Source organism: Marmota flaviventris, chromosome 10, assembly GCF_047511675.1.
Source record: "Marmota flaviventris isolate mMarFla1 chromosome 10, mMarFla1.hap1, whole genome shotgun sequence".
Classification (NCBI taxonomy): domain Eukaryota; kingdom Metazoa; phylum Chordata; class Mammalia; order Rodentia; family Sciuridae; genus Marmota; species Marmota flaviventris.
The window spans coordinates 120661899-120806077 of record NC_092507.1 but is presented as its reverse complement, the minus strand read 5'-3'; the positions used below and the strand labels follow the sequence as shown (position 1 = coordinate 120806077).

Genomic DNA, 144179 nt, shown 5'->3' with positions numbered 1-144179 from the left:
ATATATATGAATATACCACAGTGAATGCCGTTGTCATGTACATCCAGAAGAATGAGGTCCTAACTAGAATAAGATATAGTTCATGCTTGTACAATTATTTTAAAATAAATTCTGTCTTATATAACTAATAATAACCAATTTTTTTTAAGAGTGCTATCCCACAAGTCATACCTGCCTAATCTGGAGAGAAGAGGAAAACCTAACCAGCCCCTCTTATTACCAAAGTCGACTTCTCCCGTGATCACTGGTCCATCTATGTCCTCATGTACTAGTCCCTGAGGTTGACGGGATTCCCTGCACTTCCTACAGTTTTCGAGGAGGCTGTGAAGTAAAGGAAAATCTTCCTTCAATATTCATAATGTGGCCAGAAGTGGCACATTGGACATAATGACCTCCAGTTCAAATAGACTGTGGTTTAATTGCTCTCATGTAGAGCTTTAAGTCAGCTGTGTTCCTTTTCAACATCTTAAAGACACGAGGATAGACAAATTATTAAAATTGAGTTGCAAATGCCCAGCATCACAGCAATGCTCGGGTAATGTTGTGAAGGTGCATGGCACCCTTTACAGCACTATCTGTCAGCATTGAATCGTCATAAAATTGGATATTCTCCTCCTCCTCCTCCTCTTTCTGAACTCAACCAGGTTAAGTAAATTTTTCAAAATACAGTTGGCAAACTGAATATTTAACAAATGAGCACCGTACTAAAGGAACAAACTGTTCTCTATTTCTAGTTTAAAAAGTAATAGAGATGGAAGAATTATAACATTCAGTCAATCTAGAAGGAGATAGGAGTGGAGAGAGAGAAGAATCTAGGGGGTAAAAGGGGAGAGTGCCGCACTGAGGATATAGAAGTTAGAGAAAGCTGAGCTCACCCAGCTGAAAAGAAGATCCACATCAACTACAAAGCACATAGTTCTCCAACCCACAACAGCAAGGGCTTTGAAAGAACCAAAGGGCTTGAACCTCATCGAGAGGCAGGAGGAGAAGTGGCTCACCGAGCCAGACGTCAGGAGGAAGAAATGCCTGGTGCAGGGCCAGCGCAGGAAGAACTCGGCCCCCTGTGGACAAATGAGACCCAGGCCAGACCAGTCAGCGCTACCCTGAGGAACCCCTGCCGCTGCAGGGACCAGACACCTCGCACCCCCAGTGGGTCCTTCCCCATGCCTCTCTACTCACGATGAAATAAAAGATATTTTAAATCTCCGAACAGATGAAAATGGATACACACTTTACAAAATCTATGGGACACAGCAGAAGGATTAGTAAGAGGGAAGTTTTCTAGCAATAAAAGATAGGAAGATTTCAAATAAATAACAATGTATCCCAAAGGTCTAGAGAAGCCAGGGCAAACCAAATCCAAAATAGAAAGAAAGATCAGAACAGAAATATATGTAATAAAGACTAAAAAATACAAGAGATCAAAGACATGGAGCATGAATTGAAACAAGAGTCTTTTCTATGAACAGTGCCTTGGAGAAAAACTAAACGGACATTTCTCAGAAGAAGAAATCCAAAAGGCCAACAAATATAGGAAAAAAATGATCAACATACCTCACAGGGAAATACAAATCGAAACTACCCCGAGATCCCACCTTACTCCAGTCGGATGGTAGTTATCAAGAATACAAATGATAAGCGAGTTTCTGTTATGCATATTAGTGGGGTCAGTTTTGACATGATCATACATGCACTGAATATAGTTTGCTCCACTTCAGTCCCCAGTACTTCTCCTCCCCCCTCCCCCCTCCCCCTGCTCCCCTTCCTCCACTCTCCTGGTCCTCTGTCTATTGGTTTTTAATTGATGCTTTAGAGATGTGAACAGGTATCATTATCATTTGGTCAATGTCTTTCCAGGGTCCCTCCCTCTCCTGTCCCTCCTCCCTGCCCCTTAATTCCCTTCCCCTTCACTGATCTCCTGTTTCCCGTCTTTTCCTTTAACCTCTGCATCTAAGATAAAATATTTGACCCTTGACTTTGAGTCTGGCTAATTTCACTCAGAATGGCAGCTTTATTTGTGATGACTTCAAATTACCATGAAATCTACAAAAAAATTATAGTAGATAAGTCAATTGTAGGATAAGCACACAAAGCAATGTCAGAGAGCAGTGAATTGCTCGTGTAAAAAAAAAAATTGCACCTCCAAAACATAACGCCAGGTGACCGATATCAAACGTGAAAAGCTATGTTCTACACGATTCCATTTGTATAACGTTCAAGCCATAAGCAAACCCAGCCCTCAGTAATGAAGTCAGGAGTGTGGTGACCTGTGCAGGGGAGCCTGAGGAGTGCCCAGGAAGAAACTTAGGGAATTTCTATTTTTCTAGTAATTGGCAGTTACACAGGTGGGTCCATTACATGAAAATCCAATCTAGTGAGTGAAAGAATTAATCATTATAAAAAAACAGATGACTCTGATCTTTTCCATTCCAGGGGCTTTGACTTTGGGCTTCCTTTCTCCCCACCAGAATCTACCAGGATGCTGATAGACACTCCAGCTCTGAAACTCCCACCAGCACTTCATTTGTCCGAGGGGGAAATAACAGGATAATGAGAGAACGGGAGCGAGCTAGAGAATAGGTCATGGCTGGGAAAGGATATGGTGAGATGCCAAGCAATTTGGATCTTAAATATATTGTAATTTCTACACTCTGATTTTTTACAAATATTTTTTATTTGAGAGAGAAGGTTGCTAAATGTCAGAAACTAAGTGATTAGTCAGGTATAAATTCCAATACCAGAAATTGTGTTCCCATCCCTAATAAGATCATCCAAATTAAATCCATTTTTACCTTCATTTTGAGATTCAGAACTTGAAGGTCATTTGAAAATGAAAGCAGGGGACACTAAATGACCACATACAGCAAAGGAGATTCAAACAAAATGCTAAAATGAATCTGCTCTAGCACAACATGCGTTAGTAATGAAGCAGAGACAAACGTATAGCTTCCTAGGTGATGAAGACAAGGCCCCAGGTACCAAAGTGAAGACAGAAAAATATCTGGGTCCACGTTACAGCAAGTGAATCAAAATAAAAGATCAAGGTTTTTCACTATGATTGTGACATTCAGAAAAGCCCATTGAAAACCTGAAATGGGCTAATGTATTCACAAAGATCTTCTGTCTACATTATTCCTACCGATTTCTTTATTATTTAAATAAATAGCAATGGTAAAAATAATAACAAAATGTAACTACAGTTTATTGTATGTTTACTGTGTGACAAATACTGTGCTTTTTTTTGTGTGTGTGAGGAAACAAAAAAAAAACCCTGGTAATCACTCAACAGATAAGTTAACAAACAGAACTTTGATGTCAGAACAAGACCAAAAGAAGTAAAGACTAATTTATCATGAAGATAGAAACCACAATAGACAATAAAGGAGAGTTCATATGCTATATTCCAAAAATATTGGTCTTGATGTTGTACACACTCTTCTGAGAATTCTTCTGGCTCTGGGAACCTGGACATTGCTAAGCCTGCCCATAACTTGGCTGCATGCCACAGGCAGACACGGCTCCCAAGGTGTGACGTCCACTTCAGGAACAAATTATTCTGTCGACTGTCATTGCAGGCAGGTGAGAAGCTAAGGGTTAAAGAAGTTGTCGGGTGTCAGGGTTTTTCCTCATTGCATTGAGAAACTCGCTTTCAACACATGAGCTTCTGCAGCAACATTTCAGACTCAAACCATAACAGCTTCTCTCCTGGACCTAAGAGAATCTGGGGGAGTGGGACAGAAGGTGATAGTGTCTCCAAGAGCAGCGCTCCAGGTGGCAAAAGTCATTTGGATGAGCTGGACAAATATCCCTTCAGTCTCCAAGAATCTGCTTATATCTTGAAACAGTCTAGGATTTTGAGTAGATTTCTGTCTTATAATTCTTTTATTTCAGGACTTTATTCTTTCTTTTAGACACAATCAACATTTACTTAATAACATTTTAAACATTCATGAGTAATAAAGCAGAAAGTCTTTGCTATAGAACCTCTTCAATATAAAAAAAGATGGACTTTTCCTTTTCTATATTCCACCAGGAACTTTATAATTTGCATGCAATGCAGGATATTACATAGTGACCTTCATTTAAAACTTGGGAATCATGAAAACTAGTAAGTCTAACTAGTGACAAGGGAGATTTCAAAATCAGACCTTAAAAATATGAATAAAAATCATAACTTAAGTCCATTGAGATCTTATCACAAAGAAAAAAAAAAAGTTGCCTAAGCAATGAATCCTTCCTTTTTCTTCAGCGAATTTCAGCTAGTTTACATGACTCAAATTCTAAAACCAGTAGTTACTGTTAAAAAGTAATGTTTTATACATTAAATCATCTTAGCGCTGGGTAGAAACATGATTTGAAGAACTTTTTTTTTTTTTTTTTTTTAACTTTTTTTGTTCCACCACTTTTTAAAATAACAATTCCCCTTGTTGTAAAGCAGCAAAATGTTGCTAGAATATGAATATTACTGCCGAAATTTGAGCTAATTCCACAGCAAATTCCTTCCCCACCCCCCACATAAGGTCCCGATTGTTCATCTGAGCTAATGACAGAACTAAGCCACAGGCAGTTCTAGGATCAGCTCTAGAATGACAAAGCCTCACGCCCATCACCTAGGGCTTGCACTCCAAAAGACAGATGTTTTTGGAACTGAAATGGAGCAGGAGGTAAACAAAATTTACTACCTCTTACTCTCCTTCCGTTTAATGATGCCCTTCAAACTTTATTTCCCTTATAGACTTCAGTATTAGGCACCAAATACCAGTCAAGATGATTTAATTATACCATTTCCACAATCCCATTTTCTTCTTTTAAGTATCAGTAATTTAAACATCAGTCCTTTCTCTCGAGACAAAGCCCTAACACCATCCAAGTGCTCAAGAAGTCTCCACAAGTCATACTCACCCAAGTCCCTAAAGATTTATAGCTCAGTGTAGACAAAAAGGCAGCATTATGGTGGAGAGTCCTATAAATAGGAGCCAGGAGACCAGTCATAGAGCAAAGCAGACCAGGATATACATGTATTTCCTAACAAATACCATCTGCCTGGAATTCCAAAGAATGAATTGTCATACTCTGCTAATATGAAACATGCAAGCCCATGACGACCTTTGGCTAGACGGCAGAGCTTTGTCATATGGCATGACAAGAATATGAGATGTTGTCTTCCAGACTTATTGGTAGAGGTGCCTGCCCCGGCCCCTTCCCAACTCCACAACCCTTCATGCTCCCTGCAGATAAAACTTGCTTCTCGTTCAATTTCACCTGCTCAGTATCCAGCTTTGTGCACTGGAGATACCAGAGATAGGGTTTGCCCACCCTGGTCACATCATATCCTTATCCCAGCTTATAGATAGATGATAGATAGTATGTTAGTCAATTTTCCATTACTGTAACAGATTCCAGAGATAATCAACTTATAAAAAGAAAAGGCTTACTTTGGCTCTTGGTTTTAGCCAAAAACTCCTTTGGTTCCATTAATTTGGACTTTTAATGTGTCAGACACATCATTGTGAGATAATAGGGGGAAATAGGGGTGGAGAAGGAGCTTGTGCAAATGGCTATGAGCTGGCTTCATACAGAAGCTGCTTCTGGCTTCACCACAGGCATCCCGTCAGCATTGGATTTGACACACCAACACTCTACCTAACCACCAGGTGGCCATATTCCTGAGCCAGTTCCAGCTAGTTCCTCACATAGGTACATCACCTTTCTGCTCATTAAGACCGAGTACCACGTGTACTCACACAGCCCTTAGCTGTTAATTAGATGCTGATAAAGCTGAGCCGGGTTCCGTGAAGGTACCTCCCAATTCCAGAGAACTTCATCCATATTCAACCTGTTTATGAGCATTAATTTCTTAACATAAACCAAAACTTGCCTGTCTGGGCACCGCTCAGCACTTAAGTTCGCCCACACCCCCCTCAAGTGTGTCTTTCACTTGTGCAATACACCTCTTCCTTTCTACTGAAACCTGATGAGTTTCAGTCCTTTGGGCTTCAATAGCCTGGAGGGTTTAAGAAGTCCCCTCTGCTCCAAGAGACCTCCTTATACTCCTGATGACAATAGCAGGAGTATGTGGTGAAGCAAAAATCACTCACCTAGTGTCCTCCGGGAAGCAAAAGAAAGCAAGAAGGGCTGGGTTCTCACTGTCCCCTTCGAGGGCAGGCCCTCAGTGACCTGAAGACTCCCCGCAGGTCCCACCTCTTAACGGTTCCCCACCTCCTAACAGAGCCAGTGTCTGAGGACCAAGTCTTTAACAGATGGGTCTGTGGGGGACAATCTGGATCCAAGTTATAGCAGATAGACGACAGACTGATAATATAGATACAAATGACATGGAGATATAAATTTTCTTCATATTTAATCATTTTGATCACCACCACAAAACCTTCCCCTCGACCTTGCAAGCCGTGAACTGACATGCCACATACTTCTGCACATGACTCCATGGGATGCATATTAACACAGAGACCTGGGTTTTGTGGTCTTCGTGACCCTGGGCCTCTGTGCTTCCCCATCCACCCAAAGTCATTGTCCATAATTTTCTTCAAAAAGTTTTCAATACCTGAGCTCTACAACTATGAAGGTTTCTTGCTCTGTTTTCCTAAATACTTTGCACTGCCTTCTCCTAAACAAATTACTTCAATCGATCCTTACAATTTATTGTTACATCAAGTAGCATTCAATAGACTTTCTTTTAGCACATTCATGGAACTAAGCTCAGTAAACTCTGACACCACTCAACGCATTGGATAATTCTTATTAAGTAAATAGGGGCTATCACAGAAACCACTGATAATTCCTCAATAGAGTAAACTCACCCCCAGTAATGTTACTTTTATTCCAACTTGGAGGCTTGACTATGCAGTCAGTGTGTGCCACTGTAGCGTGCCCTTAAGTGTTTCTGAACCTCTCTAAAGCTCAGATTTGAGCTCTAAATTTGAAAAATTGCAATAACCAAGTCAAAGTTTTCTACAAAAATGAATTGAGAAAATAAATCTTAAATTCTAAGCACAATGCATGTTACAGTGTGTTCTCAAGAAACATTAGCTCTCTGAGGGAGAAAGAAGGACATTTACCTAGTCAGTCATTTAAAACATGTACCCCAAATGACAGATGGCTGCTATTCCTCTAATGGGACCCACTGCTAATTAGAGGTGGATCTGTACCTGGCTTTCCCCGAGCAGGACCCCCTCCTTGTTCCCCAAGAGAAGATGTCATGCCGTGTGCTCTTTACTTACAAGAGATGATGCTGGGGCACATCTGTGCTGTAAAGCTGGATTGGGCTGGACAGTAGAGAGGGTAGAAGAAAAAGATGACTCATGCCGTGTATGAGGAAAAGGTCCGGAGAAGGGGCATGGAGCCTAGGAAAACAGAGGTAACAACCGTATTGAAATGGGCCGTATTCCTATTCTCTTTCTCCCATTCAGGAGGGACAATAAGGGCCAAGATGTCCTTCCACACACCCCCAGTGGGGGGCAGATTTCAGCAATTCAGTCATTCTAGGGATATTAGGAAACTAAGTTCTTCAGAGATCCCAGAAGGAACAGGGATGCTCTCAGGTTGTGTGAGGCACATTCTCGGTTGTGTGAAGATACTAGAAATTAGAAACAGCACCTACCTTAGGTTCAGGAATTATTTCAGGAGCATGTGATTTCATCATCAAATCTCCTTTGGAAGGACTATTCCACAAATCAGTATGATTCCAAAAGCCATTTCTTCCAGAAGGAGGAGGAGAGAGAATGAGACCAAATTTTTTTTTTTTTTTTTTTTTTTTTGCCAGAGCCTCACACATGCTGAGCAAGCATTCTGCCACAATCCTCCTTATTTTGAGACTAGTTCTCACTAAGAAGTCCCGGCTGGCCTCAAACTTGTGATCCTCCTGCCTAAGCCTTCCAAATAGCTGGGATTATAGGTATGCACCACCAAGCCCAGCATGAAGAAATATTTAAAGACATAATAATCAAAAATATTTAGAAAATTAAGTTTTCAAGAATAACCAATACAAAATTTGAAAAAAAGATCTAAGAGTACTGGCATATCCTTCCAGATATCAAAAAGTAGATTTAAGCTATAATTAAAAGCATGCTAGAAAAGGATTAATTTGGTTTTAATGGTACAGAATAGAGTCCAGGAACCCAATTATGAGTATGGGAACTTGCCACGCAATGATTGTGGTATTACAGATCTATAGAGAAAGAATGAATACTCAGTAAACAGTTTGGAATTAACTAGCTTTCATAAATCAACCTTTATATTGACCTTTATCATATACAAAAAGTATGGATCAGATGCAAACTATTAGAAAAATACAGAACATCTTCATAAGTTTGAGATGAAACAATGTAACATGACTTAAATGTAACATGACTCACACAAACAGTAAAGGAAAAAAGCACAAATATGGGCACATCAAAATTTAGAACTCATACATGGTAAAACCCCAAACAAAATTGTAAAGAGCACATAAAAAAATTTACAAAATCCAAACGAATTAATGCCAAAAAATAAACATTTCCTACTAAGTCAAAGAGTACTATAGAAGTAATGTCATGACCATGAATTTTACCCCACAATAAAAGTTTCATTACATCTTAAGTGTGTATTATGTGCGTTGTTAAAGCATTTAACTCACTGCAGTTAAATTTCAAGTAACGTTTCAATTAAAGAAAGATATCATATTGTCAAGAAATACTTCTTTAATATTTTACTGGAAAAATATTTTTAATTCTTTCAAACAAATGCTACCTGCAAATGTTAAAGACATTCATTTAAATTTAGCTGAACTTGATCTAAAATATTTTCCCCTCCCTTGAGCATCCCTAGCCCTCCCACTCCCCCGATTATCACAAGATAGTTCTTAGACAGTTCTTAGATTGTGTCCTGTGTTTAAATAAATAAAACTTTAAATGCTTGTAATCAAGTGTGTTTGGGACATGGAGAACTGACGAAGTCTATTTTTTTTCTTCCTTCAATACAGAGCTTAATTAACTACAAAGTTGTTAAATTTCAAGCATGCCAACTCATTTCCACCAAATACTGTGCCTTCTATCGCATCAAACACATTTAGTCTCCATAGTAACCATTGAGGTATTATCCCCCATAGATGAAGAAACGGGAATATATGAATATATGCCCCATAAATATATACCCCATAACCATGCCCCCAATTAACCATTTTCTCCAGCCACACCCCACCTGCCTCCAATTCCACTCAGTTAATCCCACCAGGGATCAATTCACTCATTGGATTAAGACTCTCACAGCCCAATCGTTTCTCCTCTAAACCTCTAGTACCATCTCTCACGTGAGCTTTTGGGGGACACCTCACATTAAAACCATACATTCCACCCCTGGGCCCCAAAAGCTCACAATCATCTCACAATGCAAAATACATTTAATCCATTTCCAAGAGTCCCTATAGTCAACAGTTCCAAGATTGCTCAAAGTTCAAGTCCGAAGTCTTCTCTGAGGCTCAAGGTAATCTCGCAGTGTGAGCTCCTGTGAAATCAGAAGCAATTTACAAATATCCAACATAGGAAGGTCAACATTTCCATTTACAAGAACAGGGGCATAGAAAGGGATGGGACCAATGCAAGGCTGAATCCACTGGGCAAAAGCGTCCTGTAGCTCCATGTCAGGTTCCTGGGGCACATGGCATCACGATGTCCTCTCTAAAGGGCTTGTGTAACTCCACCCCTGTGGCCTTGCAGGTTGCAGCCCAAGTGGCCTCTCTGTTGGCTTCTCCCTGCTCAATTCCTACAGCTTTCCCAGGACTATGCCCCAAAGACTGGCGTTTCCTAATCTCTGGGGTCTCCACTGCAGCTCGGCTCCCTCCCCACATCTCCATGCTTTGCCTTCTCAGGGTGCCTGCAGGGACTCTGACCCTGCTGCTCTGTGCCTGACCTCCCAGGCCTTCCTTTGAAACCTTGGTGGAAGCCTCCATGACCCCTAAGCCCAGCATCCTGCATTCCTGCAGAACCAGCTCCTGTGGTTGACACAGAGGTCTGCGGCCATCTGAGCAATAGCCCAGCCTCCAGGGACTCTTACTGCAGCAGCCCCCGGGGGTCTGGGTGGCTGATCATGTTGAAAAAACTTCCTAGGCTCCCTGTGCAAGACGGATTCTCCACTGCTCTCTTCAAGAGAATTTTCACTTTTACTCCCTGGAGCCTGAGATGGGTGTGGTCTTTCCAGCTCCTGGGATGCCCTCAGGCCATCTTTCTTATTATCTCTAGGCAAAGTCTTCAGCATTTCCCTAGTGGTTTACTCTGGCCTTTCAAGTTCACTTTTTCCAGATCCTTCTGCTCTGCTTTCTGCTCCTGATATCCCAATAAATTCGGCTAAAATCTGCTAGCAATATCCACACCACCACCTTACCATTATGCTGCCTAGACATTTCTCCCGCCAGATGGAGAAGTCCATCTCTTCTAAAAGCGGCCTCACAGAAAGTCTCGGGACTCGGGCAAAACAAAGGCAGCTTCTCAGCCAGAACATAACACAAGTGGCCTCTTCTCCAAATTCCGGTAGAGTCCTCCTTGGTTGAGCCCTCTTGAGTCCTGTCTTCCCTGACCACAGCCCTATTGCCCTCTGGTTTTCTGAGCTCCCACCAGACTTGGCCATGAAATTGTTTCCAACAATCTAAGGCATTTCCCGATGGCACTGCTACGCATCTCAAAATTCTCCCCCCAATTCCAAAGAGCCCCAAAAGCTTCTGAGCCACATGGGCAGGTTAGGCCCAGCAACGACCCCACTTCTCGGTACCAATTTCTGTTTCAGTCGGCTTTTTCCACTGCTGGGACTAAAGGACCTGGTCAGAACAATTGTAGAGAAGGAAGAGTTTACTTGAGAGCTCACGGTTGCAGGGGTCTTAATCCAGAGAAGGCCGGCTGCATTCCTCAGGCTGAACATCCCCGAGGGAGAGAAGGACAGCGTGGTGGCTGAGGGAAGCAGCTCCCATCATGGTGATCAAGAGACAGAAACCCCACTCTCCAGATACAAAATATATACCCCATAACCACGCCCCCAATTAACCACTGTCTCCAGCCACCCCCACCTGCCTCCAGTTACCACTCGGTTAATCCAGCAGGGATTAATTCACTGATTGGGTGAAGACTCTCACAGCCCAATCCTTTCTCCTCTGAACCTTCTTGCACAGTCTCACGTGTGAGCTTTGGGGGACACCTCACATCCAAACCACAATAGAAGGAAAAAGGAAAGAAGGAAACAAAAGAGGAGCTAAAAATAACGCTTTTTGATCCCTCTCAAAACAAACAGTTGTAATCTTTCCTCTTAAAGAAAGGATCTGTTTGCATGTGTTATATTTTAAATATTATTCCTCAGGAACGCTCCTAAGTGTTGACGGCTCTGCCGTATGGATGCTAAGGAACACAAAGATCAAAGGAGCATAAGCTGAACGTGTGGCAAACAAATCAAAGAAAACACCTGGTGAAACTGATCATTTAGTTCAGGACCTGGTTATCTCTAAGGGATGTGCTACGGTACCAACTAACAGTGTGTGTACAGTAGGTGTGAAGCACATGGTGTACAAGGAGAGGCCGCACACAGAGTTATACAAAGAAAAATAATTTTGTCTCCCATTCCATCATTTTGTGACCCAGCTTTCTGTCCTACTTGTGCTTTTCTGAGGGCGGGAAGGAGGAATAAAAATAAATGAGGTAGATTTCAGAGGTGGACTTTGTAGACCAGTGTGGAGACTTTGGCTCTTGTTCTGATTTAGAAGGCAATGGTAAAATACGTCATAAGTAGTAACAGGCAATTTGAAAATAAAAATTTTAAACACCTCTTAATAGTCCTGTTACCAAAAGCCCAGTCCTTGTTCTAGTTACCAATCAAATAAGGAGGACGAGGAAAAAGGAAAAAGATACTTTGTTGCTTTGTTAGCAAAAGAGAAACTCTGGAGGCTGTGATTCTAACCATCAGTGGCAACAGAAGGCTTTTAAAAGAAGTGATTTAAAGGTTACATTCCATCTGTGCCCTGTCAGGAGTCCTAATTCACTTGCGACCTTGACAGAGAGACTTTTTCTTAGGTCTTCTGGTCCTGAAGGCTTATGACATCATTCCTGTGGTGTGTGAGTCCAAAGACGGGCAGGTGACTCAGCCTAGGATGGGAAGAATGTTAATCATGCATCCTCCATGGTTAGGGGCTATGGAGAGGAAGAAGAGAAAGAGGGGGAAATCCATGCCCCTTTTAAAATAAGCCACAAAGGCAGAACAGCAAGGGTCATGTTCAAAGCATGAAGTGGACCCCTGTTACAACAGCATCAAAAATAGGTACACAAAACTTTAACAAAAAAAAAAAATGTATAAGACATTTGCACTGAACACTGAATTTTTTGTTGAGACAAAGTAAACAAATGAAGAGATATCCCTTACTTATGGATTAAAACCCTTAATATTGCCAAGTTATCAGTTCTTCCCCAACTGGCCCATAGATTTAATATGACTCTAATCAAACTCCCCTTGAGAATTTTAAAAGAAATTGGCAAGCTAATTATAAAATGTATGTGGGAATATTTATACTCAGACCAGTCAAAATCATTTTGATAAAGAAAAATAAAGTTGGAAAACTGATACTATCCAATTTTAATACTAATTATAGAGCCACACTAATCAAGACAGTATATAAACATAATAATAAGCATAGAGAGCAACAGAATAAAATAGAAAATCCAAAAATTGACCCAAACACCACCCCACACACAGTATTATGTATATACACACTCACATACATGTGTGTATGTGGTCAATAGAATTTCAATGAAGGTGTAAATGTAACTCAATGGGAAAAAAATCTTGTCAGCAAATGGTCCTCAAACAATTGAGTATTGGTATTAAAAATACTGAATCTTGATTCTTACTTCACATACATGAAAATCAATTCAAAATGTGTCAAATATTTAAATAGGTCTTAGATTTAAATAGGTTTAAACAGGTCGCAGACTATATAATTTCTGGCAGAAAAGATAGAAGAAAGTCTTAGTTTCCATGGGCTAGGTAAATCACTATTAAAGATCAGTATCCAAAATATGTTGAGTACTCATTTAAAAATCAGCAAGAAAATTGGGTAAAAGCCTTGAGCAGGCACCTCAAAAAATCATGTATTCAAATGGCTAATGAACATTTTTTACTTTTAAGAACTTTTAAAAGCCATTCATCTTTAATAAAGAGCATATTTAAAGTACAACCAAAGATCATTACACACACATCAGAGAGACAAAACTGTCAGAAGTATAACAATGGTCTACTCATTTAAAGTAAGAGAGGAAACAGAAAACCCACTAACAGCTGGTAAGAATTGAAAGTGGTACATGCATTTTAGAAACAGTGTGCCACCTAGCAAGATTCAATGTATAGACTTCTGGGAGTCTACCCTAGAAAATATGTGAACATGTACACTAGTGGTCATGAATGAAATATCGAAATGGCACATCACCCGATGTCAATCAAGAGTAGAATAAATAGATAGATAGAGTTGCACACTTGTGCAATGGTATACTAACATACAGTAATGAATAAACTAAAACTACATAATGTTGATTGGAAGAAGATAGACCAAAAAATCATATATCATGGTTCTGTTTAAGTGCAGTTCAAAAACTGGAAAAAATGCATATGTGCGCGCACACACACACACACACACACAGGAAAGGATGCACATTAAAAGTCAGCATGTGATTTTGTGCTTACCTCCAGAAGTAAGAGAGTGGACTGTCATTGAATAAGCAATTGGGCGGGGGGCACTTTTGGAGGATTGGCAATATTACTTTTGTTGATTGGGGGGTTGGTTGCACAAGTGTTCAGTGTAGGATTATTCACCACATACAGCTAAAGTTTATGAACTTTATGAATGCTTTATTATGTTTCCCTAAAATATGAAGATTGCTTTATTTTTTTAGAAACCAAATGGGGGATGGAGGAAAGCTCTAGCAACAATATTAATCCCGAGCTCTTCTTAAGAACTTACTGTTGGGATAATAACTTGAAGTCATTTTGTGTTTCCTTCTGTAAAGTCTGCTTTTCCTTTAGGGATAAGTGCCCGGTTTCTGTTCTCACGACTAAAAGGCTCAGGGGTCACTCTAGTTAAACTGGGCTGACTGGGCTGCACGAAATAACGCCACAAGAGACACAAATACCTTTTTCTTTGGGGTTGCTGTGACAGCTTCTCTGACCTTAAGGGTCCGCAGAAAGAGAGCGAGAGAGAGAGAGAGAGAGAGAGAGAGAGAGAGCACCTGATGACCACTTTTATCAAGGAGAAGCTATTCAAATGAGGCAAGGGGTCAGGTTTCAGGGGGCTGAGTCTATCTTCATGATGTCCACTGTCAGCAGGTTGACACCTGGGTAGGCCACACCCAAGGGCACAGTAAGAGGAGGGGACACACACAAGGCACTTCCATGGAAGATTCTATCCTAAACAGGGCAAGGGGTTAGATTACAAAGGAACAGGTGAGCCTAGCTTCACCCATGGGGCTGTAGCAAGACACACCCATTTCTGTGACTGAGCGCCTCAGCACCCAGCTGGGGAGTGTAACTCAGTCACCCATAAGGTTGGCCTTCCCCAGATAAGAGTACATCAAGAACAAAATTCCCCAGCATTTTGCTAACTATGATTGAATGAAATTGATGAAATGGATTTCCCTTTAAGATGGTGCTCTAGTTCAAATGCTGTTCCTCAGAATTCATAGGTTGGAACATAATCCCTGAAGTCACATGTAAATGGTATTAGAAGATGGAACTTCACGGACAGATGAGTGAATGAATGGCTTGGTGAGATGTGGGTGCAGCGGCTTGTTATAAAGTGAGTCTCCTGTCTCACCGTGTGTTGCTCTGGGCTGCCTCAGAGAGAAGGGAAATGAACATACTCAGAAACTCAGAATCCAGTGTTTTCTCTCATGTGCAGAAGCTAGAGGAAAATAAAGGAAAGGGGCAGGGAAGGTAGGATGGCCTCAAGAACCATCAAACGTGAGTCAGTAGGAGAGCAGAAGAGAGTGCAGTGGAGTAGAGGAAGGAGAAGGGTTGGGGGTGGACAGGGAGGGGAAGGAGAGTCCATGAATGAAGTCAACTTCAGGCAGGTGTGAGTTCCTGGGATGAGCCCAACTATTATGTACAATACAAAGCTCTTAAAAAACTCTGCAGAGTCCCCACCAGCAAGAAAGCCCTCACCAGACACGACCCTTGAATCCTAAACCTTGGACTTCCCAACCTCTAGAACTGTGAGAAACCCACCACTTTTTATTGGTTACCCCGTCCTAAGTGTTCCATCACAGCAACAGAAAACTGACCTAGATACGTGGAATAACTAGTAGAGCTACTTGTCATTTGTTTACTCCTTCAAAGTAATTTTTCATTTTACAAGAGTTTTAACTTATTCCTTATTTATTTTACTTTTTAAAAATCACCATAAGTAATGTTAGGTGACCTTTCACACAAACCTTCAGCAGAATATGGCTGTCAATACTTTAGTGTGCACCAAATCAATACTGTTACCTAGAGATGACCTCACCTGCAGACAGTGTCCCCTTGACACTCTTTGCTGTTATTTTGCACTTCCTCAAGACATGTCATTCCCTCTCATTGGGACAGTCTACCCCCAGGTATGTCCATGGCTCACTCTTTATGTCTTTGCACAAAAGTCCCTTTAGAAGGGTTTTCTCAACAATTTTCTCTAAATATAACCCATGCATGCATAAATTTGATTTGTCGTGTGTGTGTCTGTGGGGCGGGAATATAAACTCTGTAAGAACAATGACTTTGTGACCGTCATCCATATTCCCAGCTCTTGGAAGACTGCCTAGCACAGGGTAGACAATCAGGAAACATTTGTGAATAATTTAATTCATTTCTCGGAGTATCCTGAGTTGAATACCTTCTTCCCTAGTTTCTGAAGAAACTGAAGCTAAGAAAGCTTAAATAATCTTTCAAGGTCATCAAGTTCAAAGGGGTAAAAGTGAGTTTCAAACCAATATGAGAATTATTTGATGCAATCAATCCAAAGGCATATTTCAAGCAAAACTGAATTCAATGGTTGAAAGCCTGATTCTAATAATGCAGTAGGCGTGGAAAAGAACACTCATCTAACACAGGTCACAGACGAGGTTTTTAAAAACACAAAAAATGCAAACAAAACTTATGCTGGCTTGACCAGGAAACGTGTGCTTTATTGGAGAAGGAAGATAGACAAGGACAGGCTCACAAGACGGGACCTCCATGGAGATCACAGACAGACGGGTGGCTGGCAGAGCAAGGTCAGGCAAGGACCCCACTGATCATCTTCCAGCAACACAGTATCAGGTGCAGGAGCAAAGCCCTCCCTCCGTCAGTGTCAAAAAGGTAGGAAATGAAGGAAGGTTCTGTCGCTCACCATGGCTGAAGGGAGGAGGAAGGAGTTTTAAGAAGAGTCTCTGGATCTTGTTGTTTCATGGTCCCTATAAATTCCAGTGCTATCACTCTTGAATGAACACTTCTCTTGGCAGGTGGTCCTGGTTGCACAGGAGGGCATTTCTGTTGACATGGTGGAGGTGTGCATTGCAGGTGGGCAAAGAGCAAGTGGACATTACTCATGGCACCTTGAAGTTGAGCATGGTTCTGAGCTCCTTAAGGGTGGGTAGGGCTCAGAGTGCCGTGGAGGATGGCAGGGCTCAGGGTGCCTTGGTGAATGGCAGGGCTCTGGGTACCGTGGTAGATGACAGGGCTCAGGGTGCTGCGGTGATAGACAGAGCTCAGGGTGCCTTGGTGGATGGCAGGGATCAGAATGCTGTGGTGGATGACAGGGCTCAAGGTGCCTTGGTGGCTGGCAGGGCTCAGGGTGCCGTGGAGGATGGCAGGGCTCAGGGTACTGTAGTGGATGGCAGGGCTCAGGGTGCCGCGGTGGTGGACAGGGCTCAGGATACTGTGGTGGACAGGGCTCAGGATGCTGTGGTGGTGGACAAGGCTCAGGATGCTGTAGTGGTGGACAAGGCTCAGGATGCTGTGGTGGTGGACAGGGCTCAGGATGACACGGTGGACAGGGCTCAGGATGCTGTGGTGGAAGGCAGGGCTCAGGGCACTTATGCATGAACCCGGGAGGTGGCTGGCAGGGCTGCTTGCACTGCTGCTGCTGGTAGGACATCTCTCCTGGCTCTCAGATAATCTGACAGACAGAAAAACAGTTCTGTTAGAGACAGAATCACTGGCAGAACAGATCCCTTGGACATGAGTCCTCCGGGGTCCAGGAGCCTGTTTTGATTTCTCAGTCTATGACTTTGTGTAGCTTCTCCATTCTTCCATTTTAGGATGTTTTACCCTCAACTCTTTGGTCTTTTATAGTTCATCTCATATTATACCAGTTTCTAAAAACAAAATTACTTATGTAGCAACAACAAGTACCTTTCTGAAAATAAATAACTACCTAGAGAAAGAAACTCCAGGTACTAAAATTCTAGCCAATCCCCAACAAGTGTCGCTTCTCACCTTTCCTAAGCCCTGGTTCCCCATTTAAGGGAACTGAGCCGTGGGTCTTTGAGGAGCGCTGCGAAGGCTCCAGCCCATCACTCAAGGAGATTTGCACTCGGAGGAGGATATATTTGGAATGAACGTGGAGCTGTTTAAAACTCTATCCATTTAAGATTTGACTCCATGAGATTTGCACCTTTGACTCCGTTTCCCTCACCCCCTTCAACGTCATCTGCCAAGTACCAGTTGAAAATCATTGCCAAAACCTCCTTGTCGTCTCCTCCCCCTTCATGAGCATTGATGGGTTAAGGGAAATGGCCACATTCCCCCCAAGTTAAAGCCTAAGATAACTGAGGGCCAAGAAAGGCCTCTAAGAGTCGTACTCACCAGATTCTCCAAAGAGGGTCCACAACTGAATGGCAGGAAGATGGCTCAGCGGGGCAGGGAGCCCTTTTATAAGGACCAGGAGGCCCCACACGGAGGAAGAGCCCAGGACTGGGACAAGGTGCTGATTTCCCAACCAAAAATATGACCTGCATGCCATCCCCAAAATGCCTTGCCACCCTCTACTGATGACAAGAACTTCCTTGTCCAGGATCCCCTCACCTGACCACATCAGTGATTCACAGACCTGATTTCAGGTTCTCGTTCCAGGACAGGTGACAAGTGGAAACTACGCCACGATTTCTGACAGCTGGGATGATGTTCCTTCACAGAAATGGCGCGTCACCTGGACCCAGCTGGTCACTACCTTTATGTAAAACTGCTCCCCATTCAGTTCCGCTTGCCCTGTGTCCGGCTTTGCTCCCTTCAATGAGAGACCCTCAGGCTGGCCATAGTTCACCCTCAAGGGCACTCTCTCTTTACACTCATTCTCCTTTGCCGGGCCCTGTTGGTCTCTAAGTTTTCCTCAATAGGTCCTTGGCTTGAACAGGCCACGGTCACCTCAGTTCCTCCCACTCGCTGACAGTCCCTCCTCTGGTGAGCTTCCAACTGGTCCTTTAGGGGGCTTCAAGGGCACCTCACTCCTCAGCTCTCTAGGCTAAGAGTCACTGCTGGGGTCCCTCCCCAATGCTCCACGTTTGTAGATTTACACGCCACCCTCTTCTCTGTGGCCCCTGGAAGCCAAGTGACTGCACTCTGTTGGAACCCAAATTTGTCTTCTCCCCCTTTCTTCAAAACTGCCTCGTGTCTGGGTTGCCACTGAGAAAATTTTCCACTCACACCCCAAAAATACTGTGTGCTGCTGTCTCCCCAAGGAGTCCACTCAACAGACCCCCTGACTGGATCCTCTGTTTTGAAATGGCAGTTAGTAGGATTTCAGGCCTTCTCCACACTCAAGGAACGAAGTTTTGCAATCTTTGTTTGATTGATGGGTATTTTTATTTCACTAAATTAAATTTGGCTGACACCGGAATCATTGATAATTTCTCAATATAATTTATTGAAATACAGTATGTAAATACTAGTACATAATGACATCTTATTATAATTTATTGAACCACAATAACACAGTTATTCTGGGTCCCAACGTGGTCCCAGCATTATTCATGGTCCCAACTTTGGGAAAACTTGGCTACCCTGGCTACGTACACAACACCCACCACTACTATTATGTCACAGTAAATACTTCCTGAACTCTTGAAAACCAGTTCACATAGCTAAAGTTTAAAGTAGGGACTACACCTTCCTCAAGAGTTTTCTACAAATCTCTAAGTGCTAAATGTAATACACACAACAGAGTGGTTCTTGAAGAAATATGAGGCAGAAAGGTAGAAAAACTAAGAATAACAAAATCATAACTAATCAATAATTTTAACCATCTCCAAAAAAAAAAAAAAGTCCTAAAGAACGGCATTGCAGTTAGGCACAGCGGAGCACCCCTGTGACCCCAGCAACTTGGAGGCTGAAGCAGAAGGATTGAAATTCAAGGCCAACCACAGCAACAATACAGATGTCCTAAGCAACTCAGCAAAATCCTGTCTCAGAATTAAAAACAGAAAACAGAAAGGGGGCTGAGGGTGTAACTCAGTGGTAAAGCACCTCTGGGTTCTGTCCCAATACCAAAAGATGGCATTGTTAGCCCCCCTGGTGGCATACCCCTATAATCTCAGCTCCCTGGGGACTGGGACTGGAGGATGGCAAGTTAAATGCCAGCCTCGGCAACGCAGCAAGGCCGTCTCAAAATAAAAAATAAAGAGAGGGTTGGGGATGTTGCTCAGTGGTACAGCATCCGGGTTCAATCCCTAATGCTATGGGAAAAAAATTAAAGGCATTGTTTAGATTAGGGACTATTTGGTGACTTCCTTGCCCTGCTTACTCCTTCTTCTGGCTGGGTTCACTGCCTGTTAGAAGGACCTGGCGGCACCTGCAGGGGCTGCTCCTTCTTTCCCTGAGAAGGCCCCTCGGCCGCCTTAGGAAAGAGCTCACACCTTGGGATCTTACCCACAGTGCTGGGCAGCATCTGCAGTTTTCCCACCTTGTTTGGGCTGGTGTGGGACAGACGAGATGACTGGTAGCCTAACCTGGGGATTTGAAGGTAAAGGAATTTGTTTGGGTTGAGCCCTGATGTTGACTCTTGGCATTCCAAGGGAAGAACACCAAGCCGGTTGCTGCTCCCCAGCACCCTGAAATTCAGAATTGAGTCATCTAGATTAGGATCAGGAAACTGGCATCTCTCAGGGAGGCCCCAAGGAACAGGGATGCTCTTGGGATGCGTGAGATGCTCTCATGACATTCTTTTTGATGCTGAAATTCTAAGGCTGGTGCCTGCTGGAGCAAGAAATTAGATGTAGGAAGCGTGTGATTAAAACAGATCTATCACAGGGTGAATGGAGGCTGAGGAAGGGAGGAGAGTCCACACCTCTGTTCTTCCCGAACACGCACCACACAGTTTGAAGCACACGTATCATCTGTCTGGACTCCACCACCACTTTGCATAGTGTGGAAATCTCTCCAGAGGGAACTGGCTGGGGGTCTTGTGGTTTTAGAAACTTTTTCCTAAGGGATCTTTTTAATTCAACTGAATGCATCCAGGAGAAACGGGAATCTCCAAGCCAGTGCTCAGGGTGTATTACACTTCCCAGGGCACAGTGGGAACGCTTGGCTTGAAATGGTCCATAGTGCTTTCTTCTTTCTCATCATCCCCAGGTGAAGTCCAATGTATTAAGTATGCTGTTAGCCTGTCCCAAAGACAAAGTAGCATAGATTCAATAACAGGAAGAGTGGATTAAAAGGAGCCCCAAATAGTAAGATGTTAATTACCAAAATGTTGTTATTACGTCTCGTAAGTGAAAAAAAAATGAAGAATGGAATAAATGTGCTTGATTTCAAGATTCAATAAGCCATGAGTCAAAGAAAAAAATCATCATCAAATCTATATGCTGGAAGACCAAGGATCAATAAAATACACAGAATTCAAGTATAGAGTGTAATGAATCATGACACATATTTATGCTTTATCTATCGTTAAATGAACACCTAAATTTCTAATGTCCTATTAATATGAAATATCTTATTATTTCTACCTACACATCATATCAATATTTACCATGTCAATCCCTCTGCACACATCTACAAAGCAGATTTGGAGTTTAAATACACAAGGTCCTCAAGTCCACAGGAATTTGAATAGGAAACCCAGGGGCCACCTCACTCAACAATCTGCTGCTGTCCTTAGAAGATTGAAAAGCATAAAAAAGGTCCCATTGTGGGTCCTTGGATTCTGGACTCAGGTCAGATCCAGTTTCTGCACCCTGGGTATCCCAGGACACTTTTTCTGAACTCATGTGTCAAATTCCCTCTTTGCACTGAAAATGTAGAATTAACCACATCCCCCAGCTTTCTAGTAGAAGAGCCCTGGGGAAAATGTAGGAAACTGTATTATATCTCCATGGGTCTGATGGGGACGACTTCCCATGCCCCTCTGCCATCTGGGCAGGAACAAAGATGAAGAAGTGAATTCACCCTGTCCCTGACACAGTGGGGCACGGCTGGCCCCAGAGCATAAGGCTTAATGCTAATCCCCTCTCATGGACTTTTGGTTCCTTCCCACTTCATCTTGTAACTTCCTGCCACACAAGGGCCTCCCTGACTCAGGAAGGATCAAAGTCACTTGAGGAAGCCATTCAAAAGAATAACCAAAAAACAGTCTTAGGTGTTCTGGGTGGGAGAATGACTGCCATTCAGTCCCCAGCACCCGGTGTCACTCTGTCACAAGCACCAGGCTGAGGAAGCCAGAGCTGACAACATCTAACTGCAGGGTGACTTCTCTACAAGATGGTAGCTGATCCCACATGGTGACCTTAATCCCTTCCCATTTCACCTGGGGCCTTCCTGCTGTGGTGGAAGCCAGGAGGAACACACTCCTGCCATTTTGCCTTCAGTGAGACTGAGAAGCAGCCCATTCTTTCCCTCAGGTGGAACCTTCTCCGGTTCTTCTGTAAGCCGCTCTTTGAGTAGCCAGCAGGTTGGGGGACATTGACTAATTAAGGGTCAGGGGTAACTGGCTGGGAATCTTAGGCAGATGGAGACACAGAGGCAACAGCCAGGGCCCCTCTTTCTTCCTCTGATACTTGACTCTGCTCTTAGCCCTAAGCCACTCTCAAATTGGCCTGTCCTCAGGATGGTAAGGTCACTACGTTGTGTTTTCCTTTAAAGAGGGGCTTTCACTGAACTCTGAGACGTAGGTTCCTTCAGGACTTAACTCTGGACACTCTTTGATCTGTTAACACTACAGACTCTGCCAAGGAATCCTGAACTACAGGTAGGAAGAGATGGTGCCCAGGACTCCAAGGACCAGGTCTCTCTTGCCGAAAGGACCCCCTCAGAACACACAAAGATTATGGGACCAAAAAATGGGGGTCAGGGACCAAGGAGAAAGTCCTCCTCCTCCTTGGATGTGTGAGCGGTGACGTTAGCTCTCATGTGTCGACAGTCTTGGAGAAGGGGAAGAGAGGGGCAATGCCACTTTGCAGATGGTGGTTCAGGAGAAGGTCGGAGGCTGGTGCAGGAGGACTGAGTCAGGCCCAGAGCTCAAGACGGCTCTGGGAGGATCCCCCACATAGAATCCTGGTAGGAGAATCCCTTCACGTCACCTCCAGGTGGAAAGCCGGCAGCCCACTGAGGGTGTCTGCCTCCTGACACTGCCCCTTCACTCTGGGCACTCTCACGTCCCACTGCACCAAGAGCTCTCCTGGGCCTGAACTGGGCCTCAGTTACGTTGACCTCCCACTCTCAGGACCTGGTCACCCAGCAGCTTGCTCAGGGTCTTTGGGTAAATGATCTTAACTTCCCTGACCCCACACATCAGGGCTGGAGACATTGTGTGTGACGTTTACTCTGCATAAAACGTGAGGGGAAGCCTCGGGTATGGAATATGAATGCATTAAGGTCCATCTCTAAAATCCCTAGAAAAAGCCACAGCTACAGAAATCCAGCCCAGAAATTTCTTTCACCTTCTTTCCTCATATCATCCCACCTCCAGGAAGCCCTCAGGTACGCGTGAGGAACATGGATCTGACCTCACGTCCTCCACCCTACCCATCACACACACACACAAAGATCCTTCCAGAAGGAATAGGAACACTGTTATCCACCAAAGAGCTGCAAAACTGGACTTTTCAGTGCAAAGAGGGAGTTGGGCAAGATTTTCAGGAACTGGGTGCAGCATCAGGACGCCAGGAGACGGTGGGGAAACCCCTTTGGTTTCCTCCTTCCCAGGCTGAGCCCAGGATAAAAGACCCTGCTCCAGGCTGCCCCACTGCCTCGTGGATCCCTGAGGACAGAGCAGCCGGGAGAGCCGCAGGTGAGTGGGAGCCAGCGCTGGGGGGAGAAAGCCTCACGGGACCATCAACAGGGTCCCGATGGGCGTGATGAGGAGGCAGGGTAGAGCCTGGGGTTGGGAGGGATGGAGAAGGGACAGGAAGATCGTCAGAGTCAGCAAGATGAACAGAGGCACAGGACAGAGAAGGAAATAAGGACCAAGGGGGTCAGGCAGCCAGCAGGGAGAGAGAGGAGGAGACACGTCCAAGGTCAGCTGTAGTCCACAGGCCTTGGCAAGCCTAAGTCAGCCCCAGGCCACTTGCCACCAGTGTGTATGACACCAAGGTTTCACTGGGACACGGCCCTCATGTGGGTTTAGGTACTTTCTGTCACTGCTTTTCTCCACAATGACAGACGGGAGGAATTCTTACAGACATTGGCCTGCCACGCCTGCATGTCTCCTCTCTGGCCCTTGACAATAAATGTTGGCTGGCCACTGTTCTAAACCTAAGTGACTTTGAGCTGGAGGAGGTTAAGGACGCAGTGGAAGAGGACAAAATGCCGGGCCACTCAGTGGACGTTGGTGAAGCTGAGGCGTGAACCCAGCTTGTCCATCACGTTGAGTGTTTCTCCTTCAGTGACTGAGCTTCGGGACCCAAGATAAAGCTAATAAAACCCAGAGCTTAGGATGTGGGGTGCCCAACTGGGGCTCCCTACTGACGCAGGTGTGCTCCTGGATTCTAGTGCTCACTGTGGCCACCCCACGGAGGCTGGTTGTCCCTGAAGGAGCAGGATCAAGTGGCAAAGTGGTGGGGAGACAGGAAAGGCCTGGGGGAGTCACCAGAAGGCCTCTGAGTCAGGAGAAGAGACGACTTAGTGGAGAATAGGGGCCACGGCCACCCGAAAAGGGAAAAATATGACCCAGCCTCCCTCCAAGTTGGCTCTGCCTCCACAGATGGTTAAATGTCACGGTGTCCTGCTGTCCCCAGCCTTCTTCTCCTGAAGCCAACATCTCCAAAGACGTTCTCCCTTTTATCTCAAGGTCCACCTTCCAGAACTTTCCACATTTCTTATTTCCCTGGTTCCTTGGAGTATGAGAAATGTTCATTTAAAGAATAGCACACACTCCAGGCCCAATCTCCTGGGAGGGGGAGGCTGAGGAGACACTGGCCACCTGTGGGCAGAGCCACCAAACTCCTGGTGGTTGGCGGCTGTGGTCCAGAGAGGTTCCTGTAGGGGGACAGTCTTAGGAACATGTGCAACATCTCTCCATTGATACTTTAAGGGGTGAGGGGAGGGGATGCTCCTCCCTTGTTTTAGGCTTGGGGATCACTTCCTTCCCTAGTGCAGTCTCAGTCTAAAGTGCTTCTTCTTTCTTTCAGTTTACCTTCAACGTTGGAAAAATGTCCTATCAACAGCAGCAACAATGCAAAGTCCCCTGCCAGCCTCCTCCCCAGGTCCCAGAGCCCTGTCCTCCCAAGGTCCCAGAGCCCTGTCCTCCCAAAGTCCCTGAGCCTTGTCCTCCACCCTGCAGCCAGCAGAAGTGCCCCCCTGTCCAGTGCCCTCCATGCCAGCAGGACTATCCACCAAAGTGGAAGTAGCCTCAGGGGCCAGCCCTCTCTCTCCTGGACATGCAGACACTGCCCACTGCCCACCTCCTCCAGCTTATTTCCAGACACTACAAGGATCACCCTAGGAGAAGCTTCCAGTTCAGAACCAAGAAGAAAGTCAACTGGCTTCTCCTCCCCAAATCCATGCCTCCTTCCACCTCCTCTTCCAGGAGGCTGCAGGGATTAGACAGGAGGGTCACCTTCTCAGACCTTTGACCCGTGGTTCAAATATGCCATTATGTTCAGCTGAGACCTCCTCCACCACCCAGCCTCCTGCTGATCATGTGGATCACTGTAAGAACTCAGAACTTGCTCCTCTCTCTACCTCCTCAGCATGCAACAACTTCATCAAGGTTTCCTGGAGCAAGCACGACTTAAAAATGAACACAAGAAACTGTTTAAATCAATAGGAAAAAACGCCTAGAGCCTTACACCCCAGCTCCACGCCCTGTGGTGACGTCAATGACGTCTTCTGGTTCTGTTTCCCACTAATAATCTCCACCAACCCTGACGCAGCTCACCCCTTTCTTTGAACTCTGAACCTGGAATATTCTGAGACCTAAAAGGTTTCTTCTTCTCTGATTCCTAAATTAAAAATAAAATAAAATCCATGGTTGACCTTGTGCCTGTTCTCTTGCTGGGGATGGTGGACGTCACAGAGGGACAAAGGGCCAGTGGAGGGCAGCAGAGACTGAGTGGGAAACCCTTGGTAAGACCTGGGAACTCAGGGCCATATGAGAGTGACTGGGCGCCCGGGTCAAGCTAAGCATCTCCTTCTCCTCTGGCCGTCCATCTCAGTCCCTCATGTTTCCTGCCCCCAGGCCCCTCTCCATGAACTCTCATAGGGACTCCCCATGCAGGGACGTGGGGACTCAGGGCTGCAGACTGGGCTGAGCGTGAGGCAGGCCCTCGGGTCCATGCAGACTGTAGGACTCAGCCCTGGGACCTGGGACCTGGCTCTGCCTGGGGTCTGGCCTGTAGGGAATGGACTCCAACAGGGGTTATTTTTGCAGCAGTTCTCAAACTATTTGCACCCTTAAGATCATTGAGTATCTCAAGGAGGTTTTGTTCTTGTGGGTAATATCTATGGATATTTCTTGTATTAAAAATAAAATCCAGAAAAATTTAAACACACTGTCCACATGCAGATATTGCACTAACTGCCAGAGTGATGATGTCACTCATGTCACATACCCTCTGGAAAATTCTATGAGGGCTCCTTTTTTAAAAAGTGAATTAAAAAGACAAAGAAGATCTTATTATAGTTGTTAAAGTTTTGACCTCACTGATCCTGCTGAATGCACTTCAGGGACCCAAGGTCCTCACACACCTTGACAGCCACTAGTCTAGGAGTCAGGGGGAGCCCGACCCCCGTGTCTCCCAACATGAGCAGCACAGCAGCACAAGCTTCAGGTGGCTAAGGAAGCTCCCCTTGGGTCTGGGCACCCCCTTATTTATGGATGCACGTGAAGTCTGTTTTAATCATCCTGCCAAGCTGAGTTCCACACTTTAACACTCACTGGTCAGTGCCCATCTGATCCTGCTAAACTGCGTTCTGCACTTCTCCTCACCACCACTGACACCACTTAGAACATGTCTACCTTGATTAAAGACTGAAGACAAAGAGGACAGAACAGTGAACTGCTCTGAGATTCTGGAGAGGATTCTCTCAGGGGTCTGCAGAGGTCGTGGGCCCAGACTTGCTTCATGGGCCATTGAACTGATCTGACAGGGGCTTCCCTCCGGGTGCAGTCGGGAGCCTGGGTGCCCTGTGGGTTGTGGAGGTTGGGGAAGGAGGGGAGGCAGAGGACAACGGCTCCTGGGTTTCACACTGGGCTCCGCCTTGGGCTTCTCAGTGCAGTCGATGGACTTTCCCTGGGAGTGGAGACTTGAACCCAATCATATTCCATTTCCCGTGTGTTTCTAGCTCCACCAGCTGGGAGCTGGTGGCATGGAATGACCTCTGACCCTCTGCACCAGGGGAGCGCCTTGTGAGGCACACCCTGACCAGGTTTCCCTTCCTTTACTTTGACGTCTTTCTGGTGAAGGGAACCGAGGATGCAGCCTCCATCCCTGAAGAGGGCACAGGAAATCCCTAGAGCTCCATCTCTCCCCTAAGATTATAAATGGAAAAGTAAACTTCATGCTCTGAGGGCTGCAGAGACTGGGCGGCCTTCACCTGCTTGAGGGACCCGGCAGGTGCTCCCTGCTACGTCTCCCTGGCACTCTCCCTGGGGCCAGGCCAATGGGTGGGTCTGGAGAACAACGGTGAGCCATCTGGAGGCCACTGTCCCAGCTGTGGTCCCTGTCATGGAGGAAACTGACCCAGAGCTCGGTGTTAGGATCACAGGTTGGAGAGTCTCCTGGCCTGGTACAGAGGGTAGGAAAGGGGCTGGGGTGAGTCTCAGCATTGAACTGGGATGGTGGACATCAGAAAGGAGGGTTGGAGGAACCTAAAATATAATGGGCTCCAACGCATCACCAAGTTGGAATCTCCTCAGTGAGACTTGAACTGTCACAAGCTGCTGTCTGGGGACTGTGTGAGCCGGACACAAGGTCAGCTAGGAACGCCTGCACTGTGGGTCACTGTGAAGAGCTGGCCATTTCTATAGGGTATTGAGTCCTTCTCCACCTTCTTCTCAGTGGCCAAATTCTGCTCTTGAACTACACCTGACAGTCATGCTCCCACAAGGGGGTGTCCCCCACCAGGTGGACAGACAGGCTGCTGCTGGACCTGCCTCCCACGTGTCCCACCACCTCTCCTCCCCATGGACTCCTGCTGCCCAGGGAGCTCATCAGGACAAGACTGACGTCCTGAAGTCACCAAAACCTACCCTGACAACGGTTTATGTCTCAAGAACAAAGTTGGGGCCCGGGGATCCCAGACGGCAGGCTGGAGGGAGCTGCCTTCCGTGGGGCTCTGGGACCTGGGGTTGAAGCAGGGGAAGCTGTTTCCCTCTGGTGATTAGAGGACCCCACAGCTGTGTCCCCAGGGCTCCAGGCCTGGGGTCAGCACAGGACTCCCAGCCACTCACCCACCAGGACCTTCGGGTGCCCGAGCAGGACACAGGCATCAGCACCCGCGCAGGACTCCTGGCCACCCAGCCACACAGGACTCCCAGCTGCCACTGCCACACAGGACACTGGCCACTGCACATGTGCAGGAACTCCTTGGCCACTCCCAGGTGGACCCCATCCACCACCTGAGGATCCCCTGGTCGCCTCCATCTTGGGACACCACAGCCACTGCCCCAGTCCCCTCCTCGGTAGCCTGCACCTGGGGACACCTCACAGGGTCTGGAGACGGGGGCCACCAAAAGCCGGCTCCCCACAGAGCTGCATCTCTGCACACGCTGTCCACCGCCACCGCCGGGCCCCACCCGGCCCACACCCATGGCTGAAAGCAGCCGCCTCCATCTTGGGACACCCTCCTCGCCATCTTAGTTGGGGCAACCCCCATCTTGGGACAGCGGCTGGGGTTAGGAAGCAATATCAAGGTTCCTTTAGTCCCCAACTCCCCCCTCCCCGGTGGCCGCTAACCCAGCACAGTGCCTGTGGGTACCAGGCCTTCTGCAGCTCACACAGCCTGGCCCTGAACTGCCCCTACAAAACAGCTCCTGCAGGGGCGCAGCCCCCAGAGCTCAGCCCACAAGACCTGTAGAGAGGGGTGCCTGACTGGGAAGTAGAGAGGGAGGGAGGGAGATAGAGGTTAGAGGCCAAGTAAGAGACCAGGCATTGCTGGGTCTACAGATGAAATAGGGATTTAAGACCAGGCCCCACATCACATGAGTGGGCCCCAAAGGAGGTCCTTGGGGTGCAGTCTCCCACTGGGTCCAGCAAGTGCTATACCCCCCCCCCAGGAGCTCTGCCTCCAAGACCAGCCCTCACATCCAATAACCTTCACCATCCTGAGGCTGGAGATACCAGCAAACCACAGACAGCCCCACCTATTGTGGAGAGGGGAGGCAGGAAAGATACTGATCTCCAACCAAAACAATCCTTGTCTCTCTCTCTCTCTCTCTCTCTCTCTCTCTCTCTCTCTCTGTCCTTCCATCCTCACATCCCCAACATTTGTGGAACCAAGTACTTTTCATAAACTAGGCTGCTGAGTACTGGGATGTCTGAATAGTATATTACAGTTGTGCACTATATTCTTTTATCTCCTATTTTTTACATTTTTATTTTTCTTAATATTTCTTTCTGTATTTTTTTTTGTTTGCTTTTGTACTCTACTGTCGTCCCAGTTACTGGTCTTCCCAAAATCACTTTATCTCTCTTCTCCTGCTACTAACCAACTTCTTTAGATTCCTCTTTCATGCTTTCCAAGATCTAATACTCTATATCCTCACCTCCTACCCCCTCAACATCTCCTCCTACAACTCACCCCCACTTCTTTGACCATCATCAGAAACCGTCGACCCTTTCACAAACCTACTGTTTATGTTGTAGATAATTGAACTCGCCATTTCTGCATATTGTGACAAAACTGTAAACATTTTAATAGCAACTATTTGGTTTAAGGTTGTGTATTGTCTGTATTGGGATCTGTTAATATTGCTCTCCCCCTTAAAGGAGAGGTTTTAGGAACCTGCAGGGCACTAGAAGCCTATAGGGTAGAAACTGTAACACTCAGGTCCACAGAGCTGGAAGGGAGGACACATGAACAACATGAAAACACAAGGGAAGAAAGGCCCCCAACAAACCAGGACACTACACCATCACAACCCATGACCAGCCCCGCAGGAGAAGTGACAGAGAAGGAGTCAGGATGTGCATAATCAAACATTCTGTGAACTAAAGGATGATGTAAGAGAGCAAATACAGGCAGCAAAAGATCATTTCAATAAAGAGCTACATAAGCAAATAAAGGAAGCAAAAGATGACTTCAATAAGGTTCTGAAAAAAAAAAACAGAAATCCTTAAAATGAAAGAAATAATAAACCCAATTAAAAGCTCAATAGAAAGCACCTGGAAGACAGGACCTCAGACAATGAAGACAAAATATATAATCTTGAAAAGAATGTGGACCACACAGTGAAGATGGTAAGAAACCATGAGCAGAACATTCAAGAATTATGGGATAGCATAAAAAGGCCAAATTTAAGAATTATTGGGATAGAGGAAGGCATACAGTTACAAATCAAAGGAATACATACTCTATTCAATGAAATAATATCAGAAAATTTTCCAAACATGAAGAATGAATAGGAAAATCAAATACAAGAGGCTTATAGGACACCAAATGTACAAAATCACAACAGATTCACACCTAGGCACCTTATAATGAAAATGTCTAGCATGCAGAATATGGAGAAAATTTTAAAAGCAACAAGAGAAAGTAACCGGATACATATAGGGCGAAATCAATTAGAAAATATGCAGATTCTTCAACACAGACCCTGAAAGCTAGAAGATCCTGGAACAACATATACCAAGCTCTGAAAGAAAATGGATGCCAACCAAGAATCTTATATCCAGCAAAATTAAGGTGTAGATTTGATGACAAAATAAAAGCCTTCTATGATAAGCAAAAGTTAAAAGAATTTACAACTAAAGTCTGCACTACAGAACATCCTATGCAAAATATTCCATGAGGAAGAAATGAAAAACAATGATGAAAATCAGCAAAGGCAGGTGTTACAATAAGGAAAAACCAATCAAAGGAGAAAACAAGTCAAGTTAAATAACAAAAATAAACAAATATACCCAGGAAAACAAATTATGCTTCAATAATAACACTGAATGTTAATGACCTAAACTCATCAATCAAAAGACATAGACTGGCAGATTGAAATTTTAAAAGAGACCCAACAATATGCTGCCTTCAAGGTACTCATCTTATAGGAAAAGACATCCACAGGCTGAAGGTAAAATGTTGGGAGAAAACAGACCACTCACGTGGACTGTGGAAACAAGCAGGGGTTTCCATCCTCATATCACATAAAGTAGACTTAAGTTAATCAAAAGGGATAAAGAAGGACACTTCATACTGCTCAAGGGAACATACTCCACCAAGACTTAGCAATTATAAATATATATGCCCCAAACAAGGGAGCATCTATGTTAGTCAAACAAACTCTTCTCAAGTTCAAGAGTCAAACAGACCACAACACAATAATTCTGGGTGACTTGAACACACATTTTTCACCACTGGATAGATCTTCCAAACAAAAGCTAAACAAAGAAACTATAGAACTTAATAATATGATCAATAACTTAGACTTAACTGACAAATATAGAATATTTTATACTTCAACAAGCAAATACACTTTCTTCTCAGCAGCACATGGATCCTTCTCTAAAATAGACCATACATTATGCCACAAAGCAACTCTTAGCAGATACAAAAAAAAAGTAGAGATACTACCCTGCATCATACTATCCAGATCATAATGGAGTAAAATCAGAAAACAATGATTCAATAAAAAAGAGAAGCTACTCCACACTTAGAGACTAAATAATATGCTATTGGACGAACAATGGGTTGCAAAATACATCAAAGAAGAGATAAAAAAATTCTTAAAGGTAAGTGAGAACACTGATATAACATATCAAAATCTCTAGGACACTATGAAGGCAGTACTAATAGGAAAATTCATTGCATGGAGTTCATTCCTGACCAGAATAAAAAGTCAATAAATAAATGACCTAACATTACATCTCAAAGCACTAGCAAACAAAGACCAAATCAACACCAAAAGCAGTAGAAGACGGGAAATAATTAAAATCAGACCTGAAATCAATTAAATTGAAACAAAACAATTAAAAATTGACAAAACAAAAAGTTGGTTCTTTGGAAAAACAAATAAAATTGATAAGCCCTTAGCCATGCTAATGAAGAAAAGGAGAGAGAAAACTCAAATTACTAATATCTGTAATGAAAAAGGAAATATCACAACAGACACTACAGAAATACAGAAGATAATTAGAAATCATTTTGAAAATTTTTACTCCAATAAAATAGAAAATATCAAAGTCATCAACAAATTTCTAGAGTCATATGCTTTGCCAAAATTGAATCAGGATGATATCCACAAGATAAACAGATCAATTTCAAGCAATGAAATAGAAGACGCCATCAAAGCCTACCAACCAAGAAAAGCCCAGGACCCAGTGGATACACAGCTGAGTTCTACAAGACCTTCAAAGAACTAATACCAATCCTCCTCAAATTATTTCATGAAATAGAAAAAGAGGGAGCACTTCCAAACTCATTCTATGAGGTCAATATCACCCTGATTCCAAAACCAGACAAAGACAGACACATCAAAGAAAAAAAACTTCAGATCAATATCTCTAGTTAACACAGATGCACAAATTCTCAATAAAATTCTAGCAAATCAAGTACAAAAACATATCAAAATGATAGTGCACCACAATCAAGTGGGGTTCATTCCAGGGATTCAAGGTTGGTTCAACATAAGGAAATCAATAAATATAATTCATCACATCAATAGACTTAAAGAATTATATGATCATCTTAATTGATGCAGAAAAGACATTCAACAAAATACAGCACTCTTCATATTCAAAATACTAGCAAAACTACAGATAACAGGAACATATCTCCATATTGTAAAAGCTGTCTTTGCTAATCCCCAGGCCAACATCATTCTAAATAGAGAAAAACTGAAGGCATTCTCTCTAAAAACTGGAACAAGACAGAGATGCCCTCTTTCACCACTTCTTTTTAACATACTTCTTGAAACTCTCGCCAGAACAATTAGACAGACAAAATATGTGAACATGTGCACTAGTGGTCATGAAGGAGATATCAAAAGGGCAAATCAACCCCATGTCAATCAAGAGTAGAATAGATAGATAGATAGATAGTGTTGCATACTTGTGCAATGGTATATTAAAATACAGTAATGAATAAACTAAGACTACATAATGTTGATTGGAAGAAGATAGACCAAAAAATATAACATGGTTCTGTTTATGTGCAGTTCAAAAACTGGAAAAAATGCACGCACGCACACACACACACGAAAGCATGCACACTAAAAGTCAGCCCTGTGATTTTGTGCTTACCTCCAGAGGTAAGAGAGTGGACTGTCATTGAATAAGCAATGGGGGGGCCACTTTTGGAGGATTGGCAATATTATTTTATTGATTGGGGGGTTGGCTGCACAGGTGTTCAGTGTATGAGTATTTACCACATACAGCTAAAGTTTATGAACTTTATGAATGCTTTATTATGTTCCCTAAAATATGAAGATTGTTTTATTTTTTTAGAAACAAAATGGGGGATGGAGGAAAGCACTAGCAACAATATTAATCTCAAGCTCTTCTTAAGAACTTACTGTTAGGATATAACTTGAAGTCATTTTGTGTTTCCTTCTGTAAAAGTCTGCTTTTCCTTTAAGGTTAAGAGTACATCAAGAACAAAATTCCCCAGCATTTTGCTACCTATGATTGAATGAAATTGATGAAATGGATTTCCCTTTAAGATGGTGCTGTAGTTCAAATGTTGTTCCTCAGAATTCACAGGTTGGAGACATACTCCCTGAAGTCACATGTAAATGGTATTAGAAGATGGAACTTCACGGACAGATGAGTGAATGAATGGCTGGATGAGCTGTGGGTGCAGCGGCTTGTTATAAAGGTGAGTCTCCTGTCTCACCGTGTGTTGCTCTGGGCTGCCTCAGAGAGAAGGGAAATGAACATACTCAGAAACTCAGAATCCAGTGTTTTCTCTCATGTGCAGAAGCTAGAGGAAAATAAAGGAAAGGGGCAGGGAAGGTAGGATGGCCTCAAGAACCATCAAACGTGAGTCAGTAGGAGAGCAGAAGAAAGAGCAGTGGAGTAGAGGAAGGAGAAGGGTTGGGGGTGGACAGGGAGGGAAGGAGAGACCATGAATGAAGTCAACTTCAGGCAGGTGTGAGTTCCTGGGATGAGCCCAACTATTATGTACAATACAAAGCTCTTAAAAAAACTCTGCAGAGTCCCCACCAACAAGAAAGCCCTCACCAGACACGACCCTTGAATCTTAAACCTTGGACTTCCCAACCTCTACAACTGTGAGAAACCCACCACTTTTTATTGGTTACCCCGTCCTAAGTATTCCATCACAGCAACAGAAAACTGACCTAGATACGTGGAATAACTAGTAGAGCTACTTGTCATTTGTTTACTCCTTCAAAGTAATTTTTCATTTAACAAGAGTTTTAATTTATTCCTTATTTATTTTGCTTTTTAAAAATCACCATAAGTGCTGTTAGGTGACCTTTCACACAAACCTTCAGCAGAATGTGGCTGTCAACCCTTTAGTGTGTACCAATCATTACTGTCACCTAGAGATGACATCACCTGCAACAGTGTCCTCTTGACACTCTTTGCTGCTATTTTGCACTTCCCCAAGACATGTCATTCCCTCTCATTGGGACAGTCTACCCCCAGGTATGTCCATGGCTCACTCTTTGTGTCTTTGCACAAAACTCTCTTTAGAAGGGTTTTCTCAACAATTTTCTCTAAATATAACCCATGCAGGCATAACTTTTATTTGTCATGTGTGTGTGTATCTGTGGGGGGGGGGGATATAAACTCTATAGGAACAATGACTTTGTGACCATCATCCATATTCCCAGCTCTTGGAAGACTGCCTAGCACTGGGTAGACAATCAGGAAACATTTGTGAACAATTTAATTCATTTCTCGGAGTATCCTGAGTTGAATACCTTCTTCCCTACTTTTTGAAGAAACTTTAAATAATCTTTCAAGGTCATCAAGTTCAAAGGGGTAAAAGTGAGTTTCAAACCAATATGAGAATTATTTGATGCAATCGATCCAAAGGCATATTTCAAGCAAAACTGAATTCAATGATTGAAAGCCTGATTCAAATAATGCAGTAGGGGTGGAAAAGAACACTCATCTAACACAGTTCACAGACGAGGTTTTTAAAAACACACAAAATGCAAACAAAACTTATGTGGCTTGACCAGGAAACATGTGCTTTATTGGAGAAGCAAAATAGACAAGGACAGGCTCACAAGACGGGACCTCCATGGAGATCACAGACAGACGGGTGGCTGGCAGAGCAAGGTCAGGCAAGGACCCCACTGATCATCTTCCAGCAACACAGTATCAGGTGCAGGAGCAAAGCCCTCCCTCCGTCAGTGCCAACAAGGTAGGAAATGAAGGAAGGTTCTGTCGGTCACCATGGCTGAAGGGAGGAGGAAGGAGATTTAAGAAGAGTCTCTGGATCTTGTTGTTTCATGGTCCCTATAAATTCCAGTGCTATCACTCTTGGATGAACACTTCTGTTGGCAGGTGGTCCTGGTTGCACAGGAGGGCATTCTGTTGACATGGTGGAGGTGTGCATTGCAGGTGGGCAAAGAGCAAGTGGACATTACTCATGGCACCTTGAAGTTGAGCATGATTCTGAGCTCCTTAAGGGTGGGTAGGGCTCTGGGTGCCGTGGAGGATAGTAGGGCTCAGAGTGCCTTTGTGGATGACAGGGCTCAGGGTGCCATGGTGGATTGCAGGGCTCAGGGTGCCGTGGTGGATGGCAGGGCTCAGGGTGCCTTGGTGGATGGCAGGGCTCAGGGTGCCTTGGTGGATGGCAGGGCTCAGGGTGCCTTGGTGGATGGCAGGGCTCAGGGTGCCTTGGTGGATGGCAGGGCTCAGGGTGCCTTGGTGGATGGCAGGGCTCGGGGTGCTGTGGTGGACAGGGCTCAGGGTGCCGCGGTGGATGGCAGGGCTCAGGGTGCTGTGGTGGTGGACAGGGCTCAGGATGCTGTGGTGGACAGGGCTCAGGATGACATGGTGGACAGGGCTCAGGATGCGGTAGTGGTGGACAAGGCTCAGGATACTGTGGTGGTGGACAGGGCTCAGGATGACATGGTGGACAGGGCTCAGGATGCTGTGGTGGAAGGCAGGGCTCAGGGCACTTATGCATGAACCCGGGAGGTGGCTGGCAGGGCTGCTTGCACTGCTGCTGCTGGTAGGACATCTCTCCTGGCTCTCAGATAATCTGACAGACAGACAAGCAGTTCTGTTAGAGACAGAATCACTGGCAGAACAGATCCCTAGGACATGAATCCTCCGGGCTCCAGGGGCCTGTTTTGATTTCTCAGTCTATGATTTTGTGTAGCTTCTCCATTCTTCCATTTTAGGATGTTTTACCCTCAACTCTTTGGTCTTTTATAGTTCATCTCATATTATACCAGTTTCTAAAAAAAAAATTACTTATGTAGCAACAACAAGTACCTTTCTGAATATAAATAACTACCTAGAGAAAGAAACTCCAGGTATTAAAATTCTAACCAATCCCCAACAAGCGTCGCTTCTCACCTTTCCTAAGCCCTGGTTCCCCATTTAAGGGAACTGAGCCGTGAGTCTTTGAGGAGCACTGCGAAGGCTCCAGCCCATCACTCAAGGAGATTTGCACTCGGAGGAGGATATATTTGGAATGAACGTGGAGCTGTTTAAAACTCTATCCATTTAAGATTTGACTCCATGAGATTTGCACCTTTGACTCCATTTCCCTCACCCCCTTTAACGTCATCTGCCAAGTACCAGTTGAAAATCATTGCCAAAACCTCCTTGTCGTCTCCTCCTCCTTCATGAGCATTGATGGGTTAAGGGAAATGGCCACATTCCCCCCAAGTTAAAGCCTAAGATAACTGAGGGCCAAGAAAGGCCTCTAAGAGTCGTACTCACCAGATTCTCCAAAGAGGGTCCACAACTGAATGGCAGGAAGATGGCTCAGCGGGGCAGGGAGCCCTTTTATAAGGACCAGGAGGCCCCACACGGAGGAAGAGCCCAGGACTGGGACGAGGTGCTGATTTCCCAACCAAAAATATGACCTGCATGCCATCCCCAAAATGCCTTGCCACCCTCTACTGATGACAAGAACTTCCTTGTCCAGGATCCCCTCACCTGACCACATCAGTGATTCACAGACCTGATTTCAGGTTCTCGTTCCAGGACAGGTGACAAGTGGAAAATACGCCACGATTTCTGACAGCTGGGATGATGTTCCTTCACAGAAATGGCGCGTCACCTGGACCCAGCTGGTCACTACCTTTATGTAAAACTGCTCCCCATTCAGTTCCGCTTGCCCTGTGTCCGGCTTTGCTCCCTTCAATGAGAGACCCTCAGGCTGGCCATAGTTCACCCTCAAGGGCACTCTCTCTTTACACTCATTCTCCTTTGCCCGGCCCTGTTGGTCTCTAAGTTTTCCTCAATAGTTCCTTGGTTTGAACAGGCCACGGTCACCTCAGTTCCTCCCACTCGCTGACAGTCCCTCCTCTGGTGAGCTTCCAACTGGTCCTTTAGGGGGCTTCAAGGGCACCTCACTCCTCAGCTCTCTAGGCTAAGAGTCACTGCTGGGGTCCCTCCCCAAAGCTCCACGTTTGTAGATTTACACGCCACCCTATTCTCTGTGGCCCCTGGAAGCCAAGTGACTGCACTCTGTTGGAACCCAAATTTGTCTTCTCCCCCTTTCTTCCAAACTGCCTCCAGTCTGGGTTGCCACTGAGAAAATTTTCCACTCACACCCCGAAAATACAGTGTGCTGCTGTCTCCCCAAGGAGTCCACTCAACAGACCCCCTGACTGGATCCTCTGTTTTGAAATGGCAGTTAGTAGGATTTCAGGCCTTCTCCACACTCAAGGAAGGAAGTTTTGCAATCTTTGTTGATTGATGGATATTTTTACTTCACTAAATCAAATATGGCTGACACCGAACTCATTGATGATTTCTCAATATAATTTATTGAAACACAGTATGTAAATACTAGTACATAATGACATCTTATTATAATTTATTGAACCACAATAACACAATTATTCTGGGTCCCAACGTGGTCCCAGCATTATTCATGGTCCCAACTTTGGGAAAACTTGGCTACCCTGGCTACGTACACAACACCCACCACTACTATTATGTCACAGTAAATACCTCCTGACCTCTTGAAAACCAGTCCACATAGCTACAAGTTTAAAGTAGGGACTACACCTTCCTCAAGTGTGTTCTACAAATCTCTAAGAAGTGCTAAATGTAATACACACCACAGAGTGGTTCTTGAAGAAATATGAGGCAGAAAGGTAGAAAAACTAAGAATAACAAAATCATAACTAATCAATAATTTTAACCATCTCCAAAAAAAAAAAAAGTCCTAAAGAACGGCATTGCAGTTAGGCACAGCGGAGCACCCCTGTGACCCCAGCAACTTGGAGGCTGAAGAAGAAGGATTGAAATTCAAGGCCAACCACAGCAACAATACAGATGTCCTAAGCAACTCAGCAAAATCCTGTCTCAGAATTAAAAACAGAAAACAGAAAGGGGGCTGAGGGTGTAACTCAGTGGTAACGCACCTCTGGGTTCTGTCCCAATACCAAAAGGTGGCATTGTTAGCCCCCGTGGTGGCACACACCTATAATCTCAGCTCCCTGGGGACTGGTACTGGAGGCCGGTAAGTTAAATGCCAGCCTCGGCAACGCAGCAAGGCCGTCTCAAAATAAAAAATAAAGAGAGGGTTGGGGATGTTGCTCAGTGGTACTGCATCCGGGTTCAATCCCTAATGCTATGGGAAAGAATTAAAGGCATTGTTTAGATTAGGGACTATTTGGTGACTTCCTTGCCCTGCTTACTCCTTCTTCTGGCTGGCTTCACTGCCTGTTAGAAGGACCTGGGGGCACCTGCAGGGGCTGCGCCTTCTTTCCCTGAGAAGGCCCCTCGGCCGCCTTAGGAAAGAGCTCACACCTTGGGATCTTACCCACAGTGCTGGGCAGCATCTGCAGTTTTCCCACCTTGTTTGGGCTGGAGTGGGACAGAAGAGATGACTGGTAGCCTAACCTGGGGATTGAAGGTAAAGGAATTTGTTTGGGTTGAGCCCTGATGTTGACTCTTGGCATTCCAAGGGAAGAACACCAAGCCGGTTGCTGCTCCCCAGCACCCTGAAATTCAGAACTGAGTCATCTAGATTAGGATCAGGAAACTGGCATCTCTCAGGGAGGCCCCAAGGAACAGGGATGCTCTTGGGATGGCTGAGATGCTCTCATGACATTCTTTTTGATGCTGAAATTCTAAGGCTGGTGCCTGCTGGAGCAAGAAATTAGATGTAGGAAGCGTGTGATTAAAACAGATCTATCACAGGGTGAATGGAGGCTGATTAAGGGAGGGGAGTCCACACCTCTGTTCTTCCCGAACACACACCACACAGTTTGAAGCACACGTATCATCAGTCTGGACTCCACCACCACTTTGCATAGTGTGGAAATCTCTCCAGAGGGAACTGGCTGGGGGTCTTGTGGTTTTAGAAACTTTTTCCTAAGGGATCTTTTTAATTCAACTGAATGCATCCAGGAGAAATGGGAATCTCCAAGCCAGTGCTCAGGGTGTATTACGCTTCCCAAGGCACAGTGGGAACGCTTGGCTTGAAATGGACCATAGTGCTTTCTTCTTTCTCATCATCCCCAGGTGAAGTCCAATGTATTAAGTATGCTGTTACCCTGTCCCAAAGACAAAGTAGCATAGATTCAATAACAGGAAGAGTGGATTAAAAGGAGCCCCAAATAGTAAGATGTTAATTACCAAAATGTTGTTATTACGTCTCGTAAGTGAAAAAAAAAATGAAGAATGGAATAAATGTGCTTGATTTCAAGATTCAATAAGCCATGAGTCAAAGAAAAAAATCATCATCAAATCTATATGCTGGAAGACCAAGGATCAATAAAATACACAGAATTCAAGTATAGAGTGTAATGAATCATGACACATATTTATGCTTTATCTATCGTTAAATGAACACCTAAATTTCAAATGTCCTCTTAATAGGAAATATCTTATTATTTCTACCTACACATCATATCAATATTTACCATGTCAATCCCTCTGCACACATCTACAAAGCAGATTTGGAGTTTAAATACACAAGGTCCTCAAGTCCACAGGAATTTGAATAGGAAACCCAGGGGCCACCTCACTCAACAATCTGCTGCTGTCCTTAGAAGATTGAAAAGCATAAAAAAGGTCCCACTGTGGGTCCTTGGATTCTGGACTCAGGTCAGATCCAGTTTCTGCACCCTGGGTATCCCAGGACACTTTTTCTGAACTCGTGTCAAATTCCCTCTTTGCGCTGAAAATGTAGAATTAACCACATCCCCCAGCTTTCTAGTAGAAGAGCCCTGGGGAAAATGTAGGAAACTGTATTATATCTCCATGGGTCTGATGGGGACGACTTCCCATGCCCCTCTGCCATCTGGGCAGGAACAAAGATGAAGTGAATTCACCCTGTCCCTGACACAGTGGGGCACGGCTGGCCCCAGAGCATAAGGCTTAATGCTCATCCCCTCTCATGGGCTTTTGGTTCCTTCCCACTTCATCTTGTAACTTCCTGCCACACAAGGGCCTCCCTGACTCAGGAAGGATCAAAGTCACTTGAGGAAGCCATTCAAAAGAACAAGCAAAAAGCAGTCTTAGGTTCTGAGTGGGAGAATGACTGCCATTCAGTCCACAGCTCCTGGTGTCACTCTGTCACAAGCACCAGGCTGAGGAAGCCAGAGCTGACAACATCTAACTGCAGGGTGACTTCTCTACAAGATGGTAGCTGATCCCACATGGTGAACCTTAATCCCTTCCCATTTCACCTGGGGCCTTCCTGCTGTGGTGGAAGCCAGGAGGAGCACACTCCTGCCATTTTGCCTTCAGTGAGACTGAGAAGCAGCCCATTCTTTCCCTCAGGTGGAACCTTCTCCGGTTCTTCTGTAAGCCGCTCTTTGAGTAGCCAGCAGGTTGGGGGACATGGACTAATTAAGGGTCAGGGGTAACTGGCTGGGACGTTTAGGCAGATGGAGACACAGAGACAGCAGCCAGAGCCCCTCTTTCTTCCTCTGATACTTGACTCTGCTCTTAGCCCTAAGCCACTCTCAAATCGCCCTGTCCTCAGGATGGTAAGGTCACTACGTTGTGTTTTCCTTTAAAGAGGGGCTTTCACTGAACTCTGAGACGTAGGTTCCTTCAGGACTTAACTGTGGACACTCTTTGATCTGTTAACACTACAGACTCTGCCAAGGAATCCTGAACTACAGGTAGGAAGAGATGGTGCCCAGGACTCCAAGGACCAGGTCTCTCTTGCCGAAAGGACCCCCTCAGAACACACAAAGATCATGGGACCAAAAAATGGGGGTCAGGGACCAAGGAGAAAGTCCTCCTCCTCCTTGGATGTGTGAGCTGTGACGTTAGCTCTCATGTGTCGACAGTCTTGGAGAAGGGGAAGAGAGGGGCAATGCCACTTTGCAGATGGTGGTTCAGGAGAAGGTCACAGGCTGGTGCAGGAGGACTGAGTCAGGCCCAGAGCTCAAGACGGCTCTGGGAGGATCCCCCACATAGAATCCTGGTAGGAGAATCCCTCCACGTCACCTCCAGGTGGAAAGCCGGCAGCCCACTGAGGGTGTCTGCCTCCTGCCACTGCCCCTTCACTCTGGGCACTCTCACGTCCCCCTGCACCAAGAGCTCTCCTGGGCCTGAACTGGGCCTCAGTTACGTTGACCTCCCCACTCTCAGGACCTGGTCACCCAGCAGCTTGCTCAGGGTCTTTGGGTAAATGATCTTAACTTCCCTGACCCCACACATCAGGGCTTGAGACATTGTGTGTGACGTTTACTCTGCATAAAACGTGAGGGGAAGCCTCGGGTATGGAATATGAATGCATTAAGGTCCATCCCTAAAATCCCTAGAAAAAGCCACAGCTACAGAAATCCAGCCCAGAAATTTCTTTCATCTTCTTTCCTCATATCATCCCACCTCCAGGAAGCCCTCAGGTACACGTGAGGAACATGGATCTGACCTCACGTCCTCCACCCTACCCATCACACACACACACAAAGATCCTTCCAGAAGGAATAGGAACACTGTTATCCACCAAAGAGCTGCAAAACTGGACTTTTCAGTGCAAAGAGGGAGTTGGGCAAGATTTTCAGGAACTGGGTGCAGCATCAGGACGCCAGGAGATGGTGGGGAAACCCCTTTGGTTTCCTCCTTCCCAGGCTGAGCCCAGGATAAAAGACCCTGCTCCAGGCTGCCCCACTGCCTTGTGGATCCCTGAGGACAGAGCAGCCGGGAGAGCCGCAGGTGAGTGGGAGCCGGCGCTGGGGGGAGAAAGCCCCACGGGACCATCAACAGGGTCCCGATGGGCGTGATGAGGAGGCAGGGTAGAGCCTGGGGTTGGGAGGGATGGAGAAGGGACAGGAAGATCGTCAGAGTCAGCAAGATGAACAGAGGCACAGGACAGAGAAGGAAATAAGGACCAAGGGGGTCAGGCAGCCAGCAGGGAGAGAGAGGAGGAGACACGTCCAAGGTCAGCTGTAGCCCACAGGCCTTGGCAAACCTAAGTCAGCCCCAGGCCACTTGCCACCAGTGTGTATGACACCAAGGTTTCACTGGGACACGGCCCTCATGTGGGTTTATGTACTTTCTGTCATTGCTTTTCTCCACAATGACAGACGGGAGGAATTCTTACAGACATTGGCCTGCCACGCCTGCATGTCTCCTCTCTGGCCCTTGACAATAAATGTTGGCTGGCCACTGTTCTAAACCTAAAGTGACCTTTGAGCTGGAGGAGGTTAAGGACGCAGTGGAAGAGGACAAAATGCCGGGCCACTCAGTGGACGTTGGTGAAGCTGAGGCGTGAACCCAGCTTGTCCATCACGTTGAGTGTTTCTCCTTCAGTGACTGAGCTTCGGGACCCAAGATAAAGCTAATAAAACGCAGAGCTTAGGATGTGGGGTGCCCAACTGGGGCTCCCTACTAACGCAGGTGTGCTCCTGGATTCTAGTGCTCACTGCTGGCCACCACACGGGAGGCTGGTTGTCCCTGAAGGAGCAGGATCAAGTGGCAAAGTGGTGGGGAGACAGGAAAGGCCTGGGGGAGTCACCAGAAGGCCTCTGAGTCAGGAGAAGAGACGACTTAGTGGAGAATAGGGGCCACGGCCACCCGAAAAGGGAAAAATATGACCCAGCCTCCCTCCAAGTTGGCTCTGCCTCCACAGATGGTTAAATGTCACGGTGTCCTGCTGTCCCCAGCCTTCTTCTCCTGAAGCCAACATCTCCAAAGACGTTCTCCCTTTTATCTCAAGGCCCACCTTCCAGAACTTTCCACATTTCTTATTTCCCTGGTTCCTTGGAGTGTGAGAAATGTTCATTTAAAGAATAGCACACACTCCAGGCCCAATCTCCTGAGAGGGGGAGGCTGAGGAGACACTGGCCACCTGTGGGCAGAGCCACCAAACTCCCCGTGGTTGGCAGCTGTGGTCCAGGGAGATTCCTGAGGGGGACAGTCTTAGGAATAAGTGCAACGTCTCTCCATTGATATTTTAAGGGGTGAGGGGAGAGGATGCTTTTCCCTTGTTTTAGGCTTGGGGATCACTTCCTTCCCTAGTGCAGTCTCAGTCTAAAGTGCTTCTTCTTTCTTTCAGTTTACCTTCAACTTTGGAAAAATGTCCTATCAACAGCAGCAACAATGCAAAGTCCCCTGCCAGCCTCCTCCCCAGGTCCCAGAGCCCTGTCCTCCCAAGGTCCCAGAGCCCTGTCCTCCCAAAGTCCCTGAGCCTTGTCCTCCACCCTGCAGCCAGCAGAAGTGCCCCCCTGTCCAGTGCCCTCCATGCCAGCAGGACTATCCACCAAAGTGGAAGTAGCCTCAGGGGCCAGCCCTCTCTCACCTGGACATGCAGACACTGCCCACTGCCCACCTCCTCCAGCTTATTTCCAGACACTGCAAGGATCACCCTAGAAAAGCTTCCAGTTCAGAACCAAGAAGAAAGTCAACTGGCTTTTGCTCCCCAAATCCATGCCTCCTTCCACCTCCTCTTCCAGGAGGCTGCAGGGATTAGACAGGAGGGTCACCTTCTCAGACCTTTGACCCGTGGTTCAAATATGCCATTATGTTCAGCTGCGACCTCCTCCACCACCCAGCCTCCTGCTGATCATGTGGATCACTGTAAGAACTCAGAACTTGCTCCTCTCTCTACCTCCTTGGGATGCAACAACTTCATCAAGGTTTCCTGGAGCAAGCACGACTTAAAAATGAACACAAGAAACTGTTTAAATCAATGGGAAAAAACGCCTAGAGCCTTACACCCCAGCTCCACGCCCTGTGGTGACGTCAATGACATCTTCTGGTTCTGTTTCCTACTAATAATCTCCACCAACCCTGACGCAGCTCACCCCTTTCTTTGAACTCTGAACCTGGAATATTCTGAGACCTATAAAGTTTCTTCTTCTCTGATTCCCAAATTAAAAAAATAAAATCCATGGTTGACCTTGTGCCTGTTCTCTTGCTGGGGATGGTAGACGTCACAGAGGGACAAAGGGCCAGTGGAGGGCAGCAGAGACTGAGTGGGAAACCCTTGGTAAGACCTGGGAACTCAGGGCCATATGAGAGTGACTGGGCGCCCAGGTCAACCTAAGCGTCTCCTTCTCCTCTGGCTGTCCATCTCAGTCCCTCATGTTTCCTGCCCCCAGGCCCCTCTCCATGAATTCTCATAGGGACTCCCCATGCAGGGACGTGGGGACTCAGGGCTGCAGACTGAGCTGAGCGTGAGGCAGGCCCTCGGGTCCATGCAGACTGTGGGACTCAGCCCTGGGACCTGGGACCTGGCTCCCCCTGGGGTCTGGCCTGTAGGGAATGGACTCCAACAGGGGTTATTTTTGCAGCAGTTTTCACACTATGTGCACTCTTAAGATTATTGAGTATCTCAAGGAGGTTTTGTTCTTGTGGGTAATATCTATGGATATTTCTTGTATTAAAAATGAAATCCAGAAAAATTTAAACACACTGTCCACATGCAGATATTGCACTAACTGCCAGAGTGATGATGTCACTCATGTCACATACCCTCTGGAAAATTCTATGAGGGCTCCTTTTTTAAAAAGTGAATTAAAAAGACAAATAAGATCTTATTATAGTTTTAAAGTTTAACCTCACTGATCCTGCTGAATGCACTTCAGGGACCCAAGGTCCTCACACCACACCTTGTCAACCACTAGTCTAGGAGTCAGGGGGAGCCCGACCCCCGTGTCTCCCAACATGAGCAGCACAGCAGCACAAGCTTCAGGAGGCTAAGGAAGCTCCCCTTGGGTCTGGGTACCCCCTTATTTATGGATGCACGTGAAGTCTGTTTTAATCATCCTGCCAAGCTGAGTTCCACACTTTAACACTCACTGGTCAGTGCCCATCTGATCCTGCTAAACTGCGTTCTGCACTTCTCTTCACCACCACTGACACCACTTAGAACATGTCTACCTTGATTAAAGACTGAAGACAAAGAGGACAGAACAGTGAACTGCTCTGAGATTCTGGAGAGGATTCTCTCAGGGGTCTGCAGAGGTCGTGGGCCCAGACTTGCTTCATGGGCCATTGAACTGGTCTGACAGGGGCTTCCCTCCTGGTGCAGTCGGGAGCCTGGGTGCCCTGTGGGTTGTGGAGGATGGGGAAGGAGGGGAGGCAGAGGACGGCTCCTGGGTTTCACACTGGGCTCCGCCCTGGGCTTCTCAGTGCAGTGGATGGACCTTCCCTGGGAGTGGAGACTTGAACCCAATCATATTCCATTTCCCGTGTGTTTCTAGCTCCACCAGCTGGGAGCTGGTGGCATGGAATGACCTCTGACCCTCTGCACCAGGGGAGCGCCTTGTGAGGCACACCCTGACCAGGTTTCCCTTCCTTTACTTTGAGAGATTATTAAGCTTCTTCTGTTCCACTGGCCAGTCCAGGACGTCTTTCTGGTGAAGGGAACCGAGGATGCAGCCTCCATCCCTGAAGAGGGCACAGGAAATCCCTAGAGCTCAGTCTCTCCCTAAGATTATAAATGGAAAAGTAAACTTCATGCTCTGAGGGCTGCAGAGACTGGGGGCCTTCACCTGCTTGAGGGACCCGGCAGGTGCTCCCTGCTACGTCTCCCTGGCACTCTCCCTGGGGCCAGGCCAATGCGTGGGTCTGGAGAACAACGGTGAGCCATCTGGAGGCCACTGTCCCAGCTGTGGTCCCTGTCATGGAGGAAAGTGATCCAGAGCTCGGTGTTAGGATCACAGGTTGGAGAGTCGCCTGGCCTGGTACAGAGGGTAGGAAAGGGGCTGGGGTGAGTCTCAGCATTGAACTGGGATGGTGGACATCAGAAAGGAGGGTTGGAGGAACCTAAAATATAATGGGCTCCAATGCATCACCAAGTTGGAATCTCCTCAGTGAGACTTGGACTGTCACAAGCTGCTGTCTGGGGACTGTGTGAGCCAGACACAAGGTCAGCTAGGAATGCCTGCACTGTGGGTCACTGTGAAGAGCTGGCCATTTCTATAGGGTATTAAGTCATTCTCCACCTTCTTCTCAGTGGCCAAATTCTGCTCTTGAACTACACCTAACAGTCATGCTCCCACAAGGGGGTGTCCCCCACCAGGTGGACAGACAGGCTGCAGCTGGACCTGCCTCCCACGTGTCCCACCACCTCTCCTCCCCATGGACTCCTGCTGCCCAGAGGAGCTCATGAGGACAAGACTGACGTCCTGAAGTCACCAAAACCTGCTCTGACAACGGTTTATGTCTCAAGAACAAAGTTGGGGCCCGGGGATCCCAGACGGCAGGCTGGAGGGAGCTGCCTTCCGTGGGGCTCTGGGACCTGGGGTTGAAGCAGGGGAAGCTGTTTCCCTCTGGTGATTAGAGGACCCCACAGCTGTGTCCCCAGGGCTCCAGGCCTCGGTCAGCACAGGACTCCCAGCCACTCACCCACCAGGACCTTCAGGTGCCCGAGCAGGACACAGGCATCAGCACTCACGAGGACTCCTGGCCACCCAGCCACACAGGACTCCCAGCTGCCACTGCCACACAGGACACCGGCCACTGCGCATGTGCAGGAACTCCTTGGCCACTCCCAGGTGGACCCCATCCACCACCTGAGGCTCCCCTGGTCGCCTCGATCTTGGGGCACCACAGCCAGTGCCACAGTCCCCTACACGGTAGCCTGCACCTGGGGACACCTCACAGGGTCTGGAGACGGGGGCCAGCAAAACCCGGCTCCCCACAGAGCTGCATCTCTGCACACGCTGTCCACCGCCACCGCCAGGCCTCACCCGGCCCACACCCATGGCTGAAAGCAGCCGCCTCCATCTTGGGACGCCCTCCTCACCATCTTAGTGGGGGAAACCCCCATCTTGGGACAGTGGTTGGGGCTAGGAAGCAATATCAAGGTTCCTTTAGTCCCCAACTCCCCCCTCCCCGGCGGCCACTAACCCGGCACAGTGCCTGTGGGTACCAGGCCTTCTGCAGCTCGCACAGCCTGGCCCTGAACTGCCCCGACAAAACAGCTCCCACAGGGGCGCAGCCCCCAGAGCTCAGCCCACAAGACCTGTAGAGAGGGGTGCCTGACTGGGAAGTAGAGAGGGAGGGGAGGGAGATAGAGGTTAGAGGCCAAGTAAGAGACCAGGCATTGCTGGGTCTACAGATGAAATAGGGATTTAAGACCAGGCCCCACATCACATGAGTGGGCCACAAAGGAGGTCCTTGGGGTGCAGTCTCCCACTGGGTACAGCAAATGCTATACCCCCCCCAGGAGGTCTGCCCCCAAGACCAGCCCTCACACCCAATAACCTTCACCATCCTGAGGCTGGAGATACCAGCAAACCACAGACAGCCCCACCTATTGTGGAGAAGGGAGGCAGGAAAGATACTGATCTCCAACCAAAACAATCCTTGAATATCTCTCTCTCTCTCTATCTCTATCTCTATCTCTTTCTCTCTCTCCCTCTGTCCTTCCATCCTCACATCCCCAACATTTGTGGAACCAAGTACTTTTCATAAACTAGGCTACTGAGCACTGGGATGTCTGAATAGGATATCACAGTTGTGTTTATCTCCTATTTTTTACATTTTTATTTTTCTTAATATTTCTTTCTGTATTTTTTTTTTGTTTGATTTTGTACTCTACTGTCTTCCCACTTACTGGTCTTCACAAAATCACTTTATCTCTCTTCTCCTGCTACTAACCAACTTCTTTAGATTCCTCTTTCATGCTTTCCAAGATCTAACACTCTATATCCTCACCTCCTACCCCCTCAACATCTCCTCCTACAACTCACCCCCACTTCTTTGACGACCATCAGAAACTGTCGACCCTTTCACAAACCTACTGTTTATATTGTAGATAATTGAACTCGCCATTTCTGCATATTGTGACAAAACTGTAAACATTTTAATAGCAACTATTTGGTTTAAGGTTGTGTATTGTCTCTATTGGGATCTGTTAATATTGCTCTCCCCCTTAAAGGAGAGGTTTTAGGAACCTGAAGGGCACTATAATCCTATAGGGTAGAAACTGTAACACTCACGTCCACAGAGCTGGAAGGGAGGACACATGAACAACATGAACACACAAGGGAAGAAAGGCCCCCAACAAACCAGGACACTACACCATCAAAACCCATGGCCAGCCCCGCAGGAGAAGTGACAGAGAAGGAGTCAGGATGTGCATAATTAAACATTCTGTGAATTAAAGGATGATGTAAGAGAGCAAATACAGGCAGCAAAAGATCATTTCAATAAAGAGCTACATAAGCAAATAAAGGAAGCAAAAGATGACTTCAATAAGGTTCTGAAAAAAAAACCAGAAATCCTTAAAATGAAAGAAATAATAAACCAAATAAAAAACAAAATAGAAAGCACCTGGAAGACAGGACCTCAGACAATGAAGACAAAATATATAATCTTGAAAATAATGTTGACCACACAGTGAAGATGGTAAGAAACCATGAGCAGAATATTCAAGAATTATGGGATAGCATAAAAAGGCCAAATTTAAGAATTATTGGGATAGAGGAAGGCATAGAGTTACAGACCAAAGGAATACACACTCTATTCAATGAAATAATATCAGAAAATTTTGAAAACATGAAGAATGAATTGGAAAATCAAATACAAGAGTCTTCTAGGACACCAAATGTACAAAATCACAACAGATTCACACCAAGGCACCTTATAATGAAAATGTCTGGCATGCAGAATATGGAGAAAATTTTAAAAGCAACAAGAGAAAGCAACCGGATACATATAGGGGGAAACCAATTAGAAAAGATGCAGATCTTTCAACCCAGACCCTGAAAGCTAGAAGATCCTGGAACAACATATACCAAGCTCTGAAAGAAAATGGATGCCAACCAAGAATCTTATATCCAGCAAAATTAAGCTGTAGATTTGATGACAAAATAAAAGCCTTCTATGATAAGCAAAAGTTAAAAGAATTTACAACTAAACTCTGCACTATAGAACATCCTCTGCAAAATATTCCATGAGGAAGAAATGAAAAACAATGACGAAAATCAGCAAAGGCAGGTGTTACACTAAAGGAAAAACCAATCAAAGGAGAAAACAAGTCAAGTTAAATAACAAAAATAAACAAATATAACCAGGAAAACAAATTATGCTTCAATAATAACATTGAATGTTAATGACCTAAACTCATCAATCAAAACACATAGACTGGCAGATTGAAATTTTAAAAAAGACCCAACAATATGCTGCCTTCAAGGGACTCATAGGAAAAGACATCCACAGGCTGAAGGTAAAATGTTGGGAGAAAACAGACCACTCACGTGGACTGTGGAAACAAGCAGGGTTTCCATCCTCATATCACATAAAGTAGACTTAAGTTAATCAAAAGGGATAAAGAAGGACACTTCATACTGCTCAAGGGAACATACTCCAACAAGACATAGCAATTATAAATATATATGCCCCAAACAATGGAGCATCTATTTTAGTCAAACAAACTCTTCTCAAGTTCAAGAGTCAAATAGACCACAACACAATAATTCTGGGTGACTTGAACACACCTTTTTCACCACTGGATAGATCTTCCAAACAAAAGCTAAACAAAGAAACTATAGAACTTAATAATACGATCAATAACTTAGACTTAACTGACAAATATAGAATATTTTATACTTCAACAAGCAAATACACGTTCTTCTCAGCAGCACATGGATCCTTCTCTAAAATAGACCATACATTATGCCACAAAGCAACTCTTAGCAAATACAAAAAAAAGTAGAGATACTACCCTGCATCATACTATCCAGATCACAATGGAGTAAAATCAGAAAACAATGATTCAATAAAAAAGAGAAGCTACTCCACACTTAGAGACTGAATAATATGCTATTGGATGAACAATGGGTTGCAAAATACATCAAACAAGAGATTAAAAATTTCTTAAAGGTAAATGAGAACACTGATACAACATATCAAAATCTCTAGAACACTATGAAGGCAGTACTAATAGGAAAATTCATTGCATGGAGTTCATTCCTGAGCAGAATAAAAAGTCAATAAGTAAATGACCTAACATTACATCTCAAAGCACTAGCAAACAAAGACCAAATCAACACCAAAAGCAGTAGAAGACAGGAAATAATTACAATCAGAGCTAAAATCAATTAAGTTGAAACAAAACAATTAAAAATTGACAAAACAAAAAGTTGGTTCTTTGGAAAAATAAATAAAATTGATAAGCTCTTAGCCATGCTAATGAAGAAAAGGAGAGAGAAAACTCAAATTACTAATATCTGTGATGAAAAAGGAAATATCACAACAGACACTACAGAAATACAGAAGATAATTAGAAATTATTTTGAAAATTTTTACTCCAATAAAATAGAAAATATCAAAGTCATCAACAAATTTCTAGAGTCATATGCTTTGCCAAAATTGAATCATGATTATATCCACAAGATAAACAGATCAATTTCAAGCAATGAAATAGAAGACGCCATCAAAGCCTACCAACCAAGAAACGCCCAGGACCCAGTGGATACACAGCTGCATTCTACAAGACCTTCAAAGAACTAATACCAACCCTCCTCAAATTATTTCATGAAATAGAAAAAGAGGGAGCACTTCCAAACTGATTCTATGAGGTCAATATCACCCTGATTCCAAAACCAGACAAAGACAGACACATCAAAGAAAAAAAAATTCAGATCAATATCTCTAGTTAACACAGATGCAAAAATTCTCAAAAAAATTCTAGCAAATCAAATACAAAAACATATCAAAATGATAGTGCACCACGATCAAGTGGGGTTCATTCCAGGGATGCAAGGTTGGTTCAACATAAGGAAATCAATAAATATAATTCATCACATCAATAGAGTTAAAGAATTATATGATCATCTTAATAGATGCTGAAAAGACATTCAACAAAATACAGCACTCCTTCATGTTCAAAATACTAGCAAAACTAGGGATAACAGGAACATATCTCCATATTGTAAAAGCTGTCTTTGCTAAGTCCCAGGCCAACATCATTCTAAACAGAGAAAAACTGAAGGCATTCTCTCTAAAAACTGGAACAAGACAGAGATGCCCTCTTTCAGCACTTCCTTTTAACATAGTTCTTGAAACTCTCGCCAGAACAATTAGACAGACAAAATATGTGACATGTGCACTAGTGGTCATGAAGGAGATATCAAAAAGGCACGTCAACCTGATGTCAATCAAGAGTAGAATAAATAGATAGATAGATAGATAGATAGTGTTGCACACTTGTGCAATGGTATACTAAAATACAGTAATGAATAAACTAAGACTACATAATGTTGATTGGAATAAGATAGACCAAAAAATATAACATGGTTCTGTTTATGTGCAGTTCAAAAACTGGAAAAAATCCACGCACACGCACACACACACCCCCACACACAAAAGCATGCACACTAAAAGTCAGCACTGTGATTTCTGCTTACCTCCAGAGGTAAGAGAGTGGACGGTCATTGAATAAGCAATGGGGGGGGGGCACTTTTGCAGGATTGGCAATATTACTTTTATTGATTGGGGGGGTTGGCTGCACAAGTGTACAGTGTATGACTATTTACCACATACAGCTAAAGTTTATGAACTTTATGAATGCTCTATTATGTTTCCCTAAAATATGAAGATTGCTTTATTTTTTAGAAAACAAATGGGGATGGAGGAAAGCACTAGCAACAATATTAACCCCGAGCTCTTCTTAAGAACTTACTGTTAGGATATAACTTGAAGTCATTTTGTGTTTGCTTCTGTAAAGTCTGCTTTTCCTTTAGGGTTAAGAGTACATCAAGAACAAAATTCCCCAGCATTTTCCTAACTATGATTGAATGAAATTGATGAAATGGATTTCCCTTTAAGATGGTGCTCTAGTTCAAATGTTGTTCCTCAGAATTCACAGGTTGGAGACATAATCCCTGAAGTCACATGTAAATGGTATTAGAAGATGGAACTTCACGGACAGATGAGTGAATGAATGGCTTGGTGAGCTGTGGGTGCAGAGGCTTGTTATAAAGTGAGTCTCCTGTCTCACCGTGTGTTGCTCTGGGCTGCCTCAGAGAGAAGGGAAATGAACATACTCAGAAACTCAGAATCCAGTGTTTTCTCTCATGTGCAGAAGCTAGAGGAAAATAAAGGAAAGGGGCAGGGAAGGTAGGATGGCCTCAAGAACCATCAAACGTGAGTCAGTAGGAGAGCAGAAGAAAGAGCAGTGGAGTAGAGGAAGGAGAAGGGTTGGGGGTGGACAGGGAGGGAAGGAGAGACCAGGAATGAAGTCAACTTCAGGCAGGTGTGAGTTCCTGGGATGAGCCCAACTATTATGTACAATACAAAGCTCTTAAAAAACTCTGCAGAGTCCCCACCAGCAAGAAAGCCCTCACCAGACACGACCCTTGAATCCTAAACCTTGGACTTCCCAACCTCTAGAACTGTGAGAAACCCACCACTTTTTATTGGTTACCCCGTCCTAAGTATTCCATCACAGCAACAGAAAACTGACCTAGATACGTGGAATAACTAGTAGAGCTACTTGTCATTTGTTTACTCCTTCAAAGTAATTTTTCATTTTACAAGAGTTTTAATTTATTCCTTATTTATTTTGCTTTTTAAAAATCACCATAAGTGCTGTTAGGTGACCTTTCACACAAACCTTCAGCAGAATGTGGCTGTCAACCCTTTAGTGTGTACCAATCATTACTGTCACCTAGAGATGACCTCACCTGCAGACAGTGTCCCCCTTGACACTCTTTGCTGCTATTTTGCACTTCCCCAAGACATGTCATTCCCTCTCATTGGGACAGTCTACCCCCAGGTATGTCCATGGCTCACTCTTTGTGTCTTTGCACAAAAGTCTCTTTAGAAGGGTTTTCTCAACAATTTTCTCTAAATATAACCCATGCAGGCATAACTTTTATTTGTCATGTGTGTGTGTATCTGTGGGGGGGGGGATATAAACTCTATAGGAACAATGACTTTGTGACCATCATCCATATTCCCAGCTCTTGGAAGACTGCCTAGCACTGGGTAGACAATCAGGAAACATTTGTGAACAATTTAATTCATTTCTCGGAGTATCCTGAGTTGAATACCTTCTTCCCTACTTTTTGAAGAAACTGAAGAAACTTTAAATAATCTTTCAAGGTCATCAAGTTCAAAGGGGTAAAAGTGAGTTTCAAACCAATATGAGAATTATTTGATGCAATCGATCCAAAGGCATATATCAAGCAAAACTGAATTCAATGGTTGAAAGCCTGATTCAAATAATGCAGTAGGGGTGGAAAAGAACACTCATCTAACACGGTTCACAGACGAGGTTTTTAAAAACACACAAAATGCAAACAAAACTTATGTGGCTTGACCAGGAAACGTGTGCTTTATTGGAGAAGCAAAATAGACAAGGACAGGCTCACAAGACGGGACCTCCATGGAGATGACAGACAGACGGGTGGCTGGCAGAGCAAGGTCAGGCAAGGACCCCACTGATCAGCTTCCAGCAACACAGTATCAGGTGCAGGAGCAAAGCCCTCCCTCCGTCAGTGCCAACAAGGTAGGAAATGAAGGAAGGTTCTGTCGGTCACCATGGCTGAAGGGAGGAGGAAGGAGATTTAAGAAGAGTCTCTGGATCTTGTTGTTTCATGGTCCCTATAAATTCCAGTGCTATCACTCTTGGATGAACACTTCTGTTGGCAGGTGGTCCTGGTTGCACAGGAGGGCATTCTGTTGACATGGTGGAGGTGTGCATTGCAGGTGGGCAAAGAGCAAGTGGATATTACTCATGGCACCTTGAAGTTGAGCATGATTCTGAGCTCCTTAAGGGTGGGTAGGGCTCTGGGTGCCGTGGAGGATAGTAGGGCTCAGAGTGCCTTTGTGGATGACAGGGCTCAGGGTACCATGGTGGATTGCAGGGCTCAGGGTGCCGTGGTGGATGGCAGGGCTCAGGGTGCCGTGGAGGATGGCAGGGCTCAGGGTGCCATGGAGGATGGCAGGGATCAGGGTGCCTTGGTGGATGGCAGGGCTCAGGGTGCCCTGGATGATGGCAGGGTTCAGGGTGCCTTGGAGGATGGCAGGGCTCAGGGTGCCTTGGTGGATGGCAGGGCTCAGGGTGCCTTGGAGGATGGCAGGGCTCAGGGTGCATTGGTGGATTGCAGGGCTCATGGTGCCTTGGTGGATGGCAGGGCTCAGGGTGCCTTGGTGGATGGCAGGGCTCAGGGTGCCTTGGTGGATGGCAGGGCTCAGGGTGCCGTGGAGGATGGCAGGGCTCAGGGCGCCGTGGAGGATGGCAGGGCTCAGGGTGCATTGGTGGATGGCAGGGCTCGGGGTGCCTTGGTGGATGGCAGGGCTCAGGGTGCATTGGTGGATGGAAGGGCTCAGGGTGCCTTGGAGGATGGCAGGGCTCAGGGTGCCTTGGTGGATGGCAGGGCTCAGGGTGCATTGGTGGATGGCAGGGCTCGGGGTGCCTTGGTGGATGGCAGGGCTCAGGGTGCATTGGTGGATGGAAGGGCTCAGGGTGCCTGGGAGGATGGCAGGGCTCAGGGTGCCTTGGTGGATGGCAGGGCTCGGGGTGCCTTGGAGGATGGCAGGGCTCGGGGTGCCTTGGTGGATGGCAGGGCTCAGGGTGCATTGGTGGATGGCAGGGCTCAGGGTGCCTTGGTGGATGGCAGGGCTCGGGGTGCCTTGGTGGATGGCAGAGCTCAGGGTGCCTTGGTGGATGGCAGGGCTCGGGGTGCTGTGGTGGACAGGGCTCAGGGTGCCGCGGTGCATGGCAGGGCTCAGGGTGCTGTGGTGGTGGACAGGGCTCAGGATGCTGTGGTGGACAGGGCTCAGGATGACATGGTGGACAGGACTCAGGATGCTGTGGTGGATGGCAGGGCTCGGGGTGCCTTGGTGTATGGCAGGGCTCGGGGTACTGTGGTGGACAGGGCTCAGGGTGCCGCGGTGGATGGCAGGGATCAGGGTGCCCTGGAGGATGGCAGGGTTCAGGGTGCCGCAGTGGATGGCAGGGCTCAGGGTGCTGTGGTGGTGGACAGGGCTCAGGATGCTTTGGTGGACAGGGCTCAGGATGCTGTAGTGGTGGACAAGGCTCAGGATACTGTGGTGGTGGACAGGGCTCAGGATGACATGGTGGACAGGGCTCAGGATGCTGTGGTGGAAGGCAGGGCTCAGGGCACTTATGCATGAACCCGGGAGGTGGCTGGCAGGGCTGCTTGCACTGCTGCTGCTGGTAGGACATCTCTCCTGGCTCTCAGATAATCTGACAGACAGACAAGCAGTTCTGTTAGAGACAGAATCACTGGCAGAACAGATCCCTAGGACATGAATCCTCCGGGCTCCAGGGGCCTGTTTTGATTTCTCAGTCTATGATTTTGTGTAGCTTCTCCATTCTTCCATTTTAGGATGTTTTACCCTCAACTTTTTGGTCTTTTTTAGTTCATCTCATATTATAACAGTTTCTAAAAACAAAATTACTTATGTAGCAACAACAAGTACCTTTCTGAAAATAAATATCTACCTGGAGAAAGAAACTCCAGGTATTAAAATTCTAGCCAATCCCCAACAAGCGTCGCTTCTCACCTTTCCTAAGCCCTGGTTCCCCATTTAAGGGAACTGAGCCGTGGGTCTTTGAGGAGCGCTGCGAAGGCTCCAGCCCATCCCTCAAGGAGATTTGCACTGGAGGAGGATTTATTTGGAATGAACATGGAGCTGTTTAAAACTCTATCCATTTAAGATTTGACTCCATGAGATTTGCACCTTTGACTCCGTTTCCCTCACCCCCTTCAACGTCATCTGCCAAGTACCAGTTGAAAATCATTGCCAAAACCTCCTTGTCGTCTCCTCCCCCTTCATGAGCATTGATGGGTTAAGGGAAATGGCCACATTCCCCCCAAGTTAAAGCCTAAGATAACTGAGGGCCAAGAAAGGCCTCTAAGAGTCGTACTCACCAGATTCTCCAAAGAGGGTCCACAACTGAATGGCAGGAAAATGGCTCAGCGGGGCAGGGAGCCCTTTTATAAGGCCCAGGAGGCCCCACACGGAGGAAGAGCCCAGGACTGGGACGAGGTGCTGATTTCCCAACCAAAAATATGACCTGCATGCCATCCCCAAAATGCCTTGCCACCCTCTACTGATGACAAGAACTTCCTTGTCCAGGATCCCCTCACCTGACCACATCAGTGATTCACAGACCTGATTTCAGGTTCTCGTTCCAGGACAGGTGACAAGTGGAAAATACGCCACGATTTCTGACAGCTGGGATGATGTTCCTTCACAGAAATGGCGCGTCACCTAGACCCAGCTGGTCACTACCTTTATGTGAAACTGCTCCCCATTCAGTTCCGCTTGCCCTGTGTCCGGCTTTGCTCCCTTCAATGAGAGACCCTCAGGCTGGCCATAGTTCACCCTCAAGGGCACTCTCTCTTTACACTCATTCTCCTTTGCCGGGCCCTGTTGGTCTCTAAGTTTTCCTCAATAGGTCCTTGGTTTGAACAGGCCACGGTCACCTCAATTCCTCCCACTCGCTGACAGTCCCTCCTCTGGTGAGCTTCCAACTGGTCCTTTAGGGGGCTTCAAGGGCACCTCACTCCTCAGCTCTCTAGGCTAAGAGTCACTGCTGGGGTCCCTCCCCAAAGCTCCACATTTGTAGATTTACACGCCACCTTCTTCTCTGTGGCCCCTGGAAGCCAAGTGACTGCACTCTGTTGGAACCCAAATTTGTCTTCTCCCCCTTTCTTCCAAACTGCCTCGAGTCTGGGTTGCCACTGAGAAAATTTTCCACTCACACCCCGAAAATACAGTGTGCTGCTGTCTCCCCAAGGAGTCCACTCAACAGACCCCCTGACTGGATCCTCTGTTTTGAAATGGCAGTTAGTAGGATTTCAGGCCTTCTCTGCACACTCAAGGAACAAAGTTTTGCAATCTTTGTTTGATTGATGGGTATTTTTATTTCACTAAATTAAATTTGGCTGACACCGGACTCATTGATAATTTCTCAATATAATTTATTGAAACACAGTATGTAAATACTAGTACATAATGACATCTTATTATAATTTATTGAACCACAATAACACAATTATTCTGGGTCCCAACGTGGTCCCAGCATTATTCATGGTCCCAACTTTGGGAAAACTTGGCTACCCTGGTTACGTACACAACACCCACCACTACTATTATGTCACAGTAAATACCTCCTGACCTCTTGAAGACCAGTCCACATAGCTACAAGTTTAAAGTAGGGACTACACCTTCCTCAAGTGTGTTCTACAAATCTCTAAGAAGTGCTAAATGTAATACACACCACAGAGTGGTTCTTGAAGAAATATGAGGCAGAAAGGTAGAAAAACTAAGAATAACAAAATCATAACTAATCAATAATTTTAACCATCTCCAAAAAAAAAAAAAGTCCTAAAGAACGGCATTGCAGTTAGGCACAGCGGAGCACCCCTGTGACCCCAGCAACTTGGAGGCTGAAGAAGAAGGATTGAAATTCAAGGCCAACCACAGCAACAATACAGATGTCCTAAGCAACTCAGCAAAATCCTGTCTCAGAATTAAAAACAGAAAACAGAAAGGGGGCTGAGGGTGTAACTCAGTGGTAACGCACCTCTGGGTTCTGTCCCAATACCAAAAGGTGGCATTGTTAGCACCCATGGTGGCACACACCTATAATCTCAGCTCCCTGGGGACTGGGACTGGAGGCCGGCAAGTTAAATGCCAGCCTCGGCAACGCAGCAAGGCCGTCTCAAAATAAAAAATAAAGAGAGGGTTGGGGATGTTGCTCAGTGGTACTGCATCCGGGTTCAATCCCTAATGCTATGGGAAAGAATTAAAGGCATTGTTTAGATTAGGGACTATTTGGTGACTTCCTTGCCCTGCTTACTCCTTCTTCTGGCTGGCTTCACTGCCTGTTAGAAGGACCTGGTGGCACCTGCAGGGGCTGCGCCTTCTTTCCCTGAGAAGGCCCCTCGGCCGCCTTAGGAAAGAGCTCACACCTTGGGATCTTACCCACAGTGCTGGGCAGCATGTGCAGTTTTCCCACCTTGTTTGGGCTGGAGTGGGACAGAAGAGATGACTGGTAGCCTAACCTGGGGATTGAAGGTAAAGGAATTTGTTTGGGTTGAGCCCTGATGTTGACTCTTGGCATTCCAAGGGAAGAACACCAAGCCGGTTGCTGCTCCCCAGCACCCTGAAATTCAGAACTGAGTCATCTAGATTAGGATCAGGAAACTGGCATCTCTCAAGGAGGCCCCAAGGAACAGGGATGCTCTTGGGATGGCTGAGATGCTCTCATGACATTCTTTTTGATGCTGAAATTCTAAGGCTGGTGCCTGCTGGAGCAAGAAATTAGATGTAGGAAGCGTGTGATTAAAACAGATCTATCACAGGGTGAATGGAGGCTGATTAAGGGAGGGGAGTCCACACCTCTGTTCTTCCCGAACACACACCACACAGTTTGAAGCACACGTATCATCAGTCTGGACTCCACCACCACTTTGCATAGTGTGGAAATCTCTCCAGAGGGAACTGGCTGGGGGTCTTGTGGTTTTAGAAACTTTTTCCTAAGGGATCTTTTTAATTCAACTGAATGCATCCAGGAGAAATGGGAATCTCCAAGCCAGTGCTCAGGGTGTATTACGCTTCCCAAGGCACAGTGGGAACGCTTGGCTTGAAATGGTCCATAGTGCTTTCTTCTTTCTCATCATCCCCAGGTGAAGTCCAATGTATTAAGTATGCTGTTAGCCTGTCCCAAAGACAAAGTAGCATAGATTCAATAACAGGAAGAGTGGATTAAAAGGAGCCCCAAATAGTAAGATGTTAATTACCAAAATGTTGTTATTACGTCTCGTAAGTGAAAAAAAAAATGAAGAATGGAATAAATGTGCTTGATTTCAAGATTCAATAAGCCATGAGTCAAAGAAAAAAATCATCATCAAATCTATATGCTGGAAGACCAAGGATCAATAAAATACACAGAATTCAAGTATAGAGTGTAATGAATCATGACACATATTTATGCTTTATCTATCGTTAAATGAACACCTAAATTTCAAATGTCCTCTTAATAGGAAATATCTTATTATTTCTACCTACACATCATATCAATATTTACCACGTCAATCCCTCTGCATACATCTACAAAGCAGATTTGGAGTTTAAATACACAAGGTCCTAAAGTCCACAGGAATTTGAATAGGAAACCCAGGGGCCACCTCACTCAACAATCTGCTGCTGTCCTCAGAAGATTGAAAAGCATAAAGAAGGTCCCACTGTGGGTCCTTGGATTCTGGACTCAGGTCAGATCCAGTTTCTGCACCCTGGGTATCCCAGGACACTTTTTCTGAACTCATGTGTCAAATTCCCTCTTTGCGCTGAAAATGTAGAATTAACCACATCCCCCAGCTTTCTAGTAGAAGAGCCCTGGGGAAAATGTAGGAAACTGTATTATATCTGCATGGGTCTGATGGGGACGACTTCCCATGCCCCTCTGCCATCTGGGCAGGAACAAAGATGAAGAAGTGAATTCACTCTGTCCCTGACACAGTGGGGCACGGCTGGCCCCAGAGCATAAGGCTTAATGCTCATCCCCTCTCATGGGCTTTTGGTTCCTTCCCACTTCATCTTGTAACTTCCTGCCACACAAGGGCCTCCCTGACTCAGGAAGGATCAAAGTCACTTGAGGAAGCCATTCAAAAGAACAAGCAAAAAGCAGTCTTAGGTTCTGAGTGGGAGAATGACTGCCATTCAGTCCACAGCTCCTGGTGTCACTCTGTCACAAGCACCAGGCTGAGGAAGCCAGAGCTGACAACATCTAACTGCAGGGTGACTTCTCTACAAGATGGTAGCTGATCCCACATGGTGAACCTTAATCCCTTCCCATTTCACCTGGGGCCTTCCTGCTGTGGTGGAAGCCAGGAGGAGCACACTCCTGCCATTTTGCCTTCAGTGAGACTGAGAAGCAGCCCATTCTTTCCCTCAGGTGGAACCTTCTCCGGTTCTTCTGTAAGCCGCTCTTTGAGTAGCCAGCAGGTTGGGGGACATGGACTAATTAAGGGTCAGGGGTAACTGGCTGGGACGTTTAGTCAGATGGAGACACAGAGACAGCAGCCAGAGCCCCTCTTTCTTCCTCTGATACTTGACTCTGCTCTTAGCCCTAAGCCACTCTCAAATCGCCCTGTCCTCAGGATGGTAAGGTCACTACGTTGTGTTTTCCTTTAAAGAGGGGCTTTCACTGAACTCTGAGACGTAGGTTCCTTCAGGACTTAACTCTGGACACTCTTTGATCTGTTAACACTACAGACACTGCCAAGGAATCCTGAACTACAGGTAGGAAGAGATGGTGCCCAGGACTCCAAGGACCAGGTCTCTCTTGCCGAAAGGACCCCCTCAGAACACACAAAGATCATGGGACCAAAAAATGGGGGTCAGGGACCAAGGAGAAAGTCCTCCTCCTCCTTGGATGTGTGAGCTGTGACGTTAGCTCTCATGTGTCGACAGTCTTGGAGAAGGGGAAGAGAGGGGCAATGCCACTTTGCAGATGGTGGTTCAGGAGAAGGTCACAGGCTGGTGCAGGAGGACTGAGTCAGGCCCAGAGCTCAAGACGGCTCTGGGAGGATCCCCCACATAGAATCCTGGTAGGAGAATCCCTCCACGTCACCTCCAGGTGGAAAGCCGGCAGCCCACTGAGGGTGTCTGCCTCCTGCCACTGCCCCTTCACTCTGGGCACTCTCACGTCCCCCTGCACCAAGAGCTCTCCTGGGCCTGAACTGGGCCTCAGTTACGTTGACCTCCCCACTCTCAGGACCTGGTCACCCAGCAGCTTGCTCAGGGTCTTTGGGTAAATGATCTTAACTTCCCTGACCCCACACATCAGGGCTTGAGACATTGTGTGTGACGTTTACTCTGCATAAAACGTGAGGGGAAGCCTCGGGTATGGAATATGAATGCATTAAGGTCCATCCCTAAAATCCCTAGAAAAAGCCACAGCTACAGAAATCCAGCCCAGAAATTTCTTTCATCTTCTTTCCTCATATCATCCCACCTCCAGGAAGCCCTCAGGTACACGTGAGGAACATGGATCTGACCTCACGTCCTCCACCCTACCCATCACACACACACACAAAGATCCTTCCAGAAGGAATAGGAACACTGTTATCCACCAAAGAGCTGCAAAACTGGACTTTTCAGTGCAAAGAGGGAGTTGGGCAAGATTTTCAGGAACTGGGTGCAGCATCAGGACGCCAGGAGATGGTGGGGAAACCCCTTTGGTTTCCTCCTTCCCAGGCTGAGCCCAGGATAAAAGACCCTGCTCCAGGCTGCCCCACTGCCTTGTGGATCCCTGAGGACAGAGCAGCCGGGAGAGCCGCAGGTGAGTGGGAGCCGGCGCTGGGGGGAGAAAGCCTCACAGGACCATCAACAGGGTCCCGATGGGCGTGATGAGGAGGCAGGGTAGAGCCTGGGGTTGGGAGGGATGGAGAAGGGACAGGAAGATCGTCAGAGTCAGCAAGATGAACAGAGGCACAGGACAGAGAAGGAAATAAGGACCAAGGGGGTCAGGCAGCCAGCAGGGAGAGAGAGGAGGAGACACGTCCAAGGTCAGCTGTAGCCCACAGGCCTTGGCAAGCCTAAGTCAGCCCCAGGCCACTTGCCACCAGTGTGTATGACACCAAGGTTTCACTGGGACACGGCCCTCATGTGGGTTTATGTACTTTCTGTCACTGCTTTTCTCCACAATGACAGACGGGAGGAATTCTTACAGACATTGGCCTGCCACGCCTGCATGTCTCCTCTCTGGCCCTTGACAATAAATGTTGGCTGGCCACTGTTCTAAACCTAAAGTGACCTTTGAGCTGGAGGAGGTTAAGGACGCAGTGGAAGAGGACAAAATGCCGGGCCACTCAGTGGACGTTGGTGAAGCTGAGGCGTGAACCCAGCTTGTCCATCACGTTGAGTGTTTCTCCTTCAGTGACTGAGCTTCGGGACCCAAGATAAAGCTAATAAAACGCAGAGCTTAGGATGTGGGGTGCCCAACTGGGGCTCCCTACTGACGCAGGTGTGCTCCTGGATTCTAGTGCTCACTGCGGGCCACCACACGGGAGGCTGGTTGTCCCTGAAGGAGCAGGATCAAGTGGCAAAGTGGTGGGGAGACAGGAAAGGCCTGGGGGAGTCACCAGAAGGCCTCTGAGTCAGGAGAAGAGACGACTTAGTGGAGAATAGGGGCCACGGCCACCCGAAAAGGGAAAAATATGACCCAGCCTCCCTCCAAGTTGGCTCTGCCTCCACAGATGGTTAAATGTCACGGTGTCCTGCTGTCCCCAGCCTTCTTCTCCTGAAGCCAACATTTCCAAAGACGTTCTCCCTTTTATCTCAAGGCCCACCTTCCAGAACTTTCCACATTTCTTATTTCCCTGGTTCCTTGGAGTGTGATAAATGTTCATTTAAAGAATAGCACACACTCCAGGCCCAATCTCCTGGGAGGGGGAGGCTGAGGAGACACTGGCCACCTGTGGGCAGAGCCACCAAACTCCCTGTGGTTGGGGGCTGTGGCTCAGGGATGTCCCTGTAGGGGGACAGTCTTAGGAACACGTGCAACGTCTCTCCATTGATATTTTAAGGGGTGAGGGGAGAGGATGCTCCTCCCTTGTTTTAGGCTTGGGGATCACTTCCTTCCCTAGGGCAGTCTCAGTCTAAAGTGCTTCTTCTTTCTTTCAGTTTACCTTCAACTTTGGAAAAATGTCCTATCAACAGCAGCAACAATGCAAAGTCCCCTGCCAGCCTCCTCCCCAGGTCCCAGAGCCCTGTCCTCCCAAGGTCCCAGAGCCCTGTCCTCCCAAAGTCCCTGAGCCTTGTCCTCCACCCTGCAGCCAGCAGAAGTGCCCCCCTGTCCAGTGCCCTCCATGCCAGCAGGACTATCCACCAAAGTGGAAGTAGCCTCAGGGGCCAGCCCTCTCTCACCTGGACATGCAGACACTGCCCACTGCCCACCTCCTCCAGCTTATTTCCAGACACTACAAGGATCACCCTAGGAGAAGCTTACAGTTCAGAACCAAGAAGAAAGTCAACTGGATTTTCCTCCCCAAATCCATGCCTCCTTCCACCTCCTCTTCCAGGAGGCTGCAGGGATTAGACAGGAGGGTCACCTTCTCAGACCTTTGACCTGTGGTTCAAATATGCCATTATGTTCAGCTGCGACCTCCTCCACCACCCAGCCTCCTGCTGATCATGTGGATCACTGTAAGAACTCAGAACTTGCTCCTCTCTCTACCTCCTCGGGATCCAACAACTTCATCAAGGTTTCCTGGAGCAAGCACGACTTAAAAATGATCACAAGAAACTGTTTAAATCAATGGGAAAAACGCCTAGAGCCTTACACCCCAGCTCCACGCCCTGTGGTGACGTCAATGACGTCTTCTGGTTCTGTTTCCTACTAATAATCTCCACCAACCCTGACGCAGCTCACCCCTTTCTTTGAACTCTGAACCTGGAATATTCTGAGACCTATAAAGTTTCTTCTTCTCTGATTCCTAAATTAAAAAAATAAAATCCATGGTTGACCTTGTGCCTGTTTTCTTGCTGGGGATGGTAGACGTCACAGAAGGACAAAGGGCCAGTGGAGGGCAGCAGAGACTGAGTGGGAAACCCTTGGTAAGACCTGGAAACTCAGGGGCCATGAGAGTGACTGGGCGCCCGGGTCAAGCTAAGCGTCTGCTTCTCCTCTGCCCGTCCATCTCAGTCCCTCATGTTTCCTGCCCCCAGGCCCCTCTCCATGAACTCTCATAGGGACTCCCCATGCAGGGACGTGGGGACTCAGGGCTGCAGACTGAGCTGAGCGTGAGGCAGGCCCTCGGGTCCATGCAGACTGTGGGACTCAGCCCTGAGACCTGGGACCTGGCTCCGCCTGGGGTCTGGCCTGTAGGGAATGTACTCCAACAGGGGTTATTTTTGCAGCAGTTCTCAAACTATGTGCACTCTTAAGATTATTGAGTATCTCAAGGAGGTTTTATTCTTGTGGGTAATATCTATGGATATTTCTTGTATTAAAAATAAAATCCAGAAAAATTTAAACACACTGTCCACATGCAGATATTGCACTAACTGCAAGAGTGATGATGTCACTCATGTCACATACCCTCTGGAAAATTCTATGAGGGCTCCTTTTTTAAAACTGAATTAAAAAGACAAATAAGATCTTATTATAGTTGTTAAAGTTTTGACCTCACTGATCCTGCTGAATGCACTTCAGGGACCCCAAGGTCCTCACACCACACCTTGACAGCCACTAGTCTAGGAGTCAGGGGCAGCCCGACCCCCGTGTCTCCCAACATGAGCAGCACAGCAGCACAAGCTTCAGGTGGCTAAGGAAGCTCCCCTTGGGTCTGGGTACCCCCTTATTTATGGATGCACGTGAAGTCTGTTTTAATCATCCTGCCAAGCTGAGTTCCACACTTTAACACTCACTGGTCAGTGCCCATCTGATCCTGCTAAACTGCGTTCTGCACTTCTCCTCACCACCACTGACACCACTTAGAGCATGTCTACCTTGATTAAAGACTGAAGACAAAGAGGACAGAACAGTGAACTGCTCTGAGATTCTGGAGAGGATTCTCTCAGGGGTCTGCAGAGGTCGTGGGCCCAGACTTGCTTCATGGGCCATTGAACTGATCTGACAGGGGCTTCCCTCCCGGTGCAGTCGGGAGCCTGGGTGCCCTGTGGGTTGTGGAGGTTGGGGAAGGAGGGGAGGCAGAGGACGGCTCCTGGGTTTCACACTGGGCTCCACCTTGGGCTTCTCATTGCAGTGGGTGGACTTTCCCTGGGAGTGGAGACTTGAACCCAATCATATTCCATTTCCCGTGTGTTTCTAGCTCCACCAGCTGGGAGCTGGTGGCATGGAATGACCTCTGACCCTCTGCACCAGGGGAGTGCCTTGTGAGGCACACCCTGACCAGGTTTCCCTTCCTTTACTTTGAGAGATCATTAAGCTTCTTCTGTTCCACTGGCCAGTCCAGGACGTCTTTCTGGTGAAGGGAACCGAGGATGCAGCCTCCATCCCTGAAGAGGGCACAGGAAATCCCTAGAGCTCAATCTCTCCCTAAGATTATAAATGGAAAAGTAAACTTCATGCTCTGAGGGCTGCAGACACTAGGCGGCCTTCACCTGCTTGAGGGACCCGGCAGGTGCTCCCTGCTACGTCTCCCTGGCACTCTCCCTGGGGCCAGGCCAATGCGTGGGTCTGGAGAACAACGGTGAGCCATCTGGAGCCCACTGTCCCAGCTGTGGTCCCTGTCATGGAAGAAACTGACCCAGAGCTCGGTGTTAGGATCACAGGTTGGAGAGTCGCCTGGCCTGGTACAGAGGGTAGGAAAGGGGCTGGGGTGAGTCTCAGCATTGAACTGGGATGGTGGACATCAGAAAGGAGGGTTGGAGGAACCTAAAATATAATGGGCTCCAATGCATCACCAAGTTGGAATCTCCTCAGTGAGACTTGGACTGTCACAAGCTGCTGTCTGGGGACTGTGTGAGCCAGACACAAGGTCAGCTAGGAATGCCTGCACTGTGGGTCACTGTGAAGAGCTGGCCATTTCTATAGGGTATTAAGTCATTCTCCACCTTCTTCTCAGTGGCCAAATTCTGCTCTTGAACTACACCTAACAGTCATGCTCCCACAAGGGGGTGTCCCCCACCAGGTGGACAGACAGGCTGCAGCTGGACCTGCCTCCCACGTGTCCCACCACCTCTCCTCCCCATGGACTCCTGCTGCCCAGAGGAGCTCATGAGGACAAGACTGACGTCCTGAAGTCACCAAAACCTGCTCTGACAACGGTTTATGTCTCAAGAACAAAGTTGGGGCCCGGGGATCCCAGACGGCAGGCTGGAGGGAGCTGCCTTCCGTGGGGCTCTGGGACCTGGGGTTGAAGCAGGGGAAGCTGTTTCCCTCTGGTGATTAGAGGACCCCACAGCTGTGTCCCCAGGGCTCCAGGCCTGGGGTCAGCACAGGACTCCCAGCCACTCACCCACCAGGACCTTCGGGTGCCCGAGCAGGACACAGTCATCAGCCCCCGCGCAGGACTCCTGGCCACCCAGCCACACAGGACTCCCAGCTGCCACTGCCACACAGGACACTGGCCACTGCACATGTGCAGGAACTCCTTGGCCACTCCCAGGTGGACCCCATCCACCACCTGAGGCTCCCTGGTCACCTCCATCTTGGGGCACCACAGCCATTGCCACAGTCCCGTCCTCGGTAGCCTGCACCTGGGGACACCTCACAGGGTCTGGAGATGGGGGCCACCAAAAGCCGGCTCCCCACAGAGCTGCATCTCTGCACACGCTGTCCACCACCACCGCTGGGCCCCACCCAGCCCACACCCATGGCTGAAAGCAGCCGCCTCCATCTTGGGACACCCTCCTCACCATCTTAGTTGGGGCAACCCCCAGCTTGGGACAGTGGCTGGGGCTAGGAAGCAATATCAAGGTTCCTTTAGTCCCCAAATCCCCCCTCCCCGCTAACCCAGCACTGTGCCTGTGGGTACCAGGCCTTCTGCAGCTCACACAGCCTGGCCCTGAACTGCCCCTACAAAACAGCTCCCACAGGGGCGCAGCCCCCAGAGCTCAGCCCACAAGACCTGTAGAGAGGGGTGCCTGACTGGGAAGTAGAGAGGGAGGGAGGGAGATAGAGGTTAGAGGCCAAGTAAGAGACCAGGCATTGCTGGGTCTACAGATGAAATAGGGATTTAAGACCAGGCCCCACATCACATGAGTGGGCCCCAAAGGAGATCCTTGGGGTGCGGTCTCCCACTGGGTCCAGCAAATGCTATACCCCCCCAGGAGCTCTGCCCCCAAGACCAGCCCTCACACCCAATAACCTTCACCATCCTGAGGCTGGAGATACCAGCAAACCACAGACAGCCCCACCTATTGTGGAGAAGGGAGGCAGGAAAGATACTGATCTCCAACCAAAACAATCCTTGTCTCTCTCTCTCTCTCTCTCTCTCTCTCTCTCTCTCTCTCTCTCTCTCTCTCCCTCTGTCCTTCCATCCTCACATCCCCAACATTTGTGGAACCAAGTACTTTTCATAAACTAGGCTGCTGAGTACTGGGATGTCTGAATAGTATATTACAGTAGTGTAATATATTCTTTTATCTCCTATTTTTTACATTTTTATTTTTCTTAATATTTCTTTCTTTATTTTTTTTTTTGTTTGCTTTTGTACTCTACTGTCTTCCCACTTACTGGTCTTCCCAAAATCACTTTATCTCTCTTCTCCTGCTACTAACCAACTTCTTTAGATTCCTCTTTATGCTTTCCAAGATCTAATACTCTATATCCTCACCTCCTACCCCCTCAACATCTCCTCCTACAACTCACCCCCACTTCTTTGACCACCACCAGAAACTGTTGACCCTTTCAAAACCTACTGTTTATGATTGAACTCGCCATTTCTGCATATTGTGACAAAACTGTAAACATTTTAATAGCAACTATTTGGTTTAAGGTTGTGTAGTGTCTGTATTGGGATCTGTAAATATTGTTTTCCCGCTTAAAGGAGAGGTTTTAGGAACCTGCAGGGCACTAGAAGCCTATAGGGTAGAAACTGTAACACTCAGGTCCACAGAGCTGGAAGGGAGGACACATGAACAACATGAACACACAAGGGAAGAAAGGCCCCCAACAAACCAGGACACTACACCATCACAACCCATGACCAGCCCCGCAGGAGAAGTGACAGAGAAGGAGTCAGGATGTGCATAATTAAACATTCTGTGAACTAAAGGATGATGTAAGAGAGCAAATACAGGCGGCAAAAGATCATTTCAATAAAGAGCTACATAAGCAAATAAAGGAAGCAAAAGATGACTTCAATAAGGTTCTGAAAAAAAACAGAAATCTTTAAAATGAAAGAAATAATAAACCAAATTAAAAGTTCAATAGAAAGCACCTGGAAGACAGGACCTCAGACAATGAAGACAAAATATATAATCTTGAAAATAATGTTGACCACACAGTGAAGATGGTAAGAAACCATGAGCAGAACATTCAAGAATTATGGGATAGCATAAAAAGGCCAAATTTAAGAATTATTGGGATAGAGGAAGGCATAGAGTTACAGACCAAAGGAATACACACTCTATTCAATGAAATAATATCAGAAAATTTTCCAAACATGAAGAATGGATTGAAAAATCAAATACAAGAGGCTTATAGGACACCAAATGTACAAAATCACAACAGATTCACACCAAGGCACCTTATAATGAAAATGTCTAGCATGCAGAATAAGGAGAAAATTTTAAAAGCAACAAGAGAAAGCAACTGGATACATATAGGGGGAAACCAATTAGAAAAGATGCTGATTTTTCAACCCAGACCCTGAAAGCTAGAAGATCCTGGAACAACATATACCAAGCTCTGAAAGAAAACGGATGCCAACCAAGAATCTTATATCCAGCAAAATTAAGCTGTAGATTTGATGACAAAATAAAAGCATTCTGTGACAAGCAAAAGTTAAAAGAATTTACAACTAAAGTCTGCACTACAGAACATCCTCTGCAAAATATTCCATGAGGAAGAAATGAAAAACAATGACGAAAATCAGCAAAGGCAGGTGTTACACTAAAGGAAAAACCAATCAAAGGAGAAACCAAGTCAAATTAAATAACAAAAATAAACAAATATAACCAGGAAAACAAATTATGCTTCAATAATAACACTGAATGTTAATGTCCTAAACTCATCAATTAAAAGACATAGACTGGCAGATTGAAATTTTTAAAAAGACCCAACAATATGCTGCCTTCAAGGGACTCATAGGAAAAGACATCCACAGGCTGAAGGTAAAATGTTGGGAGAAAACAGACCACTCACGTGGACTGTGGAAACAAGCAGGGGTTTCCATCCTCATATCAAATAAAGTAGACTTAAGTTAATCAAAAGGGATAAAGAACGACACTTCATACTGCTCAAGGGAACATACTCCAACAAGACTTAGCAATTATAAATATATATGCCCCAAACAAGGGAGCATCTATTTTAGTCAAACAAACTCTTCTCAAGTTCAAGAGTCAAATAGACCACAACACAATAATTCTCGGTGACTTGAACACACCTTTTTCACCACTGGATAGATCTTCCAAACAAAAGAAACTATAGAACTGAATAATACGATCAATAACTTAGACTTAACTGACAAATATAGAATATTTTATCCTTCAACAAGCAAATACACTTTCTTCTCAGCAGCACATGGATCCTTCTCTAAAATAGACCGTACATTATGCCACAAAGCAACTTTTAGCAGATACAAAAAAAAAGGAGAGATACTACCCTGCATCATACTATCCAGATCATAATGGAGTAAAATCAGAAAACAATGATTCAATAAAAAAGAGAAGCTACTCCACACTTAGAGACTAAAAATATGCTATTGGATGAACAATGGGTTGCAAAATACATCAAAGAAGAGATTAAAAAATTCTTAAAGGTAAATGAGAACACTGATACAACATATCAAAATCTCTAGAACACTATGAAGGCAGTACTAATAGGAAAATTCATTTCATGGAGTTCATTCCTGACCAGAATAAAAAGTCAATAAATAAGTGACCTAACATTACATCTCAAAGCACTAGCAAACAAAGACCAAATCAACACCAAAAGCAGTAGAAGACGGGAAATAATTAAAATCAGAGCTGAAATCAATTAAATTGAAACAAAACAATTAAAAATTGACAAAACAAAAAGTTGATTCTTTGGAAAAATAAATAAAATTGATAAGCCCTTAGCCATGCTAATGAAGAAAAGGAGAGAGAAACTCAAATTACTAATATCTGTGATGAAAAAGGAAATAAAACAACAGACACTACAGAAATACAGAAAATAATTAGAAATTATTTTGAAAATTTTTACTGCAATAAAATAGAAAATATCAAAGTCATCAACAAATTTCTAGAGTCATATGATTTGACAAAATTGAATCAGGATGATATCCACAAGATAAACAGATCAATTTCAAGCAATGAAATAGAAGATGCCATCAAAGCCTACCAACCAAGAAAAGCCCAGGACCCAGTGGATACACAGCTGAGTTCTACAAGACCTTCAAAAAACTAATACCAACCCTCCTCAAATTATTTCATGTAATAGAAAAAGAGGGAGCACTTCCAAACTCATTCTATGAGGTCAATATCATCCTGATTCCAAAACCAGACAAAGACAGACACATCAAAGAAAAAAATCTTCAGATCAATATCTCTAGTTAACACAGATGCAAAAATTCTCAATAAAATTCTAGCAAATCAAGTACAAAAACATATCAAAATGATAGAGCACCACAATCAAGTGGGGTTCATTCCAGGGATACAAGGTTGGTTCAACATACAGAAATCAATAAATATAATTCATCACATCAATAGACTTAAAGAATTACATAATCTTCTTAATAGATGCAGAAAAGACATTCAACAAAATACAGCACTCCTTCATGTTCAAACTACTAGCAAAACTACGGATAACAGTAACATATCTCCATATTGTAAAAGCTGTCTTTGTTAAGCCCCAGGCCAACATCATTCTAAACAGAGAAAAACTGAAGGCATTCTCTCTAAAAACTGGAACAAGACAGAGATGCCCTCTTTCACCACTTCTTTTTAACATACTTCTTGAAACTCTAGCCACAACAATTAGACAGACAAAATATGTGACATGTGCACTAGTGGACATGAAGGAGATATCAAAATGGCACGTCAACCCGATGTCAATCAAGAGTAGAATAAATAGATAGATAGATAGATAGTGTTGCATACTTGTGCAATGGTATACTAAAATACAGTAATGAATAAACTAAGACTAGATAATGTTGATTGGAAGAAGATAGACCAAAAAATATAACATGGTTCTGTTTATGTGCAGTTCAAAAACTGGAAAAAATGCAAGCACGCGCACACACACACGAAAGCATGCACACTAAAAGTCAGCCCTGTGATTTTGTGCTTACCTCCAGAGATAAGAGAGTGGACTGTCATTGAATAAGCAATGGGGGGGCCACTTTTGGAGGATTGGCAATATTATTTTATTGATTGGGGGGTTGGCTGCACAGGTGTTCAGTGTATGAGTATTTACCACATACAGCTAAAGTTTATGAACTTTATGAATGCTTTATTATGTTCCCTAAAATATGAAGATTGTTTTATTTTTTTTAGAAACAAAATGGGGGATGGAGGAAAGCACTAGCAACAATATTAATCCCAAGCTCTTCTTAAGAACTTACTGTTGGGATAATAACTTGAAGTCATTTTGTGTTTCCTTCTGTAAAGTCTGCTTTTCCTTTAGGGTTAAGAGTACATCAAGAACAAAATTCCCCAGCATTTTGCTAACTATGATTGAATGAAATTGATGAAATGGATTTCCCTTTAAGATGGTGCTCTAGTTCAAATGCTGTTCCTCAGAATTCACAGGTTGGAGACATAATCCCTGAAGTCACATGTAAATGGTATTAGAAGATGGAACTTCACGGACAGATGAGTGAATGAATGGCTTGGTGAGCTGTGGGTGCAGTGGCTTGTCATAAAGTGAGTCTCCTGTCTCACCGTGTGTTGCTCTGGGCTGCCTGAGAGAGAAGGGAAATGAACATACTCAGAAACTCAGGGTCCAGTGTTTTCTCTCATGTGCAGAAGCTAGAGGAAAATAAAGGGAAGGGGCAGGGAAGTTAGGATGGCCTCAAGAACCATCAAACGTGAGTCAGTAGGAGAGCAGAAGAAAGAGCAGTGGAGTAGAGGAAGGAGAAGGGTTGGGGGTGGACAGGGAGGGAAGGAGAGACCAGGAATGAAGTCAACTTCAGGCAGGTGTGAGTTCCTGGGATGAGCCCAACTATTATGTACAATACAAAGCTCTTAAAAAACTCTGCAGAGTCCCCACCAGCAAGAAAACCCTCACCAGACACGACCCTTGAATCCTAAACCTTGGGCTTCCCAACCTCTAGAACTGTGAGAAACCCACCACTTTTTATTGGTTACCCCATCCTAAGTGTTCCATCACAGCAACAGAAAACTGACCTAGATACGTGGAATAACTAGTAGAGCTACTTCTCATTTGTTGACTCCTTCAAAGTAATTTTTCATTTTACAAGAGTTTTAATTTATTCCTTATTTATTTTGCTTTTTAAAAATCACCATAAGTGCTGTTAGGTGACCTTTCACACAAACCTTCAGCAGAATGTGGCTGTCAACCCTTTAGTGTGTACCAATCATTACTGTCACCTAGAGATGACCTCACCTGCAGACAGTGTCCCCTTGACACTCTTTGCTGTTATTTTGCACTTCCTCAAGACATGTCATTCCCTCTCATTGGGACAGTCTACCCCCAGGTATGTCCATGGCTCACTCTTTGTGTCTTTGCACAAAACTCTCTTTAGAAGGGTTTTCTCAACAATTTTCTCTAAATATAACCCATGCAGGCATAACTTTTGTCATGTGTGTGTGTATCTGTGGGGGGGGGGATATAAACTCTATAGGAACAATGACTTTGTGACCATCATCCATATTCCCAGCTCTTGGAAGACTGCCTAGCACTGGGTAGACAATCAGGAAACATTTGTGAACAATTTAATTCATTTCTCGGAGTATCCTGAGTTGAATACCTTCTTCCCTACTTTTTGAAGAAACTTTAAATAATCTTTCAAGGTCATCAAGTTCAAAGGGGTAAAAGTGAGTTTCAAACCAATATAAGAATTATTTGATGCAATCGATCCAAAGGCATATTTCAAGCAAAACTGAATTCAATGGTTGAAAGCCTGATTCTAATAATGCAGTAGGGGTGGAAAAGAACACTCATCTAACACAGTTCACAGACGAGGTTTTTAAAAACACACAAAATGCAAACAAAACTTATGTGGCTTGACCAGGAAACGTGTGCTTTATTGGAGAAGCAAAATAGACAAGGACAGGCTCACAAGACGGGACCTCCATGGAGATGACAGACAGACGGGTGGCTGGCAGAGCAAGGTCAGGCAAGGACCCCACTGATCATCTTCCAGCAACACAGTATCAGGTGCAGGAGCAAAGCCCTCCCTCCGTCAGTGCCAACAAGGTAGGAAATGAAGGAAGGTTCTGTCGGTCACCATGGCTGAAGGGAGGAGGAAGGAGATTTAAGAAGAGTCTCTGGATCTTGTTGTTTCATGGTCCCTATAAATTCCAGTGCTATCACTCTTGGATGAACACTTCTGTTGGCAGGTGGTCCTGGTTGCACAGGAGGGCATTCTGTTGACATGGTGGAGGTGTGCATTGCAGGTGGGCAAAGATCAAGTGGATATTACTCATGGCACCTTGAAGTTGAGCATGATTCTGAGCTCCTTAAAGGTGGGTAGGGCTCTGGGTGCCGTGGAGGATAGTAGGGCTCAGAGTGCCTTTGTGGATGACAGGGCTCAGGGTGCCATGGTGGATGGCAGGGCTCAGGGTGCCGTGGAGGATGGCAGGGCTCAGGGTGCCATGGAGGATGGCAGGGCTCAGGGTGCCTTGGTGGATGGCAGGGCTCAGGGTGCCATGGTGGATTGCAGGGCTCGGGGTGCCTTGGTGGATGGCAGGGCTCAGGGTGCCTTGGTGGATGGCAGGGCTCAGGGTGCCTTGGTGGATGGCAGGGCTCAGGGTGCCTTGGAGGATGGCAGGGCTCAGGGTGCCTTGGAGGATGGCAGGGCTCAGGGTGCCTTGGTGGATGGCAGGGCTCAGGGTGCCGTGGAGGATGGCAGGGCTCAGGGTGCCTTGGAGGATGGCAGGGCTCAGGGTGCCTTGGAGGATGGCAGGGCTCAGGGTGCCTTGGTGGATGGCAGGGCTCAGGGTGCCTTGGTGGATGGCAGGGCTCAGGGTGCCTTGGTGGATGGCAGGGCTCAGGGTGCCTTGGTGGATGGCAGGGCTCAGGGTGCCTTGGTGGATGGCAGGGCTCAGCGTGCCTTGGTGGATGGCAGGGCTCAGGGTGCCTTTGTGGATGGCAGGGCTCGGGGTGCCTTGGTGGATGGCAGGGCTCGGGGTGCATTGGTGGATGGCAGGGCTCAGCGTGCCTTGGTGGATGGCAGGGCTCGGGGTGCCTTGGTGGATGGCAGGGCTCAGCGTGCCTTGGTGGATGGCAGGGCTCGGGGTGCCTTGGTGGATGGCAGGGCTCAGCGTGCCTTGGTGGATGGCAGGTCTCAGGGTGCCTTTGTGGATGGCAGGGCTCGGGGTGCCTTGGTGGATGGCAGGGCTCGGGGTGCATTGGTGGATGGCAGGGCTCAGGGTGCCTTGATGGATGGCAGGGCTCGGGGTGCCTTGGTGGATGGCAGGGCTCAGGGTGCCTTGGTGGATGGCAGGGCTCGGGGTGCTGTGGTGGACAGGGCTCAGGGTGCCGCGGTGGATGGCAGGGCTCAGGGTGCTGTGGTGGTGGACAGGGCTCAGGATGCTGTGGTGGACAGGGCTCAGGATGACATGGTGGACAGGGCTCAGGATGCGGTAGTGGTGGACAAGGCTCAGGATACTGTGGTGGTGGACAGGGCTCAGGATGACATGGTGGACAGGGCTCAGGATGCTGTGGTGGAAGGCAGGGCTCAGGGCACTTATGCATGAACCCGGGAGGTGGCTGGCAGGGCTGCTTGCACTGCTGCTGCTGGTAGGACATCTCTCCTGGCTCTCAGATAATCTGACAGACAGACAAGCAGTTCTGTTAGAGACAGAATCACTGGCAGAACAGATCCCTAGGACATGAATCCTCCGGGCTCCAGGGGCCTGTTTTGATTTCTCAGTCTATGATTTTGTGTAGCTTCTCCATTCTTCCATTTTAGGATGTTTTACCCTCAACTCTTGGGTCTTTTATAGTTCATCTCATATTATACCAGTTTCTAAAAACAAAATTACTTATGTAGCAACAACAAGTACCTTTCTGAAAATAAATAACTACCTAGAGAAAGAAACTCCAGGTATTAAAATTCTAGCCAATCCCCAACAAGCGTCGCTTCTCACATTTCCTAAGCCCTGGTTCCCCATTTAAGGGAACTGAGCCGTGAGTCTTTGAGGAGCACTGCGAAGGCTCCAGCCCATCACTCAAGGAGATTTGCACTCGGAGGAGGATATATTTGGAATGAACGTGGAGCTGTTTAAAACTCTATCCATTTAAGATTTGACTCCATGAGATTTGCACCTTTGACTCCGTTTCCCTCACCCCCTTCAACGTCATCTGCCAAGTACCAGTTGAAAATCATTGCCAAAACCTCCTTGTCGTCTCCTCCCCCTTCATGAGCATTGATGGGTTAAGGGAAATGGCCACATTCCCCCCAAGTTAAAGCCTAAGATAACTGAGGGCCAAGAAAGGCCTCTAAGAGTCGTACTCACCAGATTCTCCAAAGAGGGTCCACAACTGAATGGCAGGAAGATGGCTCAGCGGGGCAGGGAGCCCTTTTATAAGGCCCAGGAGGCCCCACACGGAGGAAGAGCCCAGGACTGGCACGAGGTGCTGATTTCCCAACCAAAAATATGACCTGCATGCCATCCCCAAAATGCTTTGCCACCCTCTACTGATGACAAGAACTTCCTTGTCCAGGATCCCCTCACCTGACCACATCAGTGATTCACAGACCTGATTTCAGGTTCTCGTTCCAGGACAGGTGACAAGTGGAAAATATGCCACGATTTCTGACAGCTGGGATGATGTTCCTTCACAGAAATGGCACGTCACCTAGACCCAGCTGGTCACTACCTTTATGTAAAACTGCTCCCCATTCAGTTCCGCTTGCCCTGTGTCCGGCTTTGCTCCCTTCAATGAGAGACCCTCAGGCTGGCCATAGTTCACCCTCAAGGGCACTCTCTCTTTACACTCATTCTCCTTTGCCGGCCCTGTTGGTCTCTAAGTTTTCCTCAATAGGTCCTTGGCTTGAACAGGCCACGGTCACCTCAGTTCCCCCCACTCGCTGACAGTCCCTCCTCTGGTGAGCTTCCAACTGGTCCTTTAGGGGGCTTCAAGGGCACCTCACTCCTCAGCTCTCTAGGCTAAGAGTCACTGCTGGGGTCCCTCCCCAAAGCTCCACGTTTGTAGATTTACTCGCCACCCTCTTCTCTGTGGCCCCTGGAAGCCAAGTGACTGCACTCTGTTGGAACCCAAATTTGTCTTCTCCCCCTTTCTTCCAAACTGCCTCGAGTCTGGGTTGCCACTGAGAAAATTTTCCACTCACACCCCAAAAATACTGTGTGCTGCTGTCTCCCAAGGAGTCCACTCAACAGACCCCCTGACTGGATCCTCTGTTTTGAAATGGCAGTTAGTAGGATTTCAGGCCTTCTCTGCACACTCGAGGAAGGAAGTTTTGCAATCTTTGTTGATTGATGGATATTTTTACTTCACTAAATCAAATATGGCTGACACGAACTCATTGATGATTTCTCAATATAATTTACTGAAACACAGTAAGTAAATACTAGTACATAATAACATCTTATTATAATTTATGGAAACACAATTATTCATGGTCCCAACTTTGGGAAAACTTAGCTATTGGCTAGGTACACAACATCCACCACTACTATTATGTGACAGTAAATACTTCTGACCTCTTGAAAATCAGTTTACATAGCTACAAGTTTAAAGTAAGGACTATACCCTCAAAAGTATACTACAATTCTCTAATAAATGCTTAATGTAGTACACACAACGTAGTGGTTCTTGAAGAAATATGAGCCCAGAAAGGTAGAAAAACTAAGACTAACAAAATCATAACTAATCAATAATTTTAACCATGTCATAGGCACAGTGGTGCAACCCTGTGACCCCAGCAACTTGGAGGCTGAAGCAGAAGGATTGAAATTGAAGGCCAACCCCAGCAACAATACAGAGGTCCTGAGCAACTCAGCAAAATCCTGTCTCAGAATTAAAAACAGAAAACAGAAAGGGGGCTGGGGATGTAACTCAGTGGTAACGCACCTCTGGGTTCTGTCCGAATACCAAAAGGTGGCATTGTTAGCCCCCGTGGTGGCACACCCCTATAATCTCAGCTCCCTGGGGACTGGGACTGGAGGACGGCAAGTTAAATGCCAGCCTAGGCAACGCAGCAAGGCCGTCTCAAAATAAAAAATAAAGAGAGGGTTGGGGATGTTGCTCAGTGGTACTGCATCCGGGTTCAATCCCTAATGCTATGGGGAAAGAATTAAAGGCATTGTTTAGATTAGGGACTATTTGGTGACTTCCTTGCCCTGCTTACTCCTTCTTCTGGCTGGGTTCACTGCCTGTTAAAAGGACCTGGGGGCACCTGTAGGGGCTGCTCCTTCTTTCCCTGAGAAGGCCCCTCGACCGCCTTAGGAAAGAGCTCACACCTTGGGATCTTACCCACAGTGCTGGGCAGCATCTGCAGTTTTCCCACCTTGTTTGGGCTGGTGTGGGACAGAAGAGATGACTGGTAGCCTAACCTGGGGATTGAAGGTAAAGGAATTTGTTTGGGTTGAGCCCTGATGTTGACTTTTGGCAATCCAAGGGAAGAACACCAAGCCGGTTGCTGCTCCCCAGCACCGTGAAATTCAGAATTGAGTCATCTAGATTAGGATCAGGAAACTGGCATGTCTCAGGGAGGCCCCAAGGAACAGGGATGCTCTTGGGATGCGTGAGATGCTGTCATGACATTCTTTTTGATGCTGAAATTCTAAGGCTGGTGCCCGCTGGAGCAAGAAATTAGATGTAGGAAGCGTGTGATTAAAACAGATCTATCACAGGGTGAATGGAGGCTGAGGAAGGGAGGAGAGTCCACACCTCTGTTCTTCCCGAACACACACACCACACAGATTGAAGCACGCGTATCATCTGTCTGGACTCCACCACCACTTTGCGTAGTGTGGAAATCTATCCAGAGGGAACTGGCTGGGGGTCTTGTGGTTTTAGAAAACTTTTTCCTAAGGGATCTTTTTAATTCAACTGAATGCATCCAGGAGAAATGGGAATCTCCAAGCCAGTGCTCAGGGTGTATTACTCTTCCCAAGGCACAGTGGGAATGCTTGGCTTTCTTCTTTCTCATCATCCCCAGGTGAAGTCCAATGTATTAAGTATGCTATTAGCCTATCCCAAAGACAAAGGAGCATAGATTCAATAACAGGAAGAGTGGATCAAAATGAGCCCCGAATAGTAAGATGTTAATTGCAAAAATGTTATTATGTCTCGTAAGTGAAAAAAAAAAAGAAGAATGGAATAACTGTGTATGATTTCAAGATTAAATAAGCCATGAGTCAAATAAAAAAATCATCATCAAATCTATATGCTGGAAGACCAAGGATCAATTTTGTATGCCTTCCAAATTCCACAGGAATATATTTGTTGAATCTACAATTTTACATGCAAACGATTAATCAAAGATGAATGAAAAATAAACTCCTTCTCAGAAATAGCAAGATGCAGCTTCATGTCATCTGATGGAACTTCTTGATGTTTAACTCCAACCAAATAGAAAGCAAAAACCCAAAAAGAAAACTTCAAAAACTGACCTCACTTGAGAGTGAATGAGTGGAAGCCCTGGGGTAGCCACTGTCCAGGACTGAGGTCATCCAGTCTCCCCGCCAACAGAATTGTGAAAGACTTCAGGAAGGATATTTCCATTAAGAAACTCCATCTAATACAAGGTAGAAAGCACAAGGCTGTCGGGAAAACAAATGCCTGTACAGACAGTGCTACCACCACATAACTACCACAACATGACAACTGCAAGGGTTTTTTAAAGTTTTTATCAGTGCATCATAGTTTTACATACTAATGGGGTTCATTTTGACATATTTTTACATGAGTGAAACAGAATTTGCTCCATTTCAATCCCAGGACTTGTCTTCACTGGTGTCCAAATCTTAAATCAGCACATGCACAAATTACGCAAGATGTGATCATGGATAACAATGCAGAAGGCAAATGTTATCAGTCTTGATGATGGAAGAGAAACATATTTTTGCCACAGTTGGGTGATGTTAGAGGAAAGAGCATAAGCACCAACATCCCCATCTCATTTAGTGGAAAGTCCGGGAACTAAAACAAGCACCACAATTGTCAGATCTCTGAGGATAAATCACAGAGGAATTAAAAACTATAGCAGGAAGATTTGGAGAGTAATAGTGAAAATAAGATTAGGGAAGCAAATACTTTATTTTCACAGTAGTGAAGAAATAGTTTTCACTTAATTTGATAAAATAGGAAATAACAGAGGACAGGAGGTCTGGGGAGTTGGAAGGGGCTACTTTTCATTCGATGCTTCTGGATAGTTAAGGCTCAATTTTAACCCCAAAACCCAAACTCACTCAGTGGAGCTCACCCATCCACTGGCCCCCTGGCCTCACCCCTCCCCTTCGCCCGAGAGCCTTGCTCTCTCTGCCATCTCAATTCTCTGTTCTCTCAACTTCTCCTGCTTTGAAGGCACATCACCACCATCCTGTAGGCAAGCTCCAATGTGCCGCTCTCTAAAACCTATTCCTTGGCCCTGCGACCCTCCCTGGTCATAGTCCAGCATCTCCCACTCCTTCTTGGCCGTGTCTCATGTTGTCTTCAGTCGCCGCCTTTTCTATTTCACATCCATTTATACCTCAGTCCACGGCAATCTGATTTAGCCCACCATTATGGTAAATCAAGGTCTATAGCAGCCATCTCTTTTTCAGTTTTTATCTACCTAGATTTCTCTTCTGCATTTTATAGTTTCTATTGTTCTTTCTTCAAACTCTACTTCTTGGTTTTCGCAACATCCACTTAACTAATCCTCCTCTTCCTGTGCCTCATTATCTTCTCCTTGTTCTGAACCTTTTCTTCGAAGTGCCACATGGAGTCCTTGCCCCTGGTTCATAGATATTACCAGGTCACACACTTTCTAGTCATATGCCCATGACCCGTGTGGTTTCAATAACCCGAATCTTCTGTTCCCTTGCACACCTACATTTGCACTCCAGAACTGACTCCAAACTTAAATACCCTCTTGCCTCTCTATCCACACGTCCCCCAAGTGCCACCAAACTGATGCTCTTTCCCACAACCATGTGAACGTCCTGTGCTCTCTGTCTTGTACACCACACTCAGCTTCTTGAGCCGTCTCTACTGTGTAGAGATCAACACCTTGTCATGCCACACAGAGGGTCTAAATATTTCTGGAATCCAATTCCCCCTCTGTCCCTGGTTCAGGGCCTTCTCGTCTCCTGTTCAGTCATTACATGGCTTCCTAACATACCTCTCCTGCCCCATCTTGTTGGATTCAAACTCATCTTCCGCATTGCTCTCAGTCAGTTCTCCATTAAAGAGTCCCACCTGATTACGTCACGTGCATTCCTGAAATACACTGACCTACAGGACAATCCCAGCTCCATCCCAGAGACTTCCTCCCCTCCAGCCTGTTCCTCATAACTCCATGTTAGACTGTGTGCGCTGCACCATGGAACTCCTATGATTTCCCTCATATCCCCTCTTTCTGTTCTCAGGGAATTTCCTTACTAGTAACATACCATCCTCTTACTATTTTTTTCTGGCTAATGTATTCACATTTCTCAACAAAGCCATCACTGTAATGAAAGGCCTTTGGGGATCCCTGGAAGGGAGGGAACAGGAGCCCCAGCTAATGGTCCCACAAAACACCCCGACTTTGTTTATCAGACCCCACTGCAGCCAGTGGATTTCCCACTCACCTGCTTCCCCTTTGAACTTACAACCTCTTTGAACAGTGGGGCTGCGTCTTCACCATCCACACTCAAGACCTTGCCCAAGACCTAGAATAGAGTAGATGCTCTATAAATATCTTTGAATAAATAAATTACTTTAGGTTCCTAAATGTTGTTGTCTTACACAAGCTTTATGGCAATCTTGTGAGTTGTGAGAGAAAGAAAATGTTATTACCTCTGCAACAGGAAAACTGTGTGGGTTCATTATGCCAAGAGTGGATAACAGTGAGCACAAGTCCTGCCCATGGGAAGCCTTCTGCCATATTGTCAGGCAGAAAGCATGACGCATCTCACCAGACGCAGCTCCTCCATCTCGGAGTTTTCACCCTCCAAAACTACAAAACAAATAAACTTCTATTTTTTTATAAGTTACACCATCTGTGGCATTCTGTTATAGTAACATGAAACAGACTGAGGCACCAATTAATGGATTAGTTCAATCCTTCCTAATTTATCTTGCAGCAAAGTTATGAAATACTTTATTTATCGCTGGTAGTTTACAAATAACAATTACTTTTTTACATAATTGTAAAAGTAAAGGAAATGTTATTGATGAGTTAAAACTTGTAGGAGATCATTTCCAGCCCAAAGGACAATGATATAGATTATTTGAGGCCCTTAGGCATGAGAGCAGAGGTCTCTTAACTGTGGCATAGGTACAAAAAGGACTTTTACTCAACCATAAAGAAGAATGGGCTGGGCCGGGGCTCAGTGGCAGAGCACCTGCCTAGCATGAGTGAGGCACTGGGCTTGGTCCTCAGCACCACACAAAAATGAAACAAATAAAATAAAGGCACACTCTTCATTTACAACTGCAAAAAACCAAAATTTTTAAAGAAGAGTGAAATTGTGTAATTTGCCAGCAAATAGGTGGAACTAGGGAACATCAAGCCAAGTGAGATAAGCCAGATTCAGAAAGTCAAGGGGTGAATGTCTTTTCTCACACTCAGAAACTAGAGAGAAAAACAGTGAATAAAATGTGATCTCATGAACATAGAAGGGAGGTCAATAGAGCAGAGGAAGTGGATTGAGGAGGAGAAAGCAATGCGGGGTGGGAGAACTTCAGAAAGAAGTCTACCAAACTGTGCTGTGTCCATGTGTGAATACACACCACAATGAATCCCATTTTATATACATTATTATGCACTAATTAAAACTAACAGTAATAAACAGAGACTAGTAAAAGAAGACAATCAGGAGGAGGAAAAGGAAGGTACTGGGCCATGAGATTTATTAAATTATGTGCATGTATGAATACGTCATGATGAATTCCACTATTGTGAATAACTATAATGCACTCATAAACACCATGGAGAGAACATATCATGGACCTGTCAACTCCCCTAAGTGTGGAGAAGGACCGCGGCAGAATAACACTGATCCATCAAACACTTCTCACCTCTCCCAGATACAAAACCATGTTCTCGGGTGTGTGTGTGTGTGTGTGTGTGTGTGTGTGTGTGTGTGCGTGTGTATGTTTATTTTTTATTTTAATGATTTTTGAGACATTTTATTTTTGTTTCCATCAATCAACTTGAGCCAAGATAAAAGTCACTTGGATCCTCGGAGAAAAGGAGCAACTTGAAGCAGATGATGCAGGACATGGTTTTGCCCAGCAGAAGACCAGAACAGTCGTGGGCCCTTCTTCCTAGAATATTTTTCTTCTTTTCCAAGATGCTGATTCTCGGTTTTTCCTTTATCCTGTATCTGTGTGGGTCCCCAGGTGCAATGCCTTGCACCCTTTGTGGAGGGGTGGATGTGACCTGATGAGCAGGTAAGAAAGCCTCTCTCCTCCCAGTTCCTTCTCCGTCTTCCAGACGTCAGACTGCACTGCTGTCTCTTTGGGAACCGTCCCTGGTGCTCCAACACACAAACAGTTAAAAGGCAATTTCTGAGTCCTGAGCTAACACTCAGAGGAGTTTTGATTTGCATTTCTCTGATTGCTAACACTCGGGACTTTTATCAGCTGCCTTCCCTGTTCAACCTGCAGTGACTCCTCTGGTGCAAGGGCTCACCTCTGTGGGAAGTGCCAGACCTGCCAATCCCTACAGAAGGCTGGTGCCCCTCTCCCAGCTTTCCCATCCTTCAAGACAAAGCTGAAAGATACTCAAGGAATGACTCCTTCCCAAGTACTACCACGGAAGTTAATGTCTCCCACATTGCACTAACGCTGCACCTAGTAAGGGTCTGTTGGTGATGGTGATGAGGAGGAGGAGGAAGAGGAGGAAGAGGAGGAGGAGGAGGATAATTATTGCAGAACCATATTAGTTACCAATTATCAAGTGCAGGTTTTGAAGGAATAACATAAGGATATGAATGCCTCTATGTCCTTAGATCCAGGGATGAGAGGAATAAAATATACCCAAAGACCCAAAGAAATGAAAAACTCAAATAAACAGTAAATGGAATTAGAATCTGGAAATGATGGTGCAGATTTATAACAAGGAATTATTGGTTAATGTGCAAACTGAATCAAAAAGGCACCAGCTATGAAAGTCCCCTGTTTGAGTGCCAGTCCCTACTGGCACAGTAACTGTATGCTGTATAGGGGAGGGCGTTTAAAATACAAAATTTGACATGTAAGATCACTTAAGGGACTCACCTTAGAGTTTATAAAATGTGTAACTGACTAATCTATTTAAACTTGTAATTTTAAGAGGTGAGGTATAATGGAATTTGGCTAGGTTTCCAAACAGTTTTTGAAATATTTAAGAAAACATAACAATCAAAATATGTAGACATTTTCTTCAATTGTATTTGGTGTTACATTTGTCAGTCAGAAAGTTAAGGTGCATAGCAATTGAATGTGTCAACTCTGTGACTTCAGTTTAAGTTGCTAAGAAAGTTTAAAGGTGATAAAAGGATCAATCATTTCTCCAAAGTTCCTTGAAAAAAAATGTTAAAATTTCTACACTTTAAAATAATAATAATAAATTAAATTAAAATTAATAATACTAATTATTTGAGGTATTAATCATAGTCCACAAGAGGCAATGCTTTAATTTGTAAGTTTAGTAACTTAAATATTGATTTTATAAACCAAAGTCGCCTTCCACCCCCCCTTTGTGATAGGCAACCAACATTCCAAGACATAAAAACCGTCTGTGGCCATGAGGAGAAATGGACAACCAGAGACACAGGAGTGGGTGGACAGGTGGCCCGCGGGTCTAGAGATCAGCCCAGACCCTCTCAGGCAGGGGACCCAGAGAGGAGGAGGGGGAGGAAGGAGGGAAGAGCTGACAGGAAAAGGAGAGGACATCATCAATGGCTGCACAGAAGGTGGCTTTAATCCTCAGAATCCATCAGCCTGTGGAGATCCCGCCCAGGACCACAGGGGACTGCACCCTCCACACCCTGCTCTCCCCACTCAGAGGCCTGTCTCCAGGCTCATCCATCACACCTCCCAGGGCTCCCTGCCACCCACTGAGAACCGGCTCTGCATGTCCTGCTTTGGCCCAGGACCCACAGGCCACCTAATAAAGCACCCCTGGCTGGTTAGGGACAGAGAGCTCACAGTAGTGGGGAAGACAAGGCCTTGTGGACCACTCAGGGGACATTTCTAATGGCTGGGAAGATCCCAGACCCACAATCAGGTTATTCACCTTTCATGACCTTGTCAGTCACCCCAGGTGGGAGACAGACCCTCCCTCCTTTCACAAAACAGTGCTTTGCTGAGGAACCTGCCAGACTGTGGCTGGTCACCTTCTCACCTTCACCGAGTTCCAGCATTTTTGCTCCAAGAGCTGAAACTCTTCAGTGCACATTGTTATGTGAGGTTCCCCAGGCGACTAGTTCCCCAGAATATCTGCACATAGAGGACATCCTTCCCCCAGCCTTTTCCCAGCAGTCCTGGGACTACCTGAAAGACAGGTGTGTCTTACTTCCCCAAACTCTGAAACACAAAAACAGAGTCAATGACACCTAGGGCCACTCCTGGGTGGGGGACTGTGAACACTGAAGGTTCCTGGGTGCAGGACCCCGATGCCCGTTCTCCTCAGGTCCATCTGTACCCACTCACAGGCTGGCATTGACACCTGGGTGTGCTGCCTGAGTGGGCACCACACACCTGCTGGGCTCCTGAACCTCCACTGCAATGTGGACTCCCCTCCTGTGTCCCCACCCCACCAGCTCCGTCACCAGGGTGCACGGCTCACCCTTGTGCTCCCTTTTCCACTGGAGAGGGCCCAGGTACCACGCCCCACATTTGGATAATGCTAAAAGTAACCCCAATCCTTTCTTATTGATCCGTAGTGAACAACTACCCTCCACTTCACGAGTAGTCCAGGTGATGGTCCCCTCCCTCTGGGACACTTATCCAGCTGTTGGTGGCCCTGTGCGTGTGGCTTTCCACAGCAGGCGGCACAAGGCAGACACATCACACGGGAAGTTAGTGGGGACCTGAGCATCCCTAAGACAACCTCTCCCCTCTTTGTCTCTGTCCAGTGACATCTGCTCTCCCTCCCAAGTTCTCAGACGCCCCGTCCCTGCCTTCCAACCCTCAATATCCACGTCTGCTCCTCCATCAGTCCCCACCAAGGACTGCTCCTGCTGTCCTCGGTGACTTGTCACCTTCCTCTTACTCTCAGCTCTAACCACCACCCCCTTAAAATCTGTGACCCACACCTCCAGGCCACAGACCCCCCTCCACCTCCTCCTGAACCCACAAAACTACTGACAGCCAAGAGATGGGACAGGAATGACTCCACTCCCCCTTCCCAGGTCTATCAAGGTCCTGATGAAACTGGTCTCTCATCAGAGTTCCTGGGCTGGAAAGTCCTGTCTACTCTCCAGACGCCCCGTTGACCTTTTTCTAATGGCTCTTTCTATCCAGGTCCACAGAGGTGTCTTCTGGGGGCACCCACCACAGTTCACAGCCAGTCCTCAGGCTTGCTCTTGTGGTGGCTTTAGAACACGGGAGGCTCAGGTCCTGCACCCCCTGCCCTCCGCCTACCAGCCCCTGCACATGCTCTGTCCCCACCCAAAAGCTCTGCCTCCGTGGCCCCTTAATGGTTCTCTACCACCAAGGACCCAGGGGCACTGTGGGAAAGGACCTCTGCATCCACCTCCTCCAGGCTGCCTCCCTGAGGAAGCAGAGAACTTGCTAGAGGCTGGTTTTGAGCCCTTTGGGTGTGTACCAAGGAGTGGGGTGACTGGTCACATGGTGGCTCCTTCCTAGTTACTGAGGACGCTCCATCCTGCTTTCCAGAGGGGCTGCACCAATTTGCAGTCCCACCAGCAACGAATGAGGGGACCTTTCCCCACATCCACCAACATTTATTGTTACTTGTGTTCTTGATCACTGCCATTCTGACTGCAGGGAGACAGATCTCATGTGGTTTTAAGTTGTGTTTCTCTAATTGCTAGGGATAGAGAACATTTTTTCATATATTTGTTAACTGACTAAATTTCTTCTTCTGTGAAGTGCCTGCTCAGGTCCTTTGCCCATTTATTAATCAGGCTTTTTTTTCTTCTTTTTTTTTTTTTTTTTTTTTGGTGTTAAGGTTTTTTATTGATTATATATCCTGGAGATTCATGCTCTGAGGGGCAAGGGACAAAGGTCTTCTGACTTACAATCAGCACACTAGAGTAACACAGTTACATCAATATTTACAGAAACTCAGTTCAAAATAGTGAAGCTATGGGCACCAACTGAGGGGCCCTTCAACAGAAAAATGAATAAAGAAAATGGGAGAATATTACTTGGTCATAAAGAAGCATGAAATTATGCCATTTCCCATTACATGGATGGAAATGGAGAACATCATGGTAAGTGAAATAAGCCAGTCCCCCAATCCATAGGACAGATTTCTCTCTGATATGTGGATGCTAACACACAAAAGTGGGGGTGGGGGAATAGAAGTTCATTGGATTAGACAAAGGGGAATGGAGGGAAGGAGGAGGGAAAGGAACAGAAAAGACAGGAGAATGTGTTGGGCACCATGTTCGTATGTGGATGAGCCACTAGGAATCTCCACGTCTGTACAACCACAGGAATGGGATCCTAATTAGAATAAGCTGAACTCCCAGTGTGGTAATATGTCAAAATACACTCTACTGTCCGACAGAAGTCTAGCCCAGAAATTTCTTTCGTCTTGTGTCCTCATATCATCCCACCTCCAGGAAGCCCTCAGGTACACGTGAGGAACATGGATCTGACCTCACGTCCTCCACCCTACCCATCTCACACACACACACAAAGATCCTTCCAGAAGGAATAGGAACACTGTTATCCACCAAAGAGCTGCAAAACCGGACTTTTCAGTGCAAAGAGGGAGTTGGGCAAGATTTTCAGGAACTGGGTGCAGCATCAGGACGCCAGGAGACGGTGGGGAAACCCCTTTGGTTTCCTCCTTCCCAGGCTGAGCCCAGGATAAAAGACCCTGCTCCAGGCTGCCCCACTGCCTCGTGGGTCCCTGAGGACAGAGCAGCCAGGAGAGCCGCAGGTGAGTGGGAGCCGGCGCTGGGGGGAGAAAGCCTCACAGGACCATCAACAGGGTCCCGATGGGCGTGATGAGGAGGCAGGGTAGAGCCTGGGGTTGGGAGAGATGGAGAAGGGACAGGAAGATCGTCAGAGTCAGCAAGATGAACAGAGGCACAGGACAGAGAAGGAAATAAGGACCAAGGGGGTCAGGCAGCCAGCAGGGAGAGAGAGGAGGAGACACGTCCAAGGTCAGCTGTAGCCCACAGGCCTTGGCAAGCCTAAGTCAGCCCCAGGCCACTTGCCACCAGTGTGTATGACACCAAGGTTTCACTGGGACACGGCCCTCATGTGGGTTTAGGTACTTTCTGTAACTGCTTTTCTCCACAATGACAGACGGGAGGAATTCTTACAGACATTGGCCTGCCACGCCTACGTGTCTCCTCTCTGGCCCTTGACAATAAATGTTGGCTGGCCACTGTTCTAAACCTAAAGTGACCTTTGAGCTGGAGGAGGTTAAGGATGCAGTGGAAGAGGACAAAATGCCGGGCCACTCAGTGGACGTTGGTGAAGCTGAGGCGTGAACCCAGCTTGTCCATCACGTTGAGTGTTTCTCCTTCAGTGACTGAGCTTCGGGACCCAAGATAAAGCCTAATGAAACCCAGAGCTTAGGATGTGGGGTGCCCAACTGGGGCTCCCTACTGACGCAGGTGTGCTCCTGGATTCTAGTGCTCACTGCGGGCCACCCCACGGGAGGCTGGTTGTCCCTGAAGGAGCAGGATCAAGTGGCAAAGTGGTGGGGAGACACGGAAGGCCTGGGGGAGTCACCAGAAGGCCTCTGAGTCAGGAGAAGAGACGACTTAGTGGAGAATAGGGGCCACGGCCACCCGAAAAGGGAAAAATATGACCCAGCCTCCCTCCAAGTTGGCTCTGCCTCCACAGATGGTTAAATGTCACGGTGTCCTGCTGTCCCCAGCCTTCTTCTCCTGAAGCCAACATTTCCAAAGACATTCTCCCTTTTATCTCAAGGCCCACCTTCCAGAACTTTCCACATTTCTTATTTCCCTGGTTCCTTGGAGTGTGAGAAATGTTCATTTAAAGAATAGCACACAGTCCAGGCCCAATCTCCTGGGAGGGGGAGGCTGAGGAGACACTGGTCACCTGTGGGCAGAGCCACCAAACTCCCCGTGGTTGGCAGCTGTGGCTCAGGGATGTCCCTGTAGGGGGACAGTCTTAGGAACATGTGCAACGTCTCTCCATTGATACTTTAAAGGGTGAGGGGAGAGGATGCTCCTCCCTTGTGATCACTTGGGGATCACTTCCTTCCCTAGGGCTGTCTCAGTCTAAAGTGCTTCTTCTTTCTTTCAGTTTACCTTCAACTTTGGAAAAATGTCCTATCAACAGCAGCAACAATGCAAAGTCCCCTGCCAGCCTCCTCCCCAGGTCCCAGAGCCCTGTCCTCCCAAGGTCCCAGAGCCCTGTCCTCCCAAGGTCCCAGAGCCTTGTCCTCCACCCTGCAGCCAGCAGAAGTGCCCCCCTGTCCAGTGCCCTCCATGCCAGCAGGACTATCCACCAAAGTGGAAGTAGCCTCAGGAGCCAGCCCTCTCTCTCCTGGACATGCAGACACTGCCCACTGCCCACCTCCTCCAGCTTATTTCCAGACACTACAAGGATCACCCTAGAAGAAGCTTCCAGTTCAGAACCAAGAAGAAAGTCAACTGGCTTTTCCTCCCCAAATCCATGCCTCCTTCCACCTCCTCTTCCAGGAGGCTGCAGGGATTAGACAGGAGGGTCACCTTCTCAGACCTTTGACCCGTGGTTCAAATATGCCATTATGTTCAGCTGCAACCTCCTCCACTACCCAGCCTCCTGCTGATCATGTGGATCACTGTAAGAACTCAGAACTTGCTCCTCTCTCTACCTCCTCGGGATGCAACAACTTCATCAAGGTTTCCTGGAGCAAGCACGACTTAAAAATGAACACAAGAAACTGTTTAAATCAATGGGGAAAACGCCTAGAGCCTTACACCCCAGCTCCACACCCTGTGGTGACGTCAATGACGTCTTCTGGTTCTGTTTCCTACTAATAATCTCCAAAACCCTGACGCAGCTCACCCCTTTCTTTGAACTCTGAACTTGGAATATTCTGAGACCTATAAAGTTTCTTCTTCTCTGATTCCCAAATTAAAAATAAAATAAAATCCATGGTTGACATTGTGCCTGTTCTCTTGCTGGGGATGGTGGACATCACAGAGGGACAAAGGGCCAGTGGAGGGCAGCAGAGACTGAGTGGGAAACCCTTGGTAAGACCTGGGAACTCAGGGCCATATGAGAGTGACTGGGCGCCCGGGTCAAGCTAAGCGTCTCCTTCTCCTCTGGCCACCCATCTCAGTCCCTCATGTTTCCTGCCCCCAGGCCCCTCTCCATGAGCTCTCATAGGGACTCCCCATGCAGGGACGTGGGGACTCAGGGCTGCAGACTGGGCTGAGCGTGAGGCAGGCCCTCGGGTCCATGCAGACTGTAGGACTCAGCCCTGGGACCTGGGACCTGGCTCCGCCTGGGGTCTGGCCTGTAGGGAATGGACTCCAACAGGGGTTATTTTTGCAGCAGTTCTCAAACTATTTGCACCCTTAAGATCATTGAGTATCTCAAGGAGGTTTTGTTCTTGTGGGTAATATCTACGGATATTTCTTGTATTAAAAATAAAATCCAGAAAAATTTAAACACACTGTCCACATGCAGATATTGCACTAACTGCCAGAGTGATGATGTCACTCCATGTCACATACCCTCTGGAAAATTCTAGTGAGGACTCCTTTTTTTAAAAAGTTAATTAAAAAGACAAAGAGGATCTGCAGAGCAGAAGACTGGATGAACTTCCATGGAAGGGTCGAGGCCCAGGGAAGACCTAAGACAAGACAGAATCTCTATAATATTCCTGGAGGTGACAGCTTCCAAGGAGGATCTCATGACCCACGCGTCCCCACCTATCACCCCCTGGGTGTCCATGGTACGTTGGTGGGACTCCTGTCATCTCTCCCTGTACTTTGACTCTGCACCTGGACGTGAGAACCCACTTCACTCCCACCCAGACTGTGGCCTGCTCTCCCAGGGAGACCACCCATACGCCACCCTCCATACACACATACACATACGGCCTGGCCTCAAGTGGACCCTCAGTGACTTGATCCTGGAGGTTGGAACTGGAGGTGATGGTGTTCATGGTGCAGTGATTTAATTTTAGGTGGTGAAGGAGATGGTGAGTGCAGTGGGCAAATATGAAAGGTGCTGGACACAGCCCTGGGACACTGTCAAGGAGTATGTGCTGGTAACGAGGACTCCCAGTTCTTTCCTTCCCACGTGTCTCCTCTCAGACACCAGGAAACACCAACGGCCAGAGGCCCAGGTGAGAAGGGTCCCTACCTCTACTCCAGACAGAGGCCCAGGTGAGAAGGGTCCCTACCTCTACTCCAGACAGAGGCCCAGGTGAGAAGGGTCCCTACCTCTACTACAGACACACACTACTTCTCCCTCACCACATTCCCTCTGTGCAACAGCCCCATGCAGCTGTCACCCTGGAGCCCCACTAGGGCTTAGAGCAGTACTATTCCAGCAGGTCTTTGACATCAATGCCATGGTCCCTGGGCACCCTGCCTGGGCACCACCATGCAGCCCACGAAGTGGCCATTGGAGATCAGGAAACCAAAGATCCAGGTCACAGACACGATTCTCTTAGACCCAAGCCAGAGCCTGGCTTTCTTGGGCCCCCAGGAAGGGAACTTACAGGGGACTTGGCAGCTGCTGCTAGGTTCTCTTTCCTGGAATGGTGGTCACCTGCCATCTGTCTGGCTCTGTAGCAACCACAGTGGAGGAGGTGACTTCTGGGTGTTCTCCTGGAAGAAGTGATTCTGCTCACCTCTGCTTCCTCATCTGCAGGGACTGATGTCTTCCTATCCTCCCCCTCAGTGCCATGACCCCAAGCCACTGTGAGGCAGAGCTCCGACCCAAGGGCAGCCTCTCTGGGCTGTGTGAGAGCTCCTCTCTCTGCATCATCTTGAGCTTGTGCCCAGGCTTGGGTAGTAAAATCCAGGGTGGGTCTGACTGTTATTTCTGATGTTCAACTCAATTCAATTCCACCAACATACCGTGGACACCCAGGTGGGTGATAGGTGGGGAGGCTTGGGTCCCCATGAAGACCCTCCTTGGAAGTTGTCTCCTCCAGGAATATTGTCAGAATTGAAGACTAATTGGCCAGCTCCAATTGGCAGGTATTAGCCTCCCTGAGGAAACTGAGGTCTGACTTTAAAGTAACCAGGATAACTTAGGAAGACAAATGGCCACTAGTCTATTGAAAGACAATGTATTTGTGCACATAGAGTAAGTCAGAAGACAGAAAAACACGCATGACACCCTAAATGCCATCTAGTTCTTCCTCATGTTAAGTATTTTCCCCCAAACACCGTCAAGAGATTGGTTGGCACTCAGTTGAGCATTTGTTGGGCCAGACGGTTCATAAACCTGTGGAGTGCAGTTACAGTGGAGGAGAAGCAGGAGTCAGTGACTTCTTCATTGGCTCCTGTCACTTCCGCCGTCACCTGCTCCCACTCTCTGCACAGAGCAGGTCTTCCTGAGGCACAGCCCTGAGTTATGGGAGTCTGTGTCCCTCTTCCATCTTCTGTGTCTTAGACTAGACACCTCCCGTTCCATGTTTTTCATTCCTTAACAGGTGCTGCTCCTCGGGGCCTCCCAACTTTAGCTTTCTCTGAGTCCTTGTGGTGTGTGAATGACCCTCTTAGAGTGTGGGACCCAGAACTGACCCCAGCCACCTGAGGTGGGGAGACGGGGGACACGGGGCTCAGTCACACAGCCCCAGGGAAGCCTCCCACGGTTAGCAGCTCCGCCCACAGAGCCACAGTGGCCTGGGGTCTTGGCAAGAGCAAGGGCGCTGGGAAGGTGTCAGTCCCTGCAGGGGAGGAGCAGACGCAAGAGCTGCACAGGAGCTGACAAGGAGGGTGTTTGGTCCTTTTGAAGGAAACGGGACTGGTGAGATATTACACAGGACTGGTGAGATATTACACAGGACTGGAGAGATATTAAACAGGACTGGTGAGATATTACACAGGACTGGGGACATATTAAACAGGACTGGTGAGATATTAAAGGCAAGTTTGCAGGTGACTGAGGGTGTTGGTCAGGAAAGGAAGGGAAGGGTCTTCCACCCACTGACTCTAAGTCTCTCATTATGTCCTACATTCACTGAGGGTTTTAGTCCATCATCTCCCAAATGCGTTTTGATGGGGATTGCAGCGGGTGTCTGTCTCCTCTTAGAACTAAACACACATATCAGTCAGGTGTGGGGTGAGGTAACAGACAGTGTAAATGCTCTGAAGCAGTAGCCAGGGAGTTAGTTATCAAGCCCACATCAGTGTGAAGTGACAACTGGAATCTGACTCACATCTACCCAGGAATCAAGTCAGTGGTACCAAAACCAATCCTGGATTATTTCCCAAGTTCTTGAGGGACTAATTGGAACAGAAACCCCAACAACTAGAATATGCAAATCAGCTCCCTCACCTTGAGCAGGGGCTGTTGAGGAAGAAGAGGGCACAGGAAATCCCTAGAGCTCAATCTCTCCCCTAAGATTGTAAATGGAAAAGTAAACTTCATGCTCTGAGGGCTGCAGAGACGGGGGGCCTTCACGAGCTTGAGGGACCCGGCAGGTGCTCCCTGCTACGTCTCCCTGGCACTCTCCCTGGGGCCAGGCCAATGCATGGGTCTGGAGAACAACGGTGACCCATCTGGAGGCCACTGTCCCAGCTGTGGTCCCTGTCATGGAGGAAACTGACCCAGAGCTTGGTGTTAGGATCACAGGTTGGAGAGTCGCCTGGCCTGGTACAGAGGGTAGGAAAGGGGCTGGGGTGAGTCTCAGCATTGAACTGGGATGGTGGACATCAGAAAGGAGGGTTGGAGGAACCTAAAATATAATGGGCTCCAATGCATCACCAAGTTGGAATCTCCTCAGTGAGACTTGGACTGTCACAAGCTGCTGTCTGGGGACTGTGTGAACTGGACACAAGGTCAGCTAGGAACACCTGCGCTGTGGGTCACTGTGAAGAGCTGGCCATTTCTATAGGGTATTGAGTCCTTCTCCACCTTCTTCTCAGTGGCCAAATTCTGCTCTTGAACTACACCTAACAGTCATGCTCCCACAAGGGGGTGTCCCCCACCAGGTGGACAGACAGGCTGCAGCTGGACCTGCCTCCCACGTGTCCCACCACCTCTCCTCCCCATGGACTCCTGCTGCCCAGGGAGCTCATCAGGACAAGACTGACGTCCTGAAGTCACCAAAACCTGCTCTGACAACGGTTTATGTCTCAAGAACAAAGTTGGGGCCCGGGGATCCCAGACGGCAGGCTGGAGGGAGCTGCCTTCTGTGGGGCTCTGGGACCTGGGGTTGAAGCAGGGGAAGCTGTTTCCCTCTGGTGATTAGAGGACCCCACAGCTGTGTCCCCAGGGCTCCAGGCCTCGGTCAGCACAGGACTCCCAGCCACTCACCCACCAGGACCTTCGGGTGCCCGAGCAGGACACAGTCATCAGCACCCGCGCAGGACTCCTGGCCACCCAGCCACACAGGACTCCCAGCTGCCACTGCCACACAGGACACTGGCCACTGCACATGTGCAGGAACTCCTTGGCCACTCCCAGGTGGACCCCATTCACCACCTGAGGCTCCCTGGTCGCCTCCAACTTGGAGCACCACAGCCACTGCCACAGTCCCCTACACGGTAGCCTGCACCTGGGGACACCTCACAGGGTCTGGAGACAGCGGCCACCACAACACAGCTCCCCACAGAGCTGCATCTCTATACCCGCTGCCCACCGCCACCGCCGGGCCCCACCCAGCCCACACCCATGGCTGAAAGCAGCCGCCTCCATCTTGGGACGCCCTCCTCGCCATCTTACTTGGGGTGACCCCCATCTTGGGACAGTGGCTGGGGTTAGGAAGCAATATCAAGGTTCCTTTAGTCCCCAACTCCCCCCTCCCCGGCGGCCACTAACCCGGCACAGTGCCTGTGGGTACCAGGCCTTCTGCAGCTCACACAGCCTGGCCCTGAACTGCCCCTACAAAACAGCTCCCACAGGGGCGCAGCCCCCAGAGCTCAGCCCACAAGACCTGTAGAGAGGGGTGCCTGACTGGGAAGTAGAGAGGGAGGGAGGGAGATAGAGGTTAGAGGCCAAGTAAGAGACCAGGCATTGCTGGGTCTACAGATGAAATAGGGATTTAAGACCAGGCCCCACATCACATGAGTGGGCCCCAAAGGAGGTCCTTGGGGTGCAGTCTCCCACTGGGTCCAGCAAGTGCTATACGCCCCCCTCCAGGAGCTCTGCCTCCAAGACCAGCCCTCACACCCAATAACCTTCACCATCCTGAGGCTGGAGATACCAGCAAACCACAGACAGCCCCACCTATTGTGGAGAAGGGAGGCAGGAAAGATACTGATCTCCAACCAAAACAATCCTTGAATATCTCTCTCTCTCTCTCTCTCTCTCTCTCTCTCTCTCTCTCTCTCTCTCTTCTCCCACCTTCACATCCCCAACATTTGTGGAACCAAATGTTTTTCATAAATTACCCACCTTCACATCCCCAACATTTGTGGAACCAAATGTTTTTCATAAATTAGGGTACTGAGGACTGGGGTGTCTGAATAGTATATTACACTTGTGTTTATCTCATGTTTTTACATTTTTTTATTTTTCTTTATTAATAAATATTTTTATTTTTTGTTTGCTTTTGTACTCTACTATCTTTACACTTACTGGTCTTCACAAAATCACTTTATCTCTCTTCTCCTGCTACTAACCAACTTCTTTAGATTCCTTTTTCATGCTTTACAAGATCTAATACTCTATATACTCACCTCCTACCCCCTCAACATCTCCTCCTACAACTCACCCCCCACTTCTTTGACCACCATCAGAAACCGTCGACCCTTTCACAAACCTACAGTTTATATTGTAGATAATTGAACTCGCCATTTCTGCATATTGTGACAAAACTGTAAACATTTTAAAAGCAACTATTTGGTTTAAGGTTGTGTATTGTCTGTATTGGGATCTGTTAATATTGCTCTCCCCCTTAAAGGAGAGGTTTTAGGAACCTGCAGGGCACTATAAGCCTATAGGGTAGAAACTGTAACACTCACGTCCACAGAGCTGGAAGGGAGGACACATGAACAACATGAACACACAAGGGAAGAAAGTACCTCCAACAAACCAGGACACTACATCATCACAACCCATGGCCAGCCCCGCAGGAGAAGTGACAGAGAAGGAGTCAGGATGTGCATAATCAAAACATTCTGTGAACTAAAGGATGATGTAAGAGAGCAAATACAGGCAGCAAAAGATCATTTCAATAAAGAGCTACATAAGCAAATAAAGGAAGCAAAGGTGACTTCAATAAGGAGACAGAGGTTCTGAAAAGAAAACCAGAAATCCTTAAAATGAAAGAAATAATAAACCAAATTAAAAACTCAATAGAAAGCCCCACCAACAGATGAGATCACTTGGAAGACAGGACCTCAGACAATGAAGACAAAATATATAATACTGAAAAGAATGTGGACCACACAGTGAAGATGGTAAGAAACCATGAGCAGAACATTCAAGAATTATGGGATAGCATAAAAAGGCCAAATTTAAGAATTATTGCCATAGAGGAAGGCATAGAGTTACAGACCAAAGGAATACACACTCTATTCAATGAAATAATATCAGAAAATTTTCCAAACATGAAGAATGGATTGGAAAATCAAATACAAGAGGCTTACAGGACACCAAATGTACAAAACCACAACAGATTCACACCAAGGCACCTTATAATGAAAATGCCTAACATACAGAATAAGGAGAAAATTTTAAAGGCAACAAGAGAAAGGAACCAGATTACATATAGGGGGAAACTGATTAGAATATGTGCAGATTGTTCAACCCAGACCCTGAAAGCTAGAAGATCCTGGAACAGCATATACCAAGCTCTGAAAGAAAATGGGTGCCAACCAAGAATCTTATATCCAGCAAAATTAAGCTGTAGATTTGATGACAAAATAAAAGCCTTCTATGATAAGCAAAAGTTAAAAGAATTTACAACTAGACAGCCTGCACTACAGAACATCTTCGGCAAAATATTCCATGAGGAAGAAATGAAAAACAATGATGAAAATCAGCAAAGGGAGGTATTACACTAAAGGAAAAACCAATCAAAGGAGAAAACAAGTCAAGTTAAATAACAAAAATAAACAAAAATGACCAGGAAAACAAATTATGCTTCAATAATAACACTGAATGTTAATGTCCTAAACTCATCAAAGAAGAGATTTAAAAATTCTTAAAGGTGAATGAGAACACTGATACAACATATCAAAATCTCTGGGACACTATGAAAGCAGTACTAATAGGAAAATTCATTGCATGGAGTTCATTCCTTACAAGAAGAAAAAGTCAATAAATAAATGACCTAACATTATATCTCAAAGCCCTAGCAAAAAAAGACCAAATCAACAGGAAATAACTAAAATCAGAGCTGAAATCAATTAAATTGAAACAAAACAATTAAAAATTGACAAAACCAAAAGTTGGTTCTTTGGAAAAATAAATAAAATTGATAAACCCTTAGCCATGCTAATGAAGAAAAGGAGAGAGAAAACTCAAATTACTAATATCTGTGATGGAAAAGGAAATATCATGACAGACACTACAGAAATACAGAAGATAATTAGAAATTATTTTGAAAATTTTTACTCCAATAAATTAGAAAATATCAAAGTCATCAATAAATTTCTAGAGTCATATGATTTGACAAAATTGAATCAGGATGATATCCACAAGATAAACAGATCAATTTCAAGCAATGAAATAGAAGATGCCATCAAAGCCTACCAATCAAGAAAAGCCCAGCACCCAATGGATACACAGCTGAGTTCTACAAGACCTTCAAAGAACTAATACCAATACTCCTCAAATTATTTCATGAAATAGAAAAAGAGGGAGCACTTCCAAACTCATTCTATGAGGCCAATATCACCCTGATTCCAAAACAGACAAAGATACATCAAAGAAAGAAAACTTCAGATCAATATCTCTAGTTAACACAGATGCAAAAATTCTCAATAAAATTCTAGCAAATCAAATACAAAAACATATCAAAATGAAAGTGCACCACAATCAAGTGGGGTTCATCCTAGGGATGCAAGGTTGGCTCAACATATGGAAATCAATAAATATAATTCATCACATCAATAGACTTAAAGAATCATATGATCATCTTAATAGATGCAGAAAAGGCATTCAACAAAATACAGCACCCCTTCATGTTCAAAACACTAGCAAAACTAGGGATAACAGGAACTTATCTCAACATCATAAAAGCTATCTTTGCTAAGCCCCAGGCCAACATCATTCTAAACAGAGAAAAACTGAAGGCATTCTCTCTAAAAACTGGAACAAGACAGAGATGCCCTCTTTCACCACTTCTTTTTAACATAGTTCTTGAAACTCTAGCCAGAACAATTAGACACACAAAAGAAATTAAAGGGATATGGATAGGAAAAGAAGAATTCAAACTATCACTATTTGACAATGATATGATTCTATACCTAGAAGATCAAAAAAATTCCACCAGAAAATTTCTAGAACTAGTAAATGAATTCAGCAAAGTAGCAGGATACAAAATCAATACTCATAAACCAAAGGCATTTCTGTATATCAGTGACAAATCCTCTGAAAGGGAAATGAAGAAAACTACCCCATTTACAATAGAATCAAAAAATACTTGGGAATCAACTTAACAAAAGAGGTGAAAAGACCTCTATGATAAAAACCACAGAATGCTAAAGAAAGAAATTAAAGATGACCTTAGAAGATGGAAAGGTCTCCCTTGTTCTTGGATAGACAGAATTAATATTGTCAAAATGACCATACTACCAAGAGCATTACACAGATTTAATGCAATTCCAATTAAAATCCCAATGACATTCCTCATAGAAATAGAAAAAGCAGTCATGAAATTCATCTGGAAAATAAGAGTCCCAGAATGGCTAAAGTAATCCTTAGCAAGAAGAGTGAAGCAGGTGGCATCACTATACCAGACCTTAAACTATACTACAGAACAACAACAAAAACAGCATGGTATTGGTACCAAAATAAACTGGTAGACCAATGGTACAGAATAGAGGACACAGGGACTAATCCACATAAATACAGTTATCTCATATTAGACAAAGGCGCCAAAAACATATATTGGAGAAAAGATAGCCTCTTCAACAAATGGTGCTGGGAAAACTGGAAATCCATATGCAGCAATATGAAATTAATCTCCTATGTCTCACCATGGACAAAACTCAACTCAAAGTGGATTAGGGACCTAGGAATTAAACCAGAGACACTGTGCCAAATAGAAGAAAAAGTAGGCCCAAATCTTCATCATGTCAGATTAGGCCCCAAATTCCTTAATAAGACTCCTATAGAACAAGAAATAAAATTAAGAATCAATAAATGGGATGGATTCAAACTAAAAAGCTTCTTCTCAGCAAAAGAAACAATCAGTGAGGTGAATAGAGAGACTACAGACTGAGAACAAATTTTTTACCACACGTACATCAAATAGAGCACTAACCTTTAGAATATATAAAGAACTCAAAAATCTTAACCCCCCAAAACAAATAACTCAACCAATAGATGGGCCTAGGAACCTAACAGACACTTCTCAAAAGAGGATATACAATCAATCAACAAATACATGAAAAAATGTTGAACATCTCTGTAATTAGAGAAATGCAAATCAAAACTACTCTAAGATTTCATCTCACTCCAGTCAGAATAGCAGCTATGAAGACAAACAATAATAAGTGTTGGTGAGGATGTGTGTGTGGGGGGGGGAGGTACACTCAGACATTGCTGGTGGGACTGCAAATTAATGCAGCCCATAAGGAAAGCAGTATGAAGATTCCTTGGAAAATTGGGAATGGAACCACCGTTTGACCCAGCTATCCCACTCCATAGTTTATACCCAAAGGACTTAAAAAGAGCATACTACAGGGACACAGCCACATCAATGTTTATTGCAGCACAATTCACAATAGCTAAACTGTAGAACCAACCTAGATGCCCTTCAGCAGATAAATGGACAAAGAAACTGTGGTGTATATACACAATGAAGTACAACTCAGCATTAAAAGAGAATAAATCATGGCATTTGCAGGTAAATGGATGGAGTTGGAGATTATGCTAAGTGAAGTTAGCTAATCCCAAGAAGCCAAATGCCAAATGTTTTCTCTGATGTGTGGCTGCTGATCCATAACGGGGATGCAGGGGAGCATGGGAAGAATGAAGGAACTCTAGACGGGGCAAAGGGGAGGGAGGGGAGGGGAGGGGGCACGGGGGTAGGAAAGATGGTGGAATGAGATGGGCATCATGACCCTAAGTACATGTATGAAGACACAAATGGCGTGACTCTACTTTTTCTACACCCAGAGATATGAAAAATTGTGCTGTGTATGTGTAATGAGAATCGTAATGCATCCTGCTGTCACATATAACAAATTAGGATAAATAAATTAAAAAAAAAAAGAACAAAGGTGAGCTGACAGACTGGACTAGTGACTGAGCCACGCAAGCCGTAGAGTATTTATCTGGCCACCTGCTTCACTCTCATGGCTAGATTTTGAGAAGCTGGTCCGGGTTCCCCGTGGGCGTCAGAAGCACCATCCTGCAGGTGTCTTCTCAGACTCAAAGCCTGAACTAACTCTGTGACACCAGTACCCTGCTCTTGCCCTCCTTGCAGACCAGTGAGCCACATTCAAGCAGGTCAGGTCTTTTCTTGTGACCCAAAGCAAGGTCCAGGGCCTGGCACACAGTAGGTGCTCAGCAGATGGTTACTGTGTAACACACAAGCCCGTTTAGGAATTAAGAAACACAGACCTCTTGATTCATATCTCTTAGAAATTTTATTGATTTGATCTAGAACTTAAGGTTATAGCTCATATTATGTTTACATTTTGAATTACATTTATATCCATGTGATTTTCAAATCAAAATTTCTATGATTGATTTTTCAGACTTCATGTGGATTTTATTTTCTGGCTTTCATGATTTTAACTAAAAACCCCAGAACTTTCCTTGAACTTGTATTGCCAACATAATGGAGTTTTTTCCTGGCATAGGAAGGTCGGCAGAGGCCTGGCTTTAGGGGATCTTCTCGGGTGGGCAGTTGCAGGCTCAAAATTGAAGCACTAAGCCCCAATTCCAATCTCCCTTGAGCCCTGAAAACCCTATCTCCTGCTCAGCCCGGTGGCACCCCCAATACTGTCACACACACACACACACACACACACACACACACACACCCTGCCCTGGCTCACACTCATCCTCATCTTTGTGGGGCGCCTCTCCAGAGGAACAGAGGAGACTCTCTGGGCTCTCCAGGACTAGAGTAGGCTGCCAGGCAGTGTGAGGCCCAGAGAGGGACCAGGTGGGAAAAACGCCCGTGTCCCAGTTTGAGGAAACTCCTGTAGTTTCAAGAGGTGTTTCAGGAAATTCCTCCTCATCAGCAGACGTCTCCTCACCGCCCCCTGGTGGCTGTTCCAAGCACTGCTCCCCTGCCTGTTCTTCATCTGTGACATTCTCCCCTTCCTCCCGCCTCCAGCCAGGGAGCCGGCTCAAACCACTGGGAACAACAGGATTCATGGGAGAAGTGGGGAGGAGGAGGAAACAGCATCCCAAGGCTGGGAGAAGGCAGAGTTTGCTGTCTTTAGCAATAAAGATGTGGTCAGGGAGGTGATGTGAATCAGGTCAGAAAAAAATAATTAAGATCATCATCTCACTGCCCTGAGAAATCTGGGAAGAAAGAAACTTGGGATTTCCCACTTTTTAAAGTCAAGATACTTTAACACATATTGGCTTCTCAAAATCTCAAAGAACAATTGGAAAAGGGCAGGATGCAAGCCAGAAAGAGCGCTCCCCTCATTCCAGCGATCTTCTCAAGCCCACAGAAGCAGTTGGCTAGGAACCAGCCGCTGGAAAAGCCGGCCTGCCCCGGCCACACAGACCAAAAGGCCCCAGGGAAGGCCTCTGTTCTCTGTTGGTTTCTAGAGGCTGAAGCTCCGAGGGGTCCATTGATTAGCTGCAAGAAAGTCTGTGAATGAGGCGTCATTCTCGTTGGATCCGTGGAGAGTAGATCCTCCTGAGTCTGTTGCTCCCTACAGTCGCTGGAAAGGAGGGCGGGGGTGGGCAGAGAGAGGAGTTGTCATCTTCGTGTCCAGGTTGAGGGTGTCACTTCTGCTTTGGTGGGCATTTCTGCTGGCAGGGAGGATGCTGCACAGGAGGGCACTTCTGCTGGCTCAGGCACCTTGGGAGGACAAGGTTGTGGGACCTGGGGAGGACAGGGCTCAGGGACCAGTGGAGGAGGCTGGCAGGGGACTTTGCACTGTTGCTGCCGCTGAGAAGACATCCTTCCTGAGTGGACAAAAGACTGCAAGAAACAGGAAACACGCATTTTTAGCTGCGACAGCTGCATATGCCAACCATTCCCAGGAATTACCTCTGCTTCTACCTACCCTGGCCTTCATTCCCGGCCTTCCCATCTTGCTTACTGCCACGATGCCCAGACCCAGAGCGTCATCACGGTTGACAACAAAATGTTCACAAGTGGTCTGCCTATAGACAAACCTCACCCAGAGAACTGGGGCCCTCCTGGGCACTGTCTTTTTAAGAACATGCTCACAATAGATCAGGGGAAGGAAAATAGGAATGGCCTGAAAATAAAATACTAGATCATGAAAGACATGGGGATGCTCATCTTGGGAAGAAAACTGGAGGAGGCAATAATGCAGGTGTGTTCTCTGTGAGGGCTGCCCCTCATGGGGAGCAAGACCAGCCCTTGGTCGGCAGCATGGGAGGGGGCAGTCAGGAAGGAGGTCTGTCCATCCTGGGCTGGCCCAACATGCGGTCCCTGTGCAGGAATTATTTTTCTAGACCCAAAAAAATTCAATGACGTGCTAATTGGCCTTAAAGTTCATTGACACAGAGATTCCAGCTCAGCAGAACTGACACTGTGTTCTACAAGTTTTTCCACTCTTTGGAAATTTCTTTGGAAGTTTTTGCAGGCCCACAATCCACAGCAGACATTTCTCTCTCCCTGCTGAATGTCTCTGCTCTGTGTCTCCCCTCTGTACTCTCTGGTCTCAGTAGTAAGTGCCCATAGTACTGGCCAAGTACTCAGAAGTAAGGACCAAAGGCGATAGATCCCGGCCTCTCTGTCCAGATGCCAAGAACACATCGCATCCCTTCATAACCAATGTCTGATGCCATCTCATGCTGCGGACAGGGGCAAGAAGCTCTATGGAAAACCACCATCCAGGGATGAAATGGGGTCTACGAAAGAGACATTACGGGTCCAATCTAACCCCTGTGATGTGGGACACAGCCTTACTAAATGGGACTTCTCTCACATTAAAAACAAGACCTCCCTCACACTCCATCCATCAGGTGATTTGCTCACCTACTGCACGCTCACCACCTCTCTTTCTTTCTGTAACTATTCTCCTGTGGATTCACTGGGTCTTCCCATCCCAGCCTGTCTGTCAATCTGTCTCTCCCTCCTACTCCACATCCATAAATTCTCTGTTTCCGTAAATCCTCTCCACCTATGAAATCGCTTCATTGTCAAAAAAAACCAACAATGTCAGTCCATAGGCCGTGGTTAGGTCAATTCACTCACCTGCTTCTCCTCCTGCTCCAGGACCAGGGATCCAAGTGACACAGATAGGGCCACATTGGTCCCTTTTATTTTAGGTATAGCTGGGGAAAAGGAAATAGAGGGGGATGTCCCAACAGATTCCTAGTTCTTCTAGATCTCACTGTCTTCCTGAAAACAGCTGCAAAATCCCCACACAGACACTAAAAATTCCAGTTTGGTGGCTATCTGGCAATTAACCACATTTTCAAGCACCCGGAAGTACTTCCTCGGGGTGTGAGAGAATTAGATTCTCACAACTTTCCTCAGTTGTCCCTGGAATCATCAATCATCAGGAAGGATGGGTGTGGGGACATAAGTCAAAGAGTCCTAGAGTTCCGATCCCTGGGGGCTTAGGACTGGGTTCCCCCATCTCTCTCTCTCTCTCTCTCTCTCTCTCTCTCTCTCTCTCTCTCTCTGTCTCTCTCTCTCCCCACCTTCGTCCCCTTCCCCTTCCTTGGTGCATCATTCTCAGAAGCTTCCCCGGCCTTCCCAGCATTCTGTGGATAGTAATACCTTCTCCTTCCTCTTATTTCCAGGGTCTTCCAGGCCTCAAATTTTAAGTCTCATAGAGAAAGGAACAATTGTCATTTTTTGCTACTTTTCAGTCCAGCCAGGAGGAAGTCAGTGGTCAGCCCACAAATATTTATGAACTCTCTTCTATGTGCTGATTACTGTTCCAAACACTGGAACACACAGCATCTAACTTTAAGGCATTTGTATTTCAATGCGGAGGGCAGAACATAAACATGACATACATAAAGAATAAGCCATGCCGTGTAAGGCACCTTCCGTTGTTTCTGATTGCAGGATATCACTTCCCAGACCAGCAAACACTTGACAAAACCAGACGCTGAGCTGAAAAGTCAAGTTTGGCGGCTTCCCCTTAGTGACAAGCCTCGTATTTCCCCTGGAAGGTCCTTCTGCAGGCAGAGATCTCCGAGGAGTTGAAGAGATGTGAAGGAAGAAGGGGGTGTCCTGGGGGCCTGAGCCTTCTGGCACCAAGACCCATTTTTCACTCTCATACCATCTTCTCAGAATCAATAAGGTCACAGACAACCCCAAACTTCTGCACCTCTGACACCGAGCTTGATGTAAGTGTTCATTTGGGTCATTTTGGAAATGGTTCATGGCCAAGAGATGGGCCAAGAGTGAGCACAGGGATGTGAGGGCAGCCCAGCCCCTGGCCAGAACCCACAGGCCAGTAGGAGGATCGCAGAGAGAAGTTAACACACAGTGAGATGAGACAAGGACAAACCATAAAATTATTCTAACCAAAGAACCAACCCCAGCGTGGGGCAGGGGCCACTTCTGGAGCAGATTTGCCCTGAGGAGGATGCGAAAGGATGGATGGCCTTGGACATGGCACTGCTGCCTGCCTAGGCCTCCCTCAGGGCAGCAATGCCCTGCAGAGCTGGCCCAGGTTTCAGAGCCCAGCCTGCATCCTTCCTCGGAGCCCACGTGTCTCTCGCCTCCCCTGCAGCCACCCCTCAGGTGAATTCCCCCTTTCATCCTTCTTCCTTCAAAGCCTCCCTGGACGGATCCAAGGAGCTGGACCGACCCCTCTTCTCACAGCTTCGTGGTCATGCAGCAAAGGAAGCCAGCACTTTCCACTGACCTGGCTGAGCCTTGTAACTGCCTTCTGGCCCCCAGCTGCAGGCTCAGAGCCACACCCTTCCTGGGAGGATCTTGCAGGAGTGCAGGAGGAGGAGAGGGGAGACTGTCCTGGCCTGCTCTGAGAAGGGCATTGAGTCAAAAGTGATCCGAAAATCTGGGGCCAAAATCTCTACAGACTCCCGAGCTTCATGAATAGTTCTTAATCACTGAAAATCATAAAGAAGATCGACTCTGAAAGGTCAAAATTGGGTGACTCATACCAAGTATCAGAAGAAGACAGAGAAGAGACGGCACCTTGTTTTTTGTACTTCTCTATGTTGTCAGGTCATAAAACCAAAGACCAGAGCTGTCCCTGGAATTAAGAACCCCAAATGCTTCTGCAGTGTCAATAAGGAAAAGGAAAAAGTGCAGGGCAGGCCCAGAGTCACTTCCAGAAGTTATACATTTCAGTCTTGCTGTTCCACTAGGCTTGACCCTGGAATTTGTGGTGTGTGTGTGTGTGTGTATGTGTGTGTGTGTGTGTGTGTGCATTTAGCAGGGGGAGGCTTAGGTCACGGTAGCCAGCTATTTGGTCAAACATTACTCTAGATGTTTCTGTGAAGTTATTTTAGATGGGATTAACATTTATATCAGTAGAGTTTGAGTAAAGCAGATTGCTCTCCCTAATGCAGGTGGTCCCTGTCCAGTCAGCTGAAGACCTGCATAGAAAAGACTGACCTCCCCCAGGGGAATTCTGTCAGCAGACCAGCTCTGGATTTGAACTGCTACTCTTCCCGGGGCCTCTAGCTTATCAATGTACCCTCAAGATTTTGGACTTGACAGCCTCCACAATCATGTGAGGCTGATTCATTGATCATTCATTCCTTACAATGGATCAATAAGTAACTATAGTGAGGCTCATTCATTGATCATTCATTCCTTACAATGGATCAATAAGTAACTATAGGTATATAATATATATGCCAATCTATATGCACATACTTCATATTGGCCCTATTTCTCTGGAGGACCCCAACTAATACACCTACTGGAAATAAAAGGTGGAGAAGCAGGTGTTTGTCAAGTGATTACAAAGGAGACTTGGTCACCACACGGAGGCAGCAGCGCAGGACGTGGAGAGATGAGTAAGTTGAGGATATGGCCCAACTTCCAGGAGCCCATCACTATGATGACCTTTCGTCTGGGGTTTCAACACTCAAGCAAACTGCTTTTCTGTAGCCTGAGAGGATAGATGGAGGCTGACACATGTGAAACCTTTGTCTCTCCCAACGTGTCCTTCCCGAGGAGAAGGAAACGCCATTAGTCACCAGGCAGTACCAAACACGAGTTTTCTGCACAGAGGAGTTTGACAGGTGTTTCCAGATCTAGAGAGCTACACCTAGAGCCAGGAAGCTGGGAGAAGGGGGGGTCCCTGTGGTCCCCCAGCCCAGGCTGAATTCATAACAAAAGGGCCAGGGACAAACTATCCCAATCCACTTGGAACCATCTTCCCAGGACAGGTGTGCTGGGAGAGGAGGTGAGTGACATGGCTCAGCCCTGTACCTGCCCACGGCCTTTGGAACTGCAGACAGAGTTGCAGATGGTGGGACTGAACTGTTTACCAAGCGTTTAAGGGAATGGAACCGTTAATTTTGGTAAAAAAAAAAAAAAAATGGATGAAATTAATGGATAGATACTCATGCATCTTATGAATGGAACTAACAGAGATTTTTCCCTGAGAAACTTAAAGATCATTTACTCTCATTAAAAGTGTTTCAGGTGAGAAAAATGCACACTAGAAATGCAAAGCAATTTATCCAAAGTCCCAGGGAGAATACATGGCAGTTTGGGATATAACCAGTGGCTAAATGTCCCCATTTTCAATCCAGGGCTCCTTCTTTTTTTGCTTAGCTTAGATAGCAGCACATGAAAAACAATAAAATGGACTTAAGGATAACCAATAAGTTTAAAAATTAATAATAATGTTAAAAAAAAACCGAGATCATGGACTAACACTCCTTCATTCCAGGGTTAGGAGGTCAGTTATGAGGCTTCCTTACAGCCTGGTTGAGGGGAGGGGAGGACAGAGTGAGAGCAGCCTCATCAACTGTAAGCTTCCTGGAAAATGAGCAGAGGAGGATGTGGGGATGTAACAACAGGGGAAAGGGGACAGAGACTGGACAAGAGGAGGAGCTGGGCACTGGATTGATGAGGGCAGACCCAGAGACTCCTCAGTCAGGACAACCAGGAGCCCCCTGGGGACCTGATAACACCCCACCCTCCTCAACAGAAAGAAGCTTAATGGGTCTCCATCAAGGGGTGCAAATCAGAGTTGGGGAACCTTCCTCTGTCCTCGATTCCATGGAAGACATTTCTGATCGCATCTAATGTAGGTTGCTCTGATCTTTCTGCTGGAAATGTCCACACAAACACATGCATTATTTCTGTTTCTAAAGTGGGCAGACTTCCAGGTATGGACAGGACGCTCTTCCCTGGCCCCCGCCCCCAGCCACACCACCTTCTCCACCCCTGGGTGGCCCATGGCTCTTCAGTCCCCACACACACACACCATGGTACAATTTCTGATTCGTTTCTCGGTGTCTTCTTCCTTTGGACGGGCAATGAGCCCCCACTACCACCTGCCTCCCTGGGAAATTCATCCCTTTAATTCTGACAATCTTGGGACTGGTCACTGTTAAGCCCACTTACAGGAGAAGTCGGCCTCTCTTCACACAGCACAACTTGGGGCCAGAAGTCTCTCTGACGTAAACCCTCTGCCTCCTGCTCCACCCTGGCACCCTGAAGCTGAGCCCCTAGTCCCCCTCCCCTGAACTAAGCACCATGCAAGTGGCAGGGCCCCGTGGGCCACACCTGGAGTGTTCCGCTGAGGCAGAGGGTCCTAAGGGATTCCCTCCCGTGGCAGCTGCTGCCATTGCTGGGTGCTGCAGAGGTCGCATCTGTGCCAGAAAGTTTAGTGGGAAAGTCGGCCCTGAGGGACAGGATCGAGCTGAGGGGGGTTAATTGAGAAGCTACCAAAACAGAGCAAACAACACTGTTGAAAACTTTTATACGCTATTTCCTACAGATTCTCTTCAACCAAGAAAGGATGTCCTGCCGGCAACAGCAACAATGCAAAATCCCCTGCCAGCCCCTCCCAGGGTGCCTGAGCCATGTCCCCCCAAGATGCCTGAGCCCTGTCCTCCCAAGGTTCCTGAGCCCTGTCCGCCAACCCCCCCCAAGCCAGAAGAAGTGCCCCTCTATGCAACATCCCCCATGCCAGCAAGAATGCCCACCAAAGCAGAAGTGACACCTTTGAAGCCACCCTCATCCCGACCTGGACATGGGGCAGCTGCATTCTCTCCCCCTCACTGCGACTCTACTTCCACCCAAATCGTGAAACGATATACAGCCCAGAAAAGGTTACTTCTCCTCCCACTCCAGGTGAATTCTGAAGCCTCCACAGTTCATCAACCAGATTGTCCCCTCTACCCCACAGACAGCAGATTGGACAGCTGTGGCACGTTCTTGGGGCGCTCCTTCCAGCCAGGACAGGCCTGTGCTTCTCTCCTTGCCACCTCCTGCAGACCCACCCTTCCATGGCTGCACCCTTTACCCACAATGCTGCGGGTCCTTCCCTAGGGCATCCACCCCAGGAGACTGAAAGGAACCCACGTGGGGAGAACAAACAAGGAGATCTTCAGATTTCCTACAGAAAGACAGGACTCGCCTAAAGGAGTTCACGGTTCATCTGAGAAGTCACTCTCCCTTCCTACGGGTCACAGAGAAGGCATCCAAGCCCCTGCCTCTCTGCCCCTTAACTTCACCCCCTCCCATCTTAGCGCTGGTTACACCAACGCTCTTCCTGCAACGCCCACCCCCAGTCCTCAGAAACAGGCTCCGGTTTCTTTGATCCTTTAAAGACGTTAACGTAGAGGAATCTTGACTTTGTACAGTTAATGCCCAGGCTGTTATAGGGGCCCAGGGTGGGGGGCAACTAGGGAACAGCAAGTTACAGGAAAGGGACCCAGGGAACTGAGGAGGAGCCCCTTTCCCTCGTCAACCCCTTTCCCTGGTCACCGGGCTGTGAGCTGCTTCCCTCCGCCACCCTCTCCCTCCACGATGTTCAGCCTCACCTTGAGCCCTGAGGAATGGAGCCGCCTTCTATGGACTAAGACCTCTGAATCTGTGACCCTCCAATAAACTTTTCCTTCTTTAAAAATATTCTGGTCAGATCCTTTGGTACAAAAGCAAAAAAGCTAAAAGACCTTTGGATGGTATTTAAGTACTTAGGCTATGCTTGAGCTTCAGTACTAAATGAAACAGGGGATTCCAACAGCACGTGGGCTCCGTGGTACACACACCTTCCTTCCCCCATACTCCCTCCCTGGGCGCCCCACAGCCTTCGAGACGCCAGCTCTTCCAAGCTCCAATATTAAAACCACCGCAGACCACTGGTTTCCACAGTGGTGGGTGATCCTTCCCAGATCTCTCCCAGGAAAAGCAGGGATCAGACAAACGTACTCTCGGGATCTCCCTGGAAGCCGAGGGTCCCATCCTTCCCCTTCTCTGCTCTCTTTCCCGGTCGTGGTAAGAACACGTAAGGTGAGATCCAGCCTGTTGACAAAATTTAAGTATGCACTGCATTATCGATGACTCTTGGCACGATGATCTCTAGAGCTTATTCATTTTACCTAACTGAAAAATTTCCCACTCCCTGAAACCCCTGGTAACCACCATTCCAGTCTTTGATTTTATGAATTTGATTATTTTAGGCTGCTCATACAAGAGGAATCATCATCATCTTTCTGTGTCTGATTTCTCTCACTTTGAAAAAGATCCTCAAGGTCCCTCCACATCATTGAATATGACAGAATTTCCCCCTCTTTTAAGGCTGAATGGTATTCCATTCCCTGTTAAACCCCACATTTCCTCATCCCTCCACCTGCAGGTGGACATTCAGGCTGTTTCCACCTATTAGCTACTGTCCGAACTCCTGCTGCCTCCTGGTGGCAAAAGCAGATCATTACAAAAACCAAGCTCGTTTTGTTAGAATCAGGGAGATCTCAAGCAAAGCTGTTGAAGAAACTGACCAGAACTCTCCTAATCACCTGAAAATCCCTCCAGAATCTCCTCACTTTGCAATTTTACATTTAAGGCAGGAAACAGGCCCGCTTTTTCATCCTCCCTGCATGCATAAAGATTTCTCCCTTTGCACTCTGAACCTGCTGAAAGTACTTCCAACATGTTCAGGGATTTCCTCTTCATCTCTGCTCTCTCCATTAAAGCATTTCCCCAGATAATATCCCAGCTTATCCCCCTTGCTGGAAGATAGGAAAGTAATAGAGCCACAAGAAGATAAAGCAAGCAGGAGCATCCTGGGAAGCCTTAGGGAGCACCTTGAAGTAGAGTGTGAATCTCAGCTTCACTCAACAGAAGGACCCCCATCTCCCCAGTAAATGCCTTCCTCTCAGGTCCCTGGCCCAACTGCCTCCCTTCCAAGTCCGCAATCCTAAGTCTTCCCTTGCTCCTGAAGAAGTTCTCACCAAGCAGAAAATGTGTATGTGTGTGTGTGTGTGTGTGCGTGTGCGCGCGCACACACACATATATGTTGAGGGACAGACTGAAGATTCAGGGCAAAAGGACACTAGGCCCAGAGAAGGGGAGATTGATTCTCAGGCCTGAAGCTTAACACATGAGACCATCTCTGCTTGGAACCCCAAATCTGATTGGGGCTATATTTTGGACAAATTCAGCATGATCTAAGATTCCTAGCCTACAAGACTTGATAGTGTCCATCCTGGGCTTTGTGGGCCTCATAGAGATATACTGATGATGAGAGCTGACCCTAGGGACAGATCTCCACCTACATGAGCTCAGATCTCCATCCTCTGATAGACAGTTATTTGATTCTCAACTCCTCTGCTAACTTCTGTCTTGCATATCCATTCATGTACTCCCCAAACATTCATTGAGCATCTCTTATCTATCAGGCCCTGGACCAGCACTGAAGATGCAAAGAACAAGAAGTCCCTTCCTTGGAGTAGGGCACTATGTGAGGCAAGAGACAAATGGACACAGCCACTGCTTCCCAGCTGGATACACAGGGGAGAATCTGGCTTTTAGGAGTGGGGTGGGGATGTTCAGAGATGGTATCTCTTAACTACAAAGGGGTAGGGGATTGTACCTACTGTATTCCAGGGAGTTCTGCATAGAAGGCGGGGTTTCCAAGTTGTGCCTAGAAGATGAGAAAATAGATATGATCAAACAAAAGATGGGAGGACATTCCAGTTAGAAAGAAGAAGAATTGCAAAGCTATCAAGATAGTATTATTTCACCTCCTCATTGACAATAAGTACTCACTGTTGAGTGAGTAACATGCTGGATCATGCACTAGAAACTGGGGGTACAGAGATAAAAATAAGTGGCTACTGATCTCTGGGCCAACCCATCAGGTGGGGTAAATAGATTGGGAAGTAAATAACTACAAAGCATGGGACAAAAATCTCAAAATGCACTTGGCTAAGGAACTAACAGCCTGGGGAAGTCAGATAAGTCATGTTCAGGTAAATTCCCTATGAGTTCAAGGTTGAGGAAGGAGGAGGAAGAATGTGAGTGGCAAAGAAAAACTATAGGGTTCCTTAAAAAAAATTTTTTTTTAATTTATTTTGGGAACTACAAGTTATTCAACACCAGAATCAATGGCAAAAGTAGAAGACCAAGCTGAAAGCAGGAGCCAGATTAGTGAGGGTTTTGTAGACCTACTTTGACCTCATCTTCAATTTGAGAGTAAAATTATATTTTTGTAAACTAGGAACAAAACCACCATAGGATCCAGCTATGCCACTCCACAGTATTTATCCAAAAGAACTAAAGTCAGAAACTCCACATCATTTACAACCACAAGAATGGGGTACTAAATCATACTCCATATATGCATAACATGCCAGAATACACTATGCTATCATGCATATCTGAAAAGAACAAGTAGAATTTTAATTTTTTTAAAAAAAAGAACTGAAGTCAGCATTCCACAGGGATTTATACATACGCCTATAGCAGCACAACTCACAGTAGCTAAGTTATAGAAACAGCACAAATGTCCATCAACAAATGGACAAAGAAAATGTGGTATGTGTGCACAACAGAGTTTTATTCATCCATAAAGGAGAATGAAATTATATCATCAATGAAGATGGATGGGAACAAAGTATCATATCATTAAAACAGACTCAGAAAACATCCTGCCCTTGGTTTGGGGGGATTGGCTTATTTCGCTTAGTGTGATATTCTCCAGCTCCATCCATTTACTGGCAAATGCCATAATTTCATTCTTCTTTTAAAAAAAAGAAAAAGAAAAAACCATACTCAGAAAGTCAAGGGTTGTATGTTCTCTATCATATGTGGAAGCCAAAGAGAAAAAAGGGGAAAAGTGTATGAGGGGAAATATTCTGAAAACAAGAGGCAGACCTGTCGAGGGGAGGGGGGGACCAGGGGGAGAAAGAAGGGGGGGAGGGGGGTACCGAGGAATGAAACTGACCAAATTATGTGCATCTACAAATATGTCGCAATGAATCCCACTGTTCTGATAATAATTATGCATCAATAAATAGAGGTTTAAATGAAGATTTTATTTTAGAAAACTTAGGTGACAACGCCGTGAGGTGTGAATGAGACGTGGGTCACTTTGGAGGCAAGAACTGTGACGATGACAACCCCAGTGAAAACAACATTAGTGGCAGAGAGAGGAATGGGACTGTCTCGGAGGAGGTGTTCAGTGTGGCTCCAAAATAGCGCCTGGTGAGGAGTCGCGGAGACACAATCACCTGCCCAGGCCCAGAGAATGAGCTCAGAGACACAAGGTACAGGGGGGAAAAAAATGAGACTTTAATGATGGTCTTGCAGGATCAGGTGCCTGGGGGTGAGGCACGCCCCTGGTGGTCACAATCGGTATTTTCTCCCGTAATTGGCAAGGCTACCTCCCCCAGTTCCATGTACTCATTGGCTGAGTACTATGAGGTACAGGCTTCCAGAATGTGGCCTAAGTTTTACTGTCTCTTATTGGGTTACTTAAAGAAATATACCTTTAACTGTCCCCACCTCCCTTTGTGGTGGGAAAGATCCCTAGGGTGAGTGCATTCTGACATGTATGCAGCTCTCTACCTAAATTACTATTTCCTAATAGAGAGATTCCTGTCTCAGTCAGTCACACCGACTGACCCACCTCCTGTTTGTCAAGGGGCCATTCAGGTGCACAGACTGTGGATCTGCCACATCCACAGGCTGTGGGGCTATTGTGTGAGCTAACTGCTTGGCACTTTTCATTCTGCTCTACGTCCTCTCTGGATGCCTTTCTTACATCTCAATTTCATATTTAAGGCTCAATGCCATCTATTCTGAAAATGGACCACCAGACTTCCTATTTCTCACAGAGCCTACTACGGTTTGGGAAGTAAAATTGGCAAAATTTTACTGGATGGAATACTTAGTGTGGGGCTGAGTGGGAGGCAGGAGGCTGCAATAATCCCAGGTTTCTGGTTTAGACGGCTTAGCGAATGGAGATGCATGCTATTCACAGAGTTGGGGCTCACAAAAGGATCCTGTTAAGAAAGATACTGAAAATGATGAACTCTGATTTTGTTAAATGGGTTGAAGATACCCATGTACATCCAGCGGACGTTAACATTTGAACCCAGAGGACAAGGAAGAGTCTTTGGGCTTTGGAATCCTTGGGTGTAAAGGTGATAGTTGCTGCAGGGTGGAGAGTGAGGTCAGCAACACGTGGGTAAGGGGCACGGAACCCAGAGAAGTTGAAAGGCTTCGGCAGAGGAGGCAGAGCTCAGGAAGGAGAGTAGAAGAGGGAGAGAAGCACTAGGCCATTTAGGCCACAGAAGACGTAAAGAGAGGAGGAAAAAGGAGCCTCAACACCCTCAGGCACTGCAGGAAAGCCAAACAGAGTCAACACCAAACCGCATCCTGAGGGTGTCCTGGGCCCTCCTCCCCTGTACATAAGGAATGAGCGTAACTGTTGGGGAAAATCTCTAGTGGTGATTGATGAGGGATGAAAAGGGAAACCACTACTGGTCCCCATGGTCCACATATGGGCTGTAGGGGAGGAAGAAGAGCCTTCCCACCATGTTTAAAAAATCCTGTCCAAGGGACCCCCCACAGACGAGTCAGTCCCAGTCCCGAGAAGCTGGAGAAGAACCTCCGAATGCCCAGGCACTGCAGGAGACAGCTACGAAGCAGACACGTCGGCCAGCGATAAAGAACCAGTCAAAACCCCTGCAAGGCCTGGGACAGGATTGGCAGGGGGAGCTACCCTGAAGATGACATCCTTCAAAAGAAAAAGGTCCGCTGTGAGCACCTGCCAAGCCCAGAGAGGCCCCCCAGGTCCATTCAGAACATCTTGGATCCTTCTCTCTCACCCTGTTCAGGTCTTACCCCAAAGAACCAGTGGCCCCCAGGGGACAGAGCGAAGGATTATAGAGACCCCAAGCAGCAGAAAGGATGCCCTTTTCCCATGGAGGTTTCCTGCCTGCAGGGGTCCCAGTGGGGAAAAGGAAATCCAACACCCAATAAAATCAACCTTCTAATTAGTGAAATAAGATTGGTCATGCAATCAGAAGTGACCAGAGAACATATTTCCTAAAAGTCGATGACTTCTGCTAAAACTTTCCTCCCAAGAGAAAAAGAAGAGCCAACCCCTCAGAGGAGGTTTTAAAAAGCATCAAAAGAAGGACTAAAATTGTCTTCTGACTTTACCCTTCAAGTGCTGCTTGTTCAACAAGAGTTACTCAGAACAAGAGTTATACAGAAAACCAGAGAAAGACTTTGCCAAACACAGAGGGAAATACCAGGGAAGTTAAAAACTGTTGCCGGGCAATGATGCACGCCTGTAATCCCAGGGGCTCAGGAGACTGGGGCAGGAGGATCACAAGTTCAAAGCCAGCCTCAGCAACTTAACAAGACCTTGTCTCAAATAAGAATTTTTGTTTTAAAAGGGTTGGAGATGTGAGTTGAGCACACCTGAAGTCAATCCCTGGTACCCACCGCCCAAAAAAAAAAATTGCTGATATTTGAATCTCCTTGGTCTCATAAAATATTGACACATGCACAGGGCCTTTGGGTTTACACAGAAAAACCAATGAATAATTCAATGTGGTTTTGGTCTTAATGTTTAAATTAGTACTTTTATTAATAACATATCAATTCACCCTACTCAGAACTGAAATCTTCCACTAACAGTTAATATTGAAATATCTAACCTTGCTCTGAACACTAGAAAACAGCAGAGAAATGATATAAGAGGTTCAAGGAAAAGTGGGATTTCGTAGCCAAGATCAGAAAATGAGAGATGGAGACAGAGACAGCCAGCAAGCGGAAGGATGAAGAAGTCTGGCCAACACTGTCAAAAACAATGACTCATATGTACAGCGAACATGGAGCCTCATCATGCACAGTATCTCTAATCTTTACAACAGCCCTGTGGATACCGTGAGGCAGTGCAGCGGAGGAGGCACAGGATTTACACTTGGAAATGTGCTTGGCGTGTTATAAGGACTCAATGTATTATCCTAAGACATTTTACAGATAGAGAATTGAGACTTAGAATGGTTAAATAAATGACCCGAAGGTCATTAGATAAGTAAAGGATGAAAGCAAGATTGGAACCCAGGAATCTGACTCTTGGGTCCCTGCTCTTAGCCCCTGATCTAAGCGAGGCTTTGATGCTCACTCATCTCCCTTTGCAGCGTCTGCCCTCTGACCCAGACACCTAAGAAGCCCGTTCTGTGTTTTATCTCAGTAGTGCTTTGCTGCCAACCAGCTGTCCATCAAACCATATGTGAGACCGATAGCCAGGATACTAAGAAAGGAGTGTTTTAAAGACTGAGAAGATGTTGGACAAATTACGTTCCGTTGAAAGTCCAGTGGGTGTTGAACTGTCATTGAAAACTTCTTGAGCAAGAAAGAGGAGAGGGAGGGAAGGAGAGAGGAAGAGATGACTAGTAGAAATCATCTCTTATGGCATTGCTGTCAAAAATGGCTGCCCTCTCCATGTCCAGATGGGTAGTTTGGGTTCAGAGATGCACAGTAGGTGGAGCTGGGTCTCCTAAGTTGGTCGCAATGATTTCTTTTCAACAGCTTTGGGAAGACAGAACTCAGGAACAAAATTACAGAGGAAAGAACATGAGAAATGGTTTGCGCCCAACTTTGGCTCTAACACCAATTATCCTAGGATGTTAAATTCTGGCTCATTCTCCATTACCGTTTGGGTTCATTGGGTTTTTTTAGTTGTATACAGCCATCTTCACTCTCTATGAATACCAAGTAGCTTCTTTGTTAGGATTCTACATCTATGTCTAAGTCCCCACTTAATTTTCCACCCTGACCTCCCCTCACCACCCAGAAGCATCCCCATTACAATCACAAAAATCTAGTGCCCAGCCTGTGGAAAGTTCAGGAAGGAACTCTGAGAAGCAAAGCTTTCTGTCCTAAGGCAGCACCTGGGTCTACCTCACTGATCAGGAGCAGTCGGAGAGCATCAGACCGGTTTTCTACAACACAGAACATTTACCTTGGCTTTCAAGGAGCGGACACTTGATTGAAAAGATGATCAGTAAGTGACCCCCACCCCACACACAAAATTAAACAATTTGTTCAGGGACATTTTTTAAAAATGTGCTAATCCTTAGAATCTCACATTTGAAAAACTGGGAAAAAAGGAGAGTCAGAATGGCTGTGAGCAATCCAGAGGGATTTTTCCAGAAGGTTGCAAGAGGATCAAGGGTCTTGGGAGGCTGGGGAGGCAACAGAGGCCATGGGTAAAGAGTGAGCCAACTTTCCTGCTCCCAGAAATAACGAGCCCCTGACCTTGGAGCTCCGGAGTCTTCACTGCTGCTGCCTGGTTTTTCCAGCACCGATCTTGAGGAACCCAGGAGTGGGTGGGACAGTCAAAGGGTGATCAATCCTGGCTCTATTCTCAGACAAGGGCTTGAGGTGAACTTCGAACCCTGGAGTGACCCAACAATCGCTACTTGTGATGCTATGATGAGGTCACAATGAAGCCTGCCCCTATCCCATCCGCTCAGTTCCTAGAGCTGCACAGAGGAACGAGGGGGAAAATTCACCTTCCCCGTCACATCAGTCGCCTACTTCTCAAGTTCACTACCAACACAAAGGGGTGAGTGGCATCAGGACAACTGGAAACAGCTGCTCTTTTTGCCCCTCCTGTCCTGACAGTGACCTGCAGCATCCCAGGCAGTGAGCAGGGTTGGGAGGGATTTGTTTGGTGACAGTTTCCTGTCCCTTGCAGTAGCAAGAAATTCACCTTGGAGTAGAGAGCCTGAACAATTTTTAGAGTTCGGCCTCCCCCAGAGAGCCGAACTTTTGGGAAAAAAAAAAAAAGCTAAATTAGATACAAATTTTATTTTTTATTTTATATTTATTTTTATTTTCTTTACAGGAACTCAAAGGCATACCAATTAGATCTGATTCGAAGTACTGTCAAAGATTGGAATGCCCTATCCATATCCAGAAACTAAACTTTCCCTAGACAAACACCTAGCTAGGGGCAAACCCAACAGAGGAGGAAATTCGGAATTCCCCTCTGGAAATCACACTCTGTGGTTCTAACATTCATGTTTTTGAGAAATTAAACTTTCCTAATCCCTCTCCTTCTCTCTTCTTCTTCCCTTATCCTAACTCACTGAGTGGAATCTGGGTGGAGGCCGGGGAGGGGGCCGATCTAGAGTGGCCATGGGGTTTGATTACCTTCCCTGGCTCAGTCTTCCAGAGAAGAAATTAATTTTCAAGATTTGGGCAGCTTAAGTAGGACACAGAATTGAAAGAAGAGTCTTGAATTCCAAAGTCCACTAGTGAACTTTCCATTTATCTCCCGAGGGATGGGGAAGTGGCCTTCCAGAAGTTCTTTAAAATCTTTGCTGTGCCAGGAAGACTTTAGAAGGACGATCAGACTTACGGATCCTTGAAATAATGGTTTAAGTGAATTCCCTAAAACACATGATACCAACTACGTGGAAATATAGTTCTCTTCATGGTACTGGGAACTGAACCCAGGGCACTTGACCACTGAGCTTGATCGCCAGCCCTTTTTTTTTTTTTCTTTTTTCTTTTTTACATTTTGAGACCTGGTTTGCTAAGTTGCTAGAGCTGGGGGCTGCGGGTGTGTAACACTGCACCCACCCAGCTGGAAGTACAGTTCTCGTGGAGGTGGGGTGTGGCACATCTCAGCACCCCAGGTTAAGAACTCCCACTAGAGTCTCTGAAATGGAAACAGGATAAGAAAAAGCAATCCGAGTCTGCTACGAGGGTGAGGACAGAGGTTCTAGAGGTTCTAGAGAGGTTCTAGAGCCCCGGCCCAGGCAGGAAGAGTCCTTCAGAACCAGGTGGGAGGAGGTGTGCGGGAGCTGTGCCAGTCCTCTCCTGCCGACAACCTGTCTCGTGTTTCTTTGCAGGGCCTACCTACTCAAGAAACCATGTCGAATGATGATAAGCATAGATCTAGCGAACCCAAGTACTGCGATCCCAGGTGTGAACCAAAGTGTGAGTCCAAATGCCAGCCCAGCTGTCTAAAGAAGCTGCTGCAACGCTGCTCCGACAAGTGCCCGCGAGAAAAGTGCTCACCACCGCCAAAGTGCCCGTGCCCCCCGCCGTGCCCCCCGCCATGCCCCCCGCCATGCCCCCCGCCATGTCCTCCGCCATGCCCCCCACCATGTCCTCCACCATGTCCTCCCAAGCCCTGTCCCAAGCCCTGCTCTCCCAAGTGCCCACCTCCTTGCCCACCTCCTTGCCCACCTCCTTGCCCACCTCCTTGCCCACCCTCAGACTGAAGCACTGTGGGCACCACTAATACCACCACCACCACCACCATCACCACCACCACCACCATCACCATGTGCAATGATCTGGGCTGGACCTGAAACCATGAAGTGATGGCGTGACCAGTAAACTTGTTCCTCTGCTGCACAAGGTGTCTCGGTGTTTGGTGGACGTCAGTCTAGTTTGCTGCTGTTTTAAAGCACAGAGCTACCAAGAGGCAATCCCTGGGGAATGAGGCCAGAACCCCAGACCCTCCACTGCCATGCAACCTTCAAGGACCAGCCCCCTCTTTGTCCCTACCCATCTGTGCTTAGAGAGAGGCGCCTCTTCTGAAGGGTGTCCCCAGGGAACACCAGCCAAGAGTGGGAGAATCGTAGACATGGCAGAGGCTGGTAGAGAGTGTAACCCCAGGAAGCAAAAAAGAGAGGTATGAGGAGGAGAAAGGGGTGGGATGTTGGCAAAAGATCCAGGAAGGCTCAGGAAAAGACCTGGTACCACTTTTGCTGTTGGTGGTCCCACTGCCTAGTGCAGGGATAACACTCATCACACCTGTACTTGACTTCTCTGTACTCCTCCTTCTTGGTGAGGCTGTGAGTCTTCTGAGCACACTGGTCATGTTCTAATGCACCGCTGTGCACACACAAATAGACAGTCTTTAAAAAAAAAAAAAAGAAAGAAAGAAAAGGAGTTGTGTTAGTTGCCTAGATTTGGTACTGAACTATATTTATGTAACATGTCACTATGGAGAGAATTTTTCAGTGAAGGGTACATGGGACCTCTCTATTTGCAATTTTCTGTGAATCCATAATATTTCAAAATAAAAACTCAAATACAAAAAAAAAATAGCTTTGCATTTGGGTAGACCCCAATTAGGGATAAACAGGGAAGGCATTCACAGCCGCCATGTTAGTAGGGATCATTTACAAGGAGTTAAAGTCCATGCCAAACTGGCTTAATTCACAAAAGGGAATCTATTGGTTCATATTACCGAGAATGATATTGGAGGAGGACGTAGAATGAGAACTGCAGAAGCCAGGGCTGCAGGGCCTGGGTGAGTGGATTCACCCTGCCATTTCAGTCTCCCTCGTCCTCCTCAGGTGCTTCCCATTGTCTTCTAGTGCCCCCGTCCTACGGTAAGGTCCTTGACCAGCTGCAGACCCAACGTGTGGACAGGCCGAACACCAGGATGCTTTCCTCCAGGAAAGGAACCTGACCACCTAGAAGGTCATGAGCCCACCCATGACCAAGATAAAACCAGCCGTGAATCACTGCAGCCCACAGTATTTAACAGGAAAAAGGATTCTCTGCTGTCCTGGTAAGAGGTCATGAAAGAGCCCGCTGGTTCTCCATGGAATCAAGGCACATCAACAGCTCTCCATGCTTCTGAGAAGAGTGGACACCTGCGAATGGTTCAGGACAGCACAGAGTGTGCCGGGGACAGATGGTCCAAACTGTGCCTAAGAAAAAGATACCAGGGACCCCTCCTGACCCAGGTCATGGAATCAGCTAGTTGCAGAAGACAATTTTAGCACAAGAAAGCTAGACAAGGTCTTCAGGATGCTGCCCCCTCGTTTTCTAGATGTGAAAACCAGTAGTCACTTTCACTACCATGAAGAGACCCTGGGCTTCAGGGTCTCCTGGCACAGATGGGGGCTGGACCCCCAGGTCCCCATACTCCAAAGCCACATGAAAAGGGCTGCTGGAGGTTGGGGACCTCTGGCTACCTGGGTTAGGGCACTGCAGGACTGTGGTCAACTGTTGATAATAACAGGAGGAAAACACACCTACCCCAAAGGAAATCAAAAAGAAGGAAAGAGGAAGGAGGGGAAGGGAGGAAATGGTAGAGGGGAGGAGGAAGGAGGAGGAAGAGAGAAGAGAATAATGTGACATCCTTTAGCATCTGTTAAATCGCTTTTAAATAATAATCCCAGCCCCCAGTGTCTAAAAAGCGGGCCACTGTTGAGTGGCATGTAAACAAATCCTTTTAGAAAACTCTCAGGCAGAGTGTGGCCCATGGCTGTAATCCCAGCAACTCAGGAGGCTGAGGCAGGAGGAGCTCAAGTTTAAGGTGAGCCTCTGCAACGTAGAGAGACCGTGTCTCAAAATAAAAAAAATAAAAAATAAAAGGACTGGAGCTGTGGCTCAGAGGCAAAGCACCTCTGGGCTCCATCCACAGTGCCAGAAGAAAAAAAAATCATTTAGGAAACAATTTGGCAAATATGGGAATGTATATTAAGAGCATACCACAATCCAGTCTTTGGTTCCCACTTCATTAAACCTAGGCAAAAAAATAATAATAATTTCAAAATGCAGGGGAACTATATTTAAAGGGGTGATCATCATCAAGTAACTTAGAAACAATTTAAATATCATGGTTTGATTACATAAACTTGGACCTGTTATTTAGTAGAATATTTCACGGTTGTTAAAAATTTTCTAAAGAGAAAAAAGTAAGACCTCAACTGGACATACAGCATATAGCAATTATCTTTAGCCAGAACTTCTGTCAATAATAGCAACAAGGAAATTTGTGGGTGTTCTCATTATTGGAGGGTTGTAGGTTATGGATGACAAGTATTTTCACTTTCACCGATTCCTGGATTCTCATCAATGTGCTTTCATTTGTTTTGTAACATGGATACTTCAGAGGGGTCCCCCAGGAGTCCTGGAAAGACTTGGGGAAGAAGATCACCTAGGGAGCATGCACCCTGGGGAAGGGACCTCACCCTGGCTCCCTCCTTCCTGGCATAGGATCTCAGCCCCGGGCCTCCAGGGGGGTTCCCTGAGAACACGGGTCAGAGGCTGAGGCCTTCCGGGTCTGAGAACTCCGGGCACAGACTGGGAGGAAGCCAGTTCTAAGAACATGAAAGTGCTCCTTGCCAATGTCGTTCTTATTTCTCTCTCCCGTGTCCATGAAACCAAAGATAGACATCTTCTAATGGCTACTTTCCCAGGAAAGAACCGGATCAAAGGCAATTCTGGGGAAGATGGCTAGAATGCGATGAGGGCTCCACCTCTCCACAGAATGCTGTAATTACTCCAAGCCCCAGCGGCGGTCACCAGGGCTCCGCCTCAAACAGTAGAGGTTGTGTAAATAAGCAACACCTGAAGAGTGACATCACCAGATCTGTGTAGCACCAACCGGATGGTGCCCAGATAACGAGGCAAGGCAGGACTAGGCTCCTCCTCGCGTGGCAAAGCAGTCGTGAGGGTCCAGCCAGACAGTCCCGAAAGGAGACACCACCATAGGATCCCCTGGACTGTACCTTCTCAAGAATCGGCAAGAACAGAGCTGGCCTGGATGAGAGGCCTTCCAGGCTTTTCCAAACCTGGACAGCTGGAGGCAACCGGCTTAGAGCTGAGCGAAGGCTCTCATAGGGCTGGGCACAGTGTCACGAGAATGTCTGGCTTTGAAGCTGAAAGAGACCTTAGTGGCATCTGCGAGGTCCACATGCGAATGGCACCTGGGGAGATGGCAAGATAGAGGTCATTATCACACCAGCCCCTAGTTTTCCTGCCCTGCTTCCACATGACCCAAGGTCCCAGCTCAGGGACACAAGCAAAGGCCCATTCTGGAAGACTTCACTGATAATCAGTCATACCTGCTTCTATGTCACAGCTGTTGGTGCTCAGCCAAAAAAAGAAAAAAAAAAAAAATCGGTAAATATGGCAAAGCCATTTGCCAAACACAAAGATTCTTCAAGTCTCAGAAGGTTTGAACTGATGGTAAAATATAGGCCAGGATGTGTCTTCCAGATGTATGAAACCTACTCCCTCCTCTCACCTCCTGAGCCATGTGCTCTCTCCTGGGCTCAAAGGGAATTCCACTCAGACAGAGGACCGGTGGCTTCTTCCGACAGGAATGCCCTGGTCGTCTCTCACCCACACCACTGGAAGCTCTTACCGGTTTTCAGTGCTCACCTTCCTCCAGGTCTAGCTCCACTGAGTCCAACCAAGAAGCAGTGCTAGGGCTCAAAACCAAGCACAACACTCTCCTCCTAAATTTTTAAGGAGGCCCCCTCCCCTTTGCCTACAGAGCACTTCAAATGACCTGACCTGTCCTACAAAAGTCTTCAGGCGAGGGCCCCAGCCTCCTTCCGCAGCCTTAGCTCACCACTTCCCCATCTCCTTCTAGAACTTGGCAGGCCAGGGGCAGGTTTCTGCTGACATTTCAGACCCACGGCAGAGTCTCTGGCCTTCCTGACTTTATATGTGCTTCTCCAATTCTTCCTCCACTGAGTCCTCCTCTAAATGATCCAGATGAGCAAATCCTCATCTTTTAACTCAATTCGGGGGTCCCTTGCTCCAAGAAGCTTCTCCGCCTCCCACCCCCAGGGCAGGCAAGAGGTCCCTTCCTGAGCCCTGACAGCACCCACACCTTCCTCCCTGGGATGCTTCTCATACCACGTTCTGGTCACCTGTTGATCATCTGACTCTCTCCCTAGACCTAACCTCTCCAAGATGACAGCCAGGCACAGGAAGCCGACAGTCAGTAACAGTAAATGAGTAGGTTCTCGGTGGCACTGGGGGGCACTTTCCCAAAAAGGGGTGAGTGGCCCTGGACTAAGCTTCTGTCCCCTGTGCTCCCCGACCTGACTACATGGTCATCCTCAGAATCTGGCAGTGGGAAGACAGGGGAAGGAACTGACTATGGGGGCCTGAGGCTGAAAGAAAGGCAGCCTAGTCTTGGTCCCAGTCCTGTCCTTGGCCACCTTCTCGTTAGGCCACAAGATGCTGGTCCTGCCTGGCCCTCTCCAGGGACGACCGTGCAGGCTTCCCGGAGCCGTTTCTCCCCTGGGAAGGCAGCAGGGTGAAGGGAAAGAGCGTGACATCACACAGGTATCAAGTTAGCTCTGCACTGACCCACTGTGTAGCCCCGGAAAGTTGTTCAGCCTCAGTGAGAGGAAAGGTCTCAGCTTCTTCACCGGAAGGATGAGACAGAAATTCCATCGAGGGACGAGAGTGGAGTGATCGTGTGAAAAAAAATCATGCACGGGAAACTGAGCTTAGAACGCCAGGTGCCAATGATACCTGAAAACCTGAGTCAACGCAGAGTCCTGTCCCATCTACCTGAGCAAGAGATGCTTGCCATCTGCTGTGTGAAGCCACAGGTTGGAGGAGGAGGGAATTCCAGGAAGGGGTGACAAATGTCTTTGAAGGCAAATAGAGAGCCCTTCCCTCTACTCCATTCCCAAGTTAGGCTCCTTGAGGAGCCAGAGGGAGACTTTTGCATCTCTGAATTATCAGAGCTGCATGTGGCATTTAGGACTCTCTGTGACCGAGGGAGGAAGCTAAGATCCAGAGAGGGAGACAACTAAGTCACCGGGGAGTTGGTTGTCAGAAGAGTCTAAGATTTCTAACCCAGATTTAAGATGATCAAAAGGGAAAAGAACGAAGTCCAACAGCAAACCTAAGCCATTTGGAAATATCATTTCTCCCCTTTGCCTGTCTCAGGGGCCCTTAACCTGGGGTCCCTGGTCCCCTGAAGGTGAAGACATGTACATATGTTTATCTTCTCATGTTCCCCAAACTGTTAGGAGCCACGGTTGGTCTGCATCCTTGATGTCTTTTTGAAACTTAAGACTCCCCAACTTAGCGATGCCCGTTGTCCAAACCAGACACGAGCTCTCGACAGGACCTTGAACGAGGCCTCAGCATTTGCAGGTGATGGCTCGTTCTGTGCCTCTCGTATAAAGCACGTGCTGGGATTGCAGCAAGGAAGTGCAATCAGGTGGCCTCTTATATCCCCCCTGGCCCCAGGAGCCTGTGACCCGCGCGGCTCTGACTCACACCCCCTGTGTAGGTGACACAAAGAGAAGGGAAGGGAGAGGAACGGTGGATTCTCGCCCAGGAATTCACAAGCTGGGTAAGCTCTCCAGAGGCACCTGCTCCCCGGGAGACAGGATGAGCGGCATTCTGTGCGGTTCGGCTTCATCGGCCCACTACCCTGTAATATGCAGCCCAGTGAATCAGAGGAGTCTGGGAACTTTTATGATCTCAACAAAGCAGATAGTTATTTGATGGGAACAGGGGGGAAAACAATGTCCTGCATACACCTGAGTCTATTCTGCTGACCCTAATTAGGCCCTGGCTCCCAGTAATGACAGCTCCAGAGTCTGAAATCTGAAATCTCAGATGGCATTAAATCAGATTATCCCAACTCTCCCTGGAGGGCTGGGGACAGCCAGAGAAACTAATTAGTCATCTTATCTTAAGATGTTGGGGGCAGGGCGATCTCCCCAAAGCTATTCAAGCCACAGCCCCGATACTGGGCCACTAAGATTGATTCTTGAGGGGCTTAAATCCCAAATACTCCGGTTCTGTACCTAGGAAAAGCCACCTGGCTGGGCCCCTGCTGCATACAGAGGATGAAAGACTGGGTCTTTCTGTGGGAACATTATAACCCCATCAAGGAGGAAGGGGCCATACACACACGCATCCACGTACAAAGTCACACAGATACCTGGGTTCGCCATTCATGGCCACCTTGTAGTGTCACAGAATGTCAGAGCTGGAATGGATCCTTCTAAAACTTTTGTATTTGAATAACAATAAAACTGCGGGTGTAGCTCAGTGGTAGAGCACTTGCCTACCTTGCACAAGGCCCTGGGTTTTATTCCTAGTACTAAAGGGGAAAGAAAATCCAGACCAGAGAGGATCAGGAGCTGGCAAGAGTTCATACATCTTACACCGATGAAGCCAGGTAATACACTGTCTAGGCATCACATTGATTAGAAAAGTACAAGTCAAAGACCAAATGTTGAAGTGACAGTAAAGGACATAGAACAAGGAGAACTGGGGCAATCAAGACAGACTTCACGGAGGAGGTGAGTCCTGAACCAATAAGATTGCACTAACATCCTGTATGTAGCTCTATGGCCTGAGTGTCAGTGTATATGTTCTCTAATTGATTGCTCACAAAAAAAATCTATGAAATGGTATTTTACCTTCTCCAAAGGAAGAAATTGAGGCTCTGGGAAGCTATATTCAGTATTACACATACTCTATGTAATAGAGCCAGTCCTGGGCCCAGAATTCAGTTATTTTTCAAGATGCCTGTGTCTCCTTTACCAAAAGCTAGCCTTTGTCTGAGGGTACTGCTTTGACAATAGAAAATATACTTAAATGAGGGAATGCTAAGATGAGATTTCACTTGTTTACTGACTTCCCCCTTCAGAGTTCCCAAGAGCCTCAGACATTGAAGATGTATGTGTTCTTACTGCTGCTATAACAAGTTATCACAAAGGGAAGGGCTTGAAACAACAAGAATGTACAGTATTATAGCTCTAGAGGTCAGAATGCTGCTCCGGCTTCTGGAGATCCATGCTGTCCTTCCATTTTCAAAGTCCGCAGTAGCCAGTCAAGTACGTCTTTCACATTGGACACTGACTCTTATGCCCCCTCTTTCCACTCTATTTTCCTTTTTGTTAATCAGTGCATTTCAGTTATACATAACTGTGGGATTCATTTTGACATATTTATAAATGCATATAACAGAATTTGCTTCGTTCCAGTCCCCAGTATGACCCCTTCCCTCTCCTCTTCCCTCCCGATTCCCTTCCTCTATTCCACTAGTCTTCCTTCTATTAATTTTTTAACAGATGCATTATAGTTGTACATCAAAGTGGAATCTGTTGTGGTCTGCTCATTCCTGCACATAGCACAGTTTGGTCAGCCCCCTCCCACAGTTCCCCCCTTTCCCATCCCTCCTCCCTCTCCCTCGTTCCTCTTTCTTGACTCCCTGATATCCCTTATGTCTTCCTAGGACCCCCCCCCCTTTTTGAATTCCTTATTTCCCTCTAGCTTCCTCATCTAAGAGAAAATGTCGACCTCTTGGCTTTATAAATCTGGCTTCGTTCACTCAGCATGGTGTTCTCAGTTCCATCCACTCACCAGCAAGTAACACATTTCATTCTTCCTTATGTCCAAGTAAAACTCATTTTAAGGATCTTTGTGAGTACACTGGTCCCTCCTAGATAATCCAGGATAATCTCTCTATTTCAAGGTCATAACACATAACACAGATTCTAGGGACTAGTGTGCGGACAACTTTGGGAGGCCACTATTCTGCCTTCCACAGGACTTTTGGGGTCAATTTTAAGAATGTTCCATCATTAATCAATTCAATGCGAGGCAGGGAAGCCTTCTAGAGAAGTCACACTCTGGGTTTTATCTAACTGGATTCACCCACGACCTGAGCACATGAGACCTGGTTGCTCCATTGTTCTGCTCATCACTCCTTCGCCTACTTTTCCTTGGGCTCAACCAAAGCCACAGAAGTGTATATGGCACAGCAAGGTCATCTCTCTTATGCATCTGCTTCAGAAAAAATTCTGGAAATCCTAATCAGGCCTCCCCACTCATCACCCATGCCTTTCCTAAGTCAGCCTCGGATTCTCGTTTCCTCTCACCTGGGCCTCGGTACTTCAACAGCCTCCTGACAAGACTCCTTCCTTCTTCGAGGCTGATTGGAATGCCCTTGTCCGAGGTCCTTGCCTAGGTGATTCCTACTGTCCGGTAAGACATAGCGCATATTTCTTCTCCTGAAGTCTTCCGGGACCTTCCACTCAAGATCAATGAGGGGTTTTCCTTCTGAGACGTGGGGACTGGCCTCTTCCTATCTTCTTCAGGAAACTGTGAACTGCTTAAAACCCAGGCCACGAATGACTGAAAGAATAAATTAATAAATTCAGTGGTAAAGAATCTCCTGCCCTCTAGGACCCAGGAGAGTTGCTCTGTGTCTTAAACCCCATTCCACAGAAAAGACAAAGGAGACAGCGAGGGAGAGAAAGAATAGGGGAAAACAGGAAAAGGATGGGAGGGAGGGAGAGAAAAGAGAAAGGAGAAGAGCCTCTCCACCCTGTGCAGCACCCCGAGTCCCCAGCTGACCTTGGATCTTCAGATGGACCCACAGGAATTCCACATTCTTCCCCAGGCCTCTGTCTCCCACCGGGTCACCAAGCGCGGCCCATCAATCCTACCTGCACCAGTCCTAAAAGCCCAAAGTACCACTTGGTCTCCCCAGCTCACCTTTTAAGAACTTTTCAGTCATCACGCATCCCAAACCAATAAAAACGGTCAAAGGCACTCCTTATTTTACCTATTTCTTAGGAAACGACCTAAACCGACCTCTTTCAAGTTAAGGTTTTAATTGGACCTAAAGTTCATGGGAGGAGTGGAGCATCATCATTTATAAAGTCCCTGGGATTTGGTCAAAGTTAGCAAACACAAAGCCTCTACTTTGTGGACGAGGGGCGTCTTTCATTACTAATCTTTAACCATTTTCCATTGAAGGAGAACGTCCCCTATTCCCCACTGTCTCCCACACCCTCCCATTCCTTCATTAATGCTAACCACATCAGTACTCATCTGCCTTCCATCCTCTTCCACTGACTATACCCAGGGCATAGCTTCTACGCTCTGGAAACTTACAACCCAGGAAAATCATACGATCTTGCACACAAATGACAGGAATTCCTAATAGCAACAATGCATGGCATAAAAATAGCACAAACACGAGATGCCCTAGGAGTTTGCGAAGAGAGGAATTTATTTCTGGTTTACAGAAACCAGAAAAGGCTCTTGGGTGATGATAGACCCGAGTGGAACTTTCAGAATGCTCAGCGTTTCAGCAGACACAGGGAAGGACAGCACCTCGGGTGGACTCAACCAGGGTGTAGAGGTGGAGAGAACTGGGTGTGTTTGCTTTGAAACTTTTCCTTTCATCCCTTGGATTTTATTGACCTGAATTCCAAGAAAAAGCTTTCCAGAAAGTAAGGAGACAGACTGACCTTGTTCCAACCTGTCTTCTGGGTCACTATGAAAACTCCGCGAGCAACTCCACTTTCAGAAGTCTGTCATAAATCAAGGTTGAGAAGATGACGATGGCCTGCCCTCTCCCGCCTTTCTCATCCCCTCCACCCCACTTCCCAGCCCAAGAGCAACAAATCACTCCAACTTCCCTCAGGACCTTTATGCAGAAAAAGCACTCTATCCAGAAGACTGTCGGCCCCTGGTTTGCTTGGAACCACATGATGCTCCATCTTCTTTGGGTCTGGAAGAATAACTTTCCAGGCTCCATGAAGAGGCATCCAATGGATAGGCCATGTAATCCCCTGGCCCAGACAGACCCCGGGCCTTAGAAAAGTCTTCCCATTGGTGAAGATGAGATGAGCAAGGTGGATCTTATCTTTCACCACATCCGGAGCCAGTTTGGGCAGACCAAGAACATCAACCCTGGTTTAACAGACTGAGATAACATTTGATGAACATTCTTTTCCTGCTGCCACTGATGGAAAAGATCTGAGAGGTGCCCCTCCCTGCTGAGGTCTGGTGAGGACCCAGAGGCCAAAATGCAGGCTGATTAACAGGCATCCCAAGCAGTGACTCAAACCCTTCGTGATTTCAGAGGAAGCTCGTTATGGTGACTCCACAATTAGGACCTCAACCCACGTGGCCTGTCGGTCCTGCAGGAAGCCAGACCAAGGACTATATAAACGTCCCCACCTTGCCTGGCTCTGCCATCCAGATCCTTGGTTGAGTCTCGTTGAAGACAGGTAAGTGGGGGTATCTGTGCGCTCGCTCTCTCTCTCTCTCTCTCTCTCTCTCTCTCTCTCTCTCCCCTACTGCATCTTTGGGAAGCCCCTGTTCTGCTCCTCCCTTGCAGGGTATTTGCTTCTGATTTTTGAAGTGGTTTGCCATTTCTTGGGCTTCTCAAACCATTCTGTCTAGTCTCTTTTCACCTGACTCCAAAAGGATCAGTCAAGTTGAATAGAAAGGTAAGTTCTATGGGGAGACTAGGGTTTCGGGGTATGACTATCCAAACAAAAGTCTGTTTCCAGCTCAGAGACAGGTGTCACAAGGAACTGAGACCGCGATAGAAGGAGAAATAAGGATTAATAATCATTTATTCCCCGTCACTGTCTCAACTTTTTATGCCTCGCCTGTTTCCAGTCTGGGACTTTTAATGCAGAGCATTTCAAAGCTGGTGTTTGTTTCAGATCCTACAAATCACCCTAAAATGTCCTTCAGTGACCAGCAGTGCAAGCAGCCGTGTGCACCCCCTCCGTGTCTGCAAAAGACCCAAGAGCGGTGCCAGGCCCAGGCTGAGGTGGTGTGCCTCCCCCCACGCCAGGACCCCTGCCAAGAGAAGTGCCCAGCACAAGCTCAGGAGGTGTGTCTTCCTCAGTGCCAGGAGTTAAGCCAAGAAAATTGCCCACAACAAGGCCAAGACCCATGCCTACCTCCATGCCAAGACCAATGTCTGCCTCAGTGTGTGGAGCCGTGCCAGGAGCCTGCCCAGACGAAGTGTGTGGAGGTTTGCCCACAGAAGGTCCAGGAGAAGTGTTCATCCCCTGGCAAGGGGAAGTAGCTGCTCCTATGCCATCTGGGGCCAAGAAGATGGCCCACAGAAAAAATCCAACCCCAGCCCCTGCTCTGGTGACCTTCTCCTGTGGGTGTCCCTGTGGGCAATGTACCCTCTGGCCTTCTGGCCTCCTCAGTATTCTAGGACTTGATCCGTGTCTCTGAAGACAGTTCTCTCCGTGTTTCATCAGCCTCCATGAATGAGTATTGTTCTCGGCCGTCGTGGAAGGGCTCAAATGTAGAAAAGGTGTAGTTAACAAGGGACACCACTGAAGCCAAGCACAGTCCTTTGAGCCAAAAATCCACCTAAACCTGGGCTTGTAATGACCAAGAACTCCTTCGTCTTCCACAGCGGCAGGCACTCATTCAAGCCTCAAAACCATCTGAACTTGACGGACTTTGCACTTATCATCACCACCACGACCATGGGTGTCCCGAAGAGGAGGTTGGTGGTGGTGCAGAGATCAGAAACTAAGTCATTTTGTCTCTGCATCCTGAGAGCCAGTGATTGGACATTGCAATGTTGGGTGTGTTTTTTTAAAAAAAAAAATGAAACAAAAGTATGTAAACGATTGAGTCCAAATAGCCCAAAAAGAAATACAAATGGGATGTTTGGGTCCTTGCCAATCTTTGAGCTTCCTAGCAGGTCTGTTTGGGGCCCTTGATTTTCACCATGTACGCTCTTTACGGATGTGATTTGTGTCCCTCTGATATGAGCTGGTCTGCTCTCCAGCTTCCTTACCTTCTTCTCCCTGGTGAAGGTAACGTACATACAATAAAGCTGATCCTGAGTCTGATTCTGACTTGACACGTGCTCGTTCCTTTCTACCTCCCATCGCCTGATGTCCCTGTGGTCATCATTGTATTCCATTTGGGAGGGAAATCCAAGTGGGAATAAAAAGTAGACATCACAGGGACAACAAAAGGCCTTCCTCCAGGTCCCTGACCACCCCACAGAGCCTTCCTCCAGGTGCCTGACCACCCCACAGAGCCTTCCTCCAGGTCCCTGACCACCCCACAGAGCCTTCCTCCAGGTCCCTGGCCACCCACTCACCTCCTCTTCAAGGCTCACCCATGAGGAAGCTCAGCATGAGGCTGGGACCAGCCACCCTCAACCCAGACCCAGGGTTACTTCCTCTACAACATCTTCCCTCTCTGAGTCTCGATTTTCGGAGGAAAGGGCTGACATGGGGAGGAGGGAAATGGCGGGGAAGAGGCATCCCAAATCCACCCACACACCTACACGCACAGCATCAGTGTGAGAGGGAAGAACTAAACATGCCTCTGGGGAGAACAGGCTTGAGGACCAAAGTAGTCTGCCCTGCCATCTGGCCAGCTTTCAGAAAAGCCAGACAGCCTAGGTCACCTGGCTGTACCCTGTCACTCTTCTGCCTGGGGAGGAAGCATAGGCTGCGACCTCGGGTTGTGTGAAAGGGCTGAGAAGTTCAGGCCTGACCTGAAAGAGCCAAACATCTGCCTCCTCAGCAGTGTCCAGAGGTGTGACCTGGGCCCAGAGGAAGGGCCAGGTCAAGGGCCAGCCTCCTGAGGGGTGAAGGGGCCCTCCTGATCCATCCCCTGGCCACACTCCCTACCCAGTCCATGTGAGGAGAAACCGCAGGTCAGCCTCTCCCTGAAGGCTCCTGAAGCCCACTTCTCAGAGGTTTGGCTGAACTGAGGACCTTTCATCTCTGAGTCAGACTGGCCTCCCCATCTTAGAGATCATTCTGGAATAAGATAGAACCGTGGCATTCTTTGGGGGAAGATTTCAAAAGGCAACACGGAGCATCCCACACTCCCTGAGTCTGCGGGTGGCCGGGCCAGGCCCTGAGCTCTGGGGACATCCTCTAAGGGAATCCTAACAGCGGCTTCAGGGAGTTCCGCTGGTCTGGTTCAGGGGTTTGACTGGCCTCATAAAGCCAGGGAGTGATGAAACCACTTTGCTATGACTCCTCCGCAGAGCCCTTCCTTGCCTGACAAAAGTGCCCATGACACACAGAAGAGATTCACAGTAACTGTCTCCTCCTTGGCTCATTCTTCCACCCAACAAGTTCCCTGATCACTCGCCAAATGCCAGGCACGGTTCCAGGTGCTGGAGATGGTGAACCAGGTGGCCGGCATCCCTGTGCAGAGCCAAAAGCTCTATTTTCTGCAGGCCACACCTTTCCTCAAATCTCCGGGATATCTCAAATCCCTGAGTCATTCTTCTCTGGCCTCCCTGGCTGGTGGGAATTGGTTTTTCCATTCATTTTCCAACCTCCGAATAAGCCTGTTGCTCTCCAGGACCTAGCTGCTCCCAAGGTCCAGCTACTCCTCGGGGCCCAGCTACTCCACAGGATCAAGACCTGCAGAAAGACTCTCCTCTCAGTGAAGCTTCTGATTGGGCTAAGGGAGGCTCATAGACCCAGTCTCTAGCTTAGCTCAAGCCCAAAAAATGTCTTTGTTCTCTGACACTAAAGACAGATTGGAGCCCAAGATCACACAACCACAGTGGAGAGAAGTGTAGACTGATGGGCAGGGAGAATCTAGCCGTATCAGATAGAGGGGCAACCTGGTGATTACGGAGGAGGCCTCAGCAGATGGAAGGGGACGGGCCTGCTGATGGCAGATAGGAGAACAGACTCCAAGCAGCCAGCTGTCCTGGGAACTCCCCCACCTCCCTGCGCTCACAGAGCTCTGACCCAGCCCCTGCCCAGACTACTGCTGCAGGGGTCTGGACCCTAATGACATGGACTCAGACCACAGCTACAAAGCCCAGAGGCCACAGGTGACAGCTGGAGCCCTTAAGGGGGAAGGAGCATTACCAGGAGAGTCCCAGATGCCAAAGGTTCTAGTTGACAGTTGATCCAGTAGGTGATCAATAGCGGACCGTGGGCTCCGCGTACCAAGAGAGAGAAATACAGACGGACACAAGTTCAAAGGAGGGCGACATGGATTCACCCATCCATTCAACAGGTATCTATGAAGAACCCCCTGGGCCACGGCACCCTGCCCCCTCTAGAGCCCCGTGACAGCATGGGAGGGGCAGACAAGTAGCACAATGGCCTGAAAGATCTTCATCTCAGAAACTGCTGAAATATATCTAGTCTGAAGAAGAAAATATCCTAGGGAGCATGAGAGTTGTCCTCAAATATTTCTAGTGCCTTTTATTTCTGGGACATGCTAAAGGACAATGTCAGCTGTTTCACTTCTGTGACTAAGAGACCTGACCAGACCAATTGTAGAGGAGGGAAAGTGTATTTGGGGGCTCACAGTTTCAGAGGTCCATACCTCAAGGCTGGAGGTGAGGCTGAACATCATGGCAGGGAAACAGCTCAGATGAGGATCAGGAAGCAGAGAGAGACTCTACTTGCCAGGGGGAGAAGACATACCCCACCGCCACATCCCCGGTGACCCACCCCTCCAGCCCACCCTACCCGCCTTCAGTTACCACTCAGTTGATCCCATTAGAGGGGTAACTCACTGATTGGGTTAGGGCTTTCATAACCCAATCATCTCTCCTCTAAACCTTCTTGCTTTGTCTCTCACGTGAGCTCCTGGGGAACTCCTCCATCAAACCATAACAGACAGAGTTGGGACCCATGGGCAGATGTTATAGATTTGGGTTCAGTTTAAGAATTTCCTTATAAATGAAATCCGTTTGATGGTGGCAGGAGCTGCTTATAGAAGCAGTACCCCATGAACAGGAGTGTTCCCCAAAGTCAGGACACAGAAGGTTCATAGGCTTCTAGAATACTCCTGGGAAGCTCTTCGGAGGGCCCAAATTTAAGACCGTGTGACCAACAACTTGAACACTAAAAAATAAGAAGGACAAGTCAGTGAAGTAACTCCCCCAGTTTTGAGCTTTCCTAATATGTTTGGGGCAACCACAAATATTTCAGCCTTAAACAGCACCTTAGGTTAATTCCTCACTGCCTTCCAAGACCAATCTTCTCAGCGGGGTCCATCTTAGCCTCTTCACCCTTTATTTCTGTTTCTCTGTCATCTCGGTCTCCTTCCTCCTCTGTGCCCAAGGGACCCACCTCTTTTTCCACCCAACAACCCACTTCAGCCTCCTTCAGCCTGCCGCTCTCCAACCCAGGGATCACACCCCCACACATGTCTTGTGTCTGTGAACCCACAGGTTTCGGAGTTGCCTCCTCCAGAGAGCCTTCCATGATGTCCAGCCCATTTCCTAGGTATACAGGAAGGCAGGTCCCTGTGCCTGTCGCTTGGGCTCCATGCACCTGCTCTATTCCTGGAGGTCTATGCCCCCCCCCCAAAACTGTGTATGTGTGGATGACAAGGACAAAGGAAAATTCTCATCTGTGGAGTCACCTGGGAACCTCTCTTATTAATAAGGCAACCAACTCATCTCGGTTTGTCTGGGGCTGTCCCAATTTTCACACTGAAATTCCTGCATCCTAGGGACCCACTCACCCCGACACACTGAGATGACTGGTTGCCCTAATCTCATGCCTGTGTGCGAGACATGATGCTGGATCACAGAGGGAAAGCAGGCTACGCTCCCTCTGGGGAAAGAATTAATAGCCCCTGCAACTCTTCTGTGCCGTCCCAGAGGGGTTAGTGCCCAGGTGCTGGACCATTCAGAGCCCCATTTACCATGGGTATGGGGAAGGGGACCCTAGATGAGCAGGCAGGTCCTGTGGAACATGCACTGGCAGATCCCAACTCAGACAGGGGGGATACTCAAGGATATTCCCACTTTTTCTACCCCACTGCCATCGTTAACCTCAGAACAACTAGTCCATGGGCAGCATATCTGGACTTGTCCACTCTTGCTCTTCTTTCTCTCCTGGAGATGCTGGGAAAAGAGGCAGGTAGCTGCATGGTCTCCTCATTCCCCAGCTGGTTGCTCTCCTATGGAAACCACTGGGAATGCTTTTCTCTTCCCAACAGCGCGCCCTAATGGCCATAGATACACTCTGCCTTCTACTGGCCACTCCCAGCCTGGCCTGGTCAGAGGCAGCTGCACACACTGGGGCCAATGTAGGGCACTTGCAGAGGCAGGGGAGCAGAGATATCGAATCTGCCACAGTAGAGAGGAAGGATATATGCGCAAAACAGAGTTCAGGAAGTGATGACAGGGAGCAATGAGCATGAAGGCTCGGACAGACACAGGCTCAGGAATCAGGTTGCAGAATTTAAATCTAGACTCCACCACCTCAGGATTTTCCTTAAAAGTGGGCAGGGGGGTTGAGAGCCTTCTGTGTGCCAACCTCTGTACCCAGCACTGGAGGTGGAGTGGTGGACCAGATGCACGGTCCCTGTCTCCCAAGGCTTGCGTAAGCAGGGAAGGCAGTCGAGAAGCAACTAAGGAGGTTCATAAATAAGAAATTAAGCAAACAAAATAAGGTGGTCAGAGCGGCCAGAGAAGAAACTGAGTCGAAATGTGATTGATAGAATAAAAAAGAGATGCATTAAAAATCATCAGGATGAACCATATGAAATTCCCTTTTATGGAGGTCAGAGCCAGCCATTTGAGGGTCTGGGCAAGTGTGAGCAGAGAAAATAGCAATGACAAGGAAGTCCTGTGGATCAGATGGCCTTGGGAGCCCCACTCCAGATGCTACAGCGTAAGGTGGACACTGACCAACTTTCAGTGCATCCAAATGAGTGTGAGCAGAAGGGCAAGACCCCCAGGTGCCTTGTCGTGTAAGCAATGGCTGAAGGATGGGATATTTCATTCAGAGATAAGAAGATGTAAAGAGGCACACAGTGCTGCCCTCAGACTTCCCAAAATGTTAAAAGAAGAAACAGTGGACTTCGTGATCAGAGAAGAGTGTGGATCAATGGTTGAGGGCACAGAAAAGCAGTTTTCTGCTCATATCGGGAATAAATCAACCCAGGAAATGAAATGGGGTGCTCATGCTTGAATGAGTTCATCATTACTGAAAGTGTACCAACAGAGGACAAATGTCTAGCCAAAAAGATTATAGGAAGTTTGGGCCGGATTTCTTTTTAAATCTTTTAAGTCTCACACACTCTTGTGCTTGAACTGCTTACAGATTACCACTGGCTTCCTTTCTCTCTGAATGCTGTGAAATAGTCTCGGTTGACCAATCGGTAAAGGGATGGCAGGGTCTAGAAACATCACACAGGGCAGGAGAGAACTGGTCCTGGGCACAGCAGAAGCTTCTCCTCAAACCTTGGACAGAACCAGCAAGGTCCTCACCTGCCCCTCCATTTGCCCCTACTTCCAGAATCCTGTCCAGCACAAAAGAACGAAATTTCTTCTCCCACAAGTGGTCTCAGAAGAAAAGTGGTCTAAGTGATCAGAAAGAAATCTGTACTCTTCCCAAGCCCCAAGTTTTTATGTTGCACAGCCTAGTAATAAAAATATTTCAGCATGAAGATCAAATAGTGGTCATCCTGTGTTGGGCATGGGATGGTAGCAGGTAGAGGGAACAGGAAGGGGACAATTGTCCCAGGGGAAAGTTCTGATTCCTCACATTGGGGGGGCTACTTACCTCATATGTCAGCTTGTGACAATTATTGAACAGTATACTTAGATATGTCCACTTTTCTGAATATACTTTAATAAAAGAGTTGAAAGGTTTATTTAAGAACATTCAAATAATAACTAGACTTTTAAAAAAAAACAATAGATATACACTAGCATCCTAACATTGTATAAGTTAGAAAACAAACATGAAATACAGAAAAGTTTTCCATTTTTTCCTGTTCACAGTGGATATTCATATGTACCCTCCATGCCAAGCAGCTCCCTCTGGACCTTTCTCTTTTTCATGGAGAACTGGGTTACTTAACAGCTTCATGATCTTGGGCAAATCTCCCAGCCTCAACTTCTGCATCTGTGAAACTAAACTGATGCTCACCCACTCACGCTCGTCTTACATGGAGCAAATATTTGTGGAAGTAGGTAGTGACTGGTAAAATATGGAGGGTTAATCTGATGATTACTACTAGTAAGAGAGTTACTGTTGACATTGAGCTACATGCCAAAGAAGGCAATTCTAAAAGAAATGGATTAGAATGTCATTAGCAGTGACTCATGATTTCAGGGGAAATATTCCCTGTTGCTAGAATTGCAAGACTTTCTGCCCAAGATGTTGCAGTGACTCCTGCACCCAGGAGAGAGCAGAGACAATAATCAAAATAACAGTGATAATGATGGTGGTGGCAAATACTAAGTAGCTGATATTCTCTAAGCACTTTGTGTATATTGGCTTCTATTATAATCCTCCCAACAAGCAAAAGAAGTAGATCATATTATTTTGATTATTTTAGAGACAAGAAATCTAAAAAGGAAATAACTTATGATTTCACAGATAACAATTCAGAAAGCTGAGCCTCAAATCCAGGCAGTTTTCAGAGTCTGTATTATACTTGAAATCACTTAAAATCTCCTCCCCTTTGATAAAATTTGGTCTAATAGTGAGGCAAGCTTCCTGCATCAATCTATTGCTCAATATGCATTTTTGAGCAAATATTGCATGCCAAACTTCATCCCAGGTATTAGTATGCAGTGGTAAATGGGCAAACACCGTTCTGCACTCAGAGCACACAATCTGGCAAAAGATACAATCAGTATAACAAACACCAGTAAAAGTAAAAACATAATTCTAAATGCTGTCACGTTGGATGAAGGGGCATTCCAGGGTGTAGAAAACAGTGAATTTAGGAATTGCCTAAGTGAAAAGAAGATGAAAAAATTACAAACAGAAAACAAAGCACTCCAAGGTACTGATATGGGAGGAAAGTCTGCTTTTTGTAAAGGAACAAAGAGAAAGAGAATGAGACCCAAGATGGTGACAGGAGGTGTGTAGATGGACACAGACCCCACATGGCCTCAGAGACCACAGTAAGGAAATTTTTTTTTTTTTTTTTTGGACTAGGGATTTAACCCACCTCTACCACTGAGCCACATCCCCAGCCCTTTTTAAGACAGGTTCGCACTAAATTGCTTTGGGCCTCGATATGTTGCTCAGGCTGGCCTTGAACTTGTGATTCTCCTGCCTCAGCCTCCCAAGCCACTGGGATTACAGACAGGCACCACGGCACCTGGCACAGTGAGAATCTTAACTTTTGACCTAAGAGTAATACGAAGCCTCAAAGATTTTTAAGAAGAGTGTCATGTTCAGATTTGCATATTTGAAATCCTACTCCAGTGAAAGTGTGGAGACTGGATAGAGAAACAGGCAAGAAGGGGAGCAGGAAACCGCTGAGGACCACGTTGCTGTAGTTCAGGTTTCTAAGACAATCACTGCAGATCAGCAGCTGCCATTTGTGGAACCAGGGAAGACTGGGGTAGGAACTGGTTGGGGAACAGCAGGCTAAGGAGAAGACCAGGGGCTTGAACACATTAATTTTGAGATGTTTATAGAGCATCCAAGCCAATATAGAACATGTTCAGCTCTATGATTCAGGAACTCAGGAGAAAGTCAGAATGGAGATCTAGATTTGGAAACCATCACAATACGGGGTAGCATGAATGCTTTGGGGGTGGGTAGATCATCCAACCACAGAGGAGGAAAAAAAGAAGACGGAAGAGCCTGCCCTCGGAAATCCAACACTACAGGCTGAGTAGGAGAAATGACCTTGACAAAAAGATTGAGAAGCAGCGTGAATGGCTTAAGAGAAAATTCAAGGACAGTCTGAGTGTCACTGAGGATCAGGAAGGGCTCACACAGAGTGGGAATTCTGAGTGGAGGTGTCATGGAAGAAAATCCAGCCAGGCCAGTCATCCAGAGGTTTCTCAAGTACAAACACCATTCCCTCTCAGACACTCTGTGCTTGGAGGGCACAATCCTTGCCACAGTCAATTCTGCCTCAGATTCGGGTAGATGGTAATGAGTTTAAAAAAAAAAAAAGGATGAATGAACTCCTTTTTTAAAATGAAGATTTTATCCAGCCAGTGAGTACCAGTGTCAGAGCTTAAATCCAGCCCATCTTATCCCAAAGCCCATATTCTTCATCTAAATCTACAAGCTTAAGCCAGGGACAAATAGATCTGATGATACATTCTCAGCCAGATTTAACACCATACTTTGAGAATGATTACATTCATCTCTAAAACTGAATTTGCTGCTCAGGAATTGAGGAAAGGGAGCCGGGCACGGTGATACATGTCTGCAATCCCAGTGACTAGGGAGGCTGAAGCAGGAAAATTGCAAGTTCCAAACCCCAACGATTTAATGAGGCCCTAAGGACTTAGTGAGAACCTGTCTTCAAAAAAAATAATAATAATAAAACAGGCTGGGGATGTGGCTCAGTGGTTAAGCGTCGCTGGGTTCAATCCCTGGTACAAAAAGAGAAGAAGAAAAAAGAATCTGGGAAAGGAAGTGAATCTCATTGTTAGGTATAATTATAATTTGCCAATTAAGACATTGGAGCCGGGGAGTAGGTAGTGATAGTCATCCCCTCATATAACTTGTCCAGAGTATAATACACCTATGAATAGCCCCTTATGCTAAGTGTATGGTTTGGGTTACCTCCTTGAGATCCTGTCTCAATGTGGGAGAATGAGAATCTGGCAACTCAGAGGGGAGCGCAGCATTTGAAGCTGCGGATCAGGGTCACCCCTGGTGAGTTACCTACTGGTGCGTGTGATCAGGGAGGGTCAGGGCAACAGAGATGATGGGTGACATGATCATAATAACGAAAGGACATGAGAGGTGAGACGGGGTCCTGAGGAACCCCGTCTTTTCTTGGACATGAATTGGCTGGCAAAATGTATTGTACCTTGCCATGTTGGCCTGTCACTGGATTCTCCATCTGAGGCCTTTGATTTCTAAATAGCCAGAATGGCGTAGCCTGTCTATAGATTACTTATTGTAATTGCTTCATGCATTCATTCTTTCACTCAACAAATCTTCTTTGAGCAGCTATTCTGTGCCAGCTGCTCCTTAAGGATCTGGAGATTTGGCAAGAAACAGACCAAAAAACTCTACCTTTGAGGAGCTCACGTTTTAGAGAACATGAAAGGTCTCTCTGTCGCGCCACTGAGGTCTCACTGAGCACCTGTTTAAAAACAGCTCTGTGCCAGACATGAATGGGTCCCAGTCCCCAACGATAAGGCTGACCAGGAGCAGAGACACATGACCGAGGTGAACATGGACCCACACACGTAGAGGCTTGCTCACGTGAATAAACACGTGCCTGCCCACCACGTGTTCCACCAGACTTCAAACAGCATGCATATAATTTTAAAATATTTAGAATATTCAAAGTGCACCTGGAAGATCATAAAGGGTTTTAAGCAGAGAAGAGTTGCTTTATTTAATCTGAAGTTTCAAAATATCAGCCCACTGAAAAGTGAATAAAGAGCAAGGAAGAGTGGGGAGGAAGGATGCGTTACCTGGTTCCAGCTAACCGTAGTAGATGGCAGCAGTGGAGACAGAGAGAAGAGTGACCTAAGTACTCTGGAGGACCCTAACAGGAGGAGCAAGTGAGTCGGTGCACAGGGAGAAGGAGGAGAGAGAAAGCAGAGGTACTCCCAGGGTCCTGACTTGGCCTACGAGGTGGGTGGTGGTGCATTGACAGAGAGTTCCATTCGAGTCTGGAAGAGGGGACAGGTGGACTATTTGGACATATAAGTCGAGAGCATGGTGATATTTGGTCCAGCAATAAGCACGTGTGAGGGTTGTCATCCCATAGAAGACATTAAATACATGAGAGTGGCTGAGATGACCCCAGTCAAAGAAAAGAGAGTCCCGCCGAGCCAAGGACGTCAGGGGATCTCAAGTTGAGCAGTGGGGAAGGAGCCCAGGGAAGGAGAAAACGAAGAGGGTCAAGTCTGCAAGGAGAGAAGAAAGGTGTGCAAGAAAGAAAGGAGAATCAGTCGAGTCCAACAATAATAACAGATCAAGAAACACAGAGTGGCCCGTGACCTTAATGAGAGTAGTCTGTCTGGTGGGTCAGAGTCAGAGCAGAGTGGAGTAGGCGGAGCATCCCAAGGAGGTGCCAAGGGGGGTTCTGGATTCAGCTGGACTGAAAATCCCAGACCGGACCTACTCAGGGATGTAAGGGGCTTCGAGGGAGAACCTGTGGCTGCAGGGCTCTGGGTGTGGGCAGGCTGGGGGAAGGAGCACGGCTGAGCATCAGCTTCCCAAAACCAGGAGAGAAGCTGACCCTGAAGCCCAGGCTTCCATTTATAGGGCTTCCAGGGGTGGACCTGGACTACTCACACGAACACCCTGCCCCAGTTACAAAAGTCACCGCGCCTGAGCCTCTGCACCACAGAGGCTGAATCAGGTCCAAATGGCAGTTGCACAGTAGGCCAGGTCAGATCCCATGTGGCCCTGTTCCATAAAGTTCACTGAGCCCAGACTTACCTCTCTGACCCTACCACATGCTCCTGGTGAAGGAAGCAACCCCTCTGAATTACCCTCTAGAACCTTACATGCATGCAATGTGCACATGACACCCTCTCTCACCATAAGCCACACACACACACACAGCCACTGTGATGACCACTGATGCTGCGACCATGCCTCTCCCTGAGCCCCTACCAAGTGCTGGGCCGGAAGCACAGGTGGTGCTAGAGCCACAAGGCAGAAGAATAATGACATTCTTCCCTTGGTTAACATACCTTGCCATGTTTGCCTATCACTAGATTCTCCACCTGAGGCCTCAGTGCCCATAATTTCACCTGGTACTGGGGGAAGCCCCACCAGATGATTCAGCCCCTACCATCAGGGAACCCCCAGTTTGGAGATGGGACATGGCTAACTTCAGGGAGAGCCCGATGAAAAGAAGAGAGACCCAGTGTTATCCCTAAGATCAGCCCCGACTTGAGGGACAAGGAAAAGCCCCCGGCCACAGAAGACCCATACACACCCACGGATACCCCACAAAATCTGAGGATCCATCCCACACATCCTCGACCTCACTCTTTCCAGACTTTGGTTTTTAAAAGAATCTTTTTAAAGCTAAGTAACTTATTCACATTTAAAGAGCTCTGTCCAAAATATGGCAAGGGTGTTTTCCACTCTGAGTGTTCCACTGAGGTCTAACCCAGGCTAAAACGAGAATTAAAACATTGACTCTGACCAGCTGCAGCCTAACATATCTGCCTCTGAAACCGTCATCCCATTTACCTGCCCCCAGTTTCAAGTGCGGGAATTTGGGGTTCAGAGGAGGCTCAGGGGTCAAGAACCAGGGATGTGCCAGATCCCCAGAATGTGGGCCTGTGCCATGTTCACACAGCCCTAGGAAAGCCTCGCCAAGCCACCACACTGCAGATCCCCACCCTTGCCCCCAGCTCTCCAAACCCAGGTGACATTCCTCATGCCACGCCTGCCTGAGAGATGACAGGGCTTGGTGGAGCTGACTCGTGGAAAGAGTTGCCCAGTAGGACAGTTTCACAAGGTGTTTTGACAGGCTGTGAGGAGGGCCGGATGGGAGGCACGGAGGCCGGGCTCTCTGAGTGATCATTATCATACTTCTGCTAGAATCTCCAGAGGACAAGTGCCCCTTGTGTCCACAGCCCCAGATGTTGCTAAAGCCAGAGATGGGTGGGTCTCATTGACTAGTCTACCCAAGGCCACAAGCAGTATAAAGGGTCACTGTGCTGTGTGCCAGCCTCCTATGAAATCAAATCACCAGTCCCATCTGTCCTCTGGGTACCAACTCCATGGTAGGTGCATGAGCTAGGGGTCAGAGTTCATCCAGGCCCCCATCTGTGAAAGGATGGAGTTGGACTAGAGGCTTTTTAAGGTCCCTTCCATCTCTGACATCCAGTAGCTCTAAACAGGAGTCCCAGGGACCTCAGGAAACCACCCCCCTACATATGTGGAACAAGAGAGGAAATCACCCAAGACAAGGAAGAAGGCTCAATCACCAGCTCCACACTACAGACTAGCGGCCGATCCCCGGTATAAAGAAGCTTGGCAGCTGAATACAGATGAGACGTCTACTCATCAGACTGGCATGGTGTGTCCTATCATCTGCTCATTCACTCAATAAGCATGTGATGGAATTCTTCTGGGCCTGGTATTGAGCCAGGCCCTAGAAATGCAGAAAATAAGATACGGTCACTGCCCTCAAGGGCCTCAAAGCTTACAAGGAGAAGCAGATGCAGAAATAGAAGGAAAAAAATTACAGCACGATGAAAGAAATGTTTGAAAAAATGTGTCACCTAGAAGGCGGCCAGCAGAGGGAGCGAGATCTCTGTCCAAGCAGAAATGACATCTCTCAATTAGGACGAGAAAGAAACTGGACTTGGGATCCTTGCTTCAACTTGGCCTCGAATTCAGGGTATATATAATGTTTGTGTTCTCAGTCTCCTCATTAATAAAAATGAAATACAGGCTCACAAGCTTCTATCCAACTCACAAAATTCTATATATCAAAAAAATCAGTGCAATGACTCCAAGTCCAGATAAGGAGTCAAAGATAGAATCAGAACTCATGTTGATTACAATAGAACTCAGCCCTTGGTGTTTGGCAACAATCACATCGTAATACAGCAGTAATATTTTAGATAGTAGGACATTTCCAAGTATTAGCAAATATGGCCCTGTTTTCACACAAAATGAATTTATGCCTTCCCATAAGAATTGAAAGATGGATGTAATTCTATATCAGGATTCAAGTAAAGCCCTAAAGGACTGGGTCCTAGAATCTAATTATTATCAGAGGGTATGGATCAACATTAATTAACCATTCATGAAAATGATTATCTTTGGCAAATTTCTTCCAAAATTCAGCAGACTCAATAATTCCATGATGCAAGTTTGTATATTATCCTGGAAAGGGATAGTGATAGAGATGGGAACAGGAGACCATTTTGCAGTTAATTCAGAACAAAGAGTCCTGAGACAAGCCAGATACTTATGGAAGAGTCTTACAGAAATTTTTTTCAGTAACCAAGAAACCTTTTTGTTTCAGGATCTAATAACCCACTTGTGCTATGGGACACAAGACTAGGGCCTCAGCTAAAGACCTATAAGGGATAAAGCTGATCCTAAGAAGCTTCCTAGAGAAAACCCAGCCTTACCTGTGGTGACCCTAAGGCCTGGTTCCATTCAGAGGCAATTAGCCTTCCATCTAGGTTAGAGCTCCAGTTTGACATCTTAATTTTCATACTAGATTATCAACCCTGCTACCTACCGATCTGTGTTCAGAATATTTGCAAATACACTCAACAATGCCTCAGGCTTGTATCTGAGAGAATAACTTCTAACCCTCAAGGAATCAGAGTCCATCAGAAGACTCAACGTAAAGAATAACAATTCCCATAACTCACACCGTTACTGGTTTATGGTGTACCATCTCATCTAACCCACACAACAGCTCTCCCCAGTAACTGCTCTTTTCCACCATCCTGAGACTGGGAGTTAAAAGTGTAGAATGGCAGGGCCAGAGAACTAGCGAAGAAGTGGAGCCAGGATTTGAACCCAGGCAGTTTGACTCTAAACCTGTCCTCCTAAACATTGGGAAAGATAGT

General features: G+C 46.7%; 6 protein-coding genes across 6 annotated transcripts; all 6 read left to right on the top strand.

Annotated features, from left to right (window-relative positions):
• Positions 1 to 24614: 24614 nt before the first annotated feature.
• Positions 24615 to 24812, top strand: LOC139707493 (small proline-rich protein 2E-like). Its single transcript, XM_071618806.1, has one exon. It carries the CDS (start codon positions 24615 to 24617, stop codon positions 24810 to 24812), a length of 198 nt encoding a protein of 65 aa, XP_071474907.1.
• Positions 24813 to 43263: 18451 nt separating this feature from the next.
• Positions 43264 to 43507, top strand: LOC114082144 (small proline-rich protein 2E-like). The gene has a single exon (XM_027923529.2). The coding sequence runs from the start codon at positions 43264 to 43266 to the stop codon at positions 43459 to 43461; it is 198 nt and encodes a 65-aa protein (XP_027779330.1). The 3' UTR covers positions 43462 to 43507.
• A 19324-nt stretch (positions 43508 to 62831) lies between these two features.
• Positions 62832 to 63068, top strand: LOC139707491 (small proline-rich protein 2E-like). Its single transcript, XM_071618803.1, has one exon. The coding sequence runs from the start codon at positions 62832 to 62834 to the stop codon at positions 63027 to 63029; it is 198 nt and encodes a 65-aa protein (XP_071474904.1). The 3' UTR covers positions 63030 to 63068.
• A 25501-nt stretch (positions 63069 to 88569) lies between these two features.
• On the top strand, positions 88570 to 88767 carry LOC139707492 (small proline-rich protein 2E-like). Its single transcript, XM_071618804.1, has one exon. It carries the CDS (start codon positions 88570 to 88572, stop codon positions 88765 to 88767), a length of 198 nt encoding a protein of 65 aa, XP_071474905.1.
• A 29295-nt stretch (positions 88768 to 118062) lies between these two features.
• Lelp1 (late cornified envelope like proline rich 1) lies at positions 118063 to 118416 on the top strand. Its single transcript, XM_027920813.2, has one exon. The coding sequence runs from the start codon at positions 118063 to 118065 to the stop codon at positions 118414 to 118416; it is 354 nt and encodes a 117-aa protein (XP_027776614.2).
• An 11009-nt stretch (positions 118417 to 129425) lies between these two features.
• Positions 129426 to 129776, top strand: Prr9 (proline rich 9). Its single transcript, XM_027920780.2, has one exon. It carries the CDS (start codon positions 129426 to 129428, stop codon positions 129774 to 129776), a length of 351 nt encoding a protein of 116 aa, XP_027776581.1.
• The last annotated feature ends 14403 nt before the right edge of the window (positions 129777 to 144179 follow it).

Coding starts and splice junctions, on each gene's coding strand:
- LOC139707491 (XM_071618803.1), top strand. CDS start 62,832: ATGTCCTATCAACAGCAGCAACAATGCAAAGTCCCCTGCCAGCCTCCT.
- LOC139707492 (XM_071618804.1), top strand. CDS start 88,570: ATGTCCTATCAACAGCAGCAACAATGCAAAGTCCCCTGCCAGCCTCCT.
- Lelp1 (XM_027920813.2), top strand. CDS start 118,063: ATGTCGAATGATGATAAGCATAGATCTAGCGAACCCAAGTACTGCGAT.
- LOC114082144 (XM_027923529.2), top strand. CDS start 43,264: ATGTCCTATCAACAGCAGCAACAATGCAAAGTCCCCTGCCAGCCTCCT.
- LOC139707493 (XM_071618806.1), top strand. CDS start 24,615: ATGTCCTATCAACAGCAGCAACAATGCAAAGTCCCCTGCCAGCCTCCT.
- Prr9 (XM_027920780.2), top strand. CDS start 129,426: ATGTCCTTCAGTGACCAGCAGTGCAAGCAGCCGTGTGCACCCCCTCCG.